We start from the raw sequence: 144179 nt of genomic DNA on the forward strand, positions 1-144179 counted from the left end.
AAAACTTAGTTGTATACTCTTCTTTCTGAAAATTCCCTTGAATTCATGCCAACTCAAATCCTTTGTCTTTCTTCCTCTAACATGCTTCACATCTTCCCACCAAATTTATTCCTTTCCCTTGGGACTGGAAGTAGCCATCCTAACTTTCATGTTCTCTGTATAGTCATGCAATTAGAATAACTTATTCATTCCAAGAACCCATGCTTCTACATCTTATGGTTTGTTCAACTCTCCATCAAATGTAGGATGTTTGGCTTTACTAAACTCATCCGAAAAGTACTGCTTCTCACTCTTCCTTTAAGGATGATAGTGATGATAACCATGATGTCTATCTGATCCAGAACTAGAATAGAACCCATAACCACTACCTATCCTATCAGGTGTATCCCTCAATCTGCCACCTCTGATAGTGTCACCCCTGTTTGACATATGTCCTTCATGAGACCTACTATCATATGCCCCATTGGTCTTGTCTTCATATCCATAATTGATCCGTGCTTGTCCCCATCTCTACAAATATGATAAGCTCTAAAGGATAATTGCATTAACCTATGCTTACTTTTCCTTTCCCTAGAAATTCCTTATTGTGATTGAATGATTATATCATTATATGCTTGTAACTCTTGATTTCTACCTTCAGACTTCTTAAGGTATCTGCTATGTCAGGGGAGTACTCATCTCTTGGCTGCTTATATGATTTATAAGGAGAGTCATGTGAATTATAATCGACCATTTTTCTTGTCATCTTTGATCTTCTTCTTGTAAACATACCATGTCAGATAAACCAAATATAAACACAATCAACATACCTTAGTGAAGTTCAGGGGAGGTTATCTCATCTACGCAAATTAGCCTAGATTAACATGACACACACACGCACACACACAAACACACACACACACATACACATATTCATATCAACATATCGACATCATGCATGATAACACTAACTGCATACAATGACATCATGCATGACAACCATAACCATGACAATACATGCATAATAACATGCATTTATCCCATCCAGTCGAAGTGTTTGAACTTGGAAGCCCTCATACCAATCTGTAAAACATCCCTCCCCACATTTGCCCACTTTTGCAAGTCCTCCGAGTAAATGTGAAGCGAAGTGCCACATGACATGACCCGACCTCCTAGTTTTAGTTGATGAAGTGGGGCCTACAACTGAGACTTACTTACCACAAAATGACATCCTATAGGGATTACAGTTCAACTGGGAGCTGAAGAAACACCCTAGATGGTCAATCCTTCAACTGGGAGCTGAAGAAACACCCCAGATGGTCAATCCCTAAGCTAGAACCTTATTTCACTAACCTAGAGCCCCAACCACATGCATGACAAGGCTAGGGTGCAATTATAGGCCTCCAACCACATGCACAACAATGCATGAGTGTGGTTATAGCCCAAAATATCCATTTAAGAGGGTATGGTCCTAAGATCTAAGCCACCTTTCTAGGTCAACCTCTAGACCACTACCAAAAACTTCCTTTAACTTCTCAGGATGATAAATGACATAATGAAAAGGCTAAACATACAAACTTGAGTCAGAAACTTGACCTATATGTCAGGCGGAAAGAGTCGATAGTGCGGACACAACCAACCTCCCTAGGAGTCTAAGACTCTCTAGTGACAAACAAGACAAACAAGAGCAATCCTTCTCTAAACATGCATTTACCATACAAGAAATCAAGTGTTTAGATCCTACCTGTAGTCCAACGCTGTTGTAGTAGTCTAGTCTCGCTGATCCGGATGAGCTCCTCCTTCACTTCGAAACCTGCATTCACTAACAATCAAACGATTAAATAGCACTTGATAATCTCATAAAATAAAACATATTTAACATATAGACCAAGGAGTACATGAAACAACTCATAAATAACAAGTTATTGAGAAGAATGGACTCATTTGCATTAATAGGAAACAAAAGGAACAATTACAACCTGAGCCTTGGTGTTGTGCAAGTCCCTCCCAGGGTCCATCAAGAGTTCTCCTTTACTTTGAAAAAGCTCACCCACTTCCAAATGAAACAAGAAAGGATGGGAATCTCTCCTCACAAGCTTCTAAATGGGAGTCCTAATTCCTGCAGCATCTACCCTTAGAAATGTTTAGCTTTCAACCTCTCCTCCTTCTGGCCCAATGCCTGTATTTATAGTGCTCAAGAGGAAGTTAATCAGGTCCACCATCAATGGGATAATCCCCTCTTTGGATGGGATAGCTCCTCTCTTGATGGGATAAGTTCCTCTTTCATAGGGGTACATGAACCATCTGGAGGCGCTCAATACATGTCGAACAACCTTCTAGAATGCTCTAGAAATGACCAAAAGTAACTTTTTAAAGATGAAACTCGCGCCTTTTGACCTTTACAGGGGTACGCACCTGTCCCTTTACATACAGAGCGTACAAGTACGCAGCTTTTGTGAACATTAGGTGCGTATACGCAGGTAAGGCCAAGAGAATCTGCGTACCCAGAGATAAACACATTTACAAAGACTTTCTCTCTTTTTTGGAGTTTGACATGGAGAGCAGAGGCATAAGACTTGCCCATGAGGATATCATGACTGTTGATAGAGCCATACTAACTGTAAATAGCCATGGTGACATTTTTTAGTGTAACAGATTGCCCCCTAAAGTGCGAAGCCTGTAGTAGATTAGGGTTTTGTATTATCTAGGAAGGGTGAAGCGCTTTATCATTTCAAGGATTATCTCGTGGAGAGCCTGGTCAGAACCTGCAATTTTCAACACAAAATACATGTATAAGATTATATCATCGCTGAGGTAGGCATTCCCATACTCAGATCAAAATTTTAACTAGCAGACTAACTATTCTGATACAGGAATGATCTTGCAGTACATCATAATCATAGACTTTCGTAGACACAGTATGGACGCAGCCATCTGTTTATATTTGGTCTACTATATAATGAATACAAAACTCCTCATAGCCTGGATGGTGGGAACTAGATCCAGGGTCTTCATTTCTACTTCCCGAATTGGTACGATTCTAGCCATGCGAATAAATGAGTTGATGTCGAACATGGTAGAAACCACTTGATTACCAGTCGATAATGTAAACTGTTAACAAGTGTGAGAGAGACCACCAGTAATGTCAATGGTTCTCAAAGTACCCAGTACAATCCATGAGATGTGAATGAATGAGTTGATGTCGAACATTTCACGGAATCCTTCGATCGAAAGTCAATGATGTAAACTGACGTCAAAGGCGAGAAACCTGCCATTGATGCATGCAGATTTCAAGGTACTGACGATTTCTAAGTCATCTCTCTAGATAATGTGCTGATGTCGATAGAAAGCGACCCGTTGCAGGCAGGCCCACAACACGAAATCATTGTTCAAGTTGGAGAAAATGTTGCTGTAAGGATTGACTCAAGGATGGTCAAAATGGATGACAAGTATTTTGCAGATGAAAGTTTTATTTGGAGACCTCTTGAACACATAATGACACAACAGATGGCTTGGTAACAAATGACTCAAAGTTAATCCCCGATACCCGGCTGAAGACTTTCAATGTGATTTGATCAACTGTGAGGTAAAGGATTTCCCAACCCAGGTGAACGAAAAGTGTCGTGTTCAAGAGTGGTAATAAGGTTTCTTCTGAGACAAAGGATAACAAATAAGCTCATTCTTCTCTCTTTTCCCCCACCATTTCTGGCAAGTACCTCTTTATTTTTTACAAGCTTGAGGAGGATAACATATGCTTGATTATAAGCTCATCCTTCGGATGAGTCCAACCTAGTTTTGATTCGAACCCTAGGAAGGAGTGGTTCGTTCCTGTTTGTAATTGAACAGGCCCTTTACTGTGAAATTTTAACGAGCCCAGTATAGGAGAAACTCGGCGTTTTTCAAATTTAGAGAGTCTGAAAAACTTAAGAAGACTCTAGATTGAACTTTTTCGTAAATTTGTGTCCCCCAAGCCGAAAAAGTATAAAATAATACCTGGGAGAACCGCTTGATCTTGCGACCAAGGAGTACTTTCATGATTAGTGCCACTGACCTGAAAAGTAAAAAGCGATCAAGGACACGTCGTTTTATTTCCAGTATCGAGTTTGAAACGACAAAAACCCGGCAATCTTTTCCTGTTTTTACGGTCAGAAAAGGGCTATAAGGGGACCGTCTTTTAATTCCGTTTTAACGAGTGTAAAAGAAACGCTCAGCGATCTTTTCATATTTTAGGAGTCAGAAAAGGGCTTAAAAGATGACTCTGATGTTTTGGTTCGTGAAAAATGACAATTTTCCCTCTAAATCCTTTTGTCCTGCACAAAAACAACACATTACTCATACCTGTTTAAGATAGGCAAAAATACATTGAAAAATATCCTTTCATGGTGAAAAATAAACAAACTTAGCATTCATTCATCCAAAAAACCTATAAAAAGACTTTTTACCATGTCATTTTTACCATTTTACTGTTGAGGTTGAGAAAAGGGCTTTTGGCAAGAAACTTCCCGTGGACATTGCGGAGAATCCGACCATCAGAATCGAGCGCCGTCTCTTTCAGGTATTCCACAACATCCTCCTCTTCAATTTCATCCGTTTAGAATTTCATTTCAAGTTTTAGTTTGATTTTTTTAGGGGGTTTAGGGTTTTAGGATATGTTTCTCGGGGTACGCAGGTGCCCCATGGGCGACCTGCGTACCCCGACCTTTTTCGTATATAGGGAAAAGGTCGGGGTACGCAGCCCGCCTTCAGACCAGCTGCGTACCGCCGCTCTGTGTCCTGAACGCGGGGTGCGTACCCCGTGAAACACGCACTTTGAAAACCCAAACTCCAATTTCAACCAACCAAATTTTATTTAATGAATTCTAACTATTATTGTTTGGTGTGTAGGGCAATCACCATGCTAGATTGGAGAGAAAGAGAACACGAGGACGTTGATTTGGCCGCAATAAATCATCAACCTTCTATTGATGCGTTAAAAGCATGCGATCTGTATAAATACTGGGCCATACCTGGCATGAGGGGCCAGGTAGCATTCCTTGAGTGGCTGGTTGAAAGGTGGAACATTCAGGATCAATGCTTCTACATCGGAGAGAACCAGCTCGAGATAGAGTCCTCCAACATATATTTTCTCACTGGCTTGCCTGATAGGGGCGAGCAACTGACTCTGTCCGGGACTAGGCCGGGTGGCCAATCCCTTGCTAGCCTCCGGCTACAGTGGTGCAACAATCAAAACCAGGAGAAGGGGATAGAAATCAAATACATATCCCGACCTGAACTTATGGTGATAGCCTTTACTGTTACCAGACTTTGCGGCGCAGCCGCCTTGCACAATTCCACCAGGTCCCAAATGCGGATGGCGATAGATTGCTTCCAAGGCACCATTTTCAATTGGTGCGATGCTGTGTTGGCCAATATGAAGGGCCAACTGACTAGGGCAAAGACCGGATGATTGAAGACCTTTGGATATGGGCCTTTGGTCGTGAGCTTTGCCCTAGAGAGAGTTCCAATGCTGATCCCCCAGCATCTTACTGTCCCAGTTGGGGCTCCTCGGGAGCCTAAGTTGACGAGATGGGTCGCGGTAATGGCCCGACATCCTGATGAGGGCGCGGTAGTTGTTCGATTTCCTGATGGTTACTTTCACTGGCTAGAGGGCCAGGTCTTTGCTATTCAGGATTTTCCCTATGCCGGAATGGATTTTCGGAATGATCCGGACATGGTTCTTCCACAGGGAGAATAGTGGGATGACAGAGGTACTTCATTTTTCACGAGTTTTTAATTTATATATTTTTTTTTGTTTTTTATTTATATATATCGTCTCAAAACTGACAGTGGCAAATTTCCAAAATGCAGATGTAGGTCCACGGCGTCCGGCCAATCTCCGGGCTTTTGAGAGAAGAGTACCAGCTGTACCAGCACCAGCCCCACAGGATGCGGCCGCAGAGACCTTAGCCGAGTTGGAACAGGATCTAGAGTGTCTGACGGCGGATATACCAGAGACCACCATAGATGACATTCCTATTCGACTTCAGCGCTATGTGGTCGCAGTCCCAGGACCTTTCAGGAGGTTCCTGTGTAGGGTAGCGCGGGCAGTGGTCTCGTATAGAGAGCACCATCAGTGATTGGCTAGTCACTTTTGTAGACACATATGACATTTTTGGTTTTTTGTACTTATCATTTTTGCCGATCATAAGGTGTTTTTCAACCTATGATCGAAGACGATGTATATTTTTGACACACTCCTATCTATATATATATCATTATTACCGGCTTATCTTGTTTAACATATGTGATGAAATGTTTTTTAAATTTACTTGCATGATTATCGCAAATGTCTATCCAACATTCGAGAAGCAATTGCATCTGCTAATGTATTTAAAGACCTTGGAATATGCTGATATTCAATGTAATCAAATTCACGTTCCAAGAGACGCACTCTCAAAAACAATCTTAATAATACAGGATTTCTAATGGCATATACTCTATTAAGCTGTAATACAACGAGTTCAGAATCTAACCTCACTATCAAACGTCGAATTCCAAATGAAATAGATTCAGACAATAATTCAACCACTGCACTGTATTCTGCAATGTTGTTCGTTGTTTGACCGAGGCTCACCCCATGCATAGAAACTAACTCGTCAGAGGGCGAATAGATAACCCAAGCTGCGGAAGAGATATTCCGTGTACTACGACAAGCACCATCGGCAAATCCAATGTACGTTTGGAGAGGCGTCGACATCTGCAATATCAAGAGTAAAACCAAGATAAGCCAGAATAACGACGAAAAACACACTTTCTAAGCTAAGCACACTATCTAAACTAACAAACATACTAGCTAGAAAGAAAACCTAACCTAACTAAAAATTCTCCATACCCATCATTTAAGCATAATACCTCTTGAGGTAAAGTCCATTTCTGGGTTTACCCAAAGAGTCCCCATCAAAATCTACTAGCTCATAGGCCCCTTTTGCTAGCTTTCGCTTTACAATGTAGGGTCCATGCCACATAGGAACAAATTTTCCAGCACCTAGCTTATCGTTAGCTTGATCATATAATAGCACTAGGTCTCCCTCCGAAAAACTTCGAGGGGTCACATTTCTATCATACTGAGCTTTCATTCGCTTCGCGTGAGTCTCGATTGCCAATGCAGCGTCACGTCGAGTCTCATCCAATTGAGCTAAGTATAATAAACGTTTCTCCTCTTCGGAAGTAGCTGGGAGTAATTCGACAGCCATTTGAAGTGATGGGATTTCGCATTCAATGGGTAACACAGCTTCCAAGCCATAAACTAGCTGGAAAGGAGTGAACCCTGTTGAAGTTTTCACTGAAGTTCGGTATGCCCATAGCGCTGAAAATAACATGTTGTGCCAATTCGACCGATGAATGCCAATGATTCGTCGGATCATGATAACCAGAACTTTGTTGATAGACTCAACCAAACCATTGGCTTGCGGATAATAAGGAGTAGAGCTATCGTGGCGCAAACCAAGCTGGCTTGTAAGCTCAGTCATCATGATGTTTCGAAAATGGCTCCCATGGTCAGTGATGATCGCTTGCGGGACACCAAACCTAGTTATAATGTGATTGAATACGAAAACTGCAGCTGTTTTGCCGCTTGCGTCGAATGTAGGCATCGCCTCGGCCCATTTAGTAAAATAATCAACCGCAAGGATGATATACGCATGCCCCCCGGCCGAGTGAGGGTTACAAGTAATAAAATCGATACCCCATTTGGCGAAAGGACCAACGGCAATTATGGGATGGAGAGGAGCAGGTGGTGCATGCATCTTGCGATCGAACACTTGACAGTTGTGGCATTTTCGGACCGCAATGATATAATCTTTAAACATGGACGGCCAGAAATAGCCAGCACGCAACACCTTCTGAGCTGTGGCATACCCAGACATATGACCACCACACGCTCCAGAGTGACAATCATTCAAAACCCTCTCAGCCTCTTCGTGAGTTAAACAACGTCGAAAAACCGAGTCTGCCCCCCGGCGATAAAGTGTATCTCCAATAATTCTGTATTGCTGGGATTGAAACCGAATTTTTCGACGCTCCGACTTTGAAGTTTCAGGCCGAAAGGTTTGGGTTTGGAGATAGATGATTATATCCCCATACCACAGATCTAAAGTACTGATAAGAAACAAAGATTCGTCCGCAATGGACTCTTCTGCCACAGTTTCTGTGTCAGCACGCGGGAAATCACACATCAATTCCGCAAAAACTAAGGATTTCTTAGACTTGGACTTCTCGAACTCCAAATCGAACTCTTGCAGGATAACGATCCATTTAGAGTACTTGCCCCCTAGCAGTTTTTTAGTCAAAATATAAATCATAGGGTTGCAATCCGAAATAACTGTAGTTTTACGGAGAAGAATGTAGTGACGAAAACGCTGGACAGCTTGAACGGCTGCCAGGGCCAATTTCTCCACATGCGAATATTTTAGCTCAGTGGGGTTTAACGTCCTACTAAGATAATATATCACATGTTCCGTTCCGAATTCATCTTCTTGGACTAACACCATTCCAATAGTGGAATGCGAGGCTGCGAGGTATAAGAAGTAGTCCTGGTTGTAGTTGGGAGGATGCAACAATGGTGCATGGGTCAACGCGTGCTTAAGTGCATCAAAAGATTGTTGGGAAATCTCGTCCCAAAAGAATTGAGCGTTCTGTTTCAACAACCGTGTAAAACCCTTAGTGACCTCGGCGTAGTTTGGAATGAATCGGCGTAAAAAGTTTGCTTTCCCTTGCAAACTTTGGAGTTGGCGCAAACTCGAAGGAGGAGGCAATTTGATGATGGCTTCGACCTTCGAGGGATCGACGCGAATGCCGGCTTTTGAAACAACAAATCCCAGCAATCGACCCGCTTCTATACAGAAAACACACTTGTGCGGATTCAACCGAATACGATAATGCCGACACCTCATAAAGATTGCTCGTAAGTGGACAAGGTGATCAGCTCGATGTAAAGAATGAGCAGGCAAATCATCGAGGTACGGTTGCACAATGTGCTTGATGTCATGAAATGCATAAGACATCGCCCGTTGAAAAGTGGCTCCGGCATTCTTAAGCCCAAAAGGTAATTTGCAGTAAGCAAATGTCCCTCATGGACAAATGAATGCCGTTTTTGGTTGATCGGCAGGTAGAATATTGATTTGATTATAGCCCGAAAAACCATCCATAAAGGAAAACATTTCACTTCCGGCACAATCATCAATTATTTGATCGATATAGGGCGTAGGATAGTTGTCTTTTGGACAAGCTCGATTTATATCCCTATAGTCGATACAGATTCTTATTGTTCCTTGTTTCTTGTTAACCGGAACAATATTCGATACCCAATCCGTTAACGGGATTGGATAAATGAAACCTGCTTTCAACAGCTTTTCGACTTCTGCTTTAATCGCAGCTGCTTTTCGAGGGTGAATCTGACGCAACCGTTGCTAGACGGGTTTAGCGTCCGGGTAGGTCTTTATTTCATGAACAACAATGGCAGGATCGATTCCTGGCATTTCCTCGTAAGACCAGGCAAACACATCGCGGAATTCTTGGAATAGGGCCTTGTAAGTTTGAATTTCATCTTCTGTACATGAGGCACCTATATGAATGTTTTCCTCAATTCCGGGCTTCACTGAAATGTCAATGGGAATAGTGCGAGAAATATTCCCTAAATTCAACTCTGAATCAGGATGTTTCGTTGGATTCTGAGCGTCTTTGACATATTCAGCGGTAAAAATAGATGAAAAATCATTTTCAAAAGCATCACCCTCAGGTAAAAACGAAGATCTATGATGGAGATCTTCCCATGGTAGATCGTCTACACTTAGGATTTCGCGAAGTTGTTCGTCAGATGACACAACTTCGGGAAACGCTATCCGTTCTGAGGTTGGTGTGAAAAGTGATTCCTCACTGACCACATTCATTTGGTCGATTTGGGTTGAACGCGAGTCGGTAAAAGACACGACGGCTTCATAAGCAATTTCATATGGACTCAAAGGCATAGCATCACCGAATGAGTCTATCTCAGATTCAGATGGGACAATCCAAGGATCGTCGTAAATAATGGTGTCTAATGTAATCATATGAATTGATGCAATTGAAGGGTCTGCGTTGATTGGAGGGAAAGGAAAAGTTCCCAGTAAACCGGAATCTTTAACTAAACCTACGCCAACGTCCCTATAAGGGATTGTCGTCTTACCGACATGCTGGATACTCTCTGAAGAGGCTGGGTCGGATGAAAAGTATGTCAACTGATCAATTGTCACAATCTTGCCGTTATGTGGAAACTTTATTACTTTGAAGACCGATGAAACGACCGCTGTCATAGCATATGACCAACTTCGACCCAAAAGAAGGTTGTAGTCTAGAGGGGCATCAACCACCTCCACATCCAGACTAACGGTTTTACCTTCTACCCCTATAGGCAATTCCTGTAGAATACCAAACGGACGGAACCCACGGCCATCAAAGGCCTTAAGGATGGTCGGGGATTGGTTCAGCGAAGGAGAACCAAGCGATCTCCAACACTGAATCGACATAATACACGTGGAAGCTCCCTCATCAATTACAGTCCGATGAATAGGCCTGTTTTTGACTATCACTGGAATTTGGAAAGCCATTTGATGGGGTAGGCGCGGTGTACTATTTTCTAGATCGAAGATTATCAGATTCGGGTCCTGAACATCAACAGCTCCGATAGCCGACAAAAGTAATTTCCGTTGTGCTGGGCATGATTGCAGCACTTCTAAAGCCGACATTGCTGAGGGTGAAACAGCTAAGTCCTCAACAATGTTGTAATTCTGGGCCACTCTTGCATGTGGATTGAAAGCAGACCTTCGAAGTACACCCTTGGCGGGTGGTTTGATTACTAAGTCCGGGTTAGGTTTTTCGATCTGTAGTGGATCGGAACCAGGAGCTGAGGTTGATGGATTAGAATGAGAAGATTCTGCTTCCTTACCATCAACAGGATTCTTACTACCATAACCTTGCGACCGAGTCGCAATCCTCACATGAGACATCATCAAAATGGGTTCTTCACTGGCAGTCGAGGAAGAACCTATCATCTTACTCTCCTGCTTTGGAAATGGATCTTTCAACACAGCAGGAGTGGGAGAACCTTTGACTATTTTCACAACCTCGACCCGATGAGGGCAATCTCTTGTAAAATGATCCTCTTCACAAATAAGACAAGGATATCGAGGTTTGCGCTTTTCGTCATTGGTTTCCGACTTTTCCGTTTTCTCCTTCGGAGCCTTGTCTGCTTTAGCCTTCTTCTTTCCTTTCTTCTTTCCACCGTTTTTTGATTTGGCCGTAGATGACTCTACAGCGTGAATATCGGTGGAAAGTTCAGGAGAAGACTCTCCTGTCGGGGAATCAGGCAAGGTGATTATAGGAGTAGTAGAATTCTTGGAAGACTTCTTCTTGCTCTTTGTGTTCACCGTACCAATCATACCATCAGCGGCATGAGATCCCGAAGGAGCAGCAGCGATTTGATTCGATTTTGGAAGATCTGGGATCTTCTCGTGTAACGTACCCGACTGAGTATAAACTAAGTCAAGGTACTGCGCCTGAGCAATGACTTGCTCCTCAGTAACCACTCCGGCCTTAGCTACATCTTCAGTAATCTTCGGTAATAATGATTTAACAAACCATTCAGCTAAGATTTGGTCCGGAATAAAAACTTTCACTAACCTTCTTCGACGTCTCCACTCATGAATGTGATCGGAAATATACGTGGACGTCGATTGTTTTAGTGAAGTTAATAACTCCGTGCCGTTATCGTATCTGACCGGCAACTGAAAGTGAGTTAAGAACGAGGTAGCTAACTGGCTAAAATTGTAAAAAGAGGCCCGTGGTAACTCAATGTACCACTTGGCCGCGAGACCAATGAGTGTACGCTGGAAAAGACGTAAGCGGATCGAATCATCCGAGATAGAATTTGAAGCACACCAGAGGTGGTAAGTCATCACATGATTCGACGGGTCCTCTCCAGACTTACCTTCGAACTTGGGTATATCGCTGGGCAACTTATTTGGCATTGGCGGCCAGAACGGAAGATAATTGATTGGATCGTTCGTTAGGCGCGACAAGTCTGGTAAATCCAAAGTTGCGATAAACGGCAATTGCCGGTTCGGATCCCTAAAACTCTGAGTCATGACACCAGCCCCAGGAGGAGGATATCCAGGATAACTTGGAATAGGCATTGCATTCGGGATATTGTATCCTCCTGGAAAACCAGGATTAACCGGACCGTACTGGGGTTGTTGAGGTTGTTGATAAGTGTACCTAGGATACGGTTGATACTGGTAAACTGGCTGCTGGACAGCTTGCCCATATTGGTACTGTCCCTGGTACGGTTGATGAACAAATTGTGGTTGAGTAGTGACAACCGTACTTATACCAGGCTGACCTACAGGCATCTGAACCGTAGTTTGAATCGTAGATCCAGATAAGGGTAAAGATGTCTGAGGAGTAGTTACAGAGACAGTAGAAACAGGAGCTGTCGATACTCCAGAAGTAAGTGCGGCAGATGTTGCGGTAGTTGCAACAGCCGTTTGAGATGGAGTACTAGGTGCAATTGGCGGCTGAGTAACTACCGAGGTGACAGAAGTTTGAACATTTGACTGGATAGGTTGCGGTTGCTGGGGTGGACCAGAAACTACAGGTTGTCCAGTTTGAGGTAACAACTGTATACTTGGCTGCAACACCTGTTGACCTTGTGATGGATCCCACACTATCATTCCGGGGTATTGACCCGTAACAGGTTGAGGATACTGAGATCCGTAACCAGGTTGAGGGTAGGGTTGATAATTGAAAGGTACATTTCCCAGACCTTGAACATAAGACTGACCCTGAGGTGGTTGATAACCTTGACTCGAGTATTGACCTTGAGGTTGATAACCTTGGGGTAAATACTGATACTGGGGTTGACCTTGACCTTGAGGTTGATACCCTTGAGGTTGATATTGATACTGATATTGATACTGGGTTGTACATATTGAGGCTGGGGTTGACCTTGAGGCATGTATTGTACCATAGGTACATACTGGCCTTGAGGTTGCCCCCCAGACACAATTTGTGTACCTTGAGGTTACCCCCCAGGCGTTAATTGAGGCTGCCCCCCAGGTGGTAATTGGCCACCTTGAGGTTGAGAAACGGGAACTGATCCTGACATCATGTAAATGTCCCCTACACCCAACGGTCTATTACCATTGTTTCCAGCTAATAACCCATGATCAATGGGTTGAGGAGATGCCCCCGCAAAGGTACCAGAAAGTGACTGATACCCAGTGGGAACAGAAGGACCGCCGTGTAAGAAAGATTCAGAAGATTGAGTGAACACGGACGACTGACCAGACATATTTACAGGAGTATAGATACCTCCAGGTGGAAAAGGAGTACGAGGTGGAGAAAAACTTAACCCTGAGTTGTCTAAATAGTTAGTTAACGAAAGGTACCAAGTAGTACTTCTAGGAGGACTGTAAAAGATAGATTCACGCTCCCTTAGATCAATAGTAAGTTGATCTTCAAGGTTAGAGACGCCTATTTCTTCCTCTGGAGCAAGTTCTTCAATGGCAATCAAACCAGTAGGAAGATTTTCGGTGATAACTCGTTCTACTCTTGGTGAATCTGGAACACTAGAAGTTGGAGTAACAGGCTCAGATATTTCAGGTTCCTCACCTAAATCACTAGTAGATGAAAAACTACCAGCAAGCTCGGAAACTGTAACAGCTTCGGGATTATAACCTGTCTCTAGACTTTGGTAATCTGGATGGACTACCAAGGAAGACTCTCCTTCTTCAGGTGATCCAACTCTACTGCCACTAGGAGGAGTTACAAGGACCTTCAATCCTTCGTACTGCCCCGGGACGTCTTCAGGAGGTCCACCCCATGACCTACGGAGTTTCCTCAACAAATCAGTTCCGGTAACAATCTCAGGTGACTTGCCCCGAAGTCTACGGGACTGTCTCGGTAATTCCGCCACAGCTAAAAACTTTTAACTACTACACACGAAAACAAAGTAAAATCTCAAATCAAACCACCTAAAGTCGCTAAAGAACCAAACAAATTTGAATCACACGCCTAAAGAATCTAGGGCGTCAAACCATGCACAAACAGTAGCCTTCCAGACCGAAAACACTAGTTGGAGATGAAACCCAACATCGCCGAATTCAGTACAGAAGTGGAGGGTGGAACAGTTACCCCGGCAACCTGCTTAATGAATAGACCGGCACAAGTTCCTCCACTTTAACCGTCTCGAGTGAAGTGAACCCCCCGGAAAATCCAAGTGAGTCTAGCCGACGTCTGCTCCAGGTACAGTGGGATCTTCCCTCCACCGTCACCTTGGGTAGAATCCTAATATTATGGCCACTAAGGTTACCAACAGCGGCAAATACACCTGGGGGAACAGTCTAAACTCCGACAGCACGCAAGGGCAGAGTATCAAGCTCAATCCCCTTACCGACTCCTTGACAACAATCCAAGGTTTACTGATAAGTGACCCCTGGCTCCTTGACAATGGTTAATCCGAGGTTTACCGTTTGTAATACGTGTGTGTCTGGCGTCGTTCCCAACGAGGGAGGATTGAGCCCCTCACTGGTTCGGACACGAGCTCGTGCTTCTCCTTTAAGAGGAGCTTTCCCAGAGTATAAATGCAACAGTTGGATTTATCCTACCACAAGATAAGCTACTTGTTTGGTTTTGCTGTCTTGGAGAGTTAATTACTCTCCTACTCCAAGACACTAGCCTGATCTATATTGGTGCTTCAGAGCCCTAGTAAAAGAAAAAGTTACTATGTTGATTTTACTTTAAGCGTTAATTTTTTATGGTTTTCTTTAAAGACAAAAGGTAGCGGAAATGAAACCAATGGTGTGTAGACTCGACTCAAACCACTACAAAGATGCACTTAGGATGATTTAGACTACTTTTCTTTTTCAATGAAATTCTTAGCTAAGAAAGTTTAGAGAATGCAAATTTATATAAAAACAACTCTCTTGGCAACGAAAATCAGAGAAATAAAACTCTTTATCTTTCCAAGCATACAAACATGACCACTCATTACGTGCACGAAAAATTCTTTCTCTTTCAAAATACTCCAAAAGCTACTTGAAACAAAACTTTTCAAAGGAGATGTTTTTGTATTTTCCTTATTTAATTAAGCATATAAATCTATTTTAACAAAAAACAATCTCAAAATCTATAAAATCTATGAAAAATTGACTCACAAGCAAATCAAAAGGAAATTTACTCTAGAGCAAACCTAACGAGGCAAAAGCCTACAAGGATGATTCTAGGTTGTTTTACTTGACCACAATCAAGCCAAGGACCAGCTAATGCAGAATCAAAAAAAACCAGTCAAAACAAAACTCAAATCTTTTTGTTCTTTTTGTAAAATGGAATTCAATACTCAATCAACAAGCACTTCGAAATTCGCCAAAGAGACAACTCAAAGGTAAGTCGCTCTCACAGGTAGACTTTTATGACAGGTCTGACTCCTAAGAAGGCTGACAAAACCAGAGAGATCTAAGGCTTGACAACTTCTACCGCCAAAGTCACTACAGGACCTACTCAAAAATCGAACCCTAGGGCTTAAACTTCTATGAAATCCACTAAAACACTCAATGCTATCGAAACAAGTTCAGGTGAAAATCTTTGACAGGAGACTAATGGATCTGGGCAGTAAAAACTAAGAAAAAGCAAAATCTAAGAGGAAAAATGTAAAAAATGGAAATTTCTTGATTTTTAGCAGGGTACGCAGGCAACCTGTTAAGCCAGGTGCGGGCCCGCTCTATGCACACAGCAACAGTGCGTACAAGTACGCACTGTGCAATACTCAGAGGGTGCGTACTACTGGAAAAACCAAGAAAAACTAAATCTAATTTAACCCTAAGCTAGCCCACCCAAATACAAAGTCACACAGCCAAAAACCAGAAAATAAATGACTTTTCTCAGATCAAAGTTGCATACAAAGGAAAAAACTTTCACATCAATGGATTCCCCAGCGAAGTCGCCATTTTGTCAGGCGGAAAGAGTCGATAGTGCGGACACAACCAACCTCCCTAGGAGTCTAAGACTCTCTAGTGACAAACAAGACAAACAAGAGCAATCCTTCTCTAAACATGCATTTACCATACAAGAAATCAAGTGTTTAGATCCTACCTGTAGTCCAACGCTGTTGTAGTAGTCTAGTCTCGCTGATCCGGATGAGCTCCTCCTTCACTTCGAAACCTGCATTCACTAGCAATCAAACGATTAAATAGCACTTGATAATCTCATAAAATAAAACATATTTAACATATAGACCAAGGAGTACATGAAACAACTCATAAATAACAAGTTATTGAGAAGAATGGACTCATTTGCATTAATAGGAAACAAAAGGAACAATTACAACCTGAGCCTTGGTGTTGTGCAAGTCCCTCCCAGGGTCCATCAAGAGTTCTCCTTTACTTTGACAAAGCTCACCCACTTCCAAATGAAACAAGAAAGGATGGGAATCTCTCCTCACAAGCTTCTAAATGGGAGTCCTAATTCCTGCAGCATCTACCCTTAGAAATGTTTAGCTTTCAACCTCTCCTCCTTCTGGCCCAATGCCTGTATTTATAGTGCTCAAGAGGAAGTTAATCAGGTCCACCATCAATGGGATAATCCCCTCTTTGGATGGGATAGCTCCTCTCTTGATGGGATAAGTTCCTCTTTCATAGGGGTACATGAACCATCTGGAGGCGCTCAATACATGTCGAACAACCTTCTAGAATGCTCTAGAAATGACCACAAGTAACTTTTTAAAGATGAAACTCGCGCCTTTTGACCTTTACAGGGGTACGCACCTGTCCCTTTACATACAGAGCGTACAAGTACGCAGCTTTTGTGAACATTAGGTGCGTATACGCAGGTAAGGCTGAGAGAATCTGCGTACCCAGAGATAAACACATTTACAAAGACTTTCTCTCTTTTTTGGAGTTTGACATGGAGAGCAGAGGCATAAGACTTGCCCAGGAAGATAGCATGACTGTTGATAGAGCCATACTAACTGTAAATAGCCATGGTGACATTTTTTAGTGTAACACTATACTGACTAGAACAAACTAGGAATTTCGTCAAACACATGGTAAACATGTAAGCTACAGTTCATGAATGCATATATGAGTGTAAATATTTTTTCTTTTGAATCACTCAGAAGGTCTAATTCCCTCTAAAGTATTTACAACAACACTTTTTATCCCATTCATTCATCAACCATTCATCAACTTATAAAAGCATAACAAGAGCCATAGCTATAACATGTTATAGAACCATGCTTATAACCAAAATATAATCATAATATTAATCATGACAAAACAACCATCAAAGCCACGTAATAACAAATATAAATGTTCATAGAGTATAATATGAAATTAGCTCTTATTAACTTATGCAAAATCCAACCAAGTTAGGGACTTCAACATACAACCCTACCATAGATTGAGTTGAACCAAATCTTTCTTTCACCCAATCACCCCCGTGTTGTATTCTAAGCATGAATGTGGGATCTCATGGGATAAATAAAGACATAAACAATGAAGGGAATATGGAGGTTAAACCACCTCCACCCTCAAACTACTACAATCTTACCAAAACTAGTTAAGATATCACAAAACAAAAAAAATATTGGATGCCTCAGAATTCCTTCACCATACCTTAAGGAATTTTCCTATCTCCACCCACCTGTCGAGGGATTCTCGGGGAAAACCATCTCCACCACCAATCCTTGGGAATTTTCCTAAGACCACCTCACCAGGTTCCAAAATATTTTTTCAATCCAAAGCTAAACCAAGAAATGAATCCCATCACACCATGGTTATCTAGGAAATAACAAGGAAAGGCTGAAACCATTGTCAAACCCAGAAAAACCAATGCTAAAAATAGTGAATGATCCAAATAAACAAATGCATGTACCATGCATTCAAAATTCAACTAGGAAATCACACATGCAACCTATTACCGGTAAAATCCTGCTACTGAAGTTCTTGATCCAACCTTCTCCTTGTTCTCCTTGCTTGCCCTTTTCCTTCCTTTGCTTGCTTGCTTGATTTCAACTCTTGGATCTCTCTCTCTCTCTTTACACTAATTCCAAAACAAATCTAGAAAAAGGTTAAACTAACAAAAGCTAAACTAGCAAAAGCTATGAATTGATCCTCAAAAGCCTTTTTATCATTGAGGCCTCTATTTTCTTCATTTTTCTTAATTTTCCTTCAATTTCTCTCTCATGAAAATCCATGTCTCTTCTCCTTCCTTTTCTCCTATTTTCCTCTATTTCATAAAAAAAATGCTAATTAATTCCTGCTTTCCTTTACCAATTTCCTTAGCCATAAATAAACCAAAATTGATGCCCGCTATAGTTTTTTCCCAACATTCAGGTTGGAATACATGTACCATGACATTTGGCTTATTCTTTTTTTCTTTATTATCCTTTATTACATGAACTTTTAACTAGTGGTTGTTACACCCATGCTCACTCGAGGGTTAACAATGTTGAGAGCCCTACATTGGGTGGTATTTCCCATACCACTGATCAGGAGAGTAACAACACATGTTAAAAGCAGGACCCCCTCCCCATTTACCATGAAACCACATAGGGGAGGTCAGTGAAAAACCATGGCTGTAAATGTTGGTGTGGTAGTGCTAGCATGGAAGAAGGCAATGGAAAGTAGAATGAGTAGTTATTGGTGCACGAAGGAGCCCAAAAACACATCACCACGAGGTTTTTCCTTGAAATAGCTAAAGGGAGTGCAAGTTGAAAGCTGCAGGATGGGAATATGGGAGGACATGGCATCCATTTGGTGTAGCCTCAGAGTGGTGGACCAATGGTCATCATGCAGGGAGGACCCCATGGACTACACATCACCCCATAAGTTTTTTCCTTTGTAGTTACAAGGGTAGGAAAAACATAAAGTCTTAGGGACAAGAAGACACGAGGATATGATCATAAAACATGGATGAGTAGTGAGTTTTAATTAGTGGAAGCACACAACAACACATGTCATTACAACCACATCACCCCGGAAGGTCTTCTCTAGAAGTTTTAAAAGGAGACTCAAGGCTTTTCTCTGAGGAGACAAATCTAGGGTAATGGAAATATTCCCATCAAGTACCACAAAAAATGCTTGTCCGGTCATGAAATTTAATAAAAAAATTGTGAAAAATCATAGGTCTGTAACCCCTCTTCCTTCGTACCTTGGCCACATGGACGAATCAAAATAAGACACATGGCACATTATCATTGGCCGCATAAAGTTTAGTGGAGCCACGATGGTATGATGATGTCAGCATGATGTGGCACCAATGAGGGGTTAACACGTGGCATGTATATTTCGCATTTTCATGTACCCAAGTAGGCCAAAAATGAGTGACATGTAGCATCCTTGTAGACATGGCATACATATTGGTAGAAACACATAACCTCAGAGGATTAACCCATAATGTTTTATAAGGTGCACAAGTAGAAAGTTATGGGGAAATAGTTCTGAGATACAGAGGATTATAGGTGGAAAGATAGGTCACCCTGACTATTTTATGATTGGTCCATGTGTCTTGTAGTAGTCTCATACGTAAATGTTATCCCTTAACCTAGAAGTCCATGCACCCCAGGACTTTTTTGAGGAGCATCATTTAAATTCTCAAGGTTGAAAGAGCACCGAGACATGGTGACATTGAGGTGGAAATCATAGTAGCATGGACCAATTATAATGGCACAAGAAACATGGACAAGTGGTCCCACATGACACATATTCTTGCAGGATCGACCTCAAAAGGTTTAGAAGGTGCACCATTGTTTATGCCCAGGAAATAAAAGCTAGGGGCTAAGGTGTAGCTCTAGGAACTGGTCTTGTGTGTGCATTATGACCTAAGACATGGAAGGATGATGAATGACAAATAATCCCTTAGGGCTATCATATAAAGGGCCCAGTTGGAGGTTATATGAGGAGGTTTATAGTGTAAAGAGATTGGTCTAAAACAATTGTACAATATTGATTTAAGCGTCTTGAGGTGTAAGTTCAAATTTATGAATGGGTTTTCAATGTTTTGGCATCATTGCGACATATTTGGTGAATTTCACCATAATCAGTAGTTTGCTAATGTTTGGACAACATGACATGAATGAGATGGAAGCATATTTGGTGGCATGGACATATTTATAAGCTTATTTGATAATTTGGCCAAATTTGGAAAGTTATAGTTAAACCCTCATATTTTTCCATAATTGCAAATTTAGGAAATTTAACTCAAATTTTCACACCGAGACAATAGATTAGAGACTAAATACATCCAAAACACATTCAAAAGACTTGACAGAAGTGGGTGATAAGAAAAAATAAGAAGTTATGTATGGAGAAGAGTTGAACTTCACTAAAAGTTCTAAAACTAAAAATATCAACTCTAATTCTATATAATCATAATTGAATTTGCAAGATGACAGTGTTCAAAGGTTGATAATGTTGTTATTATTGGTGTGTATGGAAGATTGATCAGTGATCAAAGATTGTTGACATTGATTTTATGGTGATTGGGGTGAGTGATTGAGGTGAGGAATTTATTTGTTTGATGAAAGACTGTCTTTCATGATTTGAGTTTGAAAATGATATGAAAGATGAATAAATGGGATCAAGAAAGTGGAAGCTTACAGATCAGGGTTATAGATACTTCTTGTATTGGTTGGTAAACAATTAGGGGTTGGATCTCCTTTTAGTAATAGTTGATAAATAAGGGGTTGTAGCTCCTTTCAGTAGAAGCTGATGAACTATGGGTTATAGCTCCTTTCAGTAGTAGTTGATAAATTAGGGAGTAGTAGCTTCCTTCTCATTGTAACCAAGACACTTTGTAAACAAAAAATAAAAGTTTGTGTTTGTGAAAATAATTGAAGAGAATATTGAAGAATATTGTGTTTTAATTGTGATGCTCATCTGAATAGTTGTTGAAGTGTTTATTAGTGTCCTAGGATTCTTTACTTCTGAAATAAAATTCTTAAAATTATTAGAACACTAATTCATCCCCTGTCTCAGTATTTTCATGGTTTCTAACCAAGACATCCATATATATCTCCAAACCCAACACTTTCACCCAAACTTGTATAAGTATGGTCACCATCATATTCATCACCAAGCCAAACACTATCTTTTTCTCAATGTTACTCATAACCATCACAGTGTCAATTTTGTTCTTTAGTATTGCCTTATCCATGAAGAAACAAAACATGTTTTGAATGATTTCCAGGTTGGGGCATGTGGTGGTCATCTCTTAGGCATAGCTACTGCCTAGAAAATTTTTGCATGTTGGGTAATATTGGCCTACTCTATTTAAATATTGTATTACTATGGTCCAATAGTGCCATCCTTGTCAGGTTTTTACTAAGAAAATGTGTTCAGCCCATGCACCCTTACATATGGTTGTTACCATTGGCCCTTTTTCAAAATGGGGCATTGACTTAATCGTTTTTACCCCCGCTTCCACTAATGGTTAGGGCTACATTGTTTTTTGATGTTGAATACTTCACTAAGTGGGCAAAGGCCATTCCTACCTTTAATTCCAATGGACTTACTACTGCTCTTTTCCTATTTAATTAAGCTATCACTCAGTTCAGTGTGCCTCAAACTACAGTCATAAACCATGGATTAGATTTTAAAAACCATATGATGCCTGAGCTTATTACTATGATTGGATTTCATCAAGACTACTCGTCCTCCTACTACCCATAGGCTAATGGCTAAGTTGAAGCTTTCAATGGTGTTCTTAAAACCGTGATCTAATGGCCATTAGGAAATCATAAAACCAACTGGCACTAAATGTTATATTTTGTGCTCTGGGTTTACCGAACCTCGGTTAAAAAGACTACTAGTTTCAGACCTTTCTAATTGGTTTATGGCCTCGAATCAGTTCTTCCTATTGAGTGTCAAATTCTGTCACTAAAGCTTGTTGTTGAAATCCTTCCTGGAACTTCTACTAAAGAAGAAAATTTGTTGTCCCTTCCCCAAATAAATGAAACTCATCTAGATGTGCACTCGCTTTCAAAGCTCATAAGATACAAGTTAAATCTAAAGAGGACAAACATGTTAATCCTGACCCACTCTAAGAATGTGATCTTGTTCTCATTTATGAATAGAAAAACAACCTCCTAGTGGTGGGAAACTTTCAACCCATGTGACTTGGTCCTTACATTGTTACTTGGGTCCTTTCTAAAGGTATCTATGAACTTACCAACTATGACAAAAACCCACTCATGGAGTGCTAGAATAGGCTCTATCTAAAAAAGTATTATGCTTAGCATCCCACTAGCATGTGCTTTGTAATTTTATGTACCTTGTTTTATTTCTTCGCGCATGTTTCTCCCTTTTTCTTGTTTTGTTTAGTCCTAGTTATTTTTCTCATTCTTGTCTCTTTTCACATATGCATTTGTTACCCTAACCTTACATTGGATATGCAAATGGCGCGAGTCATCACACTCGGAACATTGCATTAGCCATCTTGGTTTTCTATTCACCTTCCTGTTGCGTGTGGAGCCTGATTATCTTCTTGATTAAGAGGTCTCATCGCATTGGACCCCAGTTCCTAAATGGAGTGAAAATGATACCTGTATCATAGCCATCATGGGGGTCCAAGGGGGGTGATGGCCAATTTTCATGAGCCCCTTGCCCCTCGGGGGTAGCACCCCCGAAGATAAAAATAGATGAAAATTTGCCTTGTAAAATATTGTAATTTCGTAGTCAATCTAGGTCGTTCATTAGGCTGATGATATGACGGTAGGAGTTATGTTGATTTACATTTTTTTTCCATAGAAGGAAACCCTCGGTTTATATGAGGGAATTGTATTATATTTGTGTATTATTATTTTGAGTGACAGAGAAAGAAGCCTATGTGAGAGTGAAGAGGAAATTACAACATATATGTTTTAGGTTGTATCTCTTCATTTTGCTAGATAATATCAAAGGAAGGACTGGTTGTTTCTCCATGGACATAGCCCAAATTGGGTGAACCATGTATATTTGTGTCTCTATTGTTTTATGCATTTTTCTATTTGTGCTTACGTAATATTTTATGTATTTCATTTCTTTGTTAATTAACTTCTAACACTTCCTCAAACATCCTTAGTTCTAGTGGATTCTTCCTTGATCATGCTACCAATGTTGTCACTTAGTACACTGTTGTTATTTAACTCCTTTCAGAGGCCATTTCTCTTGACATCTCTCACTTAGTGGTTAGGTTATATTCCCAATTGGTGGTTATGCATATTAATAATCTTTATAAAATTCACAATCCGTTGTTTTTTCGCAAGTTTTTGAGGGTCTATATTTGGGAATGTTATTTTAAGTTTATTACATATGAACATGTTCCAACAGCGTCTAATACATTACCTAATTCATTGGAAAATTATAATGGAATTTGTCACATTAATTTTAGTTACAAGCATGTGTGTACATTTCCAAAAAACCATCAAATATGCTAAAAAACCAAAAGTGTGTACATACATACATACATATACATACATACATACATACATACATACATACATACATACATACATATATATATATATATATATATATATATATATATATATATATATATATATATATATATATATATATATATATATATATATATATATATATATATATATATATATATATATATATATATATATATATATATATATATATATATATATATATATATATATATATATATATATATATATATATATATATATATATATATATATATATATATATATATATATATATATATATGTATATATATACACACACACACACACATATATATATATAGATATATCAAATTAAGCTTTTAGTACATAACAAAAGTCCAAAACTTGGATGTTCATACAAAATGGCTACTATAGATCCCGACCATGACTCCCTAACACAATCATCTACCAAGTAGTCCTCCTTAGCCTGCTAGTCATGATACCACACTACTACTTGTGCTAATCTATTTAGTGTCACTAAGACCCTCTCTAACATAGACATAGCATGCATTTCGAGATGTACTAGTATATATCTCATAGGAAGAGGTGGTATGCCCATCGATAGTCGCTCTAGGTTCCTTGCAACCTCTCAAAGGCTCTTTGTATCATCTGCCTCCTTGACTGCTACTCCAACTTTTTTTGTTGCTATAACCTCTACCAAATTCTCTCCTCATCTTGCCCTCCAAGTCATCCCCGTAGGATGAACTAGTGCCAAATTTGTCTCATACCGAAATTTTTGTTAGTTTGTTACATCTAAAACAAAAAAATTACATATTTCTCAAAATCCAAAAAATTTCATTGATCCATCTTCTTACCTAGAGGTCCGCACAATGTGCCTAGATCTATCATTGATGCATGTTGAACCTTGTAAAAAATTATAGCTCAAAATAATATGGAATTGACCCCCACCCTACTCGATTCATAAATTGAGTCCACCTCTGTATCGTAGGCTATCTTGGGTATATAGTCATTAGTTCCACCTTTGACTTCATTAAAGGAACTTCCTCTAAGAATAAAGCCACTATCAATGATCCATACCCAACTCGCTTTTGGGCCTTGTCTTGCAAGTAGTCATCTCATCCTTCAGTCAGACCAATAGACCATCACACCAGTTGAACACCTCTTGCCTCATACACTCCACCCCAATTAGCATTTGGGGCTTGGTGGCCACATGCATACTCTTAGACCCTTCCATTTGTATAATAGTGAATAGAATTATCTATAGTGGTCTACTCCTCACTCTGTTGATTGGAATCTAGTTACTCATATTTATCGTCCATGGCATGCAAAAATTGATGATGAGGTCCATGGTTGTTCTCAGATGTGCTTTTCCTCCTGCTAGTTTTACCTCCACACATCAGTGTGATAAACCTGTGAGGATGTACATATCATCATATCAATTTATAACACTTGATCCCCCGACCATGAATACTCTTTGGTGTTCATCCCACATCTGAACTATGGTTTCCAAAATCTCTTCTTATGCTCTCATTAGTTGTGTCTGAGTTTACTTCAAAATTCCAGGGGTTCTCAATGCCAGTAAGCATGCCATATCATTGGGAGTTTACATTTTTTCTTTCTCATTCACTCCTTCACTCCATGTCATCATTTTTATAGAGATAACCTACACCAAAATAACCTTGTATTAGTTTCCATCCAACCTAGTAAGCCTAAAAAGGGAAAACATTTTTTTTTCACCATGTTTATCATGGTAACACGGGTCCACATTGACTATCAGTGAGTTATAACACTACTCCCCGTTTCAGGAATCACATTATAACACACCATTTTTCCTAGGTGAACATGTTACCAAGCCTAACCATCTAGGGCTTGCCTATAAACCCAAAATTACAATGAAAACTAAAATAAAGTGAAATAATGAAGAGTGTAGGGTCCTTTCTCTTACCTAGAACTGATGGAATTGAAAATGGTTTTGAGGATCATGTCTAAACCACCTCAAAAATTCTATTCCTTTTTCACCTCTAAATAGCTCTCCAAACACAAATGGTGCAAATGAGGAGCCCAACTCCTATTTATAGCCTTGGAGGTATGCCTAACCACTTGGTTTTGTCATTTTAATGTAGTATTTCCACTTTTTCTCGCCTTCCATTCTTGTAAGTGATTTGCAAAATGTTTTAATCTGCGTACATTATCTTTGATTGATTTTCTAAATAGATTTGATTACTTTGCACCCAATGCAAGCATTATTTCTATGGTCTTTTTCTAACTCTAAAACCATAAAAACCTCAATTTTACTTATTCAAGCTCATAAAACTCCCATGAAGAAGGTTGATCTATTATTTTTCCATCTTTTTTTTGCTCGCAAATATGAAAAAGATACCCCGATTTTTCTTCACCTGACTCATACAAAATTCTAAAAAGAATATCAAGTTTAATTTGTTCTCGCTTGTACTCATAACAAAATGAGGATAATATTTATTGAGCATAGGTTTATATCTTTATCCAGACTCAATGGACTAACTATGGAAAAGGAACTGTGTTGGGTATACTGTTATATCTTTGTCACACCTTGTTATCAGCCATTGCAAAGATTCATCCTAGAGTCTTCTTTAAGCTCTTTTCAGACTCTGTAAATATGAAAAGACCCTCAAATTTAACATTTTTGGACTCGTAAAACCTAAATGGAATGGGGAAAAATGGAAGGAGAACAATAATTGCTACATATCTAAGTCAGAATTTTAAGAAAATAGTATATTGTCTATCCCTTGAACATGGCACTCGTCCAACATTTTCACCCTTTTTTAGGTCTCAGCCACTCTTTCAACCCTACCATCTTATGAATTTTACCTTGACACCTCAATGTCTCTCCATCCTCGTATCCTACTCTTTATGGTGTTATCGATTCTATGCTACCTGGTGTCATTGGTGTCATGCCTTTCACTGTTCAATGGATTGTCTACTATATGTCAGCCTTATCAACCACATGATCTTTGATGTGTCTATTTTTCCTAAGTAAGCTTGCCTTGTCATTCTGGATCACTTCAAAATCAATCACTTTTTTACTATTTCATGTCAATTGATGTGGGACTCATCATTTACCTCATTTGATAGATCCCTTCCTATTGAATTCAACAAATTATCTGGGTAGTGGGTTGAGAAACATCATGGTACCATAGAGCTTTCTGTCATAATTTAAAGGTTTCCATGCATTTGAGAATGGTTTTTCCTTATTGACGACAAATTGAATGACTCTATGAGTGTTTGACCTTAACATTTTTATTATCACTCACTAGATTATATTTGGCCTCTTGGAGACCATCATCCTTATCAATGGCCTTCCTCGTGTCTATTAAAAAAAATTCATTATTAATCGGTAATAATACGAATTCTCACATGTTTGACATTAGCTCATTCATTCACATGTGTAGAATTATGTCATTCCATGATGGTGATGAAGACCATGGGAAGAGGCTTAAATCACTCAGCCTTGTTTCGTTCCCAAACTCTATATTTTACTTTTGGAGACAACTTATATTAGACATACTACATTGCAACCTACCTTGTACTTGTTGGTGGCGACTATGTATTCTTTTGGCCATGATCGCTAATTTTTTACATGGATCCACAGTGTATTGTTCAGAGGTCGTGCTTTGTCGTTATCTACTAAGCATGGGAATGGAAAACTTAGGACATGATTTATATGTGAAACATGTTTCTTTGTTGTTTGCAACCCTCCTTCCATTCTGACACTTTGATTACTCTCTCATCTCTCATGTTTTATAAAGTATTTCATCCATCACTTCCTTATTTGAACTCATACTTTATGGGGAATTTGTTATCACTGAAAATACCTCCTCATGAACTTAGAAGAGATCATTATGCCTTTGGTTGAAGTTCACCATCCTTCTTTGTCATATTTATGACTATAACATACTCTTTTTTCTTAGTGTAGAAGAGAGTGTGTTATAACACTAGTTGCCTACTCTATAGACTGCATTACCATAGAATATAACGCATTCTTTCTTTAGCTAGCCTGCGTTACCAAAAACTCACCCAGTCGCGAGTGCAAAATCACGAATCAACTCATTGTAACACTCTCATTCAAATGAGGAAACTCTCACATGATGGAATGTGATCACCTCGAACTCATCTTCAACTTTTTCTTATATAAACAAAGCACCTAAAAGTAGCTCAGATATTTTTGTGTGGGGAAAAATCACCTAATACAAAGATTTTGACCAATTTGTACTAGAGAGAAACTCACATTCCCCATAGTCTCCATTTACCTATAAATTGAGAGCTTGGCCATTGAGAAAGGAATCAAAATTCATCATTATTTTTATGTTGTCAATATCATTATGGAGAGAGAGTATTGGAGCTAGGAGCTGGAGGAGGTTATGTTGTAACTTCAACATCTAGTTGTAAACTTCCTTCTTATTAATAATATATAGTTTGATTGTTCTTCCTTCAAATTCCTTGTTTAATGTTCATTTATTTTATGTTTAATTAATGACTGGTTGGAATCTAGAGTTAGCTTGATTTGTTCAATAATGCTTGGTTACTTATACATTATGATTTTGATTGAGAAAATATTATGATGTGAAAGGATTGATTTAGTACTCTTTATGTGCAAGACCAACTTTCAGAGCTAGCTAGGAGCATCTCCCAGTTACATAACAACTGCAATGAATCTACATGCAACGACAAACAGGTTCATCCTTTTCATTTTCTTGCCAATATGCAGTTTACTTCTTGTATTGTTTAATGAGCCATGTATTATAATAGTTCTTGTCTATCTTGGATTTTTGGGACAGCCTGAGAGGGTATTTTTTTTATCCATATGAGAAATATTACCTATAACACTGATGTGTTTGTCACATGGCCACTTGAAACATGGCATGTGTTGATGTGTCCCTTGCCATGTGGCACTCCTCATGTGTGCCACATATCATTTATTTTTATACAATTGGAAATTAAAATAAGACTCTATTTAGGTGAAATGTCTCATCCATGATGCATTTCCATGACACCACTTGTGACATCATGGCAATGTTATCCTTTCAAACCTCCAAGTTCATAATACCTTGTTTCTTTGATTTCTAAGGGTGTTAGCTGAAAATTCTAGTAGATGAGAATGGGACCCTCAAGTGATAATTCATCTCTCAATGTCATATTTTTCTCCACAACTTACATTTCTAAACCTCCAGGGCCTAATATCATAGAAATCCCCCCTTATAAGGTAGCTCCCAATTCCATATCCTAACTTTCCATGTAACCAGGGGCTAAGACCGAGGCCCCTTGAAACTCCAATTTTTGTTATTCTTTAGCATATTGACAAGGAATATTGTTTCCCCATACTTCTAATGGAGCAAGGCATTATGGGGCTCAATCCCCAAATTTTCTTGTTGATTGAAATTGTTTCAATCCCACAAGGAACTGAGTCCAACTCACTAGGAACTGATCTAAACTCAGCAATAACATATATATCAACCAAAAATATGTTATAAGTAAGACCACTACTTATCAGTATTGTCATTTTGGAAACACAAAAAACATCACATAGGCTGAAAAATGATTTCAAGAGGGAATATGAATATGGAATAGTTAGCATATCTAAGGCTAACCTCTGAATTCCATGAACATATAGAACAAAATATTCTCATTTATCATGTATTCAAGGCTTTTGTTCCCCATAAGAATTCATTTCAGTAGTTTGGGAAGCCATATTAACTACCAACACACTAGCCATGCATACTTATTCCATTTAGCATATATATATATATATATATATATATATACAACTATATTTATTATGTATGTATGTACTCATGGAATATGAGAAATTATATATATAAATAAGAAACATTGAAGAACATTTACAATTCATTAAGAAAATATACATACACTTATATGTTCAACTTAATTGTTGTTGGATGCTAAAGAAGGGGTTTCCACTCTCCATCCAACCATAGGCACATCTACATTGCAAATTTCTTGCAGTTGGCCACTCCTAGGTGGGATCCAATGTTTGAAGGATGCTTCACTCAAGGTATTACACTAGAGGAAAATTCAGGGATAGAGAATGAAGGGCAATCCCCTACACTGGCTAGGAAATAGGGAAGCTACCTCTCAAGCACTCAGTTTGGGCTAAATGCACAAAAAAATATGGTTTTTGAGCACTTGCACATCACAAAGAGAGACTCCTTCACTCCTCCATACAGTCCCTTTGACGACCCTCCCTCTTTCTAGTTCTTCAAGTTCACAAACATAATCAAGGGATCAAGTTCTTCTTGGTCTACCCAACGCATGTGGAAGGTGCTCTCACTCGTTTTCGTCAAGTATCACAACTCAATCCCAGACTATGCAGTCCAACGTCTAAACAAAAGTCACATGTTCATGGGGAGATCCAAATTGGATCATGGTATTTTTTTTATCCATCTTGATTCTTTTAGAGTAGAAAAAGGCGGAGGAATAAACTCACAAGACCATTTTTATCGACAAGACCCACATTGGAAAAATTGGGGTCTAAAACCTTTTGGGAGAATTTTGAAGCATAAAATGACATTTTTTGTGGGTAAAACTTTTCTAATTTAGTTACACACATAATTTTCCTGTTCTACACAAAAATACCTTTCCAATGATACAATAATTAGCTTAATCGAAGTTTGTATGCAAATGTTAAACCACTCAGAAGTTGACCTTCCTGCTTGTCCACCATAATTCGAGAGGATGCCACATTAGCCCCCATTACTCAAGAGAAATGGGCTAGCCACGTGATCATGATGAAGAAGACTCTAGAAGATTACATATTATAACTCTTGTTATGAGTTGAGGAAGTTACACCTAACTGCTAGTAGGCTATTAGGCTATGTTATAATTAGGCCACTTGGTTAAAAGGGGTTACATTATTTTCGAGTGTATTTGTTCCATAGACAAGTATATTAGTTGAGAGGGATAGGGAGAGAGCACAAAGAGAGGATTTATTAACTTTAGTATCCCATGAGCCACAAGCCTTACATCTTTGTACTCACAACCATCTTCTATTCATATAAAGAGAGCAGAGTGGCCTCACCTTCGAGTTGCATTTTCTCCTTAAATGGTTTCCAAGGTTATATCTTGTTTCAAATCATGGTTTGAAAGTTTTTTTCGTTGTTTTCTATATTTTTCATAATTATAATTGGAATGAATACACAATAAATAGTAATTTATAGATCCATAAATCTAAATAGAAATAAACCCTCATACTTTAGATTTCATATTTTTAAGTATCATTTATTATATCTATTGTGACAAAATATCTAGTGGAATATCCACAAAATTTTATGGATCGCAAGGTTATAGGTCTCTATTTCACAAGTTCACAAGGGTCTTGTTTTGAACACGTGGTGTGGGTCTCTGTACTCAATTTACTACAATCAAAAATCTCTCATTGACTTCCAAAACTCAAGGAAATATTACTTCTCCTCCTCCCCATGAGCTTCGCTTCAAGCAAGAGGGTTCCCTTCTTAGGATATGGTGTTAAAAAGACTTTGTCATGAGGCAAATTAAGCCATGTTTGGGTGACTCTCATACCTCCTCCCCCATCCACCCATAAATTATTTGAGAAGTTGGTAACTTCGCAATCACATCAAGGGGGGTCAGACATTAAATTCAAGGAAGCTTGGAAATATTCCCAATATCTCTCATAGGATTCCTAAGAAATATACCATTCCAGACATCAAGTTTCATATAATATTGTCCTCATATTTAGATTTAGCAATTTTTATAATTAGATCACAAAAATATTTGCATCAAATAATTTGGAAATATAGACATGTTGTCTATGTAATGTTATCATTCTTAAATTACATTACAAATATTGTGGATTAGAAAAATGGATGTTACATTCATGTCCCACTTAAGCGAACATCATCCTGAATGTCCAGACCCCCTCAAGTGTTATCATAAAAAATATAGCATTGTTTCAAGTGTTGTTTTATTCATTACAACAGTATATGGACTATTATCCTTTGAATGCACTTCCATCCTTTCTCCTCTGTATCAACATCATTCTTCATCTTCCTTATCCTCTCCACTACTTCAACAATGTTATCTGTCTTCATTTTTAGGTCACTTACAAACCTATAGAGTTCCATCTTGTATCTACATCATCACCAACATAAAGAATGTGTTATGATCATTAGTGTAACAATGCCACCCCACATTTACCCAATTTTACAAGCCCTCCGGGTAATTTTGAAGTGGAGTGCCACTATGACATGACCCAACCTCTAATCTTTAGTTATGGAAGTGGGTCCGACAACTAACAACTCATAGACATCCCTCAAGGCTTATAGGACACTTAGGGGCTAAAGAACCACCCCAGGTGAAAAAAACCCTGAGTTGGATAGATTTTTCATTGACATGGGCCCACAACCACATGCATGACAAGGAAAGGGTGTGGTTATAGGCCTCAATGACACACACAAGCCTCCTTCCCCGTGGTTAAACCCAAAACCTTTAGCTGAGAGGGTGTGGTCATGAGATCTGAGCCACCTTTCCATCTCAACCTCCATACCATTGCCCAAAACTTCCTGTAACTTCTCAGAATAGTAAACGACATAATGAAAGTGTTATTCATACAAAACTTGAATAAGAACTGGACATAACCAGGCCTAACCATGATAATCATTTCATTAAACATCATGGTGAGCATGTGAGTTATAGGTCATGAATACATATTAGATCTTAAGAGTTGGTGGTCCATCTGATAATCATCAAGAATTTATAATTTCCTCTCATATCAGTCTCAAAAACACGTGTTATCCCATGCATCCATTAACCATTCATATACTTATCAAATCTTGAAAAAGTCACAACTAGAGAACATTAAAAATCGATGCTTATAACCAACATATAACCAGATTATTAACCATGACATAACAAACATAGAATCCACATAATAACATGTACAATTTCTCATAAATTGGAATAGGAAAATAGCTCTTATTGACTTATGAAAAAGCCAACCAAGTCAGGTACTTCAACGTACCATCTGACCATAGATTGGATTGAACCAGATCTTTCTTTCAGCTAATCACCCCGGTCCCATATTCCAAGAATTAATGTGGGGTCTAAAGGCATACACAATTAGGGCTTCCCAGATATTAAACCACCTCCACCCTCAGGCTATTGTGATCTCGCTAAAACTGGTCAAGATATCACAAAGCCAAAACAAGTTTGCATGCCTTAGAATTTCTTCACCCTTACTTTGAATAATTTTCCTATCTCCACCCACCTATCAAGGGCTTCCCATAGATTAAACCACCTCTGCCCCCAACCCTTGGAAATTTTTTTGAGACAACCTCACCCAGTTCGAAAAACTTCAGGAAATCCAAAGCTCAACCAGAAAAGAATCCCATCACACCATGACTATCTAAGAAATGGCAAGGCAACACTGAAACCACTATCAAACTAGGTAAAACCCATCCCAATGATATAAAATGAACCAAATGAACAAATACATGTACCATGGAATCACACCTCAGCTATGAAATCACACATGCAACCTGTTACCTACAAAATCCTCCTGTTGAAGCTTCTTGATCCAACCTTCCTTTCTTTTCCTTTTATTTCCTTGCTTGTCCTTTACTTTCCTTGTCCTTCCTTTTCCTTCCTTTTCCAATGCTAGATTTCTCCAAGAATTCTATATATGTGCAAGAGTATGAGAGAATAGAAGAGAGCTCCAAAAACGAATTGAGTGAAAGCTAAAACCAGAAAAAGTTGTGAACTGATCCTCGAAAGCCTATTTATCATTGAGGCCTCTATTTTGTTCAATTTCCTCTATTTTCCTTCAATTTTCCTTCTCATGCAAATTTGTGACCCTTCATCTCCCCTTTCTCCTATTTTCATTAATTTTCATAAATAAATGCCAATTAATGTCTCTTTGCCTTTTCCAATGCATTTGCCAATTTCCTTAGCCATATGTTGCAGTGGCTACAACCACCCTCCAAAATTTCGCCTTAGCCTATTTTGGAGCCTCCCTACCAACCTTTCATAGCACTTTATCTTTCTTCATCATGTACTCAAGATTTAATGTTTTCCTCGCACAAAGACAGCATGTTGATCACAGTTGATCCATTCCCCTCATAGGTTGTTCACTCGAACTTGGTCCAACTACAGGCTGAGCAGCCTCCCCTTGAAAATTGTGCATTTCTGGAGGACAACCAGCCTTCCCTCCAGAAATTGTGTAATCCTCTCTGGCAACCTGCTGGGCTCCAGGATTGCGCAATCCTGCCAGCCAACACTACTAGCAAGATTTGCGTGAATTTCCTCAGTTGGGCTGCTCAACCTAGAATTTGTGCAAATTTGGGAAGCAGTCAGCTGCTCTTCCCAGAAATTGTGCAATCCTCCTAGGCATTCAGCCCAACTCCCAGCTAGGAATGCCTTAGCCTATTTTGGAGCCTCCCTAACCTTTCATAGCACTTTATCTTTCTTCATCATGTACTCAAGATTTAATGTTTTCCTCGCACAAAGACAGCATGTTGATCACAGTTGATCCATTCCCCTCATAGGTTGTTCACTCGGACTTGGTCCAACTACAGGCTGAGCAGCCTCCCCTTGAAAACTGTGCATTTCTGGAGGAAAACCAGCCTTCCCTCCAGAAATTGTGTAATCCTCTCTGGCAACCTGCTGGGCTCCAGGATTGCGCAATCCTGCCAGCCAACACTACTAGCAAGATTTGCGTGAATTTCCTCAGTTGGGCTGCTCAACCTAGAATTTGTGCAAATTTGGGAAGCAGTCAGCTGCTCTTCCCAGAAATTGTGCAATCCTCCTAGGCATTTAGCCCAACTCCCAGCTAGGAATGCACATTTTTATCAAGCAGTTGATCAAATACATGCATGAATAGTCCAGTTGACGAAATCCACCCAGGACTGAGGAAACTTGACTTGCATGCATGCATGACTTTCTCTTCTCATATGCAATCTTTTCTACGACCTCTGTCTTCGCACTTGGGTGTTCCTCTGGATGATGTTGTCTTGTGTTTGTCCATTCCAGACTCTTCACTTGTTGTGAGCGAGGAACAACCAATTGACGGACTTGGTGTTGCGCAACCAACATGCGCTGTCATTCATGAAGCGTATGAGTGGGCGCTTGAGCATCAACACTCGATGAAGGATGACTCTCTTCCGTCTGAGCCCCCTCCGTTCTTTCCTAACATCTTTGGTGAACCTACCATCCATGATTTTTCATGTGTGTCTTCATCCATGAATGCACCCATTGTTGATCATTCATAGGACTCACCGGATGTTTGTCCATCATTCAACAATGGAGAGGATAAGCTATTCTTTAAAAATCCACTTGACCTTTCATCTATCTTTTTTCTGAAAAATAGAGGATGAGTTTGTTCGCTTTTCATCTACCCCTCTGTTTGATTCATCTGATCATGAGGATGTCGATGAATTCTTTGATTTTTCTGATCATGGTGGTCACGATCCATTTGTTTCCATATTTTATCACAATCATGAATCTATCATAGTTTAGCTTTCAAAGCCACCAATTTATGATGATCTACCTAATGATGAAGTTGAAACACCCAAGACTGTCGAGGCACTTCAACCTGAGCTAATGGTTATGTCAGGTCCTTGCTTTCTTGGGGTTAGTCTCACTTCTGATCATGAAATTTTTCAATCACCCAAGGCTCCTCATCACTCATCTGTGTGAATTGAATATCCATCTCTCACACATATCACATCTCCTCCACTCGAACTACACAATCCCGTTGCTCATGAATTGGAGGAATCCAACATCGCGTGCACACATGTACAATGCAAGTTATCTTTGTTTCTTTCATTTAATTGCATGTCTCAGTCAAGAGTGTGATTATGCTTCAAAGTTGCATGCAGTGTCACTCAGCACCATGATAAGTCCATGGACAGCTTGTCATGCACTTGCACTCACTTATGTCCTGTGGGCACTATCAGACACGAAGTGTGGTTGTCTCCATTGTTATATCTTTCTTGTTTGCTGGTTCGCATAACTAGGTTGCTCAGGGACCAAGCCTTCACCAACAAGGGTCAACCAATGCGCTAGTGGCTACATTGGAAATATCACTTCACGTGATCAGGCCCATGCACTATTAGTGTAGGAGTAGGAGTAGTGTTTTCTTTCAGTTAGTTTTCTTGCATGCTTGTTTTCTTATTTGCTTTGTTTTCTTGTTTGTCTTCTTTCTTGTTTGCTTACTTGCTTCTCTTTTACTTTTTCTTTTGCTTTTGCCTTCGCTTTGATTTTCTTTAATTCGCTTGTTTCGTTTGTAGGTTAGTTTTGCATGAAACTATGTTGACTCTTGAAACGAGCTGGGTGAAGTACAAGAGGGCTTGTACAACTATCACTACTTGGTTATGTGTCATCTTGCCTCTGTATGGAGAGCTTATTATTTTCAGTCCATGATACATCGAAGGAAAATACGTACTGTTCAAAGAGAACCTTGGTGAAAACACAACACTTTCATGCTAACTAGTGTCACCTTCTCTAGTCGGTTGTTTTTGGGTTAACCCTTGTCATCTCAGTCAAGTAGAGTAAGGTGAGGGGGAAAACCTTAATAGGCATTTCAGAGATACACAAACTACTTATCTATTGGAAAAACCTCTTCTACTCTAAATAAGTCGGGATCCCTCTTCTGCCACTGAAATGAATAAGTGTTATGCACAGTTGAAAAAAGTAAAAATGAAAAATGAAAAAATGAAAAGTCAAAAAATGAGAAATGAAAAAGGCGAAAGAAGAGAAAGGCTTCCTTCACAGGGATATGATGCAAGTAACTCTGTCAGGGTACTGACCAGGCTTGCTGGCAACGAAGCCATTCTTGTGTTCCTATGTGACTCCATCGGGGTACTGTCCAAGCCTCCTGGCAGTGGAGCAACACAAGAGATGAAACTAAAACTCTGACAACTATACTCCTTGTGCACCTATATACCCCTCAACCCCAATCAAAACAATTGTGTTGCCTTGGCTTGGAATGTGTATCAATCGACCAAGAGTTTGGTAGATGATACATCTTACAATCAAGCTACTGTGAAGCCAAGATGAGCTGAGAGCTGAATAATAATTCCAGAGGTGTTAGACTTGCTTTTCACGAACAAGGTCCATTAAGAGAGTTGGAGTTCACCTAGTGTGTCACCAAGTGTTGTAGCGGATACAACCACCCTCCAAAATTTTTGCTTAGCCTGTTTTGGAGCCTCCCTACCAACCTTTCAGAGCACTTTGTCTTGCTTCATCAAGTACTCAAGCACCAGTGTTTTCCTCGCATAAAGACAGCCTATTGATCACAGTTGATCCATTCCCCTCATAGGCTATTCACCCGGACTTGGTCCAGCTACAGGCTGAGCAGCTTCCCCTTAAAAATTGTGCATTTCTAGCGGGAAACCAACCTTCCCTCTAGAAATTGTGCAACCTTCTCTGGCAACCTACTGGGCTCCAGGATTGCGCAATCCTGCGAGCCAACACTCCCAACAGGATTTGCACAAATTTCCCTAGCTGGGTTGATCAACCCAGAATTTGAGAAAATCTTGGCAGTAGTCAGCTGCTCTACCTTGAAACTGCGCAATCCTCTTGGGCAGGTAGCCCAGCTCCCAACCAGGAATTCACATTTTTCTCAAGTAGTTGAGCAACTGCATGCATGAACAGTGTGGTTGACTAGTTCCACCCGGGACTGAGGAAACTTGACTTGCATGCATGCTTGACTTGCTCTTCCAAAAATAGCAAGAGGTGATATGCAAAAGGCATCCCATGATTCAGGGAACTATTTTTAGTAGCCAGGGGTTACATGCAAATTTGTTTTAGAAGTTTCCCTCCAAGTGTCGCTTTTTCCTAGATTTGTGGCATGCACGTCATGAGACCAAAATTATTTATTCGACGCATTATAGCTCATTCATTCACATCAATCTTGGAGCTCTGACATCCCACAACACATCCAAGACTCTTTGACACATCTGGCTCAGCTATTCACGGGTAAGTGGCCTCAACTTGTCTTTTTCAGCATTTTTGTCGCTTTTTGTGTATTCTCTTGTGTGAGTGTTGTTTGCTTGATTTCTTTGAACACTTGTTGTCGTTTACATGTATTCTATCTTGTCCTAGATCTATTTCAATTTTCGTTTCTATCTCACTGTTGTCGCATGCATGAAATTGTTTTGCATGGACGTTCGCCCAACCAATGAACTTCCTCACCCACATGCATGTTGATCTGTTTGTTGAATCTTTCATTCATGTTTTTCACACACTGTTAATCACTTCTGCTATCACTTAGTGTCTCTATGCACTCACTGTCTTATCTACTTTCAGTTTCCCATCGGCAAGTTGAGCCAACCTTGGCCCAGATTCTGCCTCCACTAAGGCGGCATTGCACAATCTGAGGAAGGAAGGCTCACCTTCCTCTCCAGAAATGTGCATTCCTGCCCAACACTAGCCTCTAGGACTATTTCTCACATTTCTAGAGGACAGTGGCTGCTTAGCCCAAGAAATTGTGCAAATATGTCCATGGGCTAGCAGTCCTTCCCAGCTAGAATTGCGCATTGCGCAATCCTAGTAGCCAGAAGCCTAACTGGATTGTGCATTTCATAGATCCAGTATCCAGTCCTCCCTCCCAGATAGTACAAATTTCCTTTTGCACAGTTCTAGTAGCCAGTCACCCAGCCTCCCAGTATAATTTGCACAATCTTACTCTCTGGTTTCCCAGGTATGTGCTGTGTCCTTCTCTGGATTTGCTTTGTTTTCACTGACATATTTCTTGTCATGCATGTTGCTTGTCTCCAAATATTTCAGGTGTTCATCTATCTCAATGGCTTCTAAGAGAACAGGATCTTAGGACACTGATGGTATTGCAGCTAGAGCAGCCGCTGAGCAGATGTCCTCTAGACTATCAATTTATGAAGATACGAAGCTGTATCTTGACAAGGACATCAAATTGAAGTGTCAAGAGGTTAATGAAACATTCACAGGCACTTTTGGCGAAGACCTCGAAGACCATCAGGTGTACGTGAACATTCAAAAGTTTGGCTTGTACCAAAATGCATGTAGATACCCCGCATTCCCATGCGCAGACATGATTGACTGGATCGTCTCTTACACTGGCCCTGAGACAATGACCTTGAGCAGTGTCAGTGGGACAAAGCTTGCAACCTTCTAGGCATGAGATTATGATGAGATGTATCGGATGTCTGAGCCCGTGACTGTCATGACTCCTCCATTCAGCTTCCCCAACAGGAGAGCTAACTCCAGAGACATTTTGAAGGATTGGGTAAAGGAGCCAACTCATTTCAGGATGACACCCAACTGGATCTACAAGACGATGATATTGAGGAAGGCGTACCAATACTTGGTCATATTTGCATGTCAAATGTGTGGCCAAGCAAGCACTGAAACCTTTCCTCAGAGTTGGGTGAGCACATTGGACCAACTGGCTAGAGAAGGAAAACCATGCAAATGGTCTGGCATACTGGCTCATCAGCTGAGGCAACAAGTCACGAAGGCTTGAAAATCACTCGAAGGTATGCATGCAAAGATTTACATGTCTGCCTACATCCTAGATGCAGTCTATGTCTGACATGAGTTCCCAGGCTTGGAGTGGGCATGGTCACCTACAGAAACTATTGTGAACACATATTTCAAGTTGTTGTCCGAATGCAGCTTTAGAGGAGTAATCATACAGCTGTCTGACCTTTTTTTCACCCCAGTGTACAAGATGATATTCAAACAAGATCCACCCTACATGTTAGAGGAAGTGATGGAGGCATTGTTAGGCATTGCAGATTGGTATGCCTCACTGTCCGACACTTTTATCTGAAAGTTAGGTGCGGAGAAGCCTCTGCATGTTCTGCCAAAGTTTTCCTTGGACGTACTTGTCATGCAGGAAGTAGCATATGAAATCTCGGTAGGATTGAAAACTAGACAACAGCAGAAGAAGAATGCACCTTGGCCCACTCTTCCCTTGCAGATTGGGTTATATGAGATTCAGAGTATCAAGCAAGCGGATGTCGAAGCAGAATAGATGAATAAGTACCCGTTCAACCTCTGAAGCTTCAATCCATATGACCCACATTGCATTGTGAAGGATCCCTGCACGAGAGTTCAGTTCAACTAGATCCACGGGGCATTTCATTTGTCCAAGGAAGACTCATGGAGGTATTGCTACAGTTCCTCCAGACCCAATGAACAAGTCGGCTTCACCATGGATTGGTTAGCGAAGAAACATGAAGCAACATCACGGAGAGCACCAATAGTAGCAGCAACAATAGAGGCAACAGGGCCAAGCATACCTGTGCATGACAAAGGGAAGAGGAGGATTTTTGATCGCATGGAGGAGGAGCAATGTTGTAAGTTTTGAGCAGATCCACTTTTAGAACAAGCAGCTATGGCTATTTAGGAAAAGAGGCAGCAGTGCAACAAGCGCATTGCGTGAAGGTAGAGGGATAAGAAGAGAATGGAAGAAGCAAAGAAGTAGTTGCATGAGCTGAGGGAGCAACTCCGGAAAGAACAAGAGCTACATCAATAGGAGAGGGAAGCGCAGCAGTAGCAGATACATTAGGGGGCGCATCACATGCAAACAGACGAAACAATGCCCGTACAAGTAGTTGGTTCATATGAACAGCTAGAATCAGGCGAATAGGGTGAACCATCATAGGGGAAAGACTTTGCTCATGAGATAGAACATTCACTTCAATAGTTGGATGCGGCCATAGAGCAGGAGGAGTTGGAAGAGGACATTGACCTCATGCCTCACCACAAAGAGGTTGAGTCACCCACTTCAATGCATCTAGAAGAAGAGAAAGTCTCGGATGACCAAGGAGGCACTGAGATCCTTGGTGATCAAGCGGAAGAAGAGATGCACAACATCTCATTTGATGAATCCCAACATAGAGTTGTGCAGTCTCACAGAGTATCAACTTTGGATGATCAAGCAGCCCCTCCATAAGTTGAAGAATGAGTGATCATGACTGATGTGCGCAAGCATGAAGCTGCTTTAGCCGATGCAACCAGAGTGTATGTCGAAGCCACTAGCTCAAGTGTTTGTTTTCTCATAGCTCAGAATGAGCGAGTGGCGAAGGAAATATAGGTGGCCAAGAAAGGAGGAGACTTGGTGATAATGTCCTCCCAAGCTGAACTCAAGAAGGCAATACTAGATGAAGTATTGTCCCTTGACACAATTATGCGAGCATTGTACTCCAAGTTTGGTACCATGCACAAGGTGGTCGTCCATCTCAACGAATGGAAACAATGATGTGCTAGGAGAGCATGCATCTTGATAAACATACATGTTGTTGTTGATGACATGAAAACATGGACGATGAAATACAAGAGAGTCCAACTTCACTTGGCGAAGATGATGAGGCCAAATGCGGTTGAGCTGAAAGCACATATCCGGAGTCAGATCCATAACTATGAGGACCTCCTGCAACTTATCACTAGCATACAGGCTTCCCATGCATGAGTATTCAAGAGCATGGATGTTTTGGTGCTCACACATGCGATCCCATCACTTGGGACTCTCACCTAGGCAAAGACCAAGAAGTAAGTCTGACTAGAGCTTGACTTGTACTTCGATGAGTTGATGTGCATCGCCACCAGCCCAAACTTTCCTATCAGTGCAGACATCATGCACAAGTATGTTGTTGGTCCAGCCACATTGAAGACAATGATGTGCATGCTTTCAGACAATTTGGACAGAGGAGCCCAAGCAGTGTACCCAGATGTTATGGAGGCGATGGTCAGGGTTTAGACGGATGTCACCACGGAACACATAGACATTATCAAAGACTACAGATCTTGGCATCAATATGTTACTGTTGATCAACATGAGGATGTTGAGAAGTTGGACTTCTATAGTTGTCTAAGTCATAGTAATGTCTAGTTTGGCTTGCTCAAGCCATTGTGTTCACATGGGTACATGTACATTGTAATGTTGAGTCATGTCAAGTGTAAGTCAATAGTGAATGTAACAGTCATAGAGTAGGTGAAGAGTCATGATGGTAGTTGAACAGTAACAAAGGGGAATGTCAAGGTCCACCCCACCCTTTGCTATAAATAGTCTCTCATAACTCAATGTATATGCTTTTGGTCAGCCAAGATTCTATTAAGAATATCTTGAAGAAAGCTTGGACAGTATTGTAACACGCCTTGGCTTCTCCACTGCATGGAGCTAGTTCATCTCTTTGGAGGAGAAGGAAGATGTGGCTGTAATGTTTCATTGTTGCTGCTAGCAGGTTTACTTGGATGTATTGTATGATTGCAACTTACACTTCTTTACATAATAATATCCAACACATTTTCATGCATGTGTTGTTATTGTAGTTGGACTCTTCTGGTTGTGTTAATGATATATGTTTTTTAACTTATGTATTTGTGTATGAACTGATTCGTATGCAATTATATGATTCTTGTTCCAAATGTGTTGTTGGTTTAACCATCATGTCAATTGCTCTACTTTCATCTTGTGATGCATCTTCGCTTGTCTGTTCCATTCCCAGCTGAGTAGTGATATAGGTTGTCAAGGGGTGCACTCATCCCAACCCACTTGTGTTAGAACCTTTCATTCACCTTCCTTGACTCACTGCAACAATCACACCCTTGCTACTGACAGAGTTATCTTACTTGCCTCTGTGCGACATCGCGATCAAGGCATTACCTTACGACCCACTGCTGGGACTCCTACACCAAATGGTTTGAGGTCTAATTGGGACTTCTTACTAGGGATATCCCCTTGACACGTTGGCAGGTCCAACACCATTAACAGCATAATAAACGACAAGTGATGCCCACTATATATTTTTGCCCAACATTTAACTTGTAATACGTGTCTAATGACCTTGGTCTTATTTTTCATTTATTATCCTTTATTATATGAACTTTTAACTCAGGGTTGTTACAATTGGCATATAAACTTATTGAATATTTTCCATAAGAAATCTTGATTTCCACAAAGACACATGCATTTTAGCAATTGAAATTTTAACTTAATCCTTATATGTGTGAAATTCCTATGCTTCTTTAGTCTTCCATAATAACAATTTAGTTCACTAATTGTAATTAGAAATGCCTATTCACACTCTTGATCCAATGAGTGTGTCACAAGTTTCCCCTTCCCGGTTGTTACTCATCAGTTCAATGTCTTAGAAATCCCATTCCTTTGGAAGTCTACCCAAACAGGATCCTCTAATTTCCTATTTTAAAATATTTAGTCTACATGATGTATGTATATATATATATATATTTCAATTAGAACTTGTCTTTATTTTCCTAACTTTCTTCATACAAAATCTAGTCTCACAAACATGAGACTTTTCTCATAACCTTGGGCTATTTGAAAGTGGTGATATTTTAGATTTCATCATGGGCTTACATGCCATGCCATATTCAAGACCATTTTACTTGCAATTTTGCATTTGCACTCAGCCAAAATGCATTGGTTATTTCATACATATTAACCTTTCAAATTTTATGAAATGGACTAACATTGACTCTAAAGTCATTACATATTTATCCATTTAATCATTTCAATTGCATAATGTTTCCATTGAAAACAAACAAGTTTACCATTACGTATTTGAATCATTTGCATTCCATTCAATAATCATATTAAAATCATACTTTTCATGTCCACAATTCAAGTTATCTCAAGGCAAAGAGTTCCATATTCATTCTTCTCTACTAAGACACTCATCTCATAATAGTTTTTAGAAATAAATTTTCCCACCTTACTTCCCATGAGAATGAGGGATTTGCACCACTCACTTCAGCAATCATTAATTCTTTAAAAATATCAACCATCATTTTTTTCATGACGCTTAGTCACTTGAAAGCTTGTCTTAAACAACCATGCATGCATTAAGTGCATCAAACACACATATACTAATTTACATATGTATTTAAGAAATTGTAATCATATCTAATGTAAACAACATTGTTATCATATTCTATTGCATATTTTGTGATAGACATGCATTATCAATCCTAAGTTTTTTTTTTTAACTTACAAAAGAATTTCTCACTTATTTTTTTTTATCATTTATTCTTAGTTGTTTCTCTTTCAAGGGTTCTACCTAACTCCTTCTTTAGCCTTTCATTCTCTTTCCATTATCCAAGTTCAATTGTATGATGTAGGACACTTATTCTACCTCAAAAATTATTAATGTTAATTTATGAGAATAATCCTACAACTTCTCGAGCTTCATTATCTCATTCACACATTAGTTGTTTGTTGAATTAGTTAAATCCATACACTTTTAATATTTCTAATCTAGTAACCAATTTCATTTTATCCATTCATTCATTTTCAATCTTTTTCATCAATTAGTTAATCACTCTTAAGCTCAATCTATTTCATGATTCGGAAACATCCTAGTCAAGTCTACTTTTACTAATATTTAAATATTCAAAATCTTCCCTCTACATGTATTTAACAAGGGCACTTAACATATTAACATATGCACAAAACTTGATAATTTTTTTCTTTAAGGTCTATCATAACCTCAAAACCCAAATGTTTTCTAAGTAGGTCTAGGGGAATCATCCCCATCACACTCTTATACATATAGATATATGCATTTTATAAAAATCATTAATTATGGTCAATCTCATAACCATACACTGAGCTTTCCTTCAACTCTCTAATCATCTTAGAGAGCTTTTTATCATTTCTCCCTCATCTGTCTTCACCAGCAGTGGGTGAATCTACCTTCTTAAATTATTTAGGCATCTTATTATAATGATATAGATCAGATCATGGTATTGTTTCTCATCCATTTTGATTATTTTAAAGTGGAAAAATGGAGGAATCAACTCACAAGATAATTTTTTCTGATGGGACCTAGTTTGGCAAATTGGGGTTTGAAACCTTCAGAAAGAATTTTCAAGCATCAAATGACAATTTTTGAGGGCATGAATTTTATACTTTCGCACCACACCTATTTTTTCTACTCTACACATAAATACATTTCCAATGGCACACAAATCACCTAAATCATAGTTTTATGAAAAAATTATGCCACTCAAAATTTGACCTTCTAGTTTTCTCCACCATAATTTGAGAGGATGCCACACCATCCCACATTACTCAAGGAAAAGTGGATAGAAACATGATCATGATGAAAAAGAATCTAGAAGAATCCATTTTATAACTTTGGCTAAGAGTTTAGGGAGTCAAACCTAATTACGTAGGCTATTGGGTTTTGTTATAACTTGGCCACTAGGAAGAAAAGGGGTTCCATTAGTTTCGAGTGCATTTTTTCCATAGACGAGAAGAGTAGCTGAAAAGGGAGAGAGAACAGAGAGAGTATTTGTACACTCTAGTAGCCCACAATCCACACGGCTTTCTTCTTTGTACTCACAATCATTTTCTATTTAGATAAAGAGAGCAGAGTGGCCTCACCTTCCAGATCAGTTTTCTCCTAAAAGGGTTTCCTAAGTTATATCTTGTGTCAAAGTTTTTATTTCATTTTTTCCTATTTTCTGTATAACTATAAGTTTCATGCATACGTAATAAATACTAACTTACCTATCCACAAATATAAAAAGAAATAAACCCTTATAGAGTATATTTTGAATTTTTAAGTATAAGTTATTAGGTTTGTTGTGACAAACTTTCTAGTGGAATATCCAAGTTGTTTTATGGATCTTATTGGTATCAAAATAGACTTTTTTTTATATATATTTTAGATATTTGTGGGGAATCTTGATCAACTAAGCTAAAAGTCATAAAACCATAGTCATGGCCAATGAAAATTGTGAATAATCGTCACGATCCTGCAAAGTAGAGGTTTTCATGGTTGAAAGCACAAATTGTAGATATAAGTCGTAATGTGAATATCCTAATATTGGCACTGAGAAACAATCTTGGGCTATTTGGTGAATATGGTGGTTTTGATGCAGAGGACTAATAAAAAGGGAGATGATGAAATCAAGAAGAAACAAAGAACAAGCTAAAGAAAGGACCCAAAAGAGTGTTGAAAATGCAATAAGAGAATCCTTATTTAATTTTCCCTTGAATCAAATTAGGAGAAAAATTGTAATTCCACATCACAAGACAACTTGTACAAGTCAACTAAGTTAATTTGACTTAGTTGGTTCATTTAATTTGATTTGAGGGTCTAACTAGAGTCATGTAGAGTGTCTCCTACTTTATAGGAGATGTAGATGAATTTATTTTGAGTTGTAATTAATTAATTCATTCTAACTGAGTTAGAGTCAGTTAAACGAGTTCCAATTGATGGAGGAACTAGTAGGATATCTAACAGTGGGGTATTTCTTCATGTGTTCAACCAATTAATTGATAATTCAGCCATAAATAAATCATGCATGTGAGATTTGAGAGTTACCTAGTTGAGATTAGAGTTCAAGGGAAGTGTACTATCAATTGTATAATCATCCAAATTGTACAGGTGGTACATGTAGTCAGAGGAAGGCCTATGATGGATTGCACAATTCCAATTGAGGTATTTCCCTAATTAACAGGGGATAATTCCCATGGGAACAACACAAGGAAATAGGTACTTTGGAAAGAAAAAAATTGGTTAAGTATTGGCCAAGGCTTGTCTAGGAAGTTGTGAGACAGATAGAGATAGTGCAGAGGTTGCTCAGACTTGAGAAAATCATTGTAATCTTCTCATATTTCTGACTAATTAAATATACAGATAGCAGGGGTTTTTAGTTGTGGCTTTCCCTAGGAAATCATTGTGTAATGTGTTTATTTAATTATTTTTCTTGTATGCCTCGTAATTTCTCGATCAACTAATCTTTTCTGTTGATGAGTAGAGTAGATTCAAGTATTTTGTTTTAGCATGTCACATAAGTATTTTGAATCTACAAGGAATTTCTACATGGTATTAGAGCAGAAATCACACTCAAAGAGAAGAATAAGAGTTTGTATTTTTAGGGGAAATCGAATTTGAAGGATCATTCTTCAGAGCCAGTGGGATTTATTTTTATGGATTGTGACTCGAGTATGCCCTTGAGGGTGGCTTGAATTATATTTCTTGAAAGGATAAGATGGAGGCAATGTTGGAAGAAAACAGGCTAAAGGAAGTCATAAACAATGATATTCCTAAGCCTCCAACAACTGATGCTCAAGATCTAGCAAAGTGGAAGAAATGTGTGGAAAAGGCGAGAAGGATCATACTAGAGGGAGTTCGAGATCATATTGTCTCGAATCTCTGCGGGAAGGATAAACCATATGCAATGTGGAAAGCCTTGATAGACTTATTTCAGAACAATAGTGACCACATGAATCTAGCATTGAAGAACAAGCTTCGTAAGATCAAGATGGAGAAGGGAAACACAATACCACGATACTTGAGCAGGTTCACCTAATGTCGGGATGAACTTGGGAGTGTCGGTATTACAATTTTTGAAGATGATCTGGTCAGCCTAGCACGTCTAGGCCTTCCCAAGAGTTGGCACAACTATTAGGATTTGGTAAATAGGTGGGAGCATATACCAAAGGGGGAGTCTTTGTGGTCTGACTTGGTGCAAGAAGAGATAAAGTGGTACACCAAATATGGAACCTCATACAAGCTTGATGATGAGGAGAATTGTGCCTTGGCTGGAAAGGAAAAGAAAGAGAAAGCAAAGAAATTCCAATCCAAAGGGGATTCCAGTCAGGGCGGCAAGAAGAAAGACATTTTGAATATTAAGTGTTTTCACTTTCATGAGCTTGGACACTATGCAATGAAGTGTCCACACAAGAAGGCCGGGAAGAAGACCTCGGGAGGAGTGGCGGGTGAAGTTCTTGCTTCATAATCGATTTGGATTTCACCCAAATTGCATGCATCATGACATCGGTGATGGGTAGTGTGGTATCATTACATATGACAAGAAACAAAGGATTCTTAGTGACTTGGAGGAGAACGACCCCGAGGTGCACATTGATATGGGAGATGATAGAAGGTATAGTGCAATCGGTATCCATATAGTTACTTTTCAGAGGGAGTCTGTTTCTCCTCTCATATTAAAAGATGTCATGTATTTTCCAAGTCTGAAGAAGAATTTAGTTTCAGTTTCTATGTTCGAAGATAGTGGCTATGATCTGATATTTAGCAAAGGAAAGGTTTTCCTTTGTCACAGAGCCACAGGAAAGGTGAAGTGCATCAGGGTTTGGGTCGTAACTTTGGCATACGATCTCCGTTTGACGCGTACAATAGCTCGTTAGAAAGATCTATCTGAGAACTACCACTTTGGGAAGGGCGTAACTTTGGCATACGATCTCCGTTTGACGCGTACAATAGCTCGTTAGAAAGATCTATCTGAGAACTACCACTTTGGGAAGGGCAACATTAGTCCATGGACCCATGTTGCCCCTAGATTTCCCAAAAAACATCATTTAGGGCCTCAAAACGGCTCCAGAAGTTCAGGACCCAAAAAACTGCTAAAAATAGTAAATTGTGCTACAATTTAGGAAACTGAAAAACTGAAAGAGACAGTTGTGGGGGTCCAAAAGGGATAGGTGGGTGGCCACCAATATCCACTTGGATCATTCCTCCCCCCTTAGGAAGCAATGGTCCCCATTGCATTGAGTTCCTCCATGAGATGAGGAAACTTTTGCTAAACTTGGTCCCTGGTGAGCCACTTGCCTTGGTGAAGGAGTTGGCCTGCTTTGACAACTCGATACAGTTGGATATTTTGTTGGCGAGTGTTCTTGATCTGTGTGTCCATGATCTGATCAGTTGCAGCTTGTTCCATGCAATCTGGATTTAATTCTGTGGGTGTGAGATGTTCTGCAATGTCAGATGTGTCTAGCAATGGTGGAAAGTATGGCCGAAGGCGGTCCACATTGAAAACTGGGTGCAGGCCAAGGAATGGGGGAATGCCGAGCTCAAATGCATTGTCTCCCACAGCCTTAGTAATGGTGTAAGGACCATAGCAGATTGGTCTCAGTTTCTGATAGGCTCCAGTAAGGCGTTCCTTTTGCAAATGCAACCAGACTTTGTCGCCCACCTGAAACTTGTGTGGCACCCTATGCTGATCATGTCACTGCTTGTACTTGGCATTTGATTTCTCCAGAATGTCATGGACCTACTGGCGAATATGTTGGATGTGCTCAATGAAGCTGGTTGCCTTGTTTGTTTCGGACTGGACATGAGCCGAATCTGTATGATTAGCTGCAAGTGGCATGGCCACATCAATGGGGCATAGTGGCTGGAATCCCAAGCCCACCTGAAAAGGGTTGTGGCCAGTCGAGCTGTGAAGAGCTTGGTTGTAGCTGTGCTGAACATAGGGGAGGCTCTCGTCCCATGTGCGTGGATGCTTTAAGTTGTACATGCATAGAATGTGTAGAATCATCCTATTGACAACCTCTGTCTGGCCATCAGTTTGAGGATGGAAGGCTGTGGACTTAGTGATTTTGGTGTCTAGCATTGACCAGAGACTGGACCAAAATGTACTAAGGAACCAATTGTCCCGATCTGAGATGATAGACTGTGGGATCCCAAAGTGCACCCACACTCGTTCAAAGAAGAGTTTAGCAGTGGCTTCTACTGTGATATTCTTCTTGTAGGCCTCCATAATGGCCATCTTCAAGAACTTGTTGATGACCACAAAAGCACAGTCATTTCCATGCTTAGTGGAAGGAAGGCCTGACATGTAATCCATGGAGATGGATTCCCAAGGTCGACTAGAGGTAGGTAGCGAGGTATAGAGGCCTTGCCTTTTGATGGTCGGTTTGGCAATGGCACAGGCAATACATGATCTGATGTACTTCCCGATGTCCTGTCGAAGATTCGGCCAATAGAAATACTTTTGCAGTACTGCCACTGTTTTCTCGACCCCGAAATGCCCAGCAGCCCGACTGTAGTGTGCTTCCCAAATCATCTTGGCACGCTCGCTTGAAGGAACACAAAGGTGACCTAGGTGGAATATCAGGGCATCCTGGAGGTGAAAATCTAGAACATGCTGAACCTCCAAGAGTGTCTAGTATGTGTGGCCGAATTCTAGGTCGCTTTTGTAGAGAAGTGGCCAATCAGAAGTCTCGTGCCCACAAGAGTTGAGCATGGTGGTTAACGCCATGATCGGTGGTCCACTGAGGCAATCTAAAACATTATTGGTGCTGCCCTTCTTATACTTGATATTCAAATGGAACTATTGCAGGTATGTAGACCACTTCTGATGGCGATCATTCTACAATTTCCCTTGGGTCTGTATGAATTGCAGGGGTCGGTGGTCTGTGTGGATGACCGTTTCCTTCCCCAAAATGTAATGCTTCCATTGTCGGCAGGCCTACACAATGGAATACATCTCTTTATCATAAGTGGGATACTTCCGAACTGTGTCTGAAAGTGTTTCACTATGATATGCCACTGGATTCCCCTGTTGAATAAGGACTGCCCCAATAGCATAGTTAGAGGCATCTGTCTCAACCTAAAATTGTTGTTGTAAATCTGGTAACGCGAGCACTGGTGCTGTGCAGAGGCAATCTTTCAACTCTATGAATTCCTTCTGTTGAGATTTAGACCAAAAGAATTTTTCTTTCGCTCCTCCCTTGGTGACTTGACTCAAGGGCCAAGTGATATGAGAAAACCCCAACACGAACCTGCGGTAGAAGTTGGCAAGACCTAGAAAGCTGTGGAGCTCTGTCAGAGTGGTTGGAGATGGCCAATCCTGAATGACTTGGATCTTGGCTGGATCCACATGCACCCCCTGTTCATCAATAATCTTTCCCATATACTGAACCTGGGTCATGCCAAAAGTGCATTTCTCCAAATTGGCACATAGCTTGTGTTGCCGCAGTGTTTGGAGAACCTGTTGGATGTGGTGTAGGTGCTCTTCCCAACTCTGGTTGAAGATCAGAATGTCATCCAAGTATACCACTAGAAATGAGTTGGTGAATCGCTGCAAGATGTCATCCATTAGCCTCATGAAGGTTGCAGGAGCATTCGTCAATCCGAAAGGCATAACCAACCATTCGAAAAGGCCCTCCTTGGCTTTGAAGGTAGTCTTCCACACATCAGAGGGTTCGATTGGTACAAGGTGATATCCTGAATTCAAATCGATCTTGCTGAAATATTTTGCCCCCTTTAGTTGGTCCAGGAGGTCATCAATCTGCGGGATCGGGTACCTATTACGGCCAGTGATATTGTTTAGCGCCCAATAGTCAATACAGAGTCTCCAAGTCCCATCCTTCTTTTGTACCAACACGATCGGGCTCCCACAAGGCGATGAACTTGGACGAATGTGACCTTTCTGCAGCAGCTCCTGAATATGCCTCTTGATTTCATCGTTCTCCAGAACGGAGCGTCAATAAATTGGTCCATTGGGTAGCAGCGCACTTGGGGTCAGATCGATGGAGTGCTTGACCTGACAGTGCAGAGGAACCCCTGCAGGGGAGGTGAAGATGTCCTCATACTCCTCCACGACCTTGTCCATCTATAGTTGTCGTGTGGAGGGGCCCTGTCTGGAGGCCATGGCCACCATCTTCTTCTTTCCTTGAGGGCATATCATCAGGAAAACAAATTTCCCGATTTTGGAAATGAGCTTACTACATTGTTTTGCAGTAATCAAAGAGATGGCGGTAGGCGGTGCTACCTCTGGTATCCTGTACAACTTATTTCCCAATGTAATAATAACAGCACGTGGCCTTGATTCATACACAGCATGTCGCTTCCACAAGTATGGTTGTCCTAATAATACATCACAAACTTCAAGGGGAGCAATGTCACACAATACCTCATCCGTGAAGGGCTCGATGTTGTATGGAAGGCAACACTGCTGGCTCACGCGAAGATCCCGTCCTTGGTGAAGCCACCCGATGGTGTACGGTTGTGGATGTTCTGTGGTCGGTAAGCCTAACCGCTTCACGACCTCTACCAAAATGAGGTTCTTTTGGCTCCTGCTATCCACAATGAACTATAGTGGGGAGCCCTTTACCCACATCTGGGAGTGGAAGAGATGCTCCTCCTCCTCTGGATCTTCGGGTTCATTTTTCTGGATCTTGGTGGTAGCAACAGTGGCGTTGGGATCCACATCAATGATATTCTTCCCTTTTTCATTCCCCTTGTTGGGTTCTGACTCAGAGTCAGAACATGCATCTGATTCTGAAACCTTTAGCTCAGCCACCAGTGACTGCTTGGCCCGACACTCACTTGTGTTGTGAGGGGAGCTCTTATGGAACTCACACCATTTTCCCGTGTCCTTTTTCAGCTTTGCGGCGCTGTTATTTGGTTGCAGCTTTGGCGGGTTGTCTTGGGCTGCCCTGCCTTGGCTTTGTCCTTTGTTTTGTGGTTTAGTGGCACCTTTCCCTTGCTTCGGATTCGCAGATCCAAAGTCTCGCTTCTTTTGTTTAAACTTCTGCTCAACCTTGACGGCATATCGGTATGTTGTGCCAAGCGAGAAGATGTTCAGGAATTCTATTTCTTCCTGGATGTACTTGTGCAGGTAGCGATGGTATTTGAGTATCAAATGCTGCTCCGAATCCTTGATACCCAACTTTGTGCGAAGGGTATGGAAAAGATTGGTGAACTCTAGCACTTTTTGGTCCCTTCCCTGCCGCAGCATGGTCCACTTTATGTATTCATCGTCATAGCTTCCGACAGGGTAGTACTACTCCTTGATGGCATCCTGGAATGAATTCTAGTGGGTGCGTCTGAAAATAGTGAGCTGGTATTTTCATCCTTCTACTCACAGTAGGTTTCCCACTAGTCCTTGACGTGGGGGGCTGCTTTGAGAAGAGCGAAAACAATCTTTTCCCGACTCGAAAATTCATGAACAGAAAAATAACCCTCTAGCAGATTTAACCATTTATCTACAGCATCTACGTCTATCTGACCCTCGAATATGGGGATTTCAAAATTAACTTGTACCTTAAAGGGCGTGGCGTTTCCAGAGTAGCTGCTGGAAGCCGATGTGTCGCTTTTGGGTAGTCGCTAAAGGATCTAGGCAAAGCTATCCATCATCACGTTCCATTGTCGCTTGAGGGCTTCTTCAAGCAAGATTTTGATAGGATCTCCTGCCCCCTCGTCTTTCTTCTCATCCGCCATGGGAGGCCGTCGAGATTTGTGAGGTTGGTCTTGCAAAGGTTCGACCAGTTCAAGCCCTAACTCCTTATATCCCGACCTCGTTGGGGACATGCAAAGAAAAACAGAGAAAAAGTAGACTGCTCTAATACCATTGATCCAGACTTAAAAAGGAACGCAACAAATTGCAGAGATAACCATAAACACATATATGCAGCGGAAATAATACTTCATTTCATTAATGTAAAATACTGAAATATGCTTACAAACAGTAATGGAAATAAACCAGCTAGGGCGATGGTTGCTTATCTCTGAGAAGAGATGTGGTGGCTACATGCCTCTGTATTGTGTTACAATGAGGCTCGAAGGCCTATTTATTGTTGAGAAACAATGGAAAGCCCTTAACATTCCAAAACCTAACCCTAGAAGATGAAACACCAAACTATGGGCCCCATTTGGGTAAATTGGTACATCAACTTCCCGAGGTCGTAACTTTGGCATACGATCTCCGTTTGACGCGTACAATAGCTCGTTAGAAAGATCTATCTGAGCACTACCACTTTGGGAAGGGCAACATCGGTCCATGGACCCATGTTGCCCCTAGATTTCCCAAAAAATGTCGTTTAGGGCCTCAAAATGGCTCAAGAAGTTCAGGACCCGAAACACTGCTAAAAATAGTAAGTTGTGCTACAATTAAGGAAACTGAAAATGCTGAGAGAAATAATGGTGGGGGTCTAGGTGGCCACCAATATCCACCTAGATCAAGAACCTTTATAAACTAGATGTAGAGGATTGTGCAACATTGAGTACAAAAGCTGAGAAGGTGTAGATCCGAGAAATCAGTGAATTAATGCATAGAAGATTGGGCCATTTGCACCATGGAACCTTGAAGATCATGCAATAGATTTATACAGGACTTCCCAAGGGTGCACTAGAGCAACGAGATATATGCAAATGGTGTACACTGGGGAAGTACACAGAAGCCACCTTTCATGATAAGGAAAGTTTAGTGCAAGCGATCCTTGAAAGGGTTCACTCTGTGGACCATTCTCGATAGCCTCCATGGCCAAGTACAGGCATTATGTGATAATTTTAGATGATTTCTCACGTAAATCTTGGATATTATTCATGCAGAAGAAAGACTATACATTCTCAAACTTTTACGAATTTAAACCACTTGTTGAGAAAGACACTGGCAGGAAGGTGAAGGCTCTCAGAAGAAATAACAGTGGAGAATATGTGTTGAATAAGTTCAATAACTTATCTGCATCAAAAGGAATTCAACGAGAGTTATTAACACCCCATAAACCATAATAGAATGGGGTGGATGACAGGAAGAAAAAAAGTATCATGGGAGTTGTACGAGTGATGTTACATGATCAAATCCTATCATTGCACTTATGGGTTGAAGCATGCAACACAGCAGTATATGTGTAGAACAGGATTCCTCATCGGATTCTCAGGATGACTACACCAGAAGAAGCTTTTTCAGGTAAAAAACTAGATGTGGCACACTTCAAGATATTTGGTTCATTAGTTTACTGTCATGTTACGAAGGATGCAAGGAAAAATCTAGAGCCAACAACAACTGAGTTGGGCATATTTGTGGGATACACTGATACACCTCAAAACTATTCGGTGTACCTGCCAGGATGACACTAGTTCATAGAGATGTGAAGTTTGACTAAGAGAAGGCCATGAGATGTTCCCTTTAGAGGGAGATTAAGTTACATGAAGATGAGGAGATTTTAGCTCCAAAGGAAGAATCTCAAGATGATGTGGAGCAGCCACATGCAAAGGAGGAGAGAGTTGAAGCACTCATTCATGCAAAGACATCTAGAGATGGAAGGAAGTGCACCAGAGAAGCTGAAAGAATGATGCATGATGCTAGAGAGAATGTGGGAGCACCCACATCACAGTGCAGATAGAGGAGGTCACAGTAATAGATCTGACCTGCAAATAAATTAAAATTCTCTAATAAAATAAACCAAATAGATAATACACAAATGAGATAGAATTTATTCTCTTTATTAATCAAACCCTTGAGTTAGGGCAACACCATACAACTACTCCTTAAGGAAGGAGATCACTCCACAAGCCATATGCTTGTCAATACAACAATACTTGACATATCTCAATGGAGAGTCTCTAGCCTCTATATAGGCTTCATACATAAAATACCATGGGTCTCTTAATACCATATATCCAATACTATGGGCTTATCACATTATTTCCTAACTACTTGTGGTCCCTTGCATTATGTGGGTTAACCACTTTATTTATTAACTATGGCCCATTTATTTATTATCCTTACATCTCATTATTACCTTGGGTACCTCCCTATGTACCCCATATTATCCCCCCTAGGTATACTACATTCCACCCCCCTTAAGCATGTTTCATCCCTAAAACATGAGAATAACACAAATAATAAGATCTACTCAAAATATTAGTCCATTGGTACCATGCATGTGCATCTAGCCATCCAAGAGAAAGATGAACACTCAATCTAGCCATTGCCTCGCTAGCTTGAGATGGAAATGGGTTCTTCTGGTGCCCATGTGGAGATGTGTTGTGAGTAGCTTGCACTACCTTTATGTGTGTCTTCTAGTTTCCCCTATTTTGGTTGCTATTATTGTACCATATTGTGGGTTGTTGTCTAGCTGGGTGGTGCGGGTGGTGATATGTTGAAACTTTGAATGATGGAATATATTTCATTAATTCCTCCACTATTGGTGCCTGAGTGGTGTCTGGTGCCTTTTCTAGTACCTAGTTTGATGTCTTTGTTCGGTTTTCTACCATCAAAAGCTCATAATCTTATGTGTTAGTGTCGTTAGATCTTTGTGTTGTTGGCTCCATAGTCTCTGCCTAGTTCCTAATCGAAATATCCTACTATGTAATTTTCTTCCTTTTATACTAGAGCTTCAAGAATATCTTCTGCACATTAATATTGTCAATACCCACAGATTCCATCCAAGGGTATCCCAAAACCACATCCACATTATCCATATCTGAAGTAGAAAAACCAGAACACAACACATATCCATGGAAATCTTCAAATATTTATAAATTTTAACATCCTCATTATCAACTTGTGTTTTTGCAATATGTTTTTCTAGAACTTGTAATTGTTTTGCCACATTAACATTGATAAGTTTATGCTTGCAAATAGGATTGATAGACACAATGATCTTCTCCTTTTGAATACATCCATGAACCTGTAATATGTAGATACTAGCAAAAAATAACCCTTTATGTTTCTTATTTTCCTTCTTTTGAGTATGAGACCAATTGTCCAAATGGAGTTTTTCAAGTAATTCACTAGGAAGTCGACGCACTGACTTGTCTAGTGAGGACTGTCATTTATCAATGTCATCTTCCATATCAAGTATCATGTCAGATGTCCAAAAATATGGGGATTTATACTTGTGATGTTGTATAAATTATTCAATAGTAGGGCCATCATATTTTCCTGTAAACTTCATCTTGCTAGAATCCCAAAAACAGAGTAAGAGTTTTGAATAAAATCACGTACTTTGTGTGGAAATTTAAAATGGCCACAACTCGGTAAATATGGGATAGAATCCTTATTATAGCCTATTTTAAAAAATGGAATAACCATTTTTCATCTGTCCATGTGATTGAAATCCCAATCTAAGCACTTTGGAAACTCAAATTCATACTGCAATTGTCCCACCATCACAAAACACTCTGAAAAAAGAGTTGATTTCAAATCAGCGATATCTTCCTCATCCAGACTATGCTTTGAGTGATTGTTTTTTTGAAATTGGGTGATTTTTCTAGAGGAGCTCATATATACAATCTATTTTCTGAAATTTAGCACAAAAACTATAAAAAATGGCAGGATAGCCACCATCCATGAATTGTCGTCAGAAAAATTTCGACAACACACCTAATTTTAAATCTGCAATATCTCCCACATCCAGAATCTGATTCAGCCAATTTATTTTTTAAATTTGGTTATCCTTTCGCAAGGAAACCATATTTTTTTATTTCTTTTTGTAAATTTTTATTAAAATTTTCAAATCTGATCTACAAACTTCCGCCAAAAAAATTCCTGCAAAAAATGAAAAAAAAAATCTCCCCACTCTTCCCAAGAAAGTGCTCTGATACCCCATATTATCCCCCTTAGCTATACTACAGTCACCAGATCAGTACACTAGCTACATGGCTTTGATCAGCAAGAGCATAGAGACTAAGCCATCCTCATTAGAGGAAGTAGTGCAACAACCATTGTGGCTTGATGCCATGGTAGAGGAGTATGACTCCATTATCAAGAATAGTGCTTGGGAATTTGTCCCATGGATAGAGGACAAGTCAATGGTAGGTTCCAAGTAGATCTAAAAGGTGAAGGAAGTAGTAGATGGGAGTGTCAAGAAACATAAGGCCAGATTTATGGCCAACGGGTTCTCTCAGGTGGAGGGAATTAATTACAAGGATACCTTTGCTCTAGTAGAAAGGTACTCTTCTATCAAATCTATTATAGCGCTTCCAGCACAAATGGGATGGAAGATACATCAAATGGATGTGAAGACATCCTTCCTCAATAAAGTGATTGAGGAAGAGGTGTACATAGAGTAGCTGGAAGGATTTGATACCTTCAACATAGATTCACATGTGTGTAGACTCAAGAAAGCAATGTATGGATTGAAACAATCACCCTGTGCTTGGTACACTAGGATCGACAATTATTTCAGCAGGTTAGGCTTCACCAAAAGTGAGGTAGATGCAAACCTTTATCATATTGTGGTTGAAGGTAAATTATTGAGTATAGTATTATATGTCAATGATTTAATTATAACATGTGATAAGAAGTTGGTCAAATCTTGCAAAGAGTATCTTGCAAGAGAATTCGAGATGAAGGACCTGATGCTCATGCATTATTTCCTTGGTATGGAAGTATGGAAAGGATATGGGGAACTGTTTGTCTCTCAAGGAAATTATGCCAATGAGATATTGAAGAAGTTCAATATGGAGAGCAACAAACTCATGGAGACTCCTCTAGTAGGGAATTGGAGGAAGGAAGATGCTACTTCAGGTGAAGTAGTGGAAGATACTAATTACAGGTAGCTTGTGGGTTCACTTTTTTATTTGGTGAACACATGACTGGACACGTGTTTTGCAATTAACCAACTTAGTCAAACAATGGTTAAGCCAACCAAACTGTATTTGAAGGAAACTGAACATGTGTTGAGATACCTCAGAGGCACCATTCAGTTTGGTCTTTGGTACAGACGGACAAGGGGAATGAAGCTTAAGGGCTTCATAGATGCATATTGGGTAGGGATTCCATTAGACAGGAAGAGCACACCAGGGGGAATCTTTAACATCAGGTCCGCAACAGTTTCTTGGTACAACAGGAAGTAGAGATGAGTTTCACTAAGTTCAATAGAAGTAGAGTACATGGCTGTTAGTCAAACATCTTGTGAGGCTATCTAGATGGGAAAGATCCTTGCTAGGTTATTTGGTCAGCAAATGGATCCTACAGTGATTTACTATGACAATCAGAGTTGCATCAAACTTTCTGAGAATCCATTTTTCATGATTGGTCTAACCATATCGACATCCAGTATCACATCTATGAGATTGCGTGTAGAGGAGAATCATGTTGTTGGAGTAAATACCCACAGAGGAACATGATGCATACATCTTGACTAAGGTATTGTCAAGTGGAAAATTCAAGTTCCATAGAGGCAGGATTGGGGTATCTGGTAATCCATTGTTTTTTAGAGGGATTGTTGAAAATGCAACAAGAAAATCCTGATTTAATTTTCCCTTGAATTAAATTAGGAGAAAAATTGTAATTCCACAGCACAAGACAACTTGTATGAGTTAACTAAGTTAATTTGACTTAGTTGATTCATTTAATTCAAGTTGAGGGTATAATTAGAGTCATGTAGAGTGTATCCTACTTTATAGGAGACCTTTTTGAGTTTATTTTGAGTTGTAATTAATTAATTCAGTGTAACTAAGTTAAAGTCAGTTAAACTAGTTCCAACTGATTGAGGAATTATTAGGAGGTCTAACAGTGGGGTGTTGCTTCATGTGTTGAATGAGTTAATTGATAATTCAGCCATAAAGAACTTATGTATGTGTGATCTGAGAGTTACCTAGTTGAGATTGGAGTTCAAGGGAAGTGCACTATCAGTTGTATAATCATCCAAATTGTACAGGTGGTGCATGCAGCAACAGGAAGGTCTCTGATGGATTGTGTAATTCCAATTGAGGAATTTCACTAATTAATAAGGTATAATTCCCAAAGAAAGAGTGTAAGGGAATAAGGACTGGGGCAAGCATAAAATTGGTTAAATATTGGCCAAGGATTTTCTAGGAAGCTGTGAGACAGATAGATATAATGCAGAGGTTGCTCGGATTTGAACAAATCATTGTAATCTTCTCATCTTTTTGACTAATGCTATATACAAATAGAAGGTGTTTTTAGCTATGGCTTTCCTCGGGAAATAATTGTGTAGTGTGTTGATTGAATTATTTCTTTTATATGCTTCATGATTTCTTAACTGATTAATTGTTTCTGCTAATGAGTATAGTAGGTTCAAGTCTTTTGTTTTAGCATATTACATACCCAGTTTGAATCTACAAGGAATTTCTACAAAGAGATAAACCCAGTTTGAGTGTCATGAAACATTAACAATCCCTGTTCAAAATGGAAGCAAAGGTATTTATCAAGCCATAACAAGTTGAGATCTACACTCTAAAGACAAATCATTGGTTGCAACAATTAGAAGTTTACTTTTAAGTGTTCATCATATAGAGAAGAAATAAAAATTTCATTTATATGACTAAAATTAGAAGGTCATTGTGGCAAATCCACATGGAGATGTTGAGGTTGGAGGGAGATCCTCGAGTGACTAAGTGGGAGGACTTTAAAACCCTCATAAAGTCATGATTTTACTGTATTAGGTATATAGAGAACTAGGGGATCTAGTGGAACTACTTCCTGCAAAAGTTGGGGTAGAGTGTATAACAGTACACCATATACTTCAAAAAGATGGCTATATTGTTGGGTCTCCCTTGAAAGAATCCATATGTACTCTTTAAGTATATGTGGTCTCTACATAACCATCTATGGAAGTAAGTCATGATATTTAAGTCTAGATTGGTTGACAAGGCTTGTGTATAGGCATAGTACCTAAAGAACATAGGCTAAAAGAAATGGAAATCAAGTGGATCAGACTAGAAGGAGCACAAAGATGCTTCTAATTGTTAGAAACTAGAAATACTAAGAACGGGGGTTGAATCAATATTGCACAAATATTACAAATTTTACCATAAATATAACTTTTCATAAATGAGAACTCAACAAGACATGAAGTAGATCAAGCACAAGAAACATCACATGAAGAAACCAATATTTTAGGTAGAAACCTTCCTGGGATAGAAATCCACTGAACTATTTGCTTGCTTCTTCTTCTATATTAATTCAAAAAACTTCTCAATTACAATCTTCAGCTAGCCACTACTAGCAAAGGAGCCACTACTCCTTAATAATGAAATATGTTGGCTACCACCAACTAGGAGCCATAACTCCTACAATAATAAGCCAAGCATCCAATTGCTTGAGGCCATTACCTCAATAAAGACATAAATATGAAGTTTACAAGGAAATTTTGAATTGATACAATAAATGCAAATACACAAGATTGATCCTATAGATAACCCTTCAACTACCACTAAAACACTTCCCTAAAAGATAGAACAATGCTCCACAATATTCCCTCAAGTCAAGCCTTCAATCACTGCACAAAAATTTGAATAACATTTTTTATCTTATCTATGAAAACTTTTCGAAGTTCTGCACTAATTTGCTATAGCCACTAAATATAGAGTGTTCTCCACTTAACACACAATGCATATGATATCTCACACACACAAAAGAACCAACCAAAAATCCTCATAGAATTCTCCTATAAGTAATTTTACGGAGTGATTAAATAAGTAAATGTAATTAGAGTAATGGAGCACTCAAAAACTTTGTTCATACAACGAAATTGGTCTAGTTCATAGGAAATTTCCTCCTTGACTCGATCTGCCACTATCTTCATTTAATGAGGGAGATTTTTCCACTTTGATCATCTTCTAAAAGGGAGACAAATTTCCTCGAATTATCTAACTGAAAACCAAGTGAAAAAAACCATAGAAAAAAGCCATGGAAATATCGAGAGTGAACACACAATTTGGGAAAATTCATTTATCAACTATAATTTACCCTTTTCTCTCATCAAGTGCATTATAATGCAACCTATAAGGCTGAAAAATAGTGTTATAATGTTTTTAGTTTAATTAAGCACCCATGTTATTCCATATAGGTATTCCTTCTTCAATTGCATTTGTAGCTCAGCTTCTGGAGTAAGCTTTATACTTCATGACCACCTTATACAAGAATTTAGACATTACGACAACCTTTTAAAAGCATACATAAGACCTAATATAAAACATAGGACTCATGTTTAAAAGGTATACACTAGGTGACATCAATGGTAATACTACAATGCCAACAAGCTCCCCCTTTGATGTTGATGTCAACCTCAGCTTGATCTTCCCTCCTGAACCTAACCTTTGAAGTTGAGTGCATTAATATCTCTCCTTTTCTCATCAATAGCAAGTGGAAATACATGGAAAGAGACAATGCATAGAAAATACAAGACACAACGTCATCTTTAACATACTCCCCCTAAGGGGTTGCCTCATACAGTCCCCCTGAGCTACTAAACAATCTCCTCCTACATGAAGGATAAACTATGTACCTTTGCGAAATGAGAAAGAAGAAGCAAGGAAAATAGGTCATAATGCAATGAAAGACATGTTGCAAAGCAACCACCACTAGCTCTCCAAACTTTTTGCAGCTAATTGAGACATATTTGATAAAGTTATTAGCTCCATAAAAACCCTTCTCAATACCTTCAAAAGGGCACCACAACCATCTATAGTCTAAGATGCTAAAAATTATCCCTTCAAAGTGGCTTACTTAAGATGTCTACAATTTGTTCATTTTTGGCCACATACTCCAATTGTTTGCTTAAGGGGGCCTGACCCAAGTTCAGAGTTGTTCGGGCCAACCAAAAAAACCCTAACAGCTGGCCCTTTCAGCAACAATCTCCATAACGTAGGCTGAAGTCTCACCCGAAGCAGTATTGGGGGATGCTAGAACTAGGTTTCTGCATCTAGAGAACATGTGATAAGTGATCTTAAGCCTTTATCACTCACATCTATCTTCACGCAAATCTGTATCCTTCTATGGCCTGCTATTGAAACTCTAAGGAAATGGCTTCTAGACCTTCGCGAAGGTCTACGATTAGACTTTATAGACCTACAGGAAGTGATCTATCCACTTTCGTGCACTAAATAGTAACCCTAGATCTGCCTTCGCGCAGATCTATCCAATTTATCAGAAATCATAACAGATTCAATATTTATCTTTGTGAAAATAGATAGTTACTTAGTTCATGCATAAATATTAAAGGTTCCATAAGTTCACGCAGCAATTACACATTATTCCATAGAAAGCATATCATTGAGCGATAAATCATAACATGAAAATAAATAATAATAATACTCAAAACAAAAATAATTGTCCCAAAATCATTCTTTATTAAGTTCAGCGTTCATTTTACAGACTTCTTCCACCCTGCGCACTTAGTTGCAGGGGTCCACGCACTCAGTTGCGGACTTACCAAGGTCTCCTGTGCACTCAGCTGCAGTAACCTTCATCTTTCGCCTAAGTACAAGAAACAGAGCTTTCTTGCCTTAGCACTTTCCAAAATAATCTTCTACCTTGACTTAGTTACCCCCTCTAGACTCAGTATGACTCAAATATATATATAGCTTTTCCAATACAATACCATGGCCTGTGGCCTATGGGTGAGTCTAAAACTGACCTGTTACTTACCCAAACAAGGGGCTAAAGCCCCTTTGACTCCTACTTCACTGTGCGGTCCACTTCCACATTTCATTGAAACTTTACATCCTTTACAAAATCTATTACAAAAATTGGCTAAACTAACCCAAAGTTTACCCTAGGGACCGTATCCCAATAGGCCCCCAACACAAATATGGTGAGTCACCCTCAAGTACTCAATTAGCACCTCGATTTTGCTATGGAGGCAACCTAACTCAACTTGCAATGCTTTGATATCAGCAGAGCTCTGCACCGCGGCCCACTGCACTTCCTCTACCCATTTTTTTATCACCGGGCCTTCTATTGCGAGGTGCGTATTCCTTTGTGTCTGCTGTAGTGTTCTTAAATTTTTCTGAAGTGATAGAGTAAGTTGACACACATCCTCTATCCATGGCTATAGTCGGGCTATGAGAAGGGCCTCTTTCCACTAGAGCTATTCTATCTGTGATTGTAGTTGTTTCCCTTCCTGCAATCATGCCAGGCATTGGGCTGGTGCCAAAGTGTGTGTAGTCACTCGAACTTCATCATACTTGTGCTGTGTATCCCGGATATCTATGTTAAGCCTCTCCAATTTTGGGTCCTCCTACAAGTTCATCTAGAACTCCATGGCCTGATCGAACATCATTGCACAGTCTATGACTATGGTATCCAATGTGCCCATGTTTTCCCTGCTGGCTGCTCAACGTTTCTCCCGGACCTCTGGCGGAGTGGTTAGCTGCAACTTCAGCTGAAGCTCTGAGATCTTCGGGTAGAAATTGAACGTGACTTTGTTGATCTCATCCTTTGACTCGCGGACTGCAATAGACAATTTATTGATTTTTATTGTTGTTGCGACATCCTCCAGAATGTTTAATTTGGGAACTATCTTGCATGCCCATGTTATTTTTGTCTCCAGGCTCTAACTTTGTGCTTACAGCTCCTCTTTTTATTTTAGAGCCTAAGTTTTCTCCATGAAAATCTACTCATTGTTTACCATGAACTCACTGATCACTGGACGAGCGCACTGCTCTTTGATCTGTAGCTTGCCCGAAACCCCCTGATGCAGCGCATGGAAGGTCTAAAGTGGCATCGCAGTCAAGTTTACCCCCATGTCCTTAACTGTACTTAACACAACGTGGTCATCCTCTGATTCCATGCGGATCAATCCTTCTGGTAGGGGAATGACTCTGAGGTTGAGAATCCGTTCTAGCTCTACGACTTTCTCACTCCCTTGTGCCAGGCTCACTTGCACCCCACTCGCTTGCCCCATGCTCACTTGAATCCTGCCGGTTTGGATCTACAACCCGCACAGATCCTTCTAGATTCTCCCTAAAATTTGCATATATTGTTGTTCAAACTGCTACCACAACTCTTTTGTGGTGTCTCTGACCTTGTCGCTGATCTCATCGAGATCCCCTTCTGTGAGGACCATCGGGTCAATGCGTGACTATTTGTCAGATTTGCGCTTCTTCCTTAACCCAACAGTTCTCTCCTTTTCGTGCTTCCTCAATGTGAAGGGAGTGCTCTGCTCCTCTCCATTGCCTCCTTCCTACTCATTTGTATGCTGGGAAGCCAATTCTTCTACTTCCTTTGTGCCAGTGCGCTCTACCTTGGCACGCTCTTTCGCAGCTTGCTATTTTTCCGAAGTTGCCCTAGTAGCAACTACTTTCTTCTTCTGTTCAGTCAGAGGTCATGCCGCCTTTTGTGTTACCTCTTTACGCTCCTGCACAACAGAGCTCTCGTCACCCTTACTGGTACCTGCACTAAGGTCTGTGGGTTACCACCACTCCACTTGCTAACTCCCAAAAATCTCCTACACGTCTGTCTCTGATACTAAGTATGGAAGCTTGTGCCATATATGCTTTGGGTCCTTTCGCACCCTGATTGATACATTGTGGAAGTTAGACTTGAACTCTGCGAAGGCCCTTAACTTCTCGAACAAGGTTGGGGACAACCTTGGATGCTGACCGATTACCGTGCAAAGTTCCATTTCCATTAAAATCCAGAAAATATTTGATTCCTTGATCCTCTCCGAATCCTTTGTCAACCATAGTGAACCAAAATTCACTGCCTCTAGTAAATCTTCTAGCAACATTGTGAATATTGGACTGGAAATTAAGTCCTTCCAAACGTTACAATTCATACAACGATAACAAGAGGGCTTAGACAGAATTCTCAGGATGTAAAGTGTTCTTCGGTGCACCAATATGCCCAATTTATAGGAGGGTTTGAATTCTAATCTGACCGTTCCCTTCAATTTCTGGTCATAAATGCGTCTTTGGTGGCAGATCTTCAAAGATTTTCACCATAAATGGCACCTACCCACTCCTCTTAACGGGTTTTTTTCCATCAAATCATGAATAGTGACACCAATGGCTACTTTTGGACCCTTCTTTGCAGCACCATCCTCCATGGTGCAACTCATCCAATGCATCTTCTCCTGTTGCACTCCTATCTTCCATCCCGTAGCCTCCCTACTACATTTTTCTCCTCATTAGGCAACATAGTTTATAGTCCCACAATCCCTTGCAGCTGCTTGGATTACTAAGACTGTCCTGCTACCATATAGGCATTGTGGAGGGGTAGGATCCCCGGTATACAACTTCATCCTACTTTCGTTCACTTTCCTTGGGAATGGTTCTCCATTTAGCTTCGTGAGTTGAACTGTACCACCATCTGTGATCTCCTTAACAACATAGGGCCCCAACCTGTGCATTTGAAATTTACTTGGAAATTTGTTGAACTTTCTATCATATAGCAGCACTAAGTCATCTATATTAAAAGTGCATAGCTTAATATGTCGATCATGACATGCCTTCTCACATTCCTTTTGTACTTGCTAATGAAATCCTACAAGAAAGAGGTCCTCTTACAACTCCATGATCTGCGTGATCCGTTCCCCTAAGGACTCATGATTCGCCATCTCGGTTAAAGTTGCAATGCATAAACTTGGCATAATATACTCCATGGGCATCACTGCTTCAATTCCATAAACCAACCTAAATGTTGTTTGACCTGTCAACTTCTTGCAGGTCATCCTATATGCCCATAACATTGTTGGCACGTGCATATCCTAGTCATATCTCTGTGTGTTGTAGACCTTCATTAATACATTCTCCAAAATTTTGTTAAATGCTTCCACCGTTCCATTTGCCTGTGGGTGATAGGGAGTGCTCTTTTGATGATACACCTAGAATTATTCAAGCATCGTGTTGATCGTTTCATTAAAGAAGTGTGTACCCCTATCACTCATCAATATCTTAGGGCATCCAATCCACATTAAGACAATTTTGAACCAACACTTCGCAACGGTGGTAGTTGTACAATCCTTCATTGGTTGTGTTTCCTCTCATCTAGTTAAATACTTTGTTACAGTAATGATATATCGCGCGTCCGTATTCTTACTTGGTGGTTGTTTTGGACCTATGAAGTCAATGTTCCATTTATCAAATACCTGTAGTGAAGCCTAAGGATTTAAAGGCAATTCATCCCTTCGCGAAGGTTTCCCCGTCCTTTGGAAAGCATCGCATGCCTTGCAGTGTGCCTTAGAATCCTTGTGTAATGTCAGCCACCATAACCTAGCACACAAAATATTATGTGCAGTCTCTTTCCCTGCATAGTGACCTCCTGCCACTCCTCCATGTGCTTGAGCAAGGATACTAGCACATTCAAACTCTGGAACATACCTTCACAATATTTCATCCATTCCCATCTTATCCAAGTGACCCACAATCATTGAAGAATCTGCAGCGCAGACTACTAACTCCTTCTTTTGCTGGGTAGAATAGCCTTCCAAAGTTGTTACCGTGGTTAAAAAATGAATGATATCTGCAAAATGGTCATCCCCAATGCGCACTGCAAAGAGCTACGCATCCGACAGTACTTCCTCCAAACTATTTGGTTCTTCACCCATTTCAATCCTTGAGAGATGATCTCGTCCTGCATTCAACCTTCCAGGCTTCACAAACACTTCAAATTCATATTCTTGAAACAACATTAAGCATCGGCATATCTTGCCCCCCAGCATAGGCTTACTAACCAGGTATTTCAGCGCTAAGTGATCTGTATACATTTTGAAGTGTCCACCCAACAAATAATGCCTAAACTTTTGCAGCATGTAGACCATCGTCAACCCTTCGCGCTCTATAGTGGAGTAATTCTTCTCAGCTTTTGATAACTTTCTGCTTGCGAAGGCTATCGGATGATCAATTTCTCCTTTGCCTACCTGTGTCAATACTGCACCTAGTGCAATATAAGAGGCATCTACATGCACATGGAACTCTTTCTTCTAGTCTGGAAACACCAAAATAGGCGCATTCACCATATTTTCCTTCAAGACATCCAAACTGCGCTGACAGTCTTCATCCTCCATCGGTGCAGTCATATGAGCATATGCCTTGAAAAACTCCATGTAATACCCAGTGTGCCACAATGTCATCCATAGTTGTTTCACATTCCTAGAATTTTGGAAATTCACAATTACAATGATCTTTGTAGGGTCCACCATCAATCCCTGCTTACATACAACATGGCTGATAAAAATCCCAAAGGGCACACAAAATATGCACTTCTTCAAGTTCATCATGATCTGATACCTTCGACATGTATCTAGCATAAGGCGCAAACTTGCAACACGACGTTTCACCAAACCAAACACATTCCAATCGTCAAAATACACTTCTAGGAATTTATGAATAAACTCTTTGAATGTCACAATCACAACCCGGGAAAAGATTGCAGGTGTGTTCTTCAATATATATGGCATTATTGTATATTGAAAGCAACACCACTCTGTCGTTAAGGTTGTCTTGCTTCGATCTTCTAGTGCGATCTTTATTTGATGATATCCCGAAAATCCATCAGTGAATGAATAAGCCTCTTGTCCGCCAACATTCTCTAATACTTCATTAGTAAATGGTGTTGGGAATGGATCATGCACGCATGCATCATTGAGCTTTCAAAGATCCATGCATATATGGATTTCAACTTTCTATTTCTTCTCTTGGAGCACCATTGGGCTTACCCAATCTGATTCCTCTATTGGCTCAATAGTACCGGCATCTAGCATCTTATCCAGTTCCTGGCACACCTTTTCCTTATACTTTGGATTTAGCCGATAAAGCCTCTACTTAACAGGCTTCACATATGGCTTCAACATAATCTTCATGACACCTAAATCTCCGATGATCCCTTTCAAATATGAAAACTTCGTTGGGAATAAACCCTGTTACTCGCACAACAGCTCAACTACCTTATCAACCATATCTTCGTCCCAATAGTTTCCTATCTTCACAAACTTAGGTTTTGCTTTAGACCCAATGTTTACTTGTTGAGTTTTCAAAGGTTCTGATATATTTGGGTTCATCACCGCCAGTCCTTCAACTTCACGCTGCCCTTCTATCTCTGGGATGGTATTATTTCATGGATCTTCTTCTTCTTCTTTAGCAGTCAAATTGTAACACTCTAGCACATGGCGCAACTGCGAACTCCAATCTGGCTGAGCCCATTCTACCGGTTCCTTCGGTGTTCTAGATATAGTTTCTTTTATCTCTTGGAGTGCTTCATCGATGCTCTCAAACCCATCCTCAAAGATGAAAGTTAATATAAAAATCTCCCTTAAGATGTCCCATTCATCTGTTCCATGGAGAAGCTTCATCTCCAGATACCATTTAATTGGAATTGTATCTACGGTATGACAAAAAATGTGCAGCCACTCTGATTATGGTTCTTTTCCCCAGGCCTTAGTCGATCGTGCCAAATGATCGTGTGGATCATCCTTCCCACTGTATTTTTCTATCATCTGAGTATTAGCATATCCAAACCTTAATTTCATCATCCTCTTGTATTCCGTCCATCTAGCAAAGTTCTTCTTGTGCGTACCCCACCAACGATAGGCGTAGTGCGCAATGCCAACTCTAGTGCCTAGAAGCGATGTTATTTTGGTACTTCCATTTCAAATTCATCTAAAAATAGCTCCACATCAGTCAAACCATCATAGTTCGGAAGATTTCGTACCTCAGTCGAGACACACCGCAGCGACTTGGTCATCATGTTACAAAGGAGCGTAGATATTTCATGTAACCAATTCTACCAGTGTTCAAGCTCTCCATCTGAATCTGAGGTGCAGGAGTTATCTGTATCCCACACAATTTGTCCATCGACTGTAGGATTGATCCAATCTTCATCTCACGCAGTGATCTTGTATATCTGATCCAGATCATCATTACTTTCTACAAAGTCCCGAACAGGTTCAGTATAACGTGCTTCTCTAGGGTCTAGTGGCACTACAACCATGAGTGACTTCCTTTCAAATTTTATCTTCCTCTTCTTCAAGTTGATTACCTTGCCCATATCAAAAGCTCAATCAATTCCTAGTAGCATGGGGTACGGGTTACTGTCATCCACTCTTTCAATGACCTCAAAGTCGGCCAACGTGCTTGCACCCTCAATGTCCATCGTTACACCATATAAGTTCCTTGTCTATTTGTTTGCCATGTGTAGATGAATAGGAGACCACTATAGAGTAGGTCTCCTCATCCTTTCCCAAGTTTTCTTAGGTAGTACATTTACATCTGACCCTAGATCCAATATTACGTGGTCCATTTCATATTCACCTATCTGCACAGTCAACCTCATCTCGCGCCCCATGTGCTTCTTATTCTTACCAATTTTCCTCACAGTGTGTTGTTTAGTGGGAGTCTTCTCTTTATTTGCGCACTTGTCGATTAACTCTTGCAACCCTTCTATCACTTTCTGATCGCACAGTAACTTCATATAGGTCTTCAGAAAAGTAGCTAGTACTGCAGGATCTACTTCTTTCATCAAACTAGTCTCTGGAATTTTCTCCTGACTTCTTGAGGTCGAGGCCTCAACAAAGTTAATCTTTGCTTCCACGAAGTTATCTTTAGCGCATTTAATATTAAATTCTACTTCCTTCTCAGCAGCCTTGTGCACCCATCCATCATCCTTAGGTTGCTTACCTTTATCTGCACTAGTCGCCATACCACTTCTCGTCACTATATTTATGCTTTGATCTTCTTCGCGGGGCTCAACCCTCATCATTTGAATGTTTTGCGTAGGTTGTTGGGGTTGCGCCTTCTTTTCTTGCATATTTTCCATAAGGACCAGACATTCCTCTATCACATGGTCAAACTATCGATAGTACTGACATAACAGATGTGTGGGGTTTGTACAATCTCACACGAAGTGCCTAGCTTTGCCATAGTTATAAAAGATCATGTTTCCATGCCCTCGACTCGGTCTACCACCTCTTCCTCGTCCTCGGCCTTAGGATCCTCTGCATGCAGCTCCTGCACCCTGATGCTAAGGCTGGTTCTCTTCCTGCATTCGGTAGGTAGGGGTTCTATCCATCATCAACTCATAACTTCTACAATGGTGCTCATCACATCCCAGAGATTTACAGAAATTAAAAAGCAACTGCTGAGGGGTATGTACAAACTTCTATAGTAAATGGCATGTTGTCCTGTAATCTGATAGATAGCGCACCATAGCGCAACTCCCACGCTTGTCCCAACGTTATTCTCCAATTTCAAGGGAACAGGCCCTCCCCCAATAATATACTTCTTATAGACCAAGAAATGGTCCTTATCATGTCCATGGCTCTTACACTTCAAACACTAGACCTCAGCGCATACCTCTGAATGGGCTTCCTTTCCTTTTCTCAGAATCTACAACTCTAAGTGTAGGCTTTCCAGCTGTGAGTGAATCTTTTGCACTCGAAGGTTTTTATCCTGTATGGGTGAGGCATCCAACCTCATCGCGATCTCTAAGGCTTCAACTTGCATTGCTATCTTTTATTGTGACAAAGGCACTCTCAAGTGCAGCTAGAGCGATGTTATATACCAGTCATGATGCTGGGAATCCGTAATTATGATATTGGCTTGCCTGATCTGGCATTTCAACCTTTGATCGAAATCCCAAGGTCTCTCATCTACCTTCTGTCGGATTTCCTTAAACTCAATTACTCACTACGCCTTTGACTTAGGCTTACTGAACTCCTTATTCAAATCTTACTAGGTCTCTGCCAATGTCACTTTGGGGTAATCAGTGCAATACTTGATGTACCATTTCAATGTGTGATCCTATAAGGCTGTAACCAGCTGCGCTTTCTTGATGTTATCATCTGTAATTTGTTGTGTTGTCCATACAGCTCCTGTGACAAGCCAAACCTGTTTGGGATCCTCGCTTCATCCCTTTTTCGTCACTTCATCGCCACTTGAAGGGGGTTCAATGAGCAGACTATATTCTGGGCTTGATCCTTCGTGTCTTCTAAAGAATCTCTTTCTTGTGTAGCCCTAAACATCAAGGTAACTGCATAACCCTCTTTTCACATAACAACATTTTAATCCCATTCTTTAATTACTTCAAATACTTACCTCGTGGTCCTTTAAATAGCTTTCATTCTACTTCGCTATAGCCGATATTTCTGTCGATCATGAAATAAGTCACAAAACTTCCCAGTGTCTGATCAATCTTGTGATCCACATCCCACACGATATTACTTTCTGATGCCTCCAGACGTTGTACTAGTTTAGGGGTCCACACTATAGTACCGTTGAGCCTCCATGTTCCTTGACTATCAACCAATTTAGACAACCACTTGTGTATTTTGTTAGGGAAGAAACAGAAGAACGCATCGGTCTCGTCTGTGTAAAAAAATATTTGCGACCACTATTCCTTAGATAATTTAGGGCTCCTATTTTCTTGAGTGACGAACACGTGCACGTTTTGATCAATCCGCTTGTCAATATCTTTCTTCATAGGAAACCATTTATCACACATCTCTTAGATAGATCCTGGTCCCAGCAACGGAACCATTTGTGGGCTTAAGGGGGCCTTACCTAGGTTAATAGTTATTCATGCCAACCAACAAAACCCTAACTGCTGGCCATTTCGGCAACAACCTGCATAGCGTGAGCTATAGTCTCACCCGAAGCAGTATTAGGGGATGCTAAAACTAGGTTTCTACATCCAGAGATCATGTGATAAGTGATCTTAAGCCTTTGTCACTCAGAACTACCTGTTATAGACATTTTTGGGCACTGCAACCCAAATCATACATGTCCATAAACCAAGGGCTCCTAAGTCGCTAAAAGTGTTGTACCATACCCTAAAAGAACAAGGTTAGCTGATTACATCATCTCCCAGAATTTCTCCACAGGAAACTGCTCAGAACTGGTCAAAACTGGACCATACAGGTTGCTCAGTGCTAAGGGTGCGATGCATCCCACCTGCCCAGTGTAAAGGGTGCGATGCATACTAAAAATCCCTTCTGTAGGGTGCGATGGGCGAGAGTGGACAAATGGCAGAGACAGTTTGCGAGGTGGATGATCATAGAATCTTCCAGAAACTTCTCCTATGACACTTGCCTCTCTGAATTTGCCCAGGGATGAGTAGGAGATCATCAATCTCCAAGTGGAATCAAGAACTATCAGAGAGAAGACACTAATCAAAATCCCAGAAGCTGACTCACCCCCCTGCAATCATCTATATATGGATCCCTCATCCCAGAGATCCAAGAGGCTGGAATTTTGTATCTTGTAAAGAAGTGTTGTTGGTTTCTTGGTGGAATGTCATAGTGTTTGGTGATCTAAGCTTTTCATGAGGTGAAAGAAGGGCTTTCATGCTGGAGGATGACGCTGGGTCAGAACAATTGGTTGTAATCCTCTTTGCTATTCTTGATATTAATAAAGCTATTCAAGTTTTCCTCCACATTCTTGTATGTTTGATGATATATACATTTGTGTGGTCAATATACATCTAGTCCTATATTGTTTATGATTGTAGATCTCTGTTCTTCGATAGTATTATGATGCTTTGATTCCACAGGTGCTCTTTGAAGCTGGGTAGACGAAGGAGAAGCGGCAAGGATCTGTCAGAAGGGAGAGGAACTGAGCAAGGAACCAAGCGCAAGACTGAGGTTGGTGTCCTTCATTCCCCTCTCATCTACTTCTCATAAAGGAAAACGAAAATAGTTTTAGTTAGTTTGTTTCTAAGATAGCTACCAGTCTTAGTGGGACTAGCAACTCCGAGTGGACACTAGATTTCCCAATAACAAAATGGTGACTCTGCTGGGGAGCGAATAGATTGTTTGTTTGTCTATATTTGTTTGTTTTATAAACTTACAGATGGAGCCTGAAGTCAAGCCAGCTAGCCTTTGAACTACATTTTCTATGCAAGTGCAAAGTAGATCAATGTTGCTTCAGTCTATCTCCAGGTTTTGTTTATAAACTGAACAATCGATTTTCAAACCTTCCAATTGCCCTAGTGGTGGCTCTAGTAACCTCATTAGATCAACCCCTGTGATTTATATTTACTGAACATCACTTGTTGGGCCTAAATCCCTGAACTGAGCTGCAAACTGTGACCCGAAACCCAGTTGAAGTCTCATCCCTGGACCATCACACCTTCTCCTCTTGGGAATCTGGATGCATCGCACCTCCCGTGTGCAGTAGGTGCGCTGCATCACACTTTGCCTGTGTTATAGGTGCACTGATAAGACAAGACCTCTTCTGCTCTCAGATTTTGGTTTCTGTGTTCACTCTCTTCAACTTTATTCAGGAGTTTTGCTATCTGTGATCAGTATACCACTGTGGAAACTCCCTTCCTTTCCATCATTCCGCCTCCATTGTGCAAAGAACTGTGAATGTTTTTATGTATTGTGTGTCATTTTCAGTTCTCTTTTACAAAGAAGTAGCATAATCAAACTGTCGTCTTATGATTTGAAAGTGTCGCAAGTGTCATTTTCAGTCAAAGAAAAGAATTCTATTGTTCTGGATGGTTGATTATACGGTTACTCTTGTATTTGATTTGAATTAGTAGTTTTTCAAGTGTCGAAAGCAGTTTTCAATTCAAAATAGCAAAGTTTCGTCATTATCTTCCTTTTGTTTTTGAAGAGAAATTTGTTAATACTGTCGCTTTGAAAAGATAATTCAGATTTGTACTTAGCATTCTTCTTGTCATTCACACATTAAGAACGCTGAAAACAAATACATGCATGTGCATTTGCATTTAGACTGCTTGTTGGTTTGATTTAGGACAGTGCATCTAGTGTGTGCTCTCTACTCTATGTTGAAAGAATATCATCTCTCTTTCTTTAGCAGCTAGGATTTTCATTGCAAAAAGAAGATTAAACGATTGTTTATCATCTTAGATTGCATTTTAGGAATTATATATCTACATCATGTGGTGAACCTGAAAGGAAAATTTGTTAAGGAAGATCAAATGTAAAATAAATTCAATGAACATAAAAATGCTTTGGAACCTAACACACAACATCTAGAAGTCTTGGCTAGAGACGTATTCCGGCGTCGTAAAGCCTGGTAACTGTCACTTTCATTGTTGGTTGGGTGATTCCTCCTCTTTGAGACGACAAGTGCCAGTACAGACTTGTGCTCCCACATACCATCGAGTATATATTGGAAGACCACAATAGGCTATATCCTTTATCCATAGGAAGCCGTTTCTACCGCCCTATCGATCGCAATGCACTGAACATAGCATTCGGGAAGATTGACTGCCGTATCGTAAAAAGTATTCTGTAGTTTTGTGATTGGTTTGGTAATCCCTCTGTCTAGATTTCCAAAGTAGTCTCTTTCATTCCTTTTCAGATTCCTTAAAAGAAAAGGTCCATCTGAGCACTTGTCACTTCAGGCTCATTAAAAATCGAAGGCGACTAGAGTCATCTTTTGTTTTTTCTCGACTCTTAAAAATTGAAAAAACAAGTTGTGTCAAAGCGTCTAAAATTCATTTAATTCAGAAACATTTTTCCCCTTTATTTTTAGTTGATCAAGTAATCTGCAATCGTGGAGGAAAGTCAATTAAAACCCCGTCGTTCGCGGATACTTACGAGTCAACTGTCTTCCTCTCTACAATCAAAACTATTTCGGACAAAGCGAACTCGTTTAACCAGCTCAAAGTCCCTTGGTCAGGTTAGAACAAGTGTTCTGACACCCTCAGAGACTCCAGTTACTCCAAACATTTCTAGTACCCCTGCCTTTAGAGAAGAAATTCCGCAGCCACTAGAGGACAGTAGAATTGATCCTAGTGTGAGGGTAAACACTTCTATACCTGAACCGGCTCCATCTACAACTGATTCAGAAGGTGTTATTCACCCAACATCTATCGTTGTAGAATCTATACCTTCTTCAGCACCGGAAATATTTTACGGACCTGACGGTCTACCTCTTCCACCTGGTTTGATTGCTATAGAAGAGATTGTGGAGGATCCCCCGTCTAGTACTCCATCGCATTTTGGCGTTGGGATCACCCTATATCCTTCTTCATCAGAAATTAGTCTATTGTTATCGGAAGTTCCTGTAGAATCGCTAGGAAATATTTTGGATAGACTAGATATGTCTGAACAACCGTCGACATCTAGGACTGTGTCATCCGACACATCAGTAGCAAAACTTCCTGCTACCACTCCAACAATGTTCGCCGGCATACCATTTGTCGCAACTAGCTCTCAATCACTAGATGGAATCCATCCAGGGGTTGTTTCGACGATATGGTCTGTTCTTGTTTGTTCTTCTGGAATAATATCTGGAATCTCTTATGTTGAGTCTCAGCATATTGATCCTTCACAATGTCAATTTGGGCAGTCCGATCCTCAAAGGAAAATAATTCCCTTAAGCACCGGATTACCACCATATGGGGGGCAATATGCCCTTTCATTATCTCCTCCAGGAGGTCAAACATACGAGAGTTCACAACAGAATTCAGGTTATGCTAGAATTACATCCAGTGGTTGGATGCCAATACTACCTCAACAACCAAGAGTTGTATACTCAATGCAACAAATTTTGCCTATGTCAAATATCCCCACTACACCGACTATTGTGACGATGTCGCAGGTACAAGCGTTACCTGTTGTATGCCAACCTCAAGTCTCTCAGGTTGCAATCTAACAGCCCCTTGTCCCTGCGACGCCACCACAATCATCGATTAGTGGCTCCTTAACTGGAGTGACCTGATGAGCCCCAAAAATGTACAATTATTTGGGCTCATTCAACCTCCTAATTTGGCTTAGTCCACCATTCTCATTTGTTTATTGCATGTTTTTGATTATTTTTATGTTAATAGAGTGAATTTGGTTAGTCATTATGCCAACAAGTCTAATGGGTGCTTTGTGTAGCCTTTTTGGTCAACTTGGAGACAAATTTGAAGGTCTTAATGAGCACTTGGCAGCCAAATTCGTGGGAGAACAAGCTAGAGGATTTGTAGGAAGGTGTCCCCCTCATTTATGGGCCCTTACCTCGAATTCTCCACCATCAGCTCGGAGTTCAAGGGCCATCGAATCAATCAGCTCAAGGGCAGCCAAGCAAGTCAAGTTGGACTGCTGTTATCTACAAGTCTTGGGCAGCCAAGTCCCTAACTTTTAGGAGGACTGTTGGGTCCTCAAATTGTATAAATAAGAAGGCTTGGGGCCTCATTTTGGTTAGCTAGTGGGTAGTCATTTTGTGTAGCTAGTTAGTCAATTTGGGGTTAGCTAGTTAGTCAATTTGGTTAGTCATGTTGTAGCTCGGTTTTTGCTCCTTGTAAGCCAGTTTTGGCATGTCATTAGATTCATGATTATTTAATAAAGACAGGCAGCTTTTGATCCAATTCTGAGTTTTTAAGAGAGCAACAGACCTCCTCTGTGTTGTAATGTTAATTTCTTTTTGTTTCAGCACTTTAGTTCATTGCTTTACCATGCAATTCGAAATTGCAGGTTTGCTGAGTTAGTTTTTATGAGATTGAATGAGTTTAGCTTATGGTTGAATTGCTTTCGGTTGTTTAGTTAGACTAGCAGGTTGATAATACATTGAAGCTCCAAGGAAAAAGGTTGAGGAAGTCTCCACTGCCATCTCTATTTGGAGATTGGAGTGCAGCCTATACCAACCACAAAAATACGCAGTTCTTCACTTTATACATGCTGCAACATAGTCTCGTTTATGATAGATCTTTCCATGCACTTCACTCTTGCACCATACACCTTCATCACAGCTTCATGCACATTCCTCTACACGTTTTATATTGCTGTTCATTGAGTTCATAGCACAGGTAGCATAGGTTAATGAATTTTCTTCTTGGTGACAGTCATAAGCCATTTGTTTTATTTACACTACTCTTCCTAATTCCATTACCTTCTTCTTCATCTTGATCACGCATAAAACCACATCCTTAACCCCTGTTTAGCCCATCTACCTTCCAGCATCTCCATTCTCCTCACGTAACTTCATTCTCTTAACCTTTCGTTGTTATAGCCTTCCAACTTCATACACTCATTCTCCATCCTACTTCTCCACTCCTGAGCCATCACCAACCTTATCTCTACCCTACATATCTTCCCCTACCATTCCATCACTCCACCATCACTTCAAACACCCACGGTGGGTCATCCTGTAGCAATTTGTAGACTTCCTGTAGAAACCCCTGAGTTTCCTGTAGGATCCCCTGCAGACATCCTGTAGGAGGCCACTCACTCGGTTGCTGAGCCTCTGAACGTGAGGAACCTCTGTGGATGGATGCTAAGGATCCCTGGGGACCTCTCCTAGCCTCCCTAACCTTTCCCAAGCTCTCCTTCCTTCCGCATCACATCTGCACAACCAAAACCTAATAAACACAAAATCACAATTACTCCATCCACTTAAAGAAAAAATACAAAAACATGTCTTTCAAGATGCAAGTAGCTTAGATTCATGCATTTTCACTTATTAGAGGTCATGGCAGCATTGGTAGAAGTTTCATTCACATTCTTTGCATCATAGAGGTTAGACTAGTCAAATTAGGGTTTCCTAGGGTTTCTATGCTTTGATTTGCTTTCAGTTCATTTTTGTCAAGTAGATTAGTTTTCTTTGAGATAGCTTTCGTCCATCATTTAGCAAGCTTCTTCTGAGAGCCTATAGGAGTTGGCTTGAGCCCTAGCAGACTTGTGCCAGCTGACCAAGTGACAGATGCGACAAGAGCTAGTACTTGTGCATACAGCACCGTCGCTTCCAAGTTTGTACGAACTACCGGGTTGATAAAATGAGAGACAGGAAGCCCCAGGAGTTGTAGCATTATTTCTACCATACTGGAGCTCACCATCTTTTTGGCGCCATTGCCGGGGAAGCGGCAGAGTATTGGTGATTGTTGCTATTCTTCTATTTTCTACTACAACCTTCTGCTAAGTAGTTTATTTCATTTCCATTATGCAATTTCATTTATGCAAAAGTAGATTAGCCTTTCTTGCTTTCCTAGATTAGCATTTCCTGCTTTCATAGATTAGCATTTCCTGCTTTCCTAGAATAGCCTTTCAATTCCGCATTTCAATTCTGCAAGCGTAGATTAGTGTTTCAATTTCGCAAGCGTAGCCTAGCATTTCATTCTTGCAATTTGATTTGAGCAAAATAGATTAGTCATTTCCTGCTTTCATTTCCATTCCGCATTTTCATTTTAGCAAGATAGTTAGTTGCAGTTCAATTTATTTCAATTTTGCAAGTAGAAATAGAAAAAAGCAAAACTCAACCAAAAAGATTTCATTTCATGCTTTGTAGGAGTAGAGATAAGTTAGAAAAATGATTGCACAACACCCCCACTGCTTCACACAGCCAACGTTCTTCTTCGATGGCTGTGATGAAAGGACCCCTGGGTGGACATCAAGACATATCTGAAGAACCTCTAGGGGAGAAGGAGAAGAAACATTCCTCTGAAGCAAATGGCTACAAGCAGAAATGTTGGGAGCAGTCCCTTATCCAAAGATGAATTTGCAAATCAGATCGAAGATTTCAAGAGTGACATGAGGCAGTTTCTTGCCATGCAACTGGATACCTTGCGGATCCAAAAGAAGCAAGAAGAAGCCAAGAGGGCTTTGGTCATTTTTTGTCCTAGGTGCCTTAAAAAGCATCCTAGGAACGAATGTCCAATGCACTCCCTAGAAGTGTGTTTTGTATGTGAAGAATACCATCCTACAGATCAGTGCCCTTCCTTGCCCAGAATCAAAGCTGCATATCAAAGAGCCAAGGGAGCCACTGAATCACTCTATTATATGAACCAAAGGAGGCCACATGGACCTAGATCTTACCAGCAGGAGATGCAAGGGATACCCGAGACCTATTATGACCCTTATCAAGCCACTTTCATGCCTTCTTGGGATCCCCCTGCTCATCCTTTCTGGTCTACACCTCCTCCTTGGTCATATCCCCCTTGTTCCTTCACAGATCCATATTATGCCCAACCAGTTGCTCATTCATTTCACTCTTATGCTCAGCCACAGCCTCAGTGGAATGCACCTTATCAGGAGTGGAGGCCCCAGTACAACTCTCATCCCGCTCATTTTCCTCCACCACCTGCTCATCCACAACCATCGCCTCCTCCTCCACCAAGGCAACCCCAAATGCCTACCCAACCACACTGCCATCCATCTCCATCTCAATTTCACACCTCCACTCAACTACCCGTACCATTTCCAAAGCCATACAATGGAGCAGCTCAACCCAATTGCAAATCTGAGGCACAACATATGCAAATGACTCCTTTTGAGCTCAATGATGTTCACCAAAGCTCAGGAAGAGTGTTGCAAAAGAGAGAATCTATTGACAACATTGAAGGACCAAAGGCAAAAGAAGATTCAAAAGAGGAGATCAGAGAACCATGGGCTGCACTTGATAAAGAGAAGAGATCAGAATCAGAGATCGAGGGAGTTCCCTCATGGTTACCATCGAATCCTCCATGTACTCAAGAGAAAGATCAACAAAAAGAGGAAGATCAGAAGGTCATGATAGAAGGTGACATGAAGAATTATCTAGATCAGCAAAAGAACCAAGGATATCAAAGCTATATTGAGATATGGTTTCAGAAGGTCACTAAGTTGCAGCAGTACTTTCTTCCTCAACTTCGTTTGATCCCTTCAAAGCCAGATCATTTGGTCTCTGAGATCTGGATACTTGTCCAAGCATGCATTTCGAGCCTTCACATCATTTTTTCTCTAATCTCGATGTGCACATGGCTCCATTGGAAGTATTCTTATACTTGAAAATGATTTTGTTTTTCAAGTAGGGTAGGGTAGAAGAAGAAAAAAAAAAGAAAAAAGAAAAAAAATGAAAATAAGACAAAAATAAAAATCTAAGGTGAAAACCTCCTTGGAGGCGCCTTAGATTGGCTCATTGAGTGAAAACCTCCATGAGGCGGTCAATGGGTTGGAAAAAAGAGAAAATAAAAATGGGATAAGATCTTTGGGTGAAAACCTCCCTTGGAGGTGCCCAAGGCAGGCAATTAGGGTGAAAACCTCCATGAGGCGCCCTAGTTGTTTTTTTTCAAAAAAAAGAGAAAAAGAAAAAGAAAAATAAAAAGCTAATCTCCATTGAATAATTTCATGTTGCAGCAATGACATTGCAGGTTAAAGAAGGACGTTTCATGACAGGAGGAGCACTCAAATCAAAGACAAAGGAGTTTTTGTGCCTTCTACAGGAAGTTTCGTATCTTCTACAGGAAGCTTACAAAAAAGCCAAATTGATCTCCGAGGAGGACCTGAAGGCTTGGAATATGTCCATGAGGCCTACCCACATCCATGTTTCCATTCCTCACCCCTTTTCCATCATTTTTTTCATGTCATTATGCTTCTTTCCTCAAAACTGTGTCTTCTACAGGAAGCTCTGTATTTCTACAGGAAACATCCTGTAGAACCTTTGGACGAGCCAAATCCAAGTTCAAAAGTGAATCTGATGGTGGGAGTCTATTGGTTAGGCCTTCAAGCACTTGTGTGTCCATCCCTTGCCTTTCTCCATCATTTTTCCACCTCATTTGCTTCTCATTGTGCTTCTACAGGAACTTCCTGTAGAAATTGTGGGAAACTAGGCATGCATTTCAAAAAGTGTTTTGGCAAGCATGGTAGCTTCCTCAAGGGTTTATAAGCCCTCATGCAATCTTCCAACTCCTCCTCCATCATCTCCATACCTGCATCACAAACAAAATTCATTTTGTCATCCCATGCAAGCACATGCAAAAAGCCTTGAGGCAAAAATCCATAGAACCAAATTTGTTTTTGCCATAACTTGAAAACCATGCATCCTTTTGACAAACCGTTTTATGGGGAATTGTACAAGGATGATGACAACATGCCTGAGCAATTTCATGCAATTCCGGTGCATGGTTTCCAAGAAATCAGCCTCCATCACCATCAGCCATTTTTGCCTTTTCTCCATAACTGTGCATCCATTTCAAAACCTGTTTCATGGGGAGATGCACATGGATGATAGTAGCCTACCCAAGCAGTTTCAGCTGATTCCGATGCATGGTTTCCGAGAAATCGACCTCTGAAATCTTCAGCCATTTTCCATTTTTCTCGAAATCCGTGCATCCATTGATCACGAATTTACTATGGGAGATGCATAATGATGGTAGTAACATGCTCACCAAGTTTCAGATCAAACCGATCTACCGTTTGGGAGAAATGGCAAAAATAAGTTCTGGTCCTGAGAAAATTCAATGGCAGCAGTTTGAGGGTGCAGATCTGAACGTGGAAATGAACTCTTGTTGCATGCATCTGGCCAGAGGACACCTGCACAAGGAAACCAGCTATGAATCAGCAACCAAGCCATCATGCAACCGTAAAATCAAATGCATGCAGCAATGACAGCCCACAACAGCTCACGGCAGCCATTCAACTTTGAGGTACGTGACTTAACCTTGTTCCTCTGTTTGCATAGATCTAATCTAAAGCAATGCATGAATGAATGAGATGAATGGATTCAGCCAAGAAGGGAGCCACGTTCAATTGCACTCAGCAAGGCAAAAATCACGCATGCATGGATCAGCCATTCACGTGAAGTTCAAAAACAAAACACAGTCAGTTGGGGATATTCTAAACTCTAGTGCAACTAATGGAATTGAATACAAGCAGAGAACAAATAGTTAACAACAGCAGTTCATAACATCACTTCAGTTTGAAAAAGCCAGCGCGCATGTCTTTGCCACCTCACTCCAAAAATCACGCAGAAATCTGAGCGCAGCTGAAACTCATAGACTGTTGATTAACTTGCACTTGCAACATTTTCAACTGAAGTATGCAAGTCTTTCTATGAATTCAAAATCCATTTTCTTATTGCTGCCTGGAGTTGTCTTCGTGGTCTGCATGTGAGATTTTCTTCAGGGTCTTCAATTAAAATCCCTCCTGTAGAAAAATTGAGACACTGTTAAGGCTCACCGGTGAAAAATTGTGAATTTTATATGACTGTGTGCATAACAGAGACGTAGCTCTGCGCTCTGTGTAGAGAAATCCCGAAGTCCTCCTTCTGTACACAAGCAGGCGAGTTCAGAACAACAAAAACAGAGTTTTTTTCATGCTAGGAGGGTTCATTAGAAAAGAACCTTCGGACTCCAAGAAGTTATGGGAAACCCCTGAGGTGGTGGACTTGTTTTCCCATGCATTGAAGAATGAAATGTTGCTAAAGATAAAACATCAAGGACTGGAGATCAAACCTGAAATTATTGTGGTGACTCGGTTGATTCCTGAGGCCTATGGTACAACATGCAATCAACGAATTGAAAGAATTCGTGGAACACAACATTCAAGGATACTCCGGGTACCCTTTACAACAGCAAAATGAGCTCTGCAGAAATGGGTTTCTCGATTTGGTGTGTGGCCTTACTCGGAAAGATTTTCAGAGGGTGTATTAAATGAAGTAACGACAGAGCTAAAAGGTCAACCTGATCTGATCATTGGCAATTACAATGATGGAAATTTGGTTGCATCTCTGATTTCACATAGACAAGAAATCACTCAGTGCAACACAGCCCATGCTTTGGAGAAGACCAAATACCCATATTCAGACATATAGTGAAACAATATGAAGGAAAATACCATTTCTCTTGCCAATTACTGCAGAAGCTAATTGCAATGAATCATGCAGATTTTATTATCACTAGCACATTGCTGGAAGCAAGGATATTGTGGGACAGTATGAGAGCCACACTGCTTTCACCCTTCCTAGTCTTTATCGTGTGGTTCATGGAATTGATGTTTTTGATCCCAGATTCAACATTGTTTCTCCTGGAGCAGACATGCAGATTTATTTCCCTTATATAGAGAAGCAGCACCATCTTACTGCTTTACATGGTTCAATTGAAGAACTCTTGTTCAATCCGGAACAGGCAGCTGAACACATGTGTATTTTTAATGACCGTAAAAAGCCCATTATCTTTTCTATGGCAAGATTCGATAGAGTGAAAAACATCACAGGAAAAACCACAGAAAAAGCAAGAAGGAAAAGCAAGAAAGAGGACAAGCTGCTGAAGCCAAAGCTGTGGGTTAAGTAAAAACACAAATGCCAAGGGAGAAGCGGTTGCAAGCACGAGCAGAGAAGACTGAAAAAGGCCAAACAAGTAGGGACACACCCAAGGCAACCACAGCACAGGTCAATGAGAAGGCATCTTCAGTCAAGCAGGCAAAAACATTGAAGACTGTTTCTACAGGAAGACAGAGGACTGTTTCTACAGGAAGACAGAGACTGTTTCTACAGGAAGCCAGCAAACTGGTTCTACAGGAAGTTTGAAAGAAGGAAGCCAAAGGAGAAATCGGCCGAGATGATTAGCCAAGGAAGCCACCAGGGCCATCAAAGATGAGGAGAGATATTGGTTGCTCAGAGGATGAGCAACACTTTCAGTAGGGGGGTGATGATGAGCCCCAAAAATGTACAATTATTTGGGCTCATTCAACCTCCTAATTTGGCTTAGTCCACCATTCTCATTTGTTTATTGCATGTTTTTGATTATTTTTATGTTAATAGAGTGAATTTGGTTAGTCATTATGCCAACAAGTCTAATGGGTGCTTTGTGTAGCCTTTTTGGTCAACTTGGAGACAAATTTGAAGGTCTTAATGAGCACTTGGCAGCCAAATTCGTGGGAGAACAAGCTAGAGGATTTGTAGGAAGGTGTCCCCCTCATTTATGGGCCCTTACCTCGAATTCTCCACCATCAGCTCGGAGTTCAAGGGCCACCGAATCAATCAGCTCAAGGGCAGCCAAGCAAGTCAAGTTGGACTGCTGTTATCTACAAGTCTTGGGCAGCCAAGTCCCTAACTTTTAGGAGGACTGTTGGGTCCTCAAATTGTATAAATAAGAAGGCTTGGGGCCTCATTTTGGTTAGCTAGTGGGTAGTCATTTTGTGTAGATAGTTAGTCAATTTGGGGTTAGCTAGTTAGTCAATTTGGTTAGTCATGTTGTAGCTCGGTTTTTGCTCCTTGTAAGCCAGTTTTGGCATGTCATTAGATTCATGATTATTCAATAAAGATAGGCAGCTTTTGATCCAATTCTGAGTTTTTAAGAGAGCAACAGACCTCCTCTGTGTTGTAATGTTAATTTCTTTTTGTTTCAGCACTTTAGTTCATTGCTTTACCATGCAATTCGAAATTACAGGTTTGCTGAGTTAGTTTTTATGAGATTGAATGAGTTTAGCTTATGGTTGAATTGCTTTCGGTTGTTTAGTTAGACTAGCAGGTTGATAATACATTGGATCTCCAAGGAAAAAGGTTGAGGAAGTCTCCACTGCCATCTCTATTTGGAGATTGGAGTGTAGCCTATACCAACCACAAAAATACGCAGTTCTTCACTTTATACATGCTTCAACATAGTCTCGTTTATGATAGATCTTTCCATGCACTTCACTCTTGCACCATACACCTTCATCACAGCTTCATGCACATTCCTCTACACGTTTTATATTGCTGTTCATTGAGTTCATAGCACAGGTAGCATAGGTTAATGAATTTTCTTCTTGGTGACAGTCATAAGCCATTTGTTTTATTTACACTGCTCTTCCTAATTCCATTACCTTCTTCTTCGTCTTGATCACGCATAAAACCACATCCTTAACCCCTGTTTAGCCCATCTACCTTCCAGCATCTCCATTCTCCTCACGTAACTTCATTCTCTTAACCTTTCGTTGTTATAGCCTTCCAACTTCATACACTCGTTCTCCATCCTACTTCTCCACTCCTGAGCCATCACCAGCCTTATCTCTACCCTACATATCTTCCCCTACCATTCCATCACTCCACCATCACTTCAAACACCCACGGTAGGTCATCCTGTAGCAATTTGTAGACTTCCTGTAGAAACCCCTGAGTTTCCTGTAGGATCCCCTGCAGACATCCTGTAGGAGGCCACTCACTCGGTTGCTGAGCCTCTGAACGTGAGGAACCTCTGTGGACGGATGCTAAGGATCCCTGGGGACCTCTCCTAGCCTCCCCAACCTTTCCCAAGCTCTCCTTCCTTCCGCATCACATCTGCACAACCAAACCCTAATAAACACAAAATCACAATTACTCCATCCACTTAAAGAAAAAATACAAAAACATGTCTTTCAAGATGCAAGTAGCTTAGATTCATGCATTTTCACTTATTAGAGGTCATGGCAGCATTGGTAGAAGTTTCATTCACATTCTTTGCATCATAGAGGTTAGACTAGTCAAATTAGGGTTTCCTAGGGTTTCTATGCTTTGATTTGCTTTCAGTTCACTTTTGTCAAGTAGATTAGTTTTCTTTGAGATAGATTTCGTCCATCATTTAGCAAGCTTCTTCTGAGAGCCTATAGGAGTTGGCTTGAGCCCTAGCGGACTTGTGCCAGCTGACCAAGTGACAGCTGCGACAAGAGCTAGTACTTGTGCATACAGCACTGTCGCTTCCAAGTTTGTACGAACTACCGGGTTGATAAAATGAGAGACAGGAAGCCCCAGGAGTTGTAGCATTATTGCTACCATACTGGAGCTCACCATGACCCAGGCTCAAACGGGTATCATTACCCCTCATCTCGGTCAAACAACCAGTATTGGACAATAGCACATGGTCTCACAACCATGGCTGGTACAATATCAACAACCACAATTCCAACAAGTTTACCAAGGAACTGAGCACCAAGTCTTTGCAAGTAATGGGCAGCTGTATATTCAAAACGGACAAAATCAACCATTTCATAATGGTTATGCGCATCAACCTTATCAAAGTTATCAGCATCAAATGCACTATGCTGGTATGCAAAGACCCACTGCTCAGGCAATCCCATCTTATCCTGGGTATCCTTCGCCGAACCTGAATCAACAGTTGCCCTTCATGGCAACTTTAGAGTTACCAGATCTAAACCGGCTAACAAATGATCCAATCGCTTATGCCCCTTGGTGGCCAGCGATTCCTCATAAACTTGCATCAGATATTCCTAAATTTAATGGAAATCCGGGTGAAGATCCGTCGAATCATGTGATGACCCTTCACCTGTGGTGTTCATCTAACACTCTAAATGATGATTCGATCAGGCTTCACCTTTTTCAGCGAACGTTAACTGGTCCGGTAGCAAAATGGTATATCGAATTTCCTAGAGCTTCATTTGATAACTTCAGTACCCCAGCCACAACCATTTTAACCCATTTTTAGTTACCCATAAGGTACGAAACGGGAACAGAGCTTCTTACCAATTTCAAGCAAATGACGGCCACTCACATATCCGATCATATTCATGAGTGGTGACGTTGTCGTAGAATGGTAAAAACATATGTTCCTGATCAGCTGTTGGCTGAATGGTTTATTAAGTCATTGTTACCTTCTATTATGGAAGATGTGGCAAAGGGAGGAGTCATCACTAAAGAGCAAGTAATTGCTCGTGCGCAATATTTAGACTTGATCTATACTCAGTCTGGCACGCTCTACGATAAAATCCCCGATTCTCCTAGACCAGAATTTTCCGTTCCTCCCTCTCCTAAATCAAACAAAGACTCTCATGTCGGGGACGCATGATAGGAACGACCAGCACGAAAACCGTAAAGGCTAAGTCAAAGAAGGCCCGTACGGTTTCAGGTCAAAATGCAAATGAAGAACTTCTCACCTCGGAAGTAAATCCTGTATCGATTGACAAAGGAAAAGAAACCAAGCAACCAGGAGGCAAGAAGAAAAAGAAAGGAAAGAAGAAGAAACAGGAGGAGTCGTCCCCTGAAAAACCTTCTGCAAACCCTTCTGGAGATAGGAAACCAAATCGTCCATGCCTAATATGTGATGAGGATCATTGGACAAGAGAGTGTCCGTATAAAGCTGAGCTTAGAAAATTCTTCAAGAATTCAAAAACCTCAGCAGTATTGACTGATCCGTTTCCAAATCCAGGAACAAATCTGGTTGCTAGTGACAATGCTTCCCCGTCCCAAGTGCTAATGTTGTCAGTTTCGAAGCAGCAAAACGATGCTTTGATATCGACAAGGAATAAAGATTACGGGAATCCACAGCTGTCGGACAACAAGGCCAATGATCAACCCAGTAGTTCGACAACAACTTCGACTAAAGTTGTGCCACCCATCATTCCTGAACTAACGATAAAGCCGCCAAAGGGAGTAGTACACAAATCGACATTTAATCCTCGTGCCAGAGCAGCACAACATTATAATATAGTGGAGGATTTGGCCCAATCGCCATCTGCTATGTCGACACTTGAGGTACTGCAAAATTGCCCCTCTCAAAAGCAGGCTTTATTATCAGCGATAGGTGGGATTGACCCATTGGATTCCAATCTTGTGTCCTTTAATCACAAAGGATATGACCCTCAGTTACCAGCTCAACTAGCTTTCCTCATTCAAGTGAAAGCCCTCAACAAAACTGTTCATCAAAAATTATTGATGAGGGGGCATCTACATGTATTATGTTGATGAGTTGCTGGAAAAATTTAGGATCTCCACCCTTGTCACGATCTTTGACGACATTAAAATAATTTGATGGATGAACATACACCCCATATGGGATTTTAAGTAACTTGCAAGTCAAACTGGGGGGAAAAACAGTAGAAATAGATGTTGAAGTAATTGATAGAAACCTCGATTACAACATCCTACTGGGAAGGCCTTGGATATATGCTATGGCAGCTGTTGTGTCGACCTACTTCAGGAAGATTGCATTTCCCTTTCGAGGAGGAATTACAATCGTCGACCAACAGACATTTCTCCCCAATAGTTCACAAGTTACAGGAAGAATTCCGATGATCCACGGAAGCCCTCATCCGCTTCAAAATATTGGAGTAGGCCTACTAAAAGACCCTATATTAATGGGGACTTTTGTCCTACCGCCTCCAATCAATCTGGCGGAAGTGGCAACGGTGGGAACCTACAATATGATATCTTCTATTCAAAAGATCTCTGAAAATGATATTAAGATGGATCATCTGCAGGTATTGCCTCCAAGCCCAATGGAAATCTTGTAGCAATCAATGTTTTTGGCATGGGAGGCAAACCCAAGTCAACGCTCATCAAGCGTTTGGATAGATAGGTCTAAAGAATATGGTACCCCTTCAGATCCTTGGTCACAAATACATTATATAGACGAAGGAATTTTTCAGTCAATGATGATTGACGGGGCACCATGGGAAGATTACCACCATCGTTCCCATCTTCTGGATTACAAAGAAGATATTCTTAGTGACCTTCATGATCCCTCAGTTTTTTATTTTCTATCAAATACTATAAACACGGTGGATGCCGAGCGAAACTTGTCCAATATTGAAGAGACTATCGCCATAAATATCTCGACCAAAACAGATGTTGTAGAGAATATTCATGTCGGCAAATCTTGTTCTCCTTCAGAACTAGAAATATATCACGCTCTCTTTCACGAATTCATAGATGTCTTTGCTTGGTCGTATGATGAAATGCGAGGCATTGACTCGAGCATAGTTGAACACGAAATTAAGATGTATCCAGATGTCAAACCAGTACGACAATGGCTATGGCAGGTGCACCCCAAGAAAGCCGCTGCCATCAAGGCAGAAGTTGAAAAACTTCTCCATGCTGGTTTTATTTACCCGGTTCCTCTAACCGATTGGGTATCGAATATTGTTCCTGTAATGAAAAAACAAGGAACGATTAGAGTGTGCATCAATTATAGGGATGTAAATCAAGCTTGTCCGAAAGACAACTACCCTACACCCTTCATTGACCAGATAATTGATGAATGCGCCGGATGTGAAATCTTTTCATTTATGGATGGATTTTCCGGGTATAATCAAATAAATATCCGCCCACAGGACCAGTCAAAGACTGCATTTATTTGTCCGTGGGGCACATTTGCATACCGCAAGCTACCCTTTGGTTTAAAGAACGCAGGGGCAACATTTCAGAGGGCAATGAATTATGCCTTCCATGACATCAAAAACATCGTTAAACCATATCTCGACGATCTTCTGGCCCATTCGCGAAAGTGGACCGATCATCCGCAGCATTTGAGAGAGATATTTCTACGTTTCCGACACTACAAGATACGACTCAATCCACACAAATGTGTGTTCTGTGTCAGATCTGGTTGTTAACTTGGCTTTGTGGTCTCAAAGGACGGGATTCGTCTCGGCCCATGTAAGGTTCAGGCAATCATTAATTTGCCTCCACCTTCAAATTTGCTTCAGATTCAGAAACTCCAAGGGAAAGCAAACTTTCTGAGGAGGTTCATTCCAAATTACGTAGAACTCGCTAAAGGTTATACTCATCTATTGAAAAAAGAAGTACCCTTCGTCTGGGATCAGGTTGCGCAAGCTTCCTTTGATGCTTTAAAGGAATCCCTAATAAAAGCATCATTAATGTACGCTCCTAATTATCAAAAATACTTTAACCTGTATCTGGTTGCAGCGGATACGACCATCGCAATGGTTTTAGTTCAAGAAGATAATGGAATTGAACATCCTATATATTATTTAAGTAGAAAATTAAATGATACAGAAAACAAGTACTCCTACGTTGAAAAGCTAGCTCTCGCAGCTGTTCAAGCGATACAGAGATTTCGACACTATGTCCTCTTTCGGAAAACTACCATTCTATTAGATTGCAACCCCATGACTTATATATTGTCGCGACAGTTGCTAGGGGGCAAATATTAAAAATGGATAGCAATTCTACAAGAGTTTGATATGGAATTTATAAAATCCAAATCGAAGAAATCCCTGGTTTTCGCGGAATTACTATGCGATCTCCCATCATCGTCCAACAATGTAACATCAGAAGAAGTGATCGTGGATGAATCTTTGTTTCTAATATCTTCAAGCAATCCATGGTATGGAGACATAATAATCTATCTCCAAACCTAAACATATAGGTCTAATACCTCCCGCTCAGAACAACGACGCATTTGACACCAAGCAAAAGACTACATGATCGTCGGTGATACACTTTACCGTCGTGGTGTCGATACAGTTCTGAGGAGGTGCCTCACCCACGAGGAGGCCGAAAAAGTCTTGAATGATTGCCATTTAGGTGCGTGTGGGGGGCATCAATCTGGTTACGCTACGGTACAAAAGATTTTACGAGCAGGATACTTCTGGCCAACAATGTTCAAAGATTGCATAAGCGCAGTGAGAAGTTGACGTGCATGTCAAATCTTTAATCGAAAAACTAGAATACCACCCACACCTCTGCAACCAGTAGTTTCTGTTGGGCCATTTGCCAAATGGGGCATAGATTTCATGACATGTAACCCCACCTCGGCTGGGGGGCATGGGTATATCATAGTCGCAGTAGACTATTTTACCAAATGGGCCGAGGCGATGCCTACATTAAACAACAACGGTGAAATGACTGCCCTCTTCTTTTTCAATCATGTAGTCTCCAGATTCGACGTTCCACAGGCCATAGTCATAGATCATGGATTGCATTTTCGCAATCACATGATGGTTGATTTGGCTACCAAGTTAGGGTTGTCCCACAACAACTCTACTCCGTATTGTCCGCAGGCTAACGGACAAGTTGAGGCAATCAACAAGGTCCTGAAGCAGATGCTGCAAAGGATGATTGGAGTCCATAAAAGGAGTTGGAACCTAATCCTGTACTTAGCCTTGTGGGCATACCAGACATTGGTGAGGAATGCAACCGAGTTTACACCCTTTCAACTGGTGTATGGCCTTGAAGCAATCTTACCAGTTCAGTGTGAAATCTCGTCCCTCAAACTTGCGGTCGACCTTCTCCCTGAAACTTCAGAAGAGGAGGCTCATTTCTTGGAACTAATCCAATTGGATGAAACCCGTCGTGATGCCGCTTTAGCTAACAAAGCCCATAAGAAACGAGTCAAGGTGTGGTTCGACAATAATGTCAAACCCCGTGTCTTCTCAGAAGGTGACCTAGTCTTACTTTACGACCAAGAATCCGATAAATTGGGAGTAGGTAAGTTCAAGTCCTTTAGGGGTGATTTTAGGGGCGAATGTTCGCCCTTTGGCGAAATTAAGGGGTTTTAAATTTTTAGTGGGCGAAAATTTTGTATCATAGTACATTTTTACAAATCACCTCAAATAGCTCACCTTATTTTAAGGGAGAGGGTAAAAAAGGTAAATTTAGCCCTTGAAATTAGGAGTTACAACCTTCCATTCACCCATTTTCAAGAATAGGTTTTATTTAAGTGAATCCATTCGCCCAATTTCACGCATAGGTTTTATTTAAGTGAATCCTATGGGCCAAAGGCCCAAATACCATATTTATAAAAGAGGTATGGCAAATTAATAAAAATATAAATAAATGAGAGGTATGGTAAATAAATAAAGCATTTTTTATATTTATTCCATAAGTCACCTTATATACATGCAAGGGTGTAAACAAATAAAAATATAAGTAAAGTGGAGGTATGGTAAATAAATAAAACGTCTTTTTATACTTACTCAAAAGGTATGGTAAATAAATAAAAATATAAATAAACTAGATGCATGGTAAATAAATAAAACCTCTTTTTATATTTAGTCCATAACCCTCGTTCTATTTATGAAGGCTCAAGAAAGAGGTTTTATTTAAGTGAATCCTATGGGCCAAATACCATATTTGTAAAAGAGGTATGGTAAATTAATAAAAATATAAATAAGCGAGAGGTATGGTAAACAAATAAAACATTTTTTTATATTTATTCCATAAGTCACCTTGTATTTATGAATGGTATGGTAAATTAATAAAAATATAAATAAACTAGAGGTATGGTAAACAAATAAAACATTTTTTTATATTTACTCCATAAGTCACCTTATATTTATACTATGGGACAAACACCATGGACTAGATTGTTATTAATACCATGTAAAAAAAACATTATTAACCCATTAATAAAAATAAAAATGGCACATGGTATTGACCCATGGTATTCACCAAAATGGCACATGGTATTGACCCATGGTATTCACTTGGAATGTAGCCTATTTAAATGGGGGAATTAAACCAGCATAGATCCATGTTTACTCCATGTTTACTCTGGATCTACTAACCCCCGAGAGGTATCAAATATCATGATATGCAAACTAGCATAGAGTGAAAAAATATTTGATCCGATCAAGAGTAAAAATGGATGTTGTAATTTAATGTATGTTAAACATTTTAGCTTGGTTAAAATAAAAATAAAATAAAAATCAACTATTTATTTTATTATGTTTTATAAATTACTAATAGTAATTTTTAAGCTCCAGGTTTATGATAACCCATGGTATTGACCCATGGTATTCATGTGAGCATAGACTATTTAAAGGGGAAATTCTATCTTAGATCCATCTTAATTCTGGGGCTACCAAGTGCTCAGAGGGATAAATAGATTTCGTCCCCCTAAGAGTGGTAGATGTGGAGTTAAGATGGATATAGGTTGGTTTTTATGATAATGAAGATATTAAATAGACTTAGGAAATTATATTGTAAAAACATCTTAAGGTGAATGGTTAAAGCATAGACATTGGACAAGTATATTTATATACTTCTGTTTTAAACTGAAACAAATCCAGGGCTAAAAGGAATGGATTGATTGCACTAGTCATCCTTCTATAACTTTCCAACATATGCTGGAGTAAACAGATTGTAATTTGGGTAATTTTTCTAATTGCAAACGGGAACATACTTGTGTATTGGCAGGGTGGTTACGAGGTCCCTAGAAGTGGAGTAAACAGATTGTAATTTGGGTAATTTTTCTAATTGCAAACAGGAACATACTTGTGTATTGGCAGGGTGGTTACAAGGTCCCTAGAAGTGATGAATTTGAATTTTTATTGGTTTTATATATAGTATTAGGTTTTTTCTCATGCTTTGGGTGAATGGCACGAGTGAATTTTATCCTACACCCACTAGGTTATCAATATGTAATTTCGGTAATTTTGATTTCAAAAGATATTTTAAAGAAATGCAATGATTTCATTTGTGTATTCAATAAACACAAGATTTTATAATTGAGTAAAATATTCACCATGTCTGGTGAGAGATTTGCCAAAAAATTATATATACATATCATATTATTGATAAAATCGCCTTCCATTTTTCCTATATACCATGGAGATTCGCCCATTTATTATACATGTAAATTTAGGGGGGGTTATTAAAATTTTCCCTGAAGTCCTTATGGATGGGCCCCTATATTGTTAAACGTGCATTAGCAAAAGGAGCCTACGAGTTAGTAGATTATGATGGGATTCCACTAGCGCAACCTAGTAACGGGTTGTACCTTAAGCGTTACTATGCTTGACTCAAGATAGTGACCCCTATGCTTTTGTTACATTTTTGTTTTCGCTAAGGGTAATTGTTTGGTTAAGTGATCCACTTTTACGTTTGTTGCAAATGTCGGACCTATTGGAATCATTTGTTGGATATGCCGACAGAGCGAGTCGTAGTTCGCGGAACCTATCTTCTGTGGCTTGGGCCATCTTCGATCCAAGCAGCGAGTTAGTGAGTTTCAGAGGGGTATGTATTGGTCCATCAACGAACAACATTGCTGAATACAACGCATTGATAGAGCTCCTCTCTGATGCCATTACGCGTGGCATACGTCGACTCGTCGTCAGGCTAGACTCACAACTCATCATCCTACAACTCACTGGTATCTACTCTGTACAGAATACAGCTATCTATCGCATGTTCCTAAGGGTCAAGATTTTGGAGAGGCAGTTTGATTCTATTCAATATCAGCATATTTCCAGAAACTTAAACACATTAACAAACTCATTGGAAAATTATGTGTTAGATAGATATTTGCAACATTTATAAAAGAAGCATTTCATCAAATGTTTGCATTAAGATCACATAACTCAACCAAAATAAAGCTCTGAAAATCAAAAATATATATAACTATTTATAGTTCATACATAATGCCTTGTAACCAGGACAAAATCGGCCAAATGACCCAAAGCTCAAAATTCTGGGGAGCACCCTATGTTGGAAATAATACTGAGAGGGGGGGTGAATCAGTATTATCTAGCAATTTAATAAATCTTCCTTATTTGATCTTTGAATTATTTTTGCATGTCAGTACCATAAAATAATGAGCATGAACAAAGAAAACAGATAGTCACACCAAAGAACACAAGATGTAAGGTGGAAACCCAATGTGGGTGAAAACCACCTACTGCAATATGTCTCTATCTTCTTTCAAATTAGAAACTCCTTTTACAATGATTTTGTACTGGTGCAGTCCTTTACCAGTACACAGGCTGCAACCTGCAGAGAGCTACAACTCTCTCTCGTTTTCAGTCTTCTCCCACAAGGGAGCTACAACCCCCTACTTCTTTTCATAAAGCATCAAATGATCATCAAGTACATAACAGTTACGGTCCACTACAGTTATCAGATCAGTAATAACAGAACTAACCCAGAACACCTTATCAACAGAGAAATTCAATCAACAGAACATCTTAAGACAGAGACACAGTTTTCCCTTATGTGTCCTGCGACCAGACGCAGTTAACCTTCTGCTCCCCTGCGTCCACACGCAGAGATCCTTCTGCTGCGCTGCGTGCCCACGCACTGTTCCTTCAACTGCACTGCGTCCTGTTGCTGCAGGGACGCACCCAGAAACACTGTCACGCCGCGTTCTTTTGCTGCAGGGACGCACCCAGAAATACTATCGCGCCGCGTCTTTTTGCTCAGAGATGCACCTGATCCTTATTATGCTCCGCGTCCCCACGCAGTGCGCCTATTACTGTACTGCGTCCCAGACGCACCTGAATATTGCTCTGCCCTGCGTCCACACGCAGGTCTCTTCTTACTGCTCTGCGTCCCGGCGCACTTGCCTTTCACTGAACCTGCGTACCTTCGGGTATGAATGATTTTAAGACTTTAAGAGTAACCCAAACAGTCAGATCTACAGATCTGATCATGCGCCAAAGAGATCTCAGTCTTTCAGAAGATTCGCCTTTTTAGATCTAGACCAGATCTAACCTCATAAGATATTCAACCAAAGACATACCAAACCAAATGATCTCCTTTGCTTTATATAGGCAAGCTCCTCCTCAAATCATGGAACAATACCACGAGCCGACACCTTAATAACACAATACCGTCGGCTAGATACCAAGAGTAAAACACAAGAAACCCCCACGTGACCTTGAAAAGTGTGCACTGGGTGGACGCACCTCCTGAACGGCTGGCCTGCGTCTCTGGACGCAGCTACTGCATGGTGTACCTGCGGGTACGCACCTTCTGAACTGATTTCCTGCGTCCTTCTTAATTTTTCAATAAATTGAGAGCCTTGTCATGGGAGTTGCCATCAAGTACAACATCTGTAACATATAGCCATACCAGAGAACATAATGCCAACAATCTCCCCCTTTGGACTTGATGGCAACCTTACAATCTTCAGCTTCATTCTCCCCCTTTGACATCAAGGGCAAAGGGGTATGCTCCCCCTAAGATCATGCTCCCCCTGAAAAAGAACCAGATCTGTAACAAAGAACCATAATCCACCATGAAAGAGATAGAGACATATTGCAGCTATTTCCAAGATCTCCTTCTGACCATCCTCCATAATGCCAACAATGCATTATATGCTCCCCCTGAACCTGTACCATCAATCAAAAAGATTCAACAATAAGATGATGCATCAACAACCCCCAGCTTTTGCCTGAGGTATTCAAAAGTGTCCCTGGGCAATGGTTTGGTGAGAATATCAGCAACTTGTTCCTTAGAAGGAACATACTCCAACTTGACCTTCTGTTCAAGCACTTGTTCCCGGAGAAAATGATACTTGATTGGTATGTGCTTGGTTTTTGAATGCATAACCGGATTCTTTGAGATGCTGATTGCACTTGTGTTATCACATAAGATGGGGATAGGTGGTGTACAAGTGATTTGAAAATCCTGCAAAGTCTGCATCATCCAAAGGAGTTGGGTGCAACAAGATGCAGCAGCAACATATTCTGCTTCAGCTGTAGACAAGGCAATCGAACTCTGTTTCTTGCTGAACCAAGATACCAGTCTGGAACCCATAAAGAATGCACCACCACTTGTGCTTTTCCTGTCATCCACGCTTCCGGCCCAATCTGCATCTGTATAAGCATGAAGTGTAAGATCTGTATCTCTAGGATACCATAAGCCATAATTTTGAGTCCCTTGAAGATATTTGAAAATTCTCTTCACTGCCTGTAAATGAGTCTCCTTCGGATTTGCCTGAAATCTTCCAACTATTCCAACTGCATGCATGATATCCGGTCGGGTACCTGTCAAATAAAGTAAACTTCCAATCATAGATCTGTAGGTTGGTTGATGTACTGCTGCAGATTCATCATTTGCACTGAGGCTACATCCTGTGACCATGGGTGTACATACTGGTTTTGCATCTTCCATACCATATTTCTTCAAAATCTGTTTGAGATACTTGGTTTGAGATAAAAAGATTCCTCCTTCTTTTTGTTGGATTTGCAAACCAAGAAAATATGTCAGTTCTCCTAGTAAAGACATTTCAAATTCTTTCTGCATGACCGAGGCAAAGCTTTGACTCATAGCTTCTTCATTGCTCCCAAAAATAATGTCATCTACATACACAACAAGTATTAGCAATTTGTAATTTTCAACTTTTATATAAAGATTGCTATCTGCTGATCCTTTTGAAAAACCTTGTTGATGAAGATATTTGTCCAAACGGTAGTACCAAGCCCTTGGAGCTTGTTTGAGACCATAGAGAGCCTTTTTCAATCTGCATACAAGATTTGGATCATTTCCAAGAATGAACCCATCTGGCTGTTCAATGTACACTTCTTCTTCCAAGTCTCCATTCAGAAAGGCTGATTTCACGTCCATTTGAAATACTTTGAAGTTTTGAAAACTTGAGAGAGCAAGGAACATTCGGATGGCCTCAAGTCTTGCAACAGGAGCAAAGGTTTCTTCAAAGTCTATTCCTTCTTGCTGCGCATACCCTTTACAAACAAGTCTGGCTTTGTTTCTAATTACTTCTCCATTTTCATTCAATTTATTTTTGAAGACCCATTTTGTTCCGATAACATTCTTATCCTTTGGTCTAGGAACCAGCTCCCAAGTGTTGTTCTTTTCGATTTGCTCAAGTTCTTCATCCATTGCATGCTTCTTTCACATTTTGTGGTTCAGTAGAGGAGAGTAATGCCAAATAGCTTGAGGCTTCTGCAACTGTTCTTCTTGTTTGTACACCTGCTTCTTTCTGCCCTACAATCTGAGATTCTGGATGATTCTTCTGAACATATCTGGATGGGGTTTTCTCTTCTATTCTTGTCTGCTCCTCTGGTTCTTCTTGAGGTTCTGCTTGAGGTTCTTCTTCTTCATCATTCTGTCTTTGAGGGTAGCCTTCATCTTCTTCTATGTCTTCATGATGTACTTGCCTAGGAATGTATCCCTTCTCATCAACCACTACATCAATACTGTCAACAATTCTGCCAAGTCTTTTATTGTAGCACTTGTATGCTTTGCTATATGGAGAGTAACCAAGAAGAATGCCTTCATCTGCCCTAGGTTCAAGTTTGCCAAGCTGCTCATCAGTATTCTTGATATAGCATTTGCTCCCAAAGATTTTGAAGTGCTTTACCGAAGGAGTCCTACCACTCCAAAGCTCATGAGGAGTTTGAGTGCTGTTCACCCGGACATTTGTTTTGTTGAGAATAACAACCGCAGCATGTGCAGCTTCACCCCAGAAAGTTGCGGGAGTTCCTGATTCATCAAGCATAGCACGAGCCATTTGTTGGATTGTTCTGTTCATTCTTTCCACAACTCCATTTTGCTGAGGAGTTCTAGCTGTAGAGAATTCTCTCCTTATTCCATGTTCATCACAGAAATCGAAAAATTCATTTGAAGTAAATTCCCCACCTCTGTCGGATCTGAGGCACTTAATTTTGTGACCTGATTCATTTTCAACCAAGGCTTTGAAGGATTTGAATTTTTCGAATGCTTCATCTTTGTGCTTCATAAGTCCTAACCAGACAAACCTGGAGAAATCGTCAATGAATAATATCAAGTATTCTTCTCCTCGAGGTGTCCTTTTTCTGAAGGGACCGCATGTATCTGTATGTACTAGCTCAAGAGGCATGCTAGCTGATCCTTCCTTCTCTGGAAAGTTAGTTCTGGTTTGTTTTCCAAACTGACATGATTTGCATATGGTGTTGTCAGGAATTTTAATATCTGGAAGATTGCGAACTGCCTGATATTTGCATGCTTTCCTTATTTGTGAGAAGCTTAGATGTCCCAACCTTCGATGCCATAACCAGTGTTCTTCATCCTTGCTCAGATAGCATTGTTGTTGTCCTTCTTCAAATATGTACAGATTATTTGGAGTTCTTTTGCCTTTGAGCACTGTTTTTCCTGTATCAAGATCACGAACAAGACATCCATTCGATCTGAATATAACCTCGGTTCTTTGATCACACATCTGACTGACACTTAGAAGATTATGCTTCAATCCATCAACATACAAAACATTTCCAGCCTTGACCTTTTCTTTTAACTGAGCAATGCCTTTTCCTTTTATAGTCGCAGGAGTATCATTTCCAAAAGAGACTTTCTTTCCCTTTTCTAGAGCAGAATAAGATTCAAGTTTTTCTTTATCACCTGTCATATGCTTCGAACATCCACTATCAATGTACCATAGATTTTCCTGTCCCTCTGCATAAAATGCTATCCCACATCTTTCTGTTTGAGGTTCCTTTATTCTCCATGTTTTGGTGCTTGAGGCTTGTTCCTTTTTCTGCTGGAACCTGCTCCTGCATTCAGAGTCTTCATGACCAAAGTTATTGCAAATAGAACATTCAACTTCATTTTCAAGAACCGAAAAGTTGTTATAGGTCCTTTTTGTAATCCCTGTCATACTTCTTTGTTTTTGAGCTTCCCTAGTCATGATTGTTTTATATGCAACACATTGAGCTGCTTTGTGACCAAAGTTATGGCAAGAAAAACATTGTCCATTGAAGAAACTTCTGCGGTTATCAAATCTACCGGCCAAATGATTGTAATTTCTATTGTCATCCATTCTTGAACCAAATCGAGAAGATTTTACCTGTGGCTGGTTGTAGCTTTTGTTCACCCTTAAGATGGATTGCCCCTGACTGTTTGTAATTCGTCCCTGCTTTACCTGATGATCTTCATTTTGCTTTTGCTCATTTCTTCTTGCTGCATCAAGATAACTTTTTGAGGTGGATGCTTGAGAAGTTTCTCCATTATAGCCCAGACCTGTCTTGTTTAGAGGAGATCGCTGCACATTGATAATCTCATCCAAAGTTTCAGATCCGTTGACAAACTTGAGATTAATAGCTTTTGTTTTCTCAATCTCTTTTCTAAGACCAACAATTTCACCTTCTAATTTTTCAAGATGTTTTTCCTTTTCATCAATTTGAAATTGTAGAGTATCAATGATCATGTTCTTTTCTTCTATACATCTCTTGAGTCTAGTAATTTCATCATAAAGGTTATCCACATCTACAGCATCCATATAATCATCATCTTCAAATGCCATTAACAACTTATATTCATTACCTTGTTCATCTTCATCACTGTTTGATAGACCATCACTATCTTCATGAGTGTAGTAGCTTTTTTTATTTGCGTTCTGTTTCTTGTTCCATCTAGCAGGTTCCTTTCCTTTATCCTTATAAGGGCATTTTGCAGCATAATGACCTACTCTTCCACAAGCAAAGCATTTAAAAGGTAACTTACCTCTGAACCTTCCAGAACCCCTTTGAAGATTTCTGACAAAATTTGATCCTTCTTCCTCTTCTTCTGGGACGTAGCTTGCTTCATAATAATCTCCTTTGCCTGATGCCTTGAAAGTAGCTTCTCTTCTGTCTGAAGGACCTCCCTTTCTCATTTCATAAGTGGTTAGAATTCCATGTAGCTGAGACATAGTAAGAATTCGTAGATTTTCCTTTTCTTCTATAGCAGATACTTTAGATTCAAACTTGGGAGACAAAGATCTTAGAACCTTTTCAACCACTATAGCCTCTCTTATTTCTTCACCCAAATTTTTCATACAATTAACAATCTCATCTACCCGAAGAAAATAGTTAGCCACACTTTCATCATTATACATCTTGAGAGTCTCATACTGAATCCTGAGAGTTTGAAGTTTAGCACGCTTTACCTGTTCATCTCCTTCATAGCTTGTGACAATTTTGTCCCATATTTCTTTTGCGGATTTGTAGTGCATTACCTTCATGAATTCCGTTTGGGATATACATCCTAACAGAGTACTGACTGCCTTTGCATTTGTTTCATACTTCTTTTTCTCAGCTGGATCTGTAGGAGTAGCTGAAGGAAAAGCATAGCCTGTTTCTACAATGTCCCAAACTTTTGTACCAAGAGATTGAAGATATGCAGTAACTCTTACCTTCCAATAATTGAAGTTTGTCCCATCAAAAACCGGTGGCCTGATTGATGCTTCTCTCTCGTAGTTGCTCATGATGAACGATCTACCTTCAAGCGATCAAGCTTCTCTGAAGGACCTGCTCTGATACCAATTGTTGGAAATAATACTGAGAGGGGGGGTGAATCAGTATTATCTAGCAATTTAATAAATCTTCCTTATTTGATCTTTGAATTATTTTTGCATGTCAGTACCATAAAATAATGAGCATGAACAAAGAAAACAGATAGTCACACCAAAGAACACAAGATGTAAGGTGGAAACCCAATGTGGGTGAAAACCACCTGCTGCAATATGTCTCTATCTTCTTTCAAATTAGAAACTCCTTTTACAATGATTTTGTATTGGTGCAGTCCTTTACCAGTACGCAGGCTGCAACCTGCAGAGAGCTACAACTCTCTTTCGTTTTCAGTCTTCTCCCACAAGGGAGCTACAACGCCCTACTTCTTTTCATAAAGCATCAAATGATCATCAAGTACATAACAGTTACGGTCCACTACAGTTATCAGATCAGTAATAACAAAACTAACCCAGAACACCTTATCAACAGAGAAATTCAATCAACAGAACATCTTAAGACAGAGACGCAGTTTTCCCTTATGTGTCCTGCGACCAGACACAGTTAACCTTCTGCTCCCCTGCGTCCACACGCAGAGATCCTTCTGCTGCGCTGCGTGCCCACGCATTGTTCCTTCAACTGCACTGCGTCCTGTTGCTGCAGGGACGCACCTAGAAACACTGTCACACCGCGTTCTTTTGCTGCAGGGACGCACCCAGAAATACTATCGCGCTGCGTCTTTTTGCTCAGAGACGCACCTGATCCTTATTATGCTCCGCGTCCCCATGCAGTGCGCCTGTTACTGTACTGCGTCCCATACGCACCTGAATATTGCTCTGCCCTGCGTCCACACGCAGGTCTCTTCTTACTGCTCTGCGTCCCGGCGCACTTGCCTTTCACTGAACCTGCGTACCTTCGGGTATGAATGATTTTAAGACTTTAAGAGTAACCCAAACAGTCAGATCTACAGATCTGATCATGCGCCAAAGAGATCTCAGTCTTTCAGAAGATTCACCTTTTTAGATCTAGACCAGATCTAACCTTATAAGATATTCAACCAAAGACATACCAAACCAAATGATCTCCTTTGCTTTATATAGGCAAGCTCCTCCTCAAATCATGGAACAATACCACGAGCCGACACCTTAATAACACAATACCGTCGGCTAGATACCAAGAGTAAAACACAAGAAACCCCCACGTGACCTTGAAAAGTGTGCACTGGGTGGACGCACCTCCTGAACGGCTGCCCTGCATCTCTGGACGCAGCTACTACATGGTGTACCTGCGGGTACGCACCTTCTGAACTGATTTCCTGCGTCCTTCTTAATATTTCAATAAATTGAGAGCCTTGTCATGGGAGTTGCCATCAAGTACAACATCTGTAACATATAGCCATACCAGAGAACATAATGCCAACACCCTAGTCTAATGATGCTAGTGATAACAAGTCACCGCCTGTGCAATCATGCTTAAAAGCCTAGTCCATCGACTCGGCACGTGAGTAGCATGTCGCTACAACCTCAGAGGCAGCTCATCAGTCCTCACGTCTGGAATACTGAGAGTGAGGCCTTCGATCTGATCCTGCAATGCTGAAAGAGTCTCGGCCACATCAAGGTCACGAAGGATAGCCCTCCCCACAACCTCTCCTGCTGGAGCGGTAGCTGGTACTCTCAGATGTACTGCTGGCCGAACTGGTCCAATATCTGCATGAGCACATGAGTTTTGATTAGTCTTGATAGAAGAAATCACAAGAACGTTATAAGAAAGAAATGATAAACAGAGATATGGTCAGAGAATTTACCGATAGCACCCCACTGCTCACCAGCTGGTAACACCGAATCGGGTCACCCTGAAAATCCATACTAGCATATGGATACTTGGAAAAAACCATCTCCTGACGGTTGAACCACTCGAAGAAGGTATCAAAAAAGGAAACCTGGGACTGACCAACATGTCGGGCCATAAGGTCGACCCATCTCTACATCCATGGCTCAGTCGGTGGAGGTAAGCCAAGAGAAATGTACTGCGGCTGCATCAGTGGGATATTTTCCAAGGCGAAAGTGGTCAAAATAGAACCATAGCCGAAGTTCTTGGATTTTCTGCTTTTTACCTTGGTCAGTTGTTCTTTCATCACAAGGAGTACTGCGTCACACTAGTTGAACACCTTTGGTTCAAGGCATTCCAAGGCGTACTGCATATAGGACCTATTAGCCATGTGAAGAGCCGCACTACCAGCCAGTCTAGCAAAAGTGAACAGAATGGTCCTCAAGGACCGGTCATTGACATCTCGGATGTTGATCTTGCCGTCCCTACTCGGCTGAGATCCCTCTCTGCAATACCGGTGAATATAATCTCTCACGGATTCGCCCTCGCGGGCGGAACCTAATAATGAAAGAGGGGCACCACACCTCGATAAACCGGTCAAAAAATAGATGTCCACGATAGTCAAGGGGATAGATTTTCCTCTAATCTGAAACACCTGGTTGGTAGGACCCCATGCATCGAAAAGATATTGGAACAAGTTGATTTGTTGCCTCATGCTAGAGATGCGGAAAAACTTGAACAGGCCACAGTTCCATAGTACGGTCACTGTAACTGGATCATGTAAAGCAAGCATGTCCTCTTCTTCATGCTCGCGTTCTCACCATGTAACAACCATTTTTGCTCCAATGAATCTCTGCAAAACAAGCAAGAGAAGAGTCAGGGTCCTGATTTGGCAAAACACAGGCAAAAATTCCATGAGAAAACAGTGCAAAAATTTCCCTTCTCACGCCCATCGCACCGCCAGTAGTGTACTGGGTGGGATGCATACTGATTGGCCAATGGCCAAGCTAGTATGCATCGCACCTTTCGATATAGGAAGGGTGCGATGGAGCCAGGGTGAATTTTTCAAACCCTAGATGCTCAGAAAAATATGGAAACATGCACAGAATTCAAAAAGGAAGGAATGCAACTAAAGAGCTCAGGTTTAGCTCCTACCTGGTCCAGACGGCGCTGAGAATCGTCCACAGAATCTCTCGGAATTAGCTGGTGAAAATCAAGGGGGAAAAGCACCTCCAGAGCTCCAACAAACCAAAGTTCAAATGAAATGGTAAAATGAGGGGTAAAAACCACTTTTAAATTACTTTTCACGTAATTTGAGTAAAATATTAGTGTTTTAACTCATTTTTTAAAAACATATATTGTTCATTTCTAATCGGTTTGATGAAGCAATTGAACAGGCAGTACAACCTTTGAAGGAACAAAGTGATTAGCAGTGAAATTAAATCAATGACCATTATCATGAGCAGTTTTTATGTGGAGTTCAAGCTCGTTAAAAATTAAACCTAAGCAATGAGCAAATGTTTCCCCCAGAGTTTAAGCTCATTAAAAAATGAGCCAATTTCTGGTAAATAACCATTGTGAATGCATTATCATCAGCTTTTGAGCCCTCGTCGTGTTCTCATCATCACCTCCACTCTGTTTTAGCCGATCATTCACCTCCATTTGATTGTTTACCCATTTTGAGGAACAGCTGCGAAGAGTGATCCTGTTAGCCATCCTTGTGACACTGCCGTGATTGGAAAATTCCAAACCTTACCTGGAATTAGCTGCTACCTGAAATTATCACTCGTTCCTCAAAAAACAAGTCTCCTTTAAGATCTTTTTATCTGACTCGTAAAATATGAAAAGATTGCTGAGCAATTGGCCTCTCTAGCTCGTTAAAGTGACCGGAAGTGCTATCCCTCCTCTAGATTTTAATCTTTTTGGACCTGAGGGATTATTACACAAAAAGATCGAGTGCTTGTTTTGTTCGGCTCGTTAAAATTACCGAAAATTCATCCCTTTCATATTATTTTATACTTTTTCAGACTTAAGGGATTATATGACGAAAAGGATTATCGAAGTTTCCTTTACGTCCCTTTCAGACTCTCTAAAATTGAAAAGGACCGAGTTATCTTTGTCATTAAGCTCGTTAAAACCGAATAGCGACAAACTTGTCCATACAGACAAGAACGAGTTTCACTATCGCTAGGCTCGTTAAAACATAGCGACGGGTTTACCCAAAGGGCAAATTATAGAACAAGCATATGTTATCCTCCTCAAGCTTGATAAAAATAAAGAGGTACTGGTCAGCAATGACTGGGGAAAAATTGGGAAGAAAACATGAAGAAACTTTATTGGTAGCAAGTCGCTCTTGAACATGACACTTTCACTCCGCATCCAAGTCAAGTTGGGTTGTTCCGTTCATCAGTTATATCACCATTGGTCCACCGCACCATCCATATTTGGGGTTAATGCTACCAATCCATGTCAGTGTCACCGGTATGTTCAAGAGAAGTCGCTCAGAGAATTCACCTGTGTCTCATCTGCTACAATACATTCACGCTCCATTCTTTCATGACCGCCACCCTGAACCCTGTATCATCAGATCATTTTCACCTCCAAAATCATTTACTCTATTCCGTGTCATAGATGTGGGATTCATTAAGGCCCTCCTATGATGGGTCCCTTCTTGTCGACTTAGGAACAACCCTTTCAGTACTTTGAAGCTTGCATGCCTAAATGGCAAGTTTCTCACTTCCGGCGACAGGTTTACATCAATGGCCTTTGACTAAAATATTTTGCGTGGTGTTCGATGCCAAGTCCCTTTTCACACCATGTGAATTGTACTATAGTACCTTGAGGGTCATCATCATTATCGATGATTCCTCTCGCGCCTGTTAACAGCATACATCATTGGCTGGTAATCAGGTGATGTCTTTCCATGTTCAACTCCAGAACATCTTTCACATGGATCAACTTGTACTCCGAGTGAATATTGAACGAGTTTGAAGACCCTGGATCTAGTTTCATCCATCTAGGATGCGATATATTCAGGAAAATAAAAACATCAAATGTACATTGTTGCTGCACAGATGATCATCCGAACCAAAGGATGTTGACTCTATCAGAATCATCAGTCTACCACACAAACGGTTGTCTGTCTTATATACATGAAAATGAATTTATAAAGCTGAGCATGGGAATGCCTGCCTCAGCTAGATTATGAAAAATATTATGAAGATAATGTATTGTATTGTATCTTATTATAGGTCGCCTTCCATCTCGAAAAAACTTTGGATCCTCATGATAAAGCATTTCACCCAACATCAAAAGATTAATGACCTCATGCTTTAGGGGGCCATTGTTATAGACATGTTTGGGCACTGCAACCCCAATCATATATGTCCATAAACCAAGGGCTCCTAAGTCCCAAAAAGTGTTGTTCCATACCCTAAAAGAACAAGGTTAGCTGATTACATCATCTCCCAGAAGTTCTCCACAGGAAACTGCTCAGAACTGGTCAAAACTAGACCATACAGGTTGCTCAGTGCTAAGGGTGCGATGCATCCCACCTGCCCAGTGTAAAGGGTGTGATGCATACTGAAAATCCCTTCTGTAGGGTGCGATGGGCGAGAGTGGACAAATGGCAGAGACAGTTTGCGAGGTGGATGATCATAGAATCTTCCAGAAACTTCTCCTATGACACTTGCCTCTTTGAATTCACCCAGGGATGAGTAGGAGATCATCAATCTCCAAGTGGAATCAAGAACTATCAGAGAGAAGACAGTAATCAAAATCCCAGAAGCTGACTCACCCCCTAAGATCCAAGAGGCTAGAATTTTGTATCTTGTAAGGAAGTGTTGTTGGTTTCTTGGTGGAATATCATAGTGTTTGGTGATCTAAGCTTTTCATGAGGTGAAAGAAGGGCTTTCATGCTGGAGGATGACGCTGGGTCAGAACAATTGGTTGTAATCCTCTTTGCTATTCTTGATATTAATAAAGCTATTCAAGTTTTCCACCACATTCTTGTATGTTTGATGATATATACATTTGTGTGGTCAATATACATCTGGTCCTATATTGTTTATGATTGTAGATCTCTGTTCTTCGATAGTATTATGCTGCTTTGATTCCACAGGTGCTCTTTGAAGCTGGGTAGATGAAGGAGAAGCGGCAAGGATCTGTCAGAAGGGAGAGGAACCAAGCAAGGAACCAAGCGCAAGACTGAGGTTGGTGTCCTTCATTCCCCTCTCATCTACTTCTCATAAAGGAAAACAAAAATAGTTTTAGTTTGTTTGTTTCTAAGATAGCTACCAGTCTTAGTGGGACTAGCAGCTCCGAGTGGACACTAGATTTCCCGATAACACTACCTTCGCACAGATTTGTATCCTTCTATGGTCTACTATTGCAACTATAAGGAAATGGCTTCTAGACCTTTGTGAAGGTCTACAGTCAAATTTTATAGACCTACAGGAAGTGATCTATCCAATTTCACGCACTAAATAGTAACCCTAGATCTTCCCTCTCGCAGATCTATCCAATTTATCAGCAAACATAACATATTCAACATTTACCTTGGGGAAAACAGATAGTTACTTATTTCATGCATAAATATTAAAGGTTATGTAAATTCGCATAGTAATTACACATTATTCCATGGAAAACATATCATTGAGGGATAAAGCATAACATGAACAGAAATAATAATGATACTCAAAATCAAGATAATTGTCTCAAAACCAGTCTTTGTTAAGTTCAACATTCAGTTTACAGACTTATTCCACCCTACGCACTCAGTTATAGGGGTCCACGCACTCAGCTATGACTTACCAACATCTCCTACGCACTCAACTATAGGAGCCTTCCCCTTTCGCCTAAGTACAGGAAACAGGGCTTTCCTTCCTTAGCACTTTCCAAAACAATCTTCTATTTTGACTTAGTTACTGCCTCTAGACTCCCTATGACTTAAGTATATATAGCTTTTCCAATATAATACCATGGCCCGCGGCCTATGGGTGAGTCTCAAAACTGACCTGTTACTTGACCAAACAAGGGGCTAAAGCCCCTTTGACTCCTACTTAACTGTGCGCTCTGCTTCCACATTTCGCAGAGACTTTACATCCTTTACAAAATCTATTAAAAAAATTCGTTAAACTAACCCAAAATTGACCCTAGGGATTGTATCCCAACACCAACCTTACAAATTTATCCACCACCTAATCTCTTAGAAAGTGATACTTTATTGGTATGTGCTCCATCTTGGATTGAAGGACTAGGTTTTTGGGGATGTTGATCACACTTGTGTTGTCAACCATGATAGGAAGAGGATCAATGTATTCAACCTGCATATCTTGAATATGTTGCTTCATCCATAGTATGTGAGTGAAAGATGCGTTTATTGCCACATATTCAGCTTCAACAATAGATAAGGAGATGTAACTTTTCTTTTTTCTTTCCCAAGAGACCAAGCAACCTCCCAAAAAGAAGGTTTCTCCTGAAGTGTTTTTCCTATCATAAATGCTACCATCCCAATCCACATAAGTATATGTACTAAAACTAAAATATTTACCTTTAGGGTACCTTTAGCCATAGTCAAGAGTGCCTTGGCCATATTTGAAAATCCTTTTAATTGTATTTACATGAATCTCCTTTGGATTAGCTCGAGATCTTGTAAACAATCCTACAACTTGCATTATGTTAAGCCTAGAAATTGTTAAATACAATAAGCTTTCAATCATTGAACTATAAATGGAAAAATTTGCCTCAGGAGATTTATCATATTTACACAATTTGTAGCCCATAACCATAGGTGTGCTAACTGATTTTAAATCCTCCATGCCAAATTTCTTTAATTTCTCTCTTAGGTAATTGGATTGAGAGATAAATATTCCTTTATATGTTTGAGTAACTTGCAGCCCAAGGAAGAAGCTCTTCTCACACAACATGGATATTTCAAATGCCTTTTGCATGTCTTTAGAGAATTTGTGGTCCATCTCCTCCAAATTCCTCCCAAAAATAATATCTTCTACATACACAATAATAATTAAGAAGTGGTCATTTTCAAATTTGATGTATAATTTGTTGTTTGATGATCCTCTTTTGAAGCCTTATTGCTGAAGGTGTTTGTACATCTTTTCTACCAAGAACTTGGAGCTTGTTTCAACCCATAAAGAGCCTTTTTCAACTTACAAACTTGATTCTCATCATCATTCAACTGAAATCCTTCTGGTTTTTCTATGTAATTTCCTCTTCTAGTTCACCATTCAAGAAGGTTGACTTGACATCCATTTGATATAATTTTACATTCTTATAACATGAAAATGGAAATAACATTATAATAGCATCTAATCTAGATATCGATGCAATGATCTCATCTAAGTCAATACCTTATACCTGAGTATATCCTTTCCACACTAGTCTTGCATTGTTTCTCACCACTTTACTTATTTCGTTTAACTTGTTCTTGAATACCCACTTTGTTCCAATAATTTTCTTGTCCATTGGCCTTTATACAAGCTCTTAGGTTTTGTTTTGCTCAATATAATCTAACTCCTTGTTCATTTTATTGATTTAGTTCTTGTCTTCACTCTATATGAGATAATAAATAAAAATTCCCTTGGTCCAAGTTGCTCAACAATTTTCTCCTTGTTTTCAATCCTAGGACTTTGTTACCAAGGATTTGGCTTTCCAAATGCTTATTTTGTGTGTGACTTGGTAGAGACTTATTTGTAGAGGGAATATTATTTTCTTCTTCCTCTTCCTCGTCCTTGTCTTACACATATTGGTCTTCATACTCTATAAAATCATAATTAGCTACAACTTCTTTGAAATCATCAAATTTGGGCAATACCTCATCCATCACAACATCAATGTACTCCACTACCTTTTTGGTCCTCTTGTTGTAGCATTTTTAACCCTTGCTCTTGAATGAATAGCTAATAAAAACATATCAACTCATGACTCTAAATCTCCAAGATTTTCGCCAGTTATCTTTATGTAACACTTGCTCCCAAATACTTTGAAGTGATCTACTCTTTTCAATCTCCCTTTCCACAACTCATAAGGAGTTTTTTCGTTATTAGGCCTAAGTAGGATCATGTTGGACAAATATATTGTTTACTGAGTAGCCTCTCCCTAAAAGGTATTTGCAACACCATCCTCAACAATCATAGTTCATGCCATGTCTTGGACTAAACTATTCTTCATCTCCACAATGCCATTTTTTTAAGTGTTCTAGAAATGGAGTACTACCTCTTAATCCCATGCTCCTCACAAAACTCTTCAAATAATTTTGACATGTACTCACCTCCTCTATTAGATCTTAGGCACTTGATATTTAAGTCTTTCTCATTCTCAACTAGTGCCTTAAAATACTTAGGCTTGTTGAAAACTTTAGACTTCTCCTGCATGAGCATGATCTAGGTAGCTCTTGTGAAGTCATCAATAAAAAAGATGAAATACATTTCTCCTCTTGGGATCTATTTCCTTGTAGGTCCACAAATTTCAGTATGCACTAACTCCAATGGTCTAGAGGTCAAATATTCCTTAATTTTGAACTGCACTCTTAGTTGCTTCCAAAGCTAACATGACTTGCATATATTTTTATCTAGTTTGGACAATTTTGGCAAGCCTTTAATTACTCCAATCATTCTAATCCTGACTAGGTTGTCAAAATAACCATGACTCGTCTATCTTCCTCATGCAACACTTATGTCTACTATCGTCAAATATATACATGTTTCTATCATTTCTAAGTGCTTTATTTGCTGATTTTTGGAATCTCCATCAGGATTTTCAATTGATTTGATTAGAGCACCATTGTCTTGTCCACACGTTGGAAAATGTAATTATTTTCGGTCTTCGTAATTGTCATTGTACTTATGTCATTGTGTATATCTTATGTAACAATAAAAAAAAGAAAGAAAAATATTATTTTCTAGCACGAGTTTTATGCTCAAGTTGATTTGTCCCTAGGTCAAGCATGTTCTTCATGATTCTAAGGTTTGTCAAGTCAAAAGAATATTTGTCACGATTCAAGAGAGCCATTATCATTTGTATATGACATTTGGGAAAATTGTAACATGTAATTTTTTTTTTTAAGTCTAGAAATACTAAAATACCTCCAAGGCCAAGTCATATCTACAAGTGAAAAGTCATCCTAGGAGAGTCTTATTCGACCTCATGAAAAGGCTATATAAAGGAAGAGAGTTTGACTCATTTGGACACACTTCACATGTTCAATCTGCAACAAGAAAAGAAGAAGAGATAAAGTGAGAAGCCAAGGAGATAAGGATAAACACCAAATGAAGGGAGAAGATCTAAAATATGACCTATTTATCCCCACATGTGTGAAATTATAGGGCCAAGAGTTGTAGACCGAAGTTACAAACCTAAATTCAAGGGTAGAAAATTTGTTTGGAGTAGACTTTGAAGAGGTTGACCTTCGTTAACTTTGGTAGACTTTATCTTGTTTGGAAGAGATCTTCTTGAAGGGATAAAGTGGTGTTCAAAGGAGCTTGTGGTCTTGAAGTTTGGGTCTTTGATTTCTCATTTGATTTGATTCTTAAGAAGATAAGAGATTCTTTCCAGGCTTTCCCCTTGGATGGGTTCTTCTTGAGCTTGGAGCCTATATTTTGTGTCCATTGTCACTTCATGATCTTCATGGTTTATGCTCATGATAATTATTTGATAAAAATAATCTAAATAACAATAAGAAGCTAATTAAATTTCAAAAAAAAATTATTAAGGATATGATAATTGTTTAAAATAGTTTCCCTACGTGATTCTCCAACATGGCATCCGAGATAAGGTGACAAGAAGGCAACTTGAAGATCATCATTTTTGGCATAAGTGAAAGACATCCATTAAAGGACATTATTTGCAATAAGGACACAAGGAAAGACTCTAAGTAAAATATAATAAGGGACACAAAAAAATGATACAAGGAAGGCTACAAGAAATAAAAATCAAAAGGAACATATTGAAGGATTTTCATCTTGAAAAAGAATATTTATCTTTCTCTTGGAAGGTTATCAATTTGAAGGATTGTTGGAATATATCTTTGTAGAAAGCATAAAAAATACTAGGTACATCATCCACTCTTTGGAGAAACTTGAAGACACTATTATTCAAGGCATCCTAGAAGTCATCACTCTAGAGCACCTTTGAATTCTCTTCAAGATTATTGAAGGAATCAAGATAGTTGAAGGCATCATCAAGAAGGAAACTTATTTGATAGGTAAGTACCATATTGTTCTCCAAGTCTCAACCTAAAAGTCAAATGACTTTTTTTTGCAAGGAAAGAAACAAACTCATCGGATCAACGAACTTCCTAGCATGGAAGAAAATGATTGATTTAGTGCTCACAGAAAATGAAGTCATGGAATATGTTCTTGGAGAAATTACTCAACCAGACAAAGACAAGACTCAAGAATTATCAAGATACAATAAGGGAGAAGTGAAGACACAAAGGATTCTTATTGAACGCATAAATGATCATCTCATTTCCTTTATTGTTAATTTGAGTATATCTAAATCTATCTATGATAAGTTGGTGAAATTGTACTCTATAAGTACATCAAGTCAGAAAATATCCTTTGAGGAATGAACTATATAGAACAAGGATGTCAATGGATGAAGATATGTCCACATATCTTATGAAAATATCATAACCGAGGGACCAACTGCAAGGGCTTACGAAAGTCATTTATGATTCATAGATGACTACTTGTGTACTTGCTGGCTTGGTTTGGGCTTACCTAGGTTCAATCTATAATGCGCATCAAAAAAACCCTCAATCACTGGCCCTTTCGGAAATGACCTATAAGCAAATTACAATCTCACCTGAAGTGACTATGGGAGGATGCAGAACCATGTTTCTACAGCCTTGAAGGATTAAGGGGCATTGTATTATTATGTTTTCTTATTCTTATCATTCATAAATAACTTCACCGCATTAGATTAAACACTTAAACATGTCATATAAAACCATACACCATCATTGTGCTGAAAGTAAAATGCAATTGTAATAACTGCTACTCTACAACATATAATAAGAAAATATACACATGAGACACAAATTTACCATGGTTCACCCCAATATGGGGCCACGTCCAAAAGAATTGTTGCCTATATAATGAATCTTTATACAACAAATAGTTCTTGGCCTGCACACTAAGCTGCAGGTTGTCTGCGCACTCAACTGCAGACACAAGCCTCTACCTACTCAGCTGCAGAGCCTCTCCTTCGCTACAAAACTACAAATCACAATAGTTCAACCATAACACTAATCTCAATCCTAAGATATATTATTATCTTCTTATTATTTTACCCTATATATACTATTACATCGAAGGGTTACATCATTACAATACCATGTGTTGTAGTGTTTTCCTCTCAAATATGTACGAAAAGAAAATACTTAAGACCGTGGATGACAAACAGTCTCAACAATATAAATGGTTGCTAAACATTGTAGATCTATAGCAACCGATAGAAATAAAGACTACCAAAGTCCTGACCTATGCCATAATCATAGTTAAACAACAAAAAGAATCAGTAATAACTCCAATCATCCAATGGAAACCAGATATACAAAGAATATATTTTATTATAACACCTATGAAGGAATAAATGTTACCAGTCCCCCTCTATGGGATGGTTTCTTGGCTATCCTCAAACGTCTTCAGCTTTTTGATAGTCTCTCTCCTCTATAATGTGTAAACCCAGCGAATAAAATGTTTGAGCTCAATGGGAACTCAAATGGAAGAAAAGTGGTGTGTCACAATGAAAATAATAAGAGTTACAGGAGTGAGTGCAACAATGAAAATAATCAAAAGTGAATAATGAATGGAAAACCCTTCTATTTTTAACAAAATATTGATTTATCCTTGAATAATGAGCAATGATAAAATATTATTAACCCCATTCTTGGAATTGTAGGTTTTAACCTCATACAGAAATTACCTGCATAAGAATTCTAAAACATAGAAAATAAAAAATGCGACAGCATAACACATAAAACACATATACACAGAGATTTTCCCCTGGATCCCAAAACCGGGACTACCAGATTGATTTTTCATTATGTTCCTTTCAATGTTACAATATATATATATATATATATATATATATATATATATATATATATATATATATATAGATATAGATATAGATATAGATATAGATATAGATATAGATATAGATATAGATATATATCTATATATATATATATATATATATATATATATATATATATATATATATATATATACATGTTGAAGCATCCAATACAATGGACCGAAAACCATCATGCCCAAAACATGTGTGAGAACCGTGCACAAAACCATAGGTAGGTCCAACCACTTAATATAGGGTCCCAAACAATTTCCCCGGGGTGCTGCCTCGGACCCTGTAGAGGGGGGGGCTACCCACCCCACTCAAACCCCCTATGACCCCCCCGTTGCATAATCGGTGCAACAAAGGGGAGCTAGTTGTGGAAAGAATATAACACAACCCAACAAGAATAACCACTTGGAATATTTTATTATATTTGGTTAGGAGGGAAAAAGTATTTAAACTTTTATTTAGAAATAATAAATAAATAAATGAATTATTTATCATCTCAAGAAGTTGGTTAAGGAATAATAAACAAATAATGATTTATTTAATTATTCATGGGGGATTTAGTCAAATTTGACAAGGAATGATAATTAATTAGTGTTTAATTAATTATTAATGGAGAAATATAATAAAATTAATAATTTATCTGTTGATTTTTCATAACCGGGTCAAATATGACAAGGAATATTAATTAAACAATGGTTTAATTAATTATTCCTAGAAAATAATTAAATAAATAATGATTTATTTAATTATTCTTCATTGGTTTAATTATAAATTACTCAACAAATGTGGTTTATTAAGTAATTTCTCACAGTGAAAGAAATTTTACTATGGTAAAATTGGCCTTACATGGTGTACTTCGATCCATCTAGTAAATCAGGCTAGATGACCAATTTTTTGGTGATAACACCATGGTCCAAATAACATGGACTCCCTAGAATAAGTAGTTATGGTCAAAAACCCATTGATCCCTTACAAAAATAGCGTGATTTAAAAAAAAGTAGGGGCTTTGACCCACCTCGAAGACCTTACACCATGCGGTATATTCAAAATTCTCCACTGCGGGATCCACTTCGCGCTCCCCTACATGCTCCACTATGCGGTATGCCCCACAAAACGTGGAGTTTTTGCCAAAATCTGAACCAAGTTGGGTTGCACCGAATAGGCCCCCAACACTCACATGTGACTCGTCCCGAGTCACTCAACCGATTTTCCTCTAATATTTGCTACAATGCAGTTGTAGGAATTGTTGAACTGCTGCAGAATTTTTGTGACCTGTTTCTCTTTGTTGCGCACTTCCTCAAGCAATGCCTCTCTCACAGGTTCTGTAGCCTTCTGCATTATTTCTATCTCCCTTTGTCGAAGCTCTTGAATCTTCTCATCCACTACTTGGGACAGTTGGAGAGCCGCATCCTACCATGGCTAAGTTCTCTCTATCAAAAGCTGCTCTTCCTTCCTTAGCTCCTCTAACTTCTTCTAGAGGAAATTTCCCTCATTGATCTTGGTGAGCGTTCGGGAGATTGGTAAGGTCTTTGCAGTTGCTCGAATCTCTTCTAGCTACTACTGCTTCTGCTGAATGTCTTCTTGATGTTTCTGCACATTTGGATCTTCCTACAATGAAGTCCAAATCTGTAAGCTCTCATCCAAAAGCTTCCCACAATCTACCACTACTGCAAAGATGTCAGCCATTGTAGCCTTTAGGACTGTCTCCCTCTTCTCTCACACTTCCTGTGGTGTGGTTGGCTATAGCTTCATTTGTAGCTCGTTGATCTTCATCTCATCTGAAAATTTCACTTGTGCAATCTTGTCCTTATATCTTTTTACTGCAAGGCCGAGCTTCACGACCTTTTCCTCCACTGGTTCCTCTTATCGAACCTCAATGTCTGGAATCTCACACAATGTTGCTTCGATGATTTCCTTCATCTTTTTTGCTTCTATATTTCCTGATCCTTCTCCTCGATCACTTGGTCGAGCTTTTGCTGCAGCAAAGCACGCTCTCTCTCTACTTGAATATTTAAATTTGGTGTGAGTTGTTCGCACTGCTTTAGCTCATCTATGATCTCTTGATGCAACTTGTGTAATCTATGCGATGGTATTGCTATGATGTTCATGTTGACATACCTCCAATCTTTCGCCTATTGTTGTACCTCGATAGATTCAAACTGTAGGGCTCTGGCAAGTATTGGTGTCATTCATGTTGCAAGTGTAGGCCCTATTGATCTCTCCGTTGCAAGATTTTCCTCTGCATGCACTGGTTGTTTGGCTGTCTGTGTGGAAATATTCAATTCTCCAATGTGTTCTTTGAAACCTGTTAGAAGTTTTCCATAACGATCCTCTAACTTGTTCCATGACTCTGTCATCACTTCCTGAGTTTTATCCCTAATCTAATCCAAGTCTCCCTCAATGAGGACCACTGGTGTTATGTCCTTTGTCTTATCTTCCTTTTGTTTCTTTTTGGTTCTTGTGGTAGCTTGGTTTGTCTTTATCTTTTCAGACTCTTTTTTCTGCTCATCACCTTCAGGAGGATCTTGGTGACCCTCATCATGTTTCTCCTTATGTTCTAACTCTATCTCATCCTTACCCTTTCCACTTGCTTCCCCATGTTGCACTATGTCCTCCTTTGTCGAACTATCCTCTACCTATGTCTCCAGCACAGGCATCCACTTTGCCAGCCATTGTTGTATCTCTGGTAGGATATCGCCTTTTGTTACTAAATATGGTAGGGGACGCCATCTCTTCATTGTGTCCCTGCGAACATATATATAAATCTTGTGGAAGTCAGCCTTAAACTTCGCGACTTTGCTATACTGCTGGTATAGGCTTGGTGAAAGGTGAGGGTGATAGTTCACCAACATGTGTAAGTCCATATTATATATCACAAAAAACATTTTGTTCTCCTATGCTCGTGTCATCTTAGTGGTATACTGCAACGATGCATACAGCGCAACTTCATAAACATCTCAGGGTACTGGAGGGAATTGTGAATCTTCCGGCTCTCTCCATGCAAGCATCACAATTATCAAAATCAACCATGTGTAATGAAAGGCAGTACCTTTATCCTGAGCCTTGCAGCATTCATCCAGAAACTCTTGCCATAGATAGGTGGCTTTGTTGTATTGAACCCCATTAGCGCACTGCGCAGCTAATGAAACCATTGATGTAGTGACTTCGTTAGCTCGACACTTCCTCATGATTTTTCCAAACGTTATGTGTGATACGAAGTGAACACCCCGATCACTGATCGAGTTGATATCATAATCTCTCTTCCCTTTTGTCAGTCCAAACTTCTTCTTCATGTTTTCATCTATTGTTCTGTCCTGATCTTTCCCAACAAATTCTTCTACGGGGTTCTACCCTTGATATGACATTCTTCTGATTCTCCATATCAGCATTGGGTTGATAGGGATCTTCTTTCCCATCCATAGGCATCCATATTGCACCAGCACGAGTAGTTGTCTCACACAAGCCGCACTCCCTGGACTCCCACCGAAGTGCGACACATTCAACATGTTCATCAACCCTGACTACGCCAATCCAGCTACCCATTGTTGTGGTACCAACCTCATCATACCAATCTTAGGGTAGTGAATTTGTTTCAAGTATCTATCTGGTATGAACTGCGGATATTTATTTCTATCATTGAAATCATAGTCCATGAACTTCAACTGCAAAATCTTCCCAACGGTTTCTCCAAAAAATGGCACTAACACTGGCAATAAAGGTGTGAAGGTGCCATACATCGCATCCTTCGACTCTTTTATTGGTTTTTCATTTGGTTTCCTTGGTGGAATAGATGGTGGGAGAGCTGATAGAAATGTTGCACCATCTACTTCCATTTGTACTTGCTCTACTTCTTCTTCAATATCTCTTACCTGTTCACACTACTTAATAGGTTTCTTGTCTCGTATCTTCTTTGTTCTCTCCTCTTTGGTTGGTTTCTCTTGTGGGGATCTCCGTTGTGTGTGTGATGATACTGCTGCAATCATATCAGCTTCTGCTTCAACTTATTCTTCCACGACTCTGACTAAGCCCTTCTCGTTAAATATACAAATAAATTCTTCAGTTGACGGGATATTAATGCAAAAAAATTTGCAACTTTTTCACAATGGTAATATTCAAATTCTCAATTCAGCAAAGTGCCAAATTTGGGAGGGAGGTGGCTTTTTATAAAAATTATGAATTTCTAACCCCATTATTAGCTCATATTTTGTTCATTAACTATATATCTATCTATTGGCTTAGTGGGGCCTGACCCAGGTTCGGAAGTGATTTATCTAGGAAAATCCCGGTACTACTGGCCCTTTCGGCAATAGTTCACGGAGCGCGGACTGAGGTCTCTCCCGAAGTAGTATGGGAGGGTGTTGGAACCAGGTTTCCTCACCCTAGGGATCTCTTGATGTAGTTTCTAGAGGTTCGTGGTTCGAACCTACATGCTTGCGCTACTCCGTGCAGCTATCTATCCTTCCCAACCTGTGCCACTACCTCCGGGCACCTCTCTAAGGGCACAAAGAAAGTACTACCCTGATCTCTATTCTTACTATGCTATTATATTAGTGCTTAACTTAACTTGTGAGGGCCCAATAATCTTATTACTTCATTCAACATTCACGTAAGTGCGCGTAATCATAAAAAATATAAATGCATAAAGATAAACAAAAACATAGATGCACAATATTCTGAATCAAAACTTATCTTTATTAGTATTCATTTTCAAGTACAATCTTACTTACAGACCTAACTCCGCCCTGTGCACTCAGCTGCAGACTCTACTAGGCCTCCGCGCACTCAGCTGTAGAGCCTCTTCCTTCTACTACGACCCAATACACTTCAAATTTCCTCCTATTCTCTAACCAAGCCTTCGCATCTATCTATTAGTTTCTTACCAAAAAACTATCTTTACACTTAGAGCCTTGCTCTATTTATACAATCCCATGGTCCACGGACCATGGGTAGGCCAACACAACTTTACATTATTTTATAATTCTTAGGGCGGACAACCCTATGACTCATCCTATACTTTCGCGCTCCACATCCGTACTTCGCAGAGTCTTTACATTACATTGACCAAAAATCAGGCTTTAAGCCCCAAAACCTGCTGCGGGGGATCCCATGCCCAACAGGCCCCCAACACAATCATCGTGACTCATCCCGAGTCACTCTACTGGTGCGGCGATCTTGGCATGAAGCCCCTCCAACTGTGCCTGTGTTGTGCGAAGGTCCACAACACACTGTTCTGCTATCTGCTGGATCTACTCTACTATTTCTGTCGAATGCTCGCTGTCAGGGGCAGATCCTTGTCTTAAGGAATGCATCACCTTCATTTGTGCAAGCTTTTCTTCGATATCGATAGTGATGCGGAAGGCCTCATCAATCCACGGCTAGACGCACACTTTAAGTACTACCTCTTTTTGTCACGCAGCATCCACCTGTTCCTTCAACGCCTTTGCTTGTTGTAGCTTTGCTCACCGCTGAGTCGGGACAACTGTTTGTACCATTCCGCGCACACTGTCATACTACACTCGGAGCTCCTATGCTTCTATTTCTAGGCATTGTATGGTGGGGTCCTCCTGTAAGGAAGTGAGGACGTGAGGGATTCTTCTAGCATTATAGTATAGTCCTGCACTGCCTGTCCTATTTCTTCCAACCCCTTTTGGATAGTGCCAGAGCATTGTTCCCTAACTTCCAGGGGCATGGATGGTTATGCCTTTAATCATAGTTCGGAAATCTGAAGGTTGAGGTCTAGCTGTATCCTCATTGCTTCCTCCTTTGCCTCATGGAATCCACTAGCCAATCTGTGAATTTGCACTCCTACTGGTAGGTCTGTCACAATTTCTAGCTCTGAGCTGTGGCGACATGCTTCCTCTACTATCTGTTCTAGTTGTTGATTCTGTGCCAGTGCTTCATCGAGTTATAGACTAAGCTTCTCGATGTTGATTCATTGTTCGTTGAGCATTTGTACGATGCGTCCTTCCCTAGTGCGGAGTTCTATCATCGCTCCGTCCTGTAGCTGGTATAATATATCTTGCGGAAGGGCAACCAAGTTTAGGCAAAGTCCCTTGATCCGGCCTACTATAGTTATGTCCTTCATGTTGTCTGTTGTCAGTGCTCCTTCTGGCAGTGCGACGGTGTTAGTCATTTTGGCCTGCAGCAACTACTCCGTTGCCGATGTACCTGCGGCACCGTAGACGGCTACCGTTCCTTCCTGTGGGGGTCACACTTGAAGTTGCTACAGCTGTGCCCTAAGGGCCCCCAACACATTCTACTACTCTAACATTGCTTCCTGGAGCGCTTCCCTCGTGACCTCGCGAACTATGTCATCGATGTCATATAGGTTACCCTCTGTCAATGTAATGGGTTCACCATCTAGTTTGGAAGCCTTGGTCTTCTTTCATGGCCCTGTTCATTCTATACCGCGTGGCTATTTCAGTTGTGTAGATGTCGTGCTTGGGTCCATGCCTTCCGTTGTGTCTTCTGTCATCTGTCCTATGGTCAGGTCTGGGCCTCCTTCCTCCTATGTCATGGTGGCCCTGGTTGCCAGTGCTGCTGCTACTTTTTCGGCAGCCTTGGTCTGCTCTGTGGCGACCTTCACTACCTCACGGGAAGCCCTTACCTCCTCGACCAACTGCTCATTGTGCTTCTGTTGTGCCAACAACTTGGTGGCATCCTTCTATTTTTGTATCGCTGTCTCATCCTGCGCCGCCAGATCTGGGGCACACCACTCGGGTGTCCATGAGTTGAGCACAACGAAAATGACATCATCCATCACGATGAAAGGAAGTTTGGTCTAAGTGTATGCCGGATCCTTATGCGAGTTGATATATACATTGTGCATATCTGCCTTGAAGTTTGCAAAATTCTGCAGACTATCATACACTGTGGGGGATAGGCACGACCTTTCTTTGATCCACATCCTGACGCTCACCTCCATGAGCACCCAGAAGATCTTGGTCTCATGGATTCGCGTGGCATTCTTCATCGCCTAGAGCGACGCGTATTTTGCTGCCTCTGGCAAGTCCTATTCAAGGGGAGGGAACTGACTGTCCTCCGACAATTCCCCTGTCACCAATAAGATAGATAAGAGCAACCACGGGTAGTGGAAGGACTTGCCCTGCTCCTGAGCTTCTTTGCAGTTGGTTAGGAATTCCTCATAGAGGAATTCAGCCAAGCTGAATTGGACCCCCACTGCGCATTGTTTGGCCAGCGCGACGACCATCGCTGGTACCTCGTTAACACGGTATTTTCTCATCACCTTCCCGACCAGCAGTTGGGTGGCTACGTGCACCCCTTTGTCTTGAATGCTACTAATTATGTAGCCTCTTTGCTTCTTTTCCAACTTGTATTTCTTCTTCATGGCCTCTGTGAGCACCAAATCTCCACTTTTTCCAGCTATTTCCATGGGGTCCCTTCCCGTACAGGGAAGCCAAGAAATCTTGTGAATAAGCTCCGTCGTGATGGGAATAGGCTCCTCCAGCCACAAGTACCCATCGTGCACCAGGCAAAGCAGTTTCCTAATGACAAAGATCGTGATCGGTGCCTGGTGAAAGTGTGGAATCCATAGTAGGTGGAGTAGCCCGGCCTCCTCCACACCGCGCAGCCATTTCTGCGGCTCTAGCGCTGTAACTGACCCCTCCTTGCTCTGTTTCATGAGTTTGCTAGTCTCCAAATGTGGGAACTTTTCGCTGTCTGCAAGGTCCCAATATTCAAATTTCATCATGGGCACGTGACCCAAAACTGAACCTTCAAACATAATTCCATCTGGGAGGAGCGGGGTTTGGAGTGCACTCTTAACGGCATCCAAATCCTTGGGTACTTTTACTTTCCCTCTCCGTGGGGGGACATATTTGGGCAGTTTTGCTACAGTGTGCATTAGCTGAATGTCTTCCTCCATTTCTTCATCTGCCTCAATTTCTTTTACGAAAGCCTGGAGATCCTCCTCCTCATCATTTGTCTCAAGATTAGCAGTCTTACCCTTGTCTTCCATAGACATTTTACCAAACCGCAGATTTCGCAGAGACATGTGAACTGGTCCTGCTGCTTGTGGATCCTTTTTGGGCCTCGACATCTGGGGAAATTTTGGAATTTCTGGTGCATCCCCCACTGGCAGCGTAGGGCTCCGCGTGGCTTCCTTGGTTGTCGACATCATTCTATTTAAGATGTCCCACTTCTCCTTCGGCAATGTATGAAACACTAAACTTGCTCTCAAAGCCTCCAAATTCATAAGGTCCATACCCACTTGATTGCACAACAACTGAATTCTCAAAACACCGAGGGTTATTTTCTGGATAGCCACCTGTGATTTATAGGCCTTTTCAAATTCAAATTTGACCGTTCCCCCCTTATTCGGCCCATTAATGCTAGATTGGTGGCAGATCGTCCCAAGTCTAGTTCTGACTTCGTGTCTTAATTTCCCACTGCCCACTCCTTGTTGTCTTAAATTGGACATCTTTTCATGAACAGTGACACCAACGATCACTTCCCAGCCTATCCACATGGCAGCGCAGCCCCCTATGTGCGGGTGCAACCCCTGTGACATACTGATCCTGCGGGCAACCTCCTTATCATGCAACTCCCATACAGACTCTTTTATAATCTTGCGCTCTCTTTCAACTGCTTGGAGTGCTGAGATTTTGCTTCCTACGGATAGTTAGGTGCTCACACCACCTGTGCGAGGCTTCAATTCACCTTCCAGCCTAGTCCGCGGGCACTCCTCGATTACCGTCATGACATTCAGTGCCACGCATTCTTCCTTATGTGGTGCGCTCCCCTGGTTACTCTATTTGGTAAGGTACATTCGCAGCGATGGTAGCAGAGCCACAAATTCTCGACAGCAATATTCTAATGCAGTGGTATGGATACCCATATCTTGTCCTATCATTCTATCGACGTGACATGCTTGCACGATTTCGATTCCTAGTTTTTTGATTTTTTCATCCATTAACATGCTTTCCTGCCTCAATCATACTCGATCTTCTTTGAGTTCACAAAGCTTAAGGTTCCCTCGCCGAATGGCTTTCATATGTTCGTCCTTGCGCAGCTGCATAATTCCTTCATCCTGGTCCTCGCGTACTGTCCCAATTGTGAGAGATATTGTGTGAGGATTCCTTTCCTCCAAAACTATGACCTCGACTCTGCTCTTCAGCTTCAGAATCATTTCTGCGCTCAGGTTTTTTCACATGGCCCTATAGGCCATCGAACTGCTGGTACGCGTAGGTCCCAATCAGTTCATCTCACCTGGTGAACTCTGTTTAGGATTCTGTGTACCTTCTTGAATTCTTCTTCATGGAACATTTGTGGTGCGTGTTGCTTTTCCTGTTTCTGATTTTCAATCCTTAGTTTGGGGTGTGTTCCTATGGACTGCACAGCACACGTCTATACCACTCGACACAGGTGGGTGCGCAAGATGCTTTGTCCTAGCTGCCCGGCTCTCATTCGAAGCTAGGGGCTTCAAAACCGCAGGCGCATCATCCTTCTATATTCATGCTAGTCCTCAAAATTGCCTTGATGTGTACCCCACCATCATGAGGGTGTTGTGCACAGTGCCCATTTCAATGCATCAAACTGCTGTTGTTCTAGTACTGCGCTTTCAAATTTGCTCAAGAATTCATCCATGCTATCAGTCCATCATATGTTGGCAGCTGTCGTGCCTCTGTTGTCATGCAACGCAGTGATCTAATCATCATGTTGCAATTCAATGTTATTACTTCGTGCAACCGATTCTGCTAGCATTCTACTTCTTCATCTGAATCCGAAGTGCGGGAGCTTTCACGTTCCCATGAGATTCTCCCATCTGCAATTGGATTCACTCGATCCTGGTCTCGCGTAGTTATCTTGTAAATACAATACAACTCATTGTTGCCTTCATCGTCGCGCACTGGTTCAGTGTAGCACGCTCCTTCGACTGGGTCTAGCGAGACTACTATGTGTAGTGACCTTTTCTCAAATATCATCTTCTGCTTCTTCAGGTTGATGACTCTGTTCATATCGGTAGCCCAGTCCATTCCTAACAAGCAGGATAGGGATTGCTATCATCGACAATCTCTATCACTTTAAAATCCGTCTGTGTGCTCGCGCCTTCAATATGAATTGTTACCCCTGGCAACCTCCCCATGGGAAAAACCTTTTGTTGGTTCCCATGTTTTCTTCGTAACACATTCACGTCCGAACCCAGAACTAGGATTACCTGATCCATTTCATACTCACCAATCTATGTAGTCAATCTCATTTCCCTCTCGGTGCACAATGCATGCTTTCCCAATTTTTGGACTACGCGTGGTTCTCCTGACCCCGCGCACCTGGTGATTAGCTCCTGTAGTCCGTTAACTACCTTGTTGTCACATAATAGTTTCATGCATGTCTCCAGAAAGGTAGTAAGCATTGAAGGATCCATTCCTAGCTCTGGTTGATCCTTACTACCTAAAGTGGAGGCTTCCGCAAAGCTCTTCTTAGCTTCCATGAACGTCTCCTTTGCATGTTCTAAGTCAAACTCAGGTTCCTTTGCAGGAGCCTTGCGAACCCATGTATATTCCTCGGGCTACTTCCCCTTATCCTCCCCCGTGATCGCACTGCTTCTAAGCATCATGTTCACATTCGGGCCTTCTTCGCACGGTTCAGACCTTATCATTTGTATATTCTGAGTCAGAGGAGGCTGGAATACCCCTTTTTCGTGCATCTGTGTGATCAACGTAGGACAATCTATTGTTTCATGATCAAACTGAGCACAGTACAAATAGGATATCCTCATCGGGTTGGTACAATCGCGGGCATAATGCCCTGGTCCTCCACAATTATAACAAATTAACTGTCCGCAGCCCCTTCCTGGTCCCATTCCTCCTCGTCCTCGACCTCGTCCCTGAAATCTAGTGCGCGCCATCCCCGTAGTTGGGTGAAGGGCTTGCATTTCTGTCTGCATCCTATAGGCTGGGGTTTGATCCATCATTAACTCGTAGTTGCGACAAGTGCACTCGTCGTGGCCTACCAACCTACAAAAATTACAAAACAACTGCTGGGGAGTCGTGTATACTTCTGCAACAAATGACAATTATCCATCGTGTGTTTTCCTCCTATCTAACAGATCATGCACCATAACGTGGGTGCCACACTTGACCCTGCCTGTGTGTCTAGTCTCAATGGCATTGGCCCCCCTCCTGCCAAGTAGTTCACGAACACTGAACAATGATCCTTATCATGGCCCTGGCCTTTGCATTTTATGCACCATACTTCCTCACGCGCCTCTGGCCACGGTGCCCTATCCTGCTTCAAGATTTCCATTTCCAGGCATAGATTCTATAGTTGCAATTGGATTTGTTGAACTCCCAACCCAAGGTCCTGTATCGAGGTCTCATGTAATCTCATCGCCATCTCCAATGCTTCAGCCTGGGTAGAAAGTTTCTGCTTTGACAGTGCTGTCCTCAAGTGTGGTGTCAGAGATGCTACAAACCATGCGCGATGCTATGCATCCATTAGCATCATATTGGCCTTGCGGATCATACTCTTCAGCCTTTGGTCCAGATCCTAGGGAGTCTCGCCTGGAAGCATCGCGATCTCTTTAAACCTGATGATTAACTGTGTCTCTGATTTAGGCCTGCTAAATTATTTGTTCAACGCATTCTGGATCTCTGCTATCCCTGCATTTGGGTGGTCATTAGAGTTCTTGATGTACCATGTTAAAGTGCGATCCTGCAGCATGCTCACCAATGTAGCCTTCTTAATATTGTCATCCGTGACACCTTGTGCTTCCTGTTAGGTAAACTTGACTCAGGATAGAGTAAAAGTTGACCAGGTTAAACAGTGATGGTTTTGGGGCACATGGTATTGTGCACCCATAGTATTCTGCTCATGGTATTATATGTAATGGAGCTTATAAAAATCTAGAAGGACTTCATTGTAATGTAAGACCTGGAGGTGAGCGGTGAAGGCTCACTTGGTTGGATTGGCCAGGGTTTTGGCCAATGCTAATGAGATCTTATTAGGTTGGGTTTTTCCCCGGATTTGGGGTTTTCCCAGATAAACATTTCTGTTTATGTGTTTATGGTTGTTGTTGGTTATTTTCTTATATATATTTCTCGGTAATTATTTATGTTATGCAGTAAATTTCTTAACAACTGGTATCAGAGCCAAATATTGGTTTCAAAGGGATTCTTTGATGCCAGGGGTTTATAGTGCCTAATGAGGTCAATGCAACCTTTTTTACAGATCTGGTTCTAGAAAATAATGGTGGAACAATCGTAAGTAGAAGAACCTCGAGGAGAATGTGCAGAAGATAGTGCCGTAACTGCCAAGGATTGCAGTGCATTTGTGATATCTGACGAATTGTTCGGGATTCATGTGGCTATTTAAAGAAGGTCAGTAGAAGAAAATTAATTACGGAGAATTACTGAGAGAAACAAATATAAAAATAACCAAAAACAACCATAAATTCATAAACACAAATGTTTATTTGGGAAAACCCCAAATCCAGGGAAAAACCCAATCTAATAAGATCTCATTAGCATTGGCCAAAACCCTGGCCAATCTGACCAGGTGAAGGTTAAACGCATAAACACAAATGTTTATCCGAGAAAACCACAAATCCAGGGAAAAACCCAACCTAATAAGATCTCATTAGCATTGGCCAAAACCCTGGCCAATCCGACAAAGTGAGCCTTCACCGCTTACCTCCAGGTCTTGCATTACAATGAAGTCCTTCCAGCCTTTTATAAGCTCCATTACATATAATACCACGAGCATAATACTATGGGTGAACAATACCATATGCCCCAAAACTATCACTGTTTAATCTGGTCAACTTTGACTCTATCCTGAGTCAAGTTTATCTAACAATCCCCCCCTTAAACTTGACTTGGGGTTCCTTGACTAACTCCAGCCAAACCTGCTAAGTGAGACAATTCCGCTCACTTTAGCTCTTACCCCCCTCAAAGTTTTTACCAGGGGTATTGTTAACCCGACATCCCCCGTATCACCTAGGTCTAACCCAGACTTTACCGGTCATCACCGAGGGGTACAAATGCCTTACCAAGTCTTACAGTGGTATGCCCATTTACATTCAATAATTTTGGCTTCATTAATTTTTTTTTTTGTTTATTGTTTTTGCGATTCTGATCCATCCTCCCTCAATTTGATTTGCTCAAAAACTTCTATCAAACTGATCCAACTGCGAGCCCGACGAGAACCTCGTAAATTCCAGCATCAGTGGCCTCACATAGCAGAAAGAGAACAATTTTTGAAGCCGCATGAACAATTTTCTTCTGCTGACCTTCTTTAAATAGCCACATGAATCTCGAACAATTCGTCAGATATCACAAATGCACTGCAATCCCTAGCAGTTACGGCACTATCTTCCGCACATTCTCCTCGAGGTTCTTCCACTTATGATTGTTCCACCATTATTTTCCAGACCCAGATCTGTAAAAAAGGTTGCATTGACCTCATTAGGCACTATAAACCCCTGGCATCAAAGAATCCCTTTGAAACCAATATTTGGCTCTAATACGAGTTGTTATAAAATTATATATTACGAAGCAATGGAACACATAAAATATTGCAGAAATATAAACACAGAAAACACATAAAACAAGAGAGACACAGATATACGTGGTTCACCTAGTTTGGGCTACGTCCACCCCGAACAGCCAGTCCTTCCTTTCTATTATCCAGCAAAATGAAGAGACACAACCTACAACAAATCTGTTGTAATATCCTTTGTTTTCTCTCACAGTCTCACCTCTCTATTTCTCGCTCAAAGAATACACATCTATATCTCAGCCTCAAATACAATGCCCTCATACAAAGAGAGGGGTTGCCTTCTAGGGCAAAAAACCCTAAACTAAACATAAGTTCTACTGTCAGATCATCCACCTAATGAACGGCCTAGATTGACTAGAAATTACTGTACTTTTACAAGGCAATTTTACATCTGTTTTTAGCTTCTAGGGTGCTGCCCCCAAGCCCCCGCTGGGGAACTGCTGGCCTCCGGACCCCCCAGCCAGGGAGGATCGGCCCCCGCGAACCCCCGGGGGGGGACAAGTCCCCCCCGCACCCCCCCGCGTGGAGGGGTGTACAAACTCCCTGGGGTATACATCCGGCTAAAACAAAGACCTTTGAACAATCATGCTCCACACACAACACTTCCCATATTGCTCTTACCACGAACCAAAATTGGTCCAGATCCTCATTCCCTACTCCTCTGAATACTGGTAGTTTGATCACGCTCGCCATACCGCACTGTGGAGGTGGTGGAGGTGGAGTGGGACGGGATGGAGGTGAGGGAGGTGAAGCGGGTGGCAGGGTGGGTGGAGGTAACCATGGATCTGCTTCCTTATCAAACTGACCGCGCTTCTCAGAGAAACTTTCACGAGCTTGTCCTCGCTCTCCCGCGAGGGTGAAATTAAGGGACTCTTTTCTAATTCTTCACTACTTCCGTTTCTATAGATTCTTCTGCTCCGCGTAGTCCCAAACATTAATTTATTCGCATAACCTGCTTTTCACATAAGAACATCTTAATCTACGTATTCAAATATTTAATATACTTACCTCACGGTCCCTTGAGAAAATGTCATTCCACCTCCTTGTAACTAACAGTCATGTCCACCGCAAACTCAGTGATAAATCCTCCTATTATTCGGTCGAGCCAGTGGTCCACAGCTTGCACTATCTTATCCTCTGAGGCTTCTAGTCTGCGCACTAGCTTCGGAGTCCACACTATCAGTTGGTCGAGCCTATACCTTCCCTAGCTGTCGGCTAACCTCGTGATCCACTCATACAGCTCAGATAGAAAGGATGCAAAGAAAATCTCGTGAATTTCTGTGTACACGTAGCGATCCAGCCACCTTTTCTCAGATACTTGCGGAGTTTTGTTTTCCTGTGTCGTGAACTCGTGAATCTTCTTATCCAACCACTCTTCAATTTTCTTCTTTGTTGGGTTCCAGTGGCACGACATCAGACATCCCTTATGCAAATCCCAGTCCCGACAATGGAACCATTTGTTGGCTTAGTAGGGCTTGACCCAGGCTCGGAAGTGATTTAGCCAAGCAAATCCCGGTATTACTGGCCCTTTCAGAAATAGTCTGCGTAGCGCGGAATGAGGTCTCACCCGAAGTAGTATGGGAGGGTGTTGGAACCAGGTTTCCACACCTTAGGGATGTCTTGATGTAGTTTCTAAAGGTTCGCAGTTCGAACCTACACGCTTGCACTACTCCCCGTAGCTGTCTATCCTTTGTGACCTGTGCCACTACCTCCACGCACCTCTTTAAGGGAACGAAGAAAGTACTACCATAATCTCTATTCTTACTGCGCTATTATATTAGTGCTTAACTTAACTTGTGAGGGACCAATATTCTTATTACTTCATTCAACATTCAGGTAAGTGCGCGTAATCGTAAACAGTACAAATGCATAAAGATAAACAGAAACATATATGCACAATATTTCGAATCAAAACTTATATTTATTAGTATTCCTTTTCAAGTGAAATCCCACTTACAGACTCGACTCTGCCCTGCGCACTCAGCTGCAGGGGTCCACGCACTCAACTGCAGAGCCTCTTCCTACTACTACGCCCCAATACACTTCAACTTTCCTCCTATTCTCTAACCAAGCCTTCACATCTATCTATTACTTTCTTACCAAAAAACTATCTTTACACTTAGAGCCTCGCTCTATTTATACAATCCCATGGTCCGCGGACCATGGGTAGGCTGACACAACTTTACATTATTTTATAATTCTTAGGGTGGACAACCCTATGACTCATCCTAGAATTTCCTGCTCTGCATCCGTACTTCGCAAAGTCTTTACACTACATTGACCAAAACTCGGGCTTTAAGCCCCAAAACCTGTTGTGGGGGATCCCATGCCCAACGCTATCCATAGATTCAGTCAATCTTTCTTCATAAATGCAACTTTCCGCATGTTTTAACATTAACTTTCCCTTTTAACAATCATATTTTTCCGTCGAGCTTCGACGCATCCCATACTGTAGCGAACAACCCCTCTTACATCAAGGCTCCTATGAACTTGAACATAATATAGATTGTAGCAAAGTAACTTCCTACATCGATATCCCTCTGCAGGTATTTTATAGTCTAGTGCCCACTTTCAACTACAAGTGGCACTAAGACTTTTCTCCTTTCTTCTTCAGAGTAAATTTGTAGGGGTAGGGTTGTCCCTGTACAACTTCAATCTACTACCATTTACTCTTCCTTGAATCAATTCTCCATTTAACTTTTCTAATTAAACTCTACCTCCATCAGTAATATGCTTGATAATGTATGGGCCCAACCAATGCATTTTGAATTTTCCTGGAAATTTTACAAACTTACTGTCATAAAGTAGAACAAGGTCTCCTACCTGGAAATTCTTCTGCTTAATATGTTTTTCATGCCAAGCCTTTTCTCTTGCTTTATGTACCTTTTGATGGAATCCTACTATAAATATGTCTTCCTCCAAAGAAATCGACTGTGACATTCTTTCCTCCATTATATCAGGGTCTGCCATATCTGTAAAAGCTACAATCCTCAAGCTAGGCACGATGTACTCCATGGGCATCACAACTTCTATCCCACAAACTAACCTGAAGGGTGTCTGACCTGTCATCTTTTTACATGTGGTCCTATAATCCCATAACACTACTGGAATTTTAAGGTCCCAATCATCTCTATTAACATTGCATACCTTAGTAAGTGAATTGTCTAGAATCTTATTAAATGCTTCTACTATTCTATTGGCCTGAGGATGGTAAGGCATACACTTTTGATGATAAACTTCAAACTCCTCAGTTAATACTTCAATAGTCTTATTTAGGAAGTGTGAACCTTGGCCACTCATCAAAATCTTTGGACATCCAAATCTAGACAATATATACTCAAAAATAAACTTTGCAGTGGTCTCTGCACTGTAGTCCCTCACTAGTTGTGCTTTGGCCCATCTTGTCAAGTAATCAATCGATGTAATTATGTACCTTACACTAGTCCTCTTTCTAGGTGGGTTGATAGGTCAAACAAAATCAATGGAACACTTATCACGGGCTTGCAATGTAACTTGTGGTACCAATGGCATCTCATTTCTTCTGGAAGGCTTCCCTATTCTTTGACACACATCACATGCTCGGAATTACTCCTTCACATCTTTATGTACTGTAGGCCACCACAATCCTACCCTCAAAATCTTCTACGCAATAGATTTTCCTGCATAGTGTCCACAACTTCGCCTCCATGAGCCTCTGCTAGAATCATTTGTCTTTCATGTTCTGGGACATACCAGCACAATATCTCATATGGTCCCATATTATATAACTATCCTACTATTAATGAAAAGTTAGTTTCTTTAACCACTAATTATTTCTTTTGTTCCTTAGTATACTCTGAAGGAGCCATTCCTATGGTAAAAAACTGAATGATATATGTGAAAAGGTCATTTGCAACTCTGATTGCAAATACTTGTGCATGAGGGAGATTATCCTCTATGCTAGTTGGTTCTTCCCCTTTTTCTAGTCTTGACAGATGATCAAGTCCTACATTCATTCTCCCTGGTTTAACAATGATCTCAAAGTCATATTCCTGGAACTACAGTAACCATTTGCAAATATTTCATCCTAAGACAGGCTTATTAACCAAATACTTTAGTGCAAAATTATCTTTAAACACTTTAAAGTGTGACCCCAACAAATAGTGTCTAAACTTCTGCAAAGCATATACCATGGCCAGTCCTTCCCTTTCTGTAGTAGTGTAATTCTTTTCTTCTTTAGATAACTTTCTACTTGCAAAAGCTATAGGATGATCAATCTCTCCTACACCAGGTTGTGTCAGTACCACTCCCAAAGTTATATAAGAGGCATCCACATGGACATGGAATTCCTTATTCCAATCAAGGAACACTAGTATAGGTGCAACTACCATTTTTTCTTTCAATATGTTGAGGCTCTTCTGACATTATTCATTACACTAAAAAGTTACATCATTCTTCAACAGTTTCTCCATAGGTGTGGTGATCTAAGCATACCCCTTGACAAAATTCCTGTAATACCCAATATGTCCCAATGTAGTGTGAAGTTGTCTTACTATCTTAGGTGGAGGCAAGTTCACAATGATAGCAATCTTAGCAGGGTCCACCATTAGTCCTTCTTTGCAATCAATATGTCCCAACAATATATTGAAAGGTACACAAAATATGCACTTCTTTATATTCAAAGAGATATGATGTTGTCTACATGTGTCGAACATAAGTCTTAAACTTCCAACATGTTTTCTCAACAATCCAAACACTGTCCAATCGTCAAAATATACTTCTAAAAACTTATGAATGTATTCCTTAAAAGCTGCAACCACCACCTAGAAAATATAGCAGGGGAATTTTTTAATCCAAAAGGCATTATTGTGTATTTATGTGAGCCCCATTGTGTAGAAAATGTGGTCTTATGCTGATCTGCAAGTGCAATCCTAATCTGATGATAACCTGTGAATCCATCTATAAATGAGTAAGCTTCTTGACCTCCTACATTGTCTAGCATTTCATCTGTGAAAGGGGTAGGGAAGGGATCATCTAAACATGCATCATTCAACTTTCTCATGTCAACACAGATCCTAATTTCTCCTTGAGTCTTCTTCCCTTGCACCACCATAGGACTCACCCATTGTGATTCTTCTATAGGTTCAACAGTTCCTACTGTTATCATCTTATCAATCTCTACTTCCACTTTCTCTTTATACTTCGGGTTCAGCCTATAAGGTCTTTGTTTGAATGGCTTCACATCAGGCTTAAGGGGAATCTTCATGACTCCTAGATCTCTTATTATACCCTTCATCTCTGAAAACTTGGTGGGAAATAGTTCTTGATATTCATGAAGTAACTCTGTAACTTTACTGACTATCTCCTCATCCCAGTAGTCTCCTATTGTTGTAAACTTGGGTTCCTTCTCTGATCCTATATTCACCTTCTTGGTCTTCAGTGGCTTTGTTATGTCTGGTATCTCTAGCTTAGGTCCAGTTACTTTGTGGTATCCTTCTGACTCTGCTATGTTGATGTTGCGATGATCTTCTTCATCATTTGTAGTAAGGTTAAAGCATTCCAATGCATTTTCTATTTGCACAGCCCAATCAGGTTGTTGCCATGTCAATGGGGTTACATTTTCAAAGATCCTCTTCTTGACTATCTGAAGGGCCAAATCTATGTATGGGAGATTGTCCTCAAAGCTGAATGTTAATATGAAGCCATCAACCATGACTACCCAGTTCATAGTACCATGTCGAAGTTATGTTTCTAGGTACCCGTTCTTAGGGTTTGTCTCTAATGTATGAATGAATCCATGTACCCATTTGTGTTGTGGAATCTCCTTACATGCTATAGTGCATAGCTAGATATGCCTCCTAGGATTATTTTCACCATCATATTTTATTTGCATCTCTATATCTATCTGTCCAAATATTATCCACATAAGTCTTCGACATTCCTACCAACCTCCTATATTCTTCTTGTGTGCATTCCACCATCTAGTAGGGGTATATTTCAGGGCTATATCCAAGGCTGACAACCTTTGATTTTCTAGAACTTTTTCTTCATAATCATTAAGAAAAGTATTTACATCATCTAAGCCATCATAAGAAGGAAGATTGCATACCTTAGATATCATACAATGAACTAATTTAGTAATTCTTGCACAACGCCCTATGGATACTTCATGCAGCCTATTCTGCCAATTTTGCAATTCTTCTACTACGTCTGAGGTACAAGAAGTATCACACTCCCAACTCAACTTGACTTCTATAGTAGGGTTAACACAATCATGTTCCTTCACTATAATTTGACATATTTTTTCTATTTTAGGTGTGAAGTATCCTTCTTTGACTTATTTTGTATATCTTACACCTTCTGATGGATCCAAGGGGACAATTACTCTCATATTGTTTCCTTTAGATATCATCTGTCTCTTCTTCAGATTAATTATATCCATGTTATCAAATTCCCAGTCAATTCCAAGCAGCGCGGGATAAGGGTTACTATCATCGATGATCTTTATTACTTCAAAATTAGCAATAGAGTGAACTCCTTCAATATCCACTGTGACACCTGGTAGTCTTCCCAGAGGGAAGATCTCTTGCTGATTTTCCATCCTTAACTGAATAGGTGACCATTGTAGCTTAGGCTTACCCATTAATTCCCATATCTGCTTCGTTAAGACATTAGCATTAGATCCCAGATCCAGGATAATTTAATCCATCTCATACTCTCATTTCTATGCACTAAGCCTCATCTCTCGTTCGATTCTCTTCTATCGATGCTAATTATTGACTGCACGCATCTCACTTTGTTGTGTTTCTTTGGATGCACAAGAATCTATCAACCCCTGAAGCCCTTCTACAACCTTTTGATCTCTTAACAATTTCATACAAGTCTGTAGAAAATACTTTAAAATACCTACCTAATTTACTGAATCGCAATCTTGTGTCAAAGATCAATCCTATGTCGAAGCTCATTTCGGTATCGACGTTGATGATATGTCGCAGTTACATTTCTGATCAGACATTGGCTATGCACTAGAGGTCGAAGGTCCAACATCCATAAAACTTTGCTTTGCTTCCATAAATACTTCTTTTTCTTTTTGAATATCAAAAATAGGAACTTTCTCAATAGTCTTTCTGATTCATGCACATTTAGATTCTCTATTTCCATCCATTTTATCACTATCGATCGCAGCTCCACTTCTAGTGACAATACTAATTCGAGGTTTGTCAGTCCTCCTTTCAACAATCATCATTTGAATATTCTGTGTCAGTTGCTGATTCCTTTTTTCTTGCATCTTCGCCATAAGTATAGGACATTCTTCAATTACATGGTCAAAGGATTTACAGTACTTACATGTCATTATGGGGTTCTGGAAGTCTCTCGCAAAATGACCTGGCTGGCCACAGTTATAGAAAATGATCTGTCCATGTCCTCGACCAGCTCCACCACCTTGACCTCTTCCTTGGTAACCTCCTTGACCACCGCATTGTCCATTTTCCTCATGTCCATGCTCTTCTTCTTGCATTCTATAAGTTTCAGCACTACGCTCCATCATTAGTTCATAAGCCCGACAATTATTCTCATCATGTCCTACTGATTTACAAAATTTGCAATATAGATTCCTCAGAGTCTGTACATATTTTTGTAACAAGTAACAGTCTTCTAAACAATTTTGGCCTCTAGTCTTACATATTTCATACCACATGCTGGATTTTGCATTCAAGGGATTTAGTGCCCCACTAGCCATGTAATTTCTGAAGATAGGGCACTGCTCTTTAGAATGGCCCTTCAATCTGCACTTCATACACCATATTTCTTCTCTAACTTCTTTTCTTTTCTTGATGTCTTGTATCTATAGGGTTAGGTTTTCCAGTTGACTCTGATTATGCTACATACCTACATTAGTATCTCCTATAGGTGAAGCTTCCAATTTCATCACAATCTGTAGAGCTTCGACTTACCATTCTATCTTTTGTTGTGTCAATGGCAATATGATATGCGGTAGCAGCATAGTTATAAGCCATTCCTGATGTTGTTGCGGAGCTATGTCGAAGCTTACTTTATCCAATAACACCTTAAATCTATGATCAAACTCCCAAACGGATTCAGTATGTTCCTGTTTGATCTCTTTCAACTTGGTGATGCACTGCGACTCAAACTTTGGTTTCTTAAACTCTCTTATCATTGTTGTTTTAATATCTGCAAATGTTATGTTCTGATTATTTGAATACTTCATATACCATGTCAATTATCTATCTCGAAATGTCGTAACGAGCTATGCTTTCTTTATATTCTCATCGTTGATCTACTTCACTATCCAACTGCTTCACATAAAAACTAGAACTATTCTGGATCCTCCAATCCAGTTCCTTTGAAAAATGGTAGCTTAATATTGTCAGCCATACTTCTTCATGGAGGGGGAGGGGGAGGGGGAGGGGGAGGGGGATGGGGGGTAGGAGGGGTAGAGGGAGGGGGAAGGGGAGAGCCAAAAACACCCTAGTTATTACTGGATTCTGGTTTCTACGAACTCTAAGGCTGGAAGGGTGAATACTGTGAAGCTACCTAGGGGTTATCAATGTGGATTTCTTCTATTTCACTTTCAAATTCACTCAAAATATGACTATAATCAGTCTATATAAAGGTCTTCAGATCTTGTCCACGAGATCTCTTTTTAGTATCTACTCTATATCACTTTCCACTTCACGTTGTTTTGATCTATTTTTCAAATTTATTCGATCTTCTTTCAAACATAAGTAGACTAGCAATATGACTTCATCCGTAAAACACCTTTTTCACACAGAAGCATCTTAATCCAAAGTTTCAGATATTTTAAATACTTACCTCGTGATCCTATAAAGAATCGTTGTTCTTCTTCATTGTAAGACATAGTCAAGTATACCTCGAACTTAGTAAGGAATCCTCCCAAGATGTTATCAATCCAGAAATCGACAACCCTTGAAATCATATTGTTGATTCTCTTGAGTCTCTATATTAATTCAGGATTCCATACAGTAGGTTCTTCACCTTTAAAATAATTATTTCTTTCGATCAACCTAGATACCCACTCATATAGTTCAATAGGAAATGAAGTGAAGAAAATATCGTATTGATTTGTAAAAATATACTTTTGTAACCAAGCTTCGGATGTCAAATGAGGGTTTCTATTTTCTTGATTCGAAAATTCTCGCTCTTTTAGTTCTATCCAATCTTGAATCTCCTTTTTCAAAAAGGTTCCACATCCACATGTCCCTTAAACAGAGATCGGTCCCCACAACAGCACCATTTGTTGGCTTGGTTTGGGCTGACCGAGGTTCAATCTATGTTGCGCACCCAAAAAACCCTCAATCATTAGCCCTTTCGGAAACAACCTGTAAGCATATCACAGTCTCACCCGAACTGACTATGGGAGGATGTAGAACTAGGTTTTTGCAGCCTTGAAGGATTAGGCGATGTGGTATTATTATGTTTTCTTATTCTTATCATTCATAAATCATTTCGCCACATTAGACTAAATACTTAAACATGTCATATAAAAACCATAAACCATCACTATGCTGAAAGTAAAATGCAACTGTAATAACTACTACTCTACAACAGATAATATGCAAATATACACATGAGACACAATTTTACCATGGTTCACCCAAATGTGGGGCTACATCTACAATAATTGTTTCTTATATAATGAATATTTGTACAACAAATAGTTCCTGGCCCACGCACTAAGCTACAAGCTATTTGCGCACTCAGCTATAGACTCAGGCCTCTGTGCTCTCAGCTATAGAGCCTCTCCTTCACTACAAAACTATAGATCACAATAGTTCAATCATAACACTGATCTAGATCCAAAGATAGATGATTCTCTTCTTATTCCTTTATCCTATATATATTATTACATCAAAAGGTTATATCATTACAATACCATGGACTCCCTAAAACAAGTAGCTATGGTCCAAAACCCATTGAGCCCTTACAAAAATAGTGCACTTTTACAAAAAGGAGGGGATTCAACCCACCGTAAAGCCCTTACATCGCATGGTATATTCGAAATTATCCACTACGTGGTCGACTTCACACTCCGCTGCATGCTCCACTGCACGATCCACCCCACAAAACGCGAAGTTTTTTCCAAAATCTACACCATGTTGGGCTATGCCCAACAATACTAAATTATTTTCCACTTGAATGGAGTAGTTTTGCAATTAGTGTCTACTAAAGAAAACATACTACTCCCTTTGATGAACTATGGGCTCAAATTATCTTGGAAGAAACAAAGATAAATGAAAAGGATGACACTGAATCAAATAAAATGTCTCAAGACTTTGTTGTGAAATCCATGAAGAAGAAGAAAGGGAAGTTTGGAAAGTCCAAAGGAAAACCATATATGTCAAAGATACAATGCTTTGGATGCAATGAGTATAGAAATTTGAAGAGGGATTGTCCAAACAAGAAGAACAACAAAAGAAAGGAAAGGAGTGGAGCTCACATAGCTAAAGAAAAGGAAGAACTAGAGAAGAAGCCAAAAGGTGAATATCCCAAGGATCTATACTATTGAAGGAAGGTCCATCTATATCAGGTTCAATTGCAGTTTGTCTTTCTTTTATTAGAAAATAGTAGTTAGAGTAAGCATGCATCGTTGCATTCTCTAGAAGAGCCTTTGTTTATTGAAGCACCACATCATACAAGGAAACATATGATAGTAGAATATTTAGAGACTACACGATCAAATTTCTTTGGAATAAATTATATAACTAACAAGAATGAGAATATTTGGACCATCTTATACATCATAGTTCACCTAAATATTTTCTAACATAATGTTAGAGGTAGTCATCTTGCAGAAAGTGTCGAGAAAAATACTGAGAGGGGGGGGGGGGGGGGGGGTGAATCAGTATTTTAAAAACTCACAATAATAGTTTTCTTTTCTAAAATGTATATGCGAATTTACTGAACCCAAATCACGTACATTCACGATTGTTGTAAAAGAAACTAGTGTATGCTTAGTAAACTTATAAAACAGATATTTTTTTATCTCTTAAACTTAAACCAGAATGTAAGAGATTTATCAGGCATTTGATAAGCAGTAAGTAGGTGCAGTAAGAACATAGTAAAGTATCACACATAAGCAACACACATGAAAACCAAGATTTAAGGTGGAAACCCAATGTGGGATAAAAACACCACTCATGTCATCTTAGACTTCAAACTTATTAATATAAAAAAACTTTTTACATTCTTGTACTGGTGCAGACTCATACCAGTATGCAAACACCCACCTGCTGAAGGCTACAACCTTCACTCGTTCTCTAGCTCCTACGAGAAAGGAGCTCCAACCCACTGATATGATTACCAGCTACTACTGGAAGGAATCTTTGACTTCCTCACTGAAGGCTCCAACCCTCAGCAACTTTCTTTGACATCGTTTCATAAATTTTCACACTAGATCCATCTGCTTTAATTCATCACAACTTGTAGATCAATTGAAGCAAACACCAATTTAATTCAAACAGAACACTAATATCACTGCAACCAAAACACATAACTGAAATCGGAATACTGCATCAACACATAGAATCAACTGCAACCCTGATCATTCATATTCCAACATGTGTACACTACACTTAAGGCAACCCGCGTGTATATGTGCTCTTTTGTAGAGAAACCTACATACAAATCTCAATATACTAAGACTTGTAATTTTGAATCAAATAGAGAGTTGACCAGAGTTATTCTGAAATATTCTGTTAGCTTACAAAACCCTCATATAGTTAGCAACATCAATAATCTTTTCAACCAATCAACATGTAACCAAATTCAACTTTATCATTCAATCAGTTCTACTTCAGATATTATCATTCATCCCAGATCAACATGAGGACAACATTAATGGACAACAGAGATACAATAGCACTAATTAGGTTGATCAAATATTTCTTAACAGAAAGCCTTGCTTTATATATGTGACTTCACCAAGACCAACCTACGTATAGATTGCAAATTTGAATAGAAACCCTTCCTTTATATACGTGACTTTGAAGAAATGAACTTGTGTGTATATGCGACTTCACCGATACCAACCTACGTATAGATCTGCAAATTTTGACCTAAAATTAGGTAGTTCTTCATAAATTCATAAAAACCCAGATCATAATATTCAAAGATAAAAAAAAAATGCATCAATACTTAGATCTAGTCAATCCATGAGCAGATCATACAATGGAAAGTCATTTTAGGTCTCATGATCCTGATCCATCATTATATTCATCGGTGCATAATTATTTCAGATCTATGTGTCAACTATGACCCTTGCAATGCAAATATATTTCAGATTGAAGTATTCATCAAAAGCCCTTTTATATGCACACTTAGCACTTTGATCATCACCTCCTTATATAGTTTATCCTTTCTCAATACCACAGGGCAAAACCATACTCCAACCAATGGTTTTCTTAAACGGGATCAAAACAACCATTGTTGGGCTCAATACCATAGGGCAATACCCTATAAGTACCCCTGGTATTTAGAATACTAGGTTGTGGAAACTATACGTGCCTTTTCTTCTTTAAACTTGTGTGTATACGTGACTTGGCCTTGATGAACCCGCGTAAAGATTTTCAAATATTCACCTGTATCAAACTTCTGATTCTGATTTGTAAACTTTGTTCCATCATTTTGTTATTCTGTTCCATCATTCTGTCACCTTTGAACTGACCTGTGAAGTCATCTAGTTACCATATACTTAGTTTTTTATAAGTGAGTTGCCATTAAGGAAAACACATCATCATAATTCCAACAATCTCCCCCTTTGGACTTGATGGAAATCATGTTGGTGTTGATCACCTCAACCTATAGAAACCTATTAGATACATCAAATAACCATTATTCAAACACCAACATACTACCCCCCTTTGACATCAATCGCAAAGGGTGGACCAAATCTTCCCCTTCGGATCTGATTTGCACTATATTTTCCATGATCCCCCTAAGCACATGCTGAATCTTCAGAAATATTTTCAAATGAAGAACATGACTCTATAACTCAACTGAGTATGAGCTTCCTATCACCAAGGTCTCATATTTACATCGTCACCCAACCAAGTGGGGATACATATTTGACTCAGCCACCCAACCAAGTGGGATTACATATTTGAGATGACCTCAAAAGTCCATACATGACTGAATATGATAATTATTACATCATAGGTCTCCACATGAATTTTACATCAAATGAAAGATATGACATTAATAACTGAGACCAAAATATTTTAATAGTAGCATAATTCAACAACCATAATGCCAGCAATGCATTACATTCTGCAAGGCTAATGCTCCCCCTGAACCTATGCTACCTATTCATTGTCAACAACTCATTCATCAAAGAATCTTCATCAATTAGATAAATAGCAATGAGAAAAACATAGCTCAATACCATATTAGCAGACTGTACCCATCAACACCAGACCAAGAAAAATCAAATCATAACTATCAGAAGTGTGTCAGAGGCTGATCTTGAGTCTGTCCCACTGTTTTTATAACAGAGAAAAACATATGCAATTGTCTGCAAAGAAACTCACGTATATAGACTGAGAAGACTTGATTAACAACAAAATGAGGCAGAGACAACTCCCAGTTTCTATTTGAGATATTCAAATGCTTCTATGTGAAGAGGCTTAGTAAATATATTAGAAACATGTTCTTTGGAGGGAACATACTCCAATTTAACCATTTGTTGAAGCACTTGTTCTCATAGAAAGTGATACTTAATAGGAATATGCTTGGTCTTGGAGTGCATAATAGGATTTTTTGAAATACTAATAGCACTTGTATTATCACATAGGATGGATATGGGTGGAGAACATTTGATTTGTATATCTTGTAATGTTTGCATCATCCAGAGAAGTTGTGTGCAACAAGATGCAACAACCACATATTCTTCTTATGCTGTAGATAAGGCAAGGGAACTTTGTTTCTTTCTAAACCTAGATACCAATTGAGGTCCCATGTAAAATTCACCTCCACTAGTGCTTTTCTGGTCATCAACATTTCCCGCACAATCTGCATCCATGTATGCATGAAGGGTAAGATCTGCATCTTTAGGATACCATAGACCAAAGTCTTGGGTTCCTTGGAGATATTTGAATATTCTCTTTACTGCTTGAAGATGTGATTCCTTTGGATTGGCTTGGAAACTTCCATCAATCCCAACGACGTGCATGATATCTGGTCTAGTACCTATTAGATAAAGTAGAATTCCAATCATAGACTTGTACTCTGGTTGGTTTACTATGGGAGAATCATCATTAGAACTGAGGCTACATCTTTTCATCATGGGAGTACATACAGGTTTGCAATATTCCATCCCATACTTCTTCAGAATCTGCTTGAGATATTTTTTTGTGAGAGAAAGATGCCATCTTTTTCTTGTTGCACTTGTAGACCAAGAAAATAGGTTAGTTCCCCAAGTAAAGACATTTCAAATTCTTGTTGCATAACAGAAGAAAAATTTTGACTCATAGATTCTTCATTACTGCCAAAGATGATATCATCAACATAAACAACAATAATTAGCAGTTTATCACCCTCAATGTTTATGTACAAGTTGTTGTTTGCGGATCCTTTTGTGAAACCTTGTTGTTGAAGATATTTGTCAAGATGATAATACCATGCCCATGGAGATTGTTTTATCCCATATAAAGCCTTTTTGAGTTTGCATACAAGGTTTTCATCATTCCCTAAAATGAATCCTTCTGGTTGTTCAATATATACTTCTTCTTCTAGATCTCCATTAAGGAAAGTAGATTTTACATCCATTTGATAAACTTTGAAATTTCGAAAACTTGAAAATGAAAGAAACATTCTTATGGCTTCAAGTCTGGCTACTGGTGCAAATATTTCTTCAAATTCTATACCTTCTTGTTGAGCATAACCTTTACAAACAAGTCTAGCTTTGTTCCTAATGACCTCTCCATTTTCATTCAACTTATTTTTGAATATCCATTTTGTCCCAATAACATTTTTATCATGAGGCCTTGGAACCAATTCCCAAGTATCATTCTTTTCAATTTGATCAAGTTCTTCATTCATGGCCTTAACCCAAAATTCATCCTTACTAGCTCGATTTACATTTTGTCATTCAATGGTGGATAATAAAGCTAGATAACTAGAAGATCCTACAAGAGTTCTTGTTTGTACCCAAGATTCCTTTTCTCCTAGAATTTGAGTTTCTGGATTATTCTTTTGAATGTATCTCGATGGAGCCCTTACTTTGTCTGATGTGTCTTCTTCTACTGCTTTATTAGTTTATTCTTCTTTATCATTGCGATTTGATGTGGGAAATAATTCATCATCATCATCCTCTTTTGTTGATGTTACCTTTTTGGGATCTATGCATGCTTCATCAATCACAACATCAATGCATTCAACAATTTTTCAAAGTCTCTTATTGTAACATTTGTATCCTTTTCTTCTAGATGAGTAACCAAGAAGTATTCCTTCATCTCCTCTAGCCTCAAATTTACCAAGTTTTTCATCATTATTTTTTATGAAACATTTTCTTCCAAAAACTCTAAAATGATTTATAGTGGGAGGCCTACTATACCAAAGTTCATACAAAGTTTTATCACTATTAACATGAACATGAGCCTTGCTGAGAATATTTACTGTGGTATGTATAGCTTCACCCCATAAGGTGTCAGGAGTTGTAGACACATCAAGCATAACAAGAGCCATTTGTTGAACAGTTCTATTCATTCTTTCTTCCACGCCATTTTGTTGAGGAGTCTTAGCTATATAAAATTGTCTTTTTATCCCATGTTGTTCACAAAAATCAAAGAATTCATCTAATATGTATTCTCCTCCTCGGGCAGATCTGAGACATTTGATTTTTAGATATAATTCATTTTAAACTAAGAAGACTTTAAATTTATCAAACGCTTCATATTTTTATTTCAATAAACCAATCCAACACATTCTAGAAAAGTCATCAATGAATAAGATATAGTATTGTTCTCCACGAGGTGAATTTTTCCTTACTGGTCCACACAAATTAGTATTTATAAGTTCAAGAGGCTTACTTCCTGATCCTTCTTTGGCATTGAATTGAACTCTGGTTTTCTTACCAAATTAACATGACATACATATCGTACTTTCTAGTATGGTGATGTTCGGTAGATCATGAACAACTTTGAGCCTGCTTGATTTTCTTATTTGAGAGAAGCTTAGATGTCCCAACCTTCTGTGCCATAACCAATTTTCCTCTACCTTTCCTAGGTAACATTTTCCTTGCCCAGCTTTCAATATATACAAATTTCTAAGGGTTCTTGATCCTTTTATTATGGTCTTTCTTGTGTCAAGTTCATGAACTACACATTCTTTTGATCAGAATACCACCTCATTTCCTTGGTCACACATTTGGCTGACACTCAAAAAGTTATTCTTTAATCCTGTTGTAGCAACTACAACCACCCTCAAAAACTTTTCCTTAGCTTCATTTTGGAGCCTCCCTACCAACCATCCTTAGCAACATGTCTTGCACTATCAAGAACACAAGCTTCAGATGAGTTTCAGTGATCTGTTGACCTATGCATGTTAGCTTGATTGTCTCCCTCCCATAGGTTGGCATTCTAGAATTAGACTATTTTCTGGCTGAGACACTCCCCCAAAAAATTGTGCAATTCTAGAGGAGAACCTGCCTTCCCTCCAGAAATTGCGCAAATCAGCTGGGTAGCCTGCTGGGCTCCAAAATTGCCTAGAGCAGCCAGTCAGGCTTTCTTGAGAAAACTGTGTAATCTGGCCTGGCACTATAGCTCAACCCAGAAATTGCGCAATTTTGGGAGATAATCACCTACTAACCCTATAAATTGCACAATCCCTCAAGGACAACCAACCCAGCTTATCCCAAAAACTGCGCAAAGTTTAATGCCAGACTCGCAGGCCGATGCATGTGCCTTCAGGTTGACCGGTTCCCTCCGGGACCGAGCAAAAGTGATTTGCATGCATGGGTTTCTTTTCCCGAAATAGCAAAAAGCAGCATGCAAGAGGCATCCCTAGATTTCAGGGATGTATTTTTAGCAGCCAGAGGTTACATGCATAGATCATTTTAGAAACTTCTCGCCAAGTGTCACTTTTTCCTAGATTTGTAGTATGCGCATCATAACCTTGATCTTATCAAAAATTATGAATTGGACACTGCAAAGCTCATTCCTCACATTGATCTTGTAGCTATAACATCCCACATCACATCCAGGAGTCTTCGGCACTTTCAACTTAGCTATTTTAGGGTAAGTCTTCTTTTCATGTCTTGCATTGCGTTTCTGTCGCTTTTTGTGTTTTTCTTTGTGAAAGTGCTATATTCTTGATTTTAATGAGTGGTTGCTATCATTTTGATGTATGTTAGCTTGTAGAAGCATTGTTTCAGTTTTCATCTACATCTCACTATTGTCGCATGCATGACACTATTTTCACACTGACCCGTTTCACACACATGCATGTTTTCCCATTTTCTTAATCCTGCACTTACTTTCTGCATGCATGATCATTCACTCTTGTTTACACTCAGTTTCACCATGCATTTAGACTTCTCATGTTTTCAGTCGCCCATCAACAGTTCTAGGTTGCCTTGGCACGAACCTTGCCTTGCCCATCTAACATTGTGCATTTTTGGAAGTGAAGGCTCTTCCTTTCCTCCAAAAATTGCGCAAGTCTGGCCCAGCACTGACCTCCAAGCTCGCATTGTGCAATTCTTGGAGGTAGTGCCTCGCTAGC

This window comes from Pinus tabuliformis, chromosome J (genome assembly GCF_031772625.1).
Source record: "Pinus tabuliformis cultivar Carrire ecotype Pingquan chromosome J, CPIR1, whole genome shotgun sequence".
NCBI classification, from domain to species: domain Eukaryota; kingdom Viridiplantae; phylum Streptophyta; class Pinopsida; order Pinales; family Pinaceae; genus Pinus; species Pinus tabuliformis.